General features: G+C 60.5%; 5 protein-coding genes across 26 annotated transcripts in view; 2 read left to right on the top strand and 3 right to left on the bottom strand.

Annotated features, from left to right (window-relative positions):
* The window catches only part of ARFGAP1 (ADP ribosylation factor GTPase activating protein 1), a 10,165-nt gene extending 9,038 nt beyond the window's left edge, over positions 1 to 1,127 (top strand). For 7 of the 13 annotated variants that reach the window (XM_018057551.1, XM_018057550.1, XM_018057554.1 and 4 more), the window contains one exon: positions 1 to 1,127. This exon is cut by the window's left edge. In XM_018057551.1, the coding sequence (XP_017913040.1) occupies positions 1 to 98 (98 nt within the window). In that variant the 3' untranslated portion in view covers positions 99 to 1,127. The other 6 variants (XM_018057558.1, XM_018057557.1, XM_018057555.1 and 3 more) reach the window with 1 other exon arrangement.
* COL20A1 (collagen type XX alpha 1 chain) lies at positions 5,687 to 27,156 on the top strand. The gene is made up of 34 exons (XM_018056863.1): positions 5,687 to 5,747; positions 7,290 to 7,400; positions 8,667 to 8,810; positions 8,950 to 9,103; positions 10,445 to 10,599; positions 10,949 to 11,068; positions 11,645 to 11,809; positions 12,508 to 12,672; positions 12,870 to 13,024; positions 13,279 to 13,408; positions 14,201 to 14,346; positions 14,454 to 14,577; positions 14,734 to 14,873; positions 15,313 to 15,442; positions 15,663 to 15,805; positions 15,905 to 16,037; positions 16,371 to 16,513; positions 16,701 to 16,830; positions 17,776 to 17,811; positions 18,431 to 18,569; positions 19,344 to 19,486; positions 19,585 to 19,694; positions 20,130 to 20,288; positions 20,381 to 20,458; positions 20,964 to 21,050; positions 21,656 to 21,709; positions 23,562 to 23,615; positions 23,721 to 23,774; positions 24,063 to 24,116; positions 24,889 to 24,960; positions 25,338 to 25,373; positions 25,481 to 25,529; positions 25,717 to 25,863; positions 27,043 to 27,156. The coding sequence occupies exons 1-34, from the start codon at positions 5,687 to 5,689 to the stop codon at positions 27,066 to 27,068; spliced, it is 3,747 nt and encodes a 1,248-aa protein (XP_017912352.1). The 3' UTR covers positions 27,069 to 27,156.
* Positions 32,408 to 44,700, bottom strand: CHRNA4 (cholinergic receptor nicotinic alpha 4 subunit). Of its 2 annotated transcripts, XM_018057546.1 has the most exons (6): positions 44,625 to 44,700; positions 43,029 to 43,180; positions 39,552 to 39,596; positions 39,356 to 39,465; positions 35,280 to 36,615; positions 32,408 to 32,722 (listed from the first exon to the last, which is right to left on the bottom strand). In XM_018057546.1, the coding sequence occupies exons 1-6, from the start codon at positions 44,698 to 44,700 to the stop codon at positions 32,597 to 32,599; spliced, it is 1,845 nt and encodes a 614-aa protein (XP_017913035.1). In that variant the 3' UTR covers positions 32,408 to 32,596. The 2 variants fall into 2 exon arrangements, with proteins under 2 accessions (XP_017913035.1, XP_017913036.1); XM_018057547.1 differs by lacking the exons at positions 39,552 to 39,596; positions 43,029 to 43,180; positions 44,625 to 44,700 and having other exon boundaries at positions 35,280 to 36,479; positions 39,356 to 39,436.
* On the bottom strand, positions 67,537 to 115,946 carry KCNQ2 (potassium voltage-gated channel subfamily Q member 2). Of its 9 annotated transcripts, none has more exons than XM_018057536.1 (18): positions 115,428 to 115,946; positions 100,300 to 100,390; positions 99,196 to 99,322; positions 98,731 to 98,906; positions 97,774 to 97,899; positions 95,942 to 96,052; positions 95,313 to 95,408; positions 92,674 to 92,768; positions 91,619 to 91,648; positions 88,567 to 88,635; positions 87,622 to 87,651; positions 83,508 to 83,561; positions 79,886 to 80,109; positions 79,425 to 79,533; positions 78,906 to 79,037; positions 76,902 to 77,009; positions 74,215 to 74,338; positions 67,537 to 73,481 (listed from the first exon to the last, which is right to left on the bottom strand). In XM_018057536.1, the coding sequence occupies exons 1-18, from the start codon at positions 115,721 to 115,723 to the stop codon at positions 72,750 to 72,752; spliced, it is 2,730 nt and encodes a 909-aa protein (XP_017913025.1). In that variant the 5' UTR covers positions 115,724 to 115,946; the 3' UTR covers positions 67,537 to 72,749. The 9 variants fall into 9 exon arrangements, with proteins under 9 accessions (XP_017913025.1, XP_017913026.1, XP_017913030.1 ...); XM_018057537.1 differs by having other exon boundaries at positions 79,425 to 79,530; XM_018057541.1 differs by lacking the exon at positions 76,902 to 77,009.
* On the bottom strand, positions 127,507 to 135,480 carry EEF1A2 (eukaryotic translation elongation factor 1 alpha 2). Its single transcript, XM_018057535.1, has 8 exons — positions 135,233 to 135,480; positions 133,702 to 133,922; positions 131,970 to 132,149; positions 131,223 to 131,519; positions 130,705 to 130,855; positions 129,416 to 129,672; positions 128,570 to 128,804; positions 127,507 to 127,915 (listed from the first exon to the last, which is right to left on the bottom strand). The coding sequence occupies exons 2-8, from the start codon at positions 133,843 to 133,845 to the stop codon at positions 127,788 to 127,790; spliced, it is 1,392 nt and encodes a 463-aa protein (XP_017913024.1). The 5' UTR covers positions 133,846 to 133,922; positions 135,233 to 135,480; the 3' UTR covers positions 127,507 to 127,787.

Raw genomic sequence — 136,956 nt, 5'->3', positions numbered from 1 at the left:
TCTGCCAAGGTGGGTGCTGTCGGTCTGCCTCCTCATGGACCAGCTGCTTCCTCCCGGCGCTGTTGGACGTGTTCAGTGGTGAGGTTGCGGTTGGGTGAGGAAGTCTCGTCCTGAGCTGGTTCCACAGTGCAGAGAAGGGTCAAGTCTCTGAGTTTTCTTCCCCTCATTTGTTGCAGGAAAGTAGTATTTTACATTTTCCTCTGAAACATCCTCCATGTGGGTGGGACTGATGGAGGGTGGGCTCTGATGGCAAGTGGCCTGAGTCCTTGCATCAGGTTCCACGGCCTCAACTCCATGGTGGAGTCACCCCGAGGCTGGGTGTCCTCTGCCCTTGAGAACAACGGCTCCAGGACTCTGAGAGGCGTGGGCTGGGACTCTGGGTTGGAGCTCAGACTTAGCTAGGGAGAGGCTGAGGGGAGGCCAGGTGGCTTGGGGCCCCCGTGGTGACCTGGTTCTGGAAGCTCAGAGAGCCCTATCTGTCCCAGACCCCCGGAGGGCCCGAGCTACCAGAACAGTGGTGGGGACAACTCCCAGAACACCCTCGACCAGAGCTTCTGGGAGGCCTTCGGGAGCGCCGACCCTGCCAGGGCCCACCGGTCCCCAAGTAGCGACAGCTGGACATGCGCGGACGCCTCGGCCGACAAGAGGAGCTCGGACAGCTGGGATGTGTGGGGCTCGGGCTCTGCGTCCGCGTCCAACAATAGGATCAGCGACAACAGCGACGGTGGGGAGGCCTGGGGTGGTGGCGGGGAGGGCCGGGCCAAGGTCGCCAAGAAGGCCACGCCGCCACCCACGGTGGACGATGGCTGGGACAACCAGGACTGGTAGGGCCCCAAGGCCGGTGCAGCGGCCGCTCCGCCTGCTCCCTCTTTCCATTCCACCCAAGAAACGCCGGACGTGCAAGAAGACAGCCTCAGCCGAGACCCAAGAGCCACGTGCCTGTGGGAGTAGGGGCACTTCTGTGCCCCTGTGCTCGCTTTTCGGGGGACCCAAGCCAGGTGCTGTCGCAGGCAGGGCTCCCTGCTGCTGCAGGGCCAGCACACCCAGCCCCTCCCCAGAGAGCTCGGTAATAAACGCTCTCGGTGTTGCACGCGGCCACACGTGCTCGAGGCCTGATTTTCCTTGAAGCGACTTTAACTTTGCTTTCTTTTTTTCTTTGCAAGAAATTGCCTGAGGTTTGGGCACTGCCTCCACCTCCTCTTCCCATTCCTGTCTACACTAATGCTCACCTGTGGCAGCTTGCCTGGCCTCAATCCAAACCACTGGGCTCCCATGGGAGCGCTGGGCCCAGGTGGTTGCCAGCCCTATCCTCCTGTCTGGCTTGGCAGCAAGGGCCTGAGCATCCAGCTCCCCTGCCTCCTTGGGGCTTTGATGTCACAGCAAAGCACCTGGAGACACAGGGTGGTCTGGGCAATCACCCTCACCAGCAAAGGGGAAAAAGGTCCCCAGTGGGTGTCTGTCTGGGAGAGCAGCTTCGTAAGGACAGACTGGCACTGCTCCCTCCTGTCCTGGTTAGACATGGGGCAGCCAGCAGGTGGCCAGCTGGACCTTCGTTTTCCTGAAACCTGACCCTGGGCACCTGGGGCCACTGGAGGTTCTGGACCAGAGCTGTGCCTTCTGGGTGGTTCTGTGTCCTCCTGTCCTGGGGCAGCACTTTGGGGCAGGTGTGGTCCCTGGTGGGATTGTCTTAGAGCCTGTTCTCAGTTGAGTCCCAGTTGTGACGACCAGGTGGGCCTCTGCCTCTCTGGAGAGCACACCTGTCAGCCGTGCAGCTACCCTAAGCTCCCTGGCTGCTGTCCCACCCAGGCTCTGGCTCCAGGAGGCCAGGCCAACCACCAGCTGGAGCCTGGCCAGCCCCACCACCTGTCTGCCCCAGGCTTCCTGGCCAAGGCTCCAGAGTTGACCAGGAGACACCTCAAGCCTAGTCTGCCCAGCTTAAGCTTCCTTTTTGGGAACTTTCCCCAATGACCCGTTTGGCTCTCTGGCCCCTGCTTTATACACAAACCCTTCTGCTGCCACCGTGTCCAGTAATCACTTGCAAATGGTGGCCCTGCCCAGCAGGCCCAAGCCTGCAAGCCAGATGATGGTGGCTCTCCTGGGTCTCTGCCCTGAGCTGGGCCTGATGGGAAGACGGAGCAGGGCTTCCTGGGGACTGTCTGGGCGTGGAGGCCCTGCCCCCTGCACCTCCTCCCCAGGGGCCCGGGGAAGCTCTACTCAGCCCTGAGGGCCCCTTCCTGAACATCAGGACTGGGGTTCTTGGGGCCATCTCCCCACGGCGGAGGCCCCACCTGTACACTGGAATGAGAGCCACAACGGCTGTGTAGCTTCCAGAAGGTTGACAGGACTCAGCCAGCAGGGGCCAGCCTGGCCCCATCCTTCCCTTTCTGCTGCTGCTGCTGCTGTTGCTGCTAAGTCATTTAAGTCATGTCCGACTCTGTGTGACCCCATACACGGCAGCCCACCAGGCTCTGCCATCCTTGGGATTCTCCAGGCAAGAACACTGGAGTGGGTTGCATTGTCCTTCTCCAATCTTCCCTTTCTGAGGGCAACTCTCACTGGCTGAGCTCTGACCGTGCCAGGTGGGCTGTGAGGCTCGGGTGCATGGAGCACCTGCTGGATGCAGGGACTCCTGGGTGGATGCACAGGTGTGGGGCTGGATGGGGTCCTGCCGGGAGTGCTGAGGACCTGACTAGCTTGAGAGCACCTTGGTGGGCTGTGTCCTTACGTACACGCATGTTCAAGCACCCGTGAGCCATGGGTGTGCAAGGTCATGTGTGTCAGTGCTATCAGGCTGCTGGGCCAGGCGCCCTCTGCTGACCTCCACTTGGGTCTGCAGGGCCCACCTGCACCCCCAGTGCACAGTGCAGGGCATCCACCAGCTCTGCAGCGTCTGGTGTCCAGCCATGAGTCCGAAGCCATAGGTGGCTCTCAGGCCACAGCAGGTCTCGGAACTGCCTTTGCCTCAGGTCCTCAGACCCTTCCTGGCTGCAGGAGCACCAACCACAGGGCAAGGCGGAGGCCAGAGGGGTCTCAAGCTACCTAGAGCAAGGCTGGAGAGCTGGCCGGATCCAGCAGTGCCTGCCCAGTGGCTGTGGGTCCAGGGAGGACAGGAGCCTCCATGGGCGTTGGAAGGGCCTCACTCTCCAGCAGCATCCAGCCCCTGATACTTGCCCTCCAGCCCCTCCCAGTCTCCAGTGAGTATCACAGCCCTCACTGGATGGTGACCTCTGCTGGCCAGCAGCCCAAGGGCCCTGTGCTGTGCCTGCCTCCCGCAGAACACCTCTGCCTCCCGAAGCTGAGCCCAGAGGGGCCCTGACAGCCTCGGAGCACTTGGGAGAGGGGGCTGGTCCAGGTTGGGGTCGGGCGGTTCTGGGGGGTGTGTCCTGGGGTCCAGCAGGGGAGGGCTTGGGGCCTAGACTGGGTACCTTTCCCCGCCCCAACCACAAGCTTTGGTTGGGTCAGGCCCTGAGGCTGTTGGGTGGGCTGAGGGCTTGGGAGGGGCTGTGCTTGGCTGGCCCTCACAGACCGGGAGGGTTGCGGAGAAGGGGTAGGTGCAGAGGAGGCTGGGCAGGGCAGAGTGGGGGTGGCCTGGGCATTGGAGAGTCCCACAAATGGCTCGGGTTTGGGGTCACAGGTCCTGGGATGCTAGATGAGAGAGGAGGTTGTGGCTGCTGGTATGACCCTGGAGTCCAATTGCTGCTCCAGGCTGCCACTCACCCAGGCTGCCAGAAACCCCCTGCCCATTACTCATAGCTTGGCCTCTTGGGGCAACATGGTGACCTTGGTCCCTGAGAGGCCTCCCCATGGGCTTCTCTGGGAGAGGCCCTGTGAAGCGAGGGGTACAAGTGTTTGTCCCTTGGTGCTTTGGGCCTGGCCCTGCGGGGTGATGGGTCCTTCATGCTGCGGCCTGTGTTCCCCAGCTCTTGGAGAGACGTTCTGGGCAGCAGATGAAAGAGCTGGTGGGGGGGTGGGGGAAGAGGGAAGGGGCGGAGGCTCTGGGTGGGTGGGGATAGGCTAGAGCAGTGACGTTGGAGAAAGGGGCCTCATAAGTCACGGCCTTCCTGTGACTGCTGTGGGACAGGAGCAGACGGGACCAGAGGACGCTGCCTGGAGACCGGAGCAGGTTGGTGACTCGCCTGGAGCCTGGGTGGGCAGGGGCTGCTACCATTAGGGGCTGCTCCAGGTGTGTAATTTGAAGATAAGCTTGACCTTCTAGAGAGGTTTCAGGGTGGGGGAAGCTGAGTTCCTGGGGGTGCAGCAGGACCAGATACATGGGGTCTGGTGGGGGTGGGGCCTGGACCCCTAGGGTCACGGTGGAGGAGGGCAGACACTGTCGAGGGATCCTGATCACACCCTTGACCTCTGTGCCCCTGACAGGGTCCCACGGAAGTTCCGGGGAGGGAAGCCTGGTTTCAGAGTGTGGAAGAGGGTCAGAAAGTGAGGCCACCAGATAAACTGTGCCTCGTCCTCTAGCCCCTCCACAGCCAATTGTGCCCTCCACAGGACATTGTGAGCCTCACTGCCAGGGGTGTGGCTGGGCTGGGGGTCCCAGGAAACTGAGATCCTGCCGTGCGTTCCTCTTTTCTGTCAGCAGAGGCCTGGAGGGAGCCCCCCAGCACCCAATTCCCCTTAAGGGCTTCCCCCGACTCACTGAGAGGCCGGCTCTGGGGTCGAGAGGCTGGTGTCCTGGGGGGCAGATTTTCTGCCAAGACACCTCCTCCTGGGCTGGCAAGTGGGCAGCACAGCTAGGGTCCTGCTCCAACTGGGGTCCCACCTTGACGCTGCTCAGGGCTGCAGGCAGGACCGCCCACCTGGCCCCGCTTCCCCCCCAGAACTCTCGGCCCTGATGCTGGCCACCCCAGGCTGGTCTAATGACAAGTAAGTGGGCAGAGCAGCAACCAGGCCCTGTGTGGGGCTGTCGAGAAGGATGGGATGCAGAAGCTGGTGGTGGGCAGGTGAAGGGCAGCTGACCTGTGGATCCAGGAAGCCCCCCAGGCCTGTTGGACACCAGCCCCTGTAGACAGGAGGGTGGGTGTCCGGAGGCGTCTGGGTGGGGCTCAGTCCCCGGCCCACAAGGGCAAGGATGAACAAACTCTGGCTTAGAGATCAGGAAGGGATGGACGGACGAACGGACAGTCAGACAGGTGGCTGAGTGGCCTCTTCTCCTGCAGGCTGCGCACCATGAGCATCCGTGTGCACCCTCACCTCGGAGTCGGCCTCTGTCTGTATCTGAGTGTTACCCTGGGGCTCAGCCAGGGACAAGGTGAGGACACGGGTAAGGGATCCTGGAACTGTGGCTCCCACCTGACCCCCCCAGGCCATACCTGCCCAGGGCACAGGTCCCCGCTGCGGGACCAGTCTCCCTCTGGCCCTGAGCAGCTGCTGCTCCCAGGGACTCAGGTACTTAGGGGACAGAGACAGGAAGACAGGACAGCTCTGCCACCAGTGTCACCCTCAGCTATGTGGCTTGACCTTTGGCATTGCGGTTTTTCCGTTTAGTTGGCTTTTTTTTGTATTATCCATTTGTTAACACAAATGTGCATTAACGCACTGTGCATTTGATTCACTCTTGCATTAGTGATTTTTTTTTTCATCATTCTCTGGACACGTTTTTCGTTGTGAAATTTTCAAACAACAGAATCTAGACTGAAAAGTGACCCCACCACACCCCCGAGGAGAGCCCAAGATGCCGCCTCCAGCAGGTCCCTCATCCTTTCAGCTCATTTATGGCCACGGGCAGCACCTTGGTCGGCTGTCCCGTGTCCAGTGAGGGGACGCTCAGCTCCCTATGGGGTGTGTCCCTTTCAGGGTGATGCTCAAACCCATCAGGGAAGGCTGGGGAGACCAACGCTGGGAGGTGGTGTTTGAGTCACAAAGTGAGCCTCCTCCACACCGCCCCTCAGCCACATCCCTAGCATGTGTCCAGCTCCCACGGGTGCCGAGAGGGTAAGAGACCTCTGAGCTAGTCCTCACAGGGGCGCGGCAGGGGCCTGTCACAAAGCCACACAGCCCGGAGTCCTGCCTCCTCTAACTACCTTCTTACCAGCAGCACATCCTCCTGGCTATGATTTTGCTCACAGATGGTTGGGCCCTCCATCCCTGGGGCTCTGACAAGATCCCCCCAAGGGGACCAAGTCAGTAAGGAACCCCAGACACTCACACGTAGACAGCACGAGGCCCCTGCAGACTCTGGGTGGACTGCGGCGGGGGGGTGGTTGGAAGATGAGGGTGGGACCCATACGTCCAGGCTGCCCTTCCCCAAGAATGGCCCTGTAGGGGGGCGCCCCTGGCTGGGTGCTGTGTCCCCGGCGCCTGCCAAGGCTCCGACCTGCAGATCCATAAAGCAGCTTGGGAAGCCCCCCCCGACAACATTTCAGGGGTGCAGGGAGACAGAGGCTCTTCATGAGCTGGGCCCCCCACTCACAAGCGTCTTTTCAAGGCCCCCACTGCTGAGACATTCCTGCCTTTCAGCTCATGCTCCAGGGAGCAGGGGGCCCATCCGGAGGCCCAGCTCAGCTGCTTCCCGCTCTGAAGCGGCCATTGTGTCTGCCACAGGCTCCCCCCAGCCCTGCCCTTCCCCTGTGCCCCTGCTCTGAGGGGGGCAGCCAGAAGAAGCCCATCTCTGTCCCCACTTTCTAAAAATAGTCACCCACACCAAGGAGCTGCCGGAAGCTCGGAAGTCAGGCTGTGCTGGAGGGCTCAGGCCTCCAAGGCCCCTTCCTCCTCCCAGGATGGCCAGGGCACCTGCCCCAGGGAGCCCCCGCCCCCAGGCACCGCCGCCCCCAGTCACCCCCACCCCCAGGCACCCCCACCTCCTGGGCTGTGTGACCATGGCAGCAGGGGGTCTGCAGCTGTGTCTCCACTGCACTTTGGGGACTCAGGCGGGGAATCGGAAGGGGTGGCCGGCCACTGCTGGCTCAGAGCCTGTGTCTCCACTGGGTGGGTGGGCAGTTAGGGCCACTCTGGGATGCTGGCCTAAGCCTAAATCCATGGTGCAGGGCACTCCTAATAGAGCCAGGAGGGCCTCTCTGGACAGAAGTCTCCCCCACCCAGATCTGTCCAGCAGCCTTGGACTGCGAAGGGGACCAGTCCTCCTCCAACCCTGGTGGCGGGGAGGTGGGCTCCTCTTCTCAAATTTCCCCCCAGTGGCACTGGAGTCCTCTCTGAACCTCAGAGGGGCTGAGCCCCAGAGGGGCTGCAGCCTCCTTGGAACCTCAGGATGGGGCCCCACAGCTGGTTGGGGAGGTCCCAAGGAGGATCAGTCCTGACCGCCTGTCCTGCTTCCCCAGCGAGTGGCCGCCTGAGGCTGACAGTGCTGCCTGAGGACCGGCTGCAAATGAAGTGGAGAGAGTCAGAGGGGAGCAGCCTCGGCTACCTGGTGCAGGTGAAGCCCAGGGCAGGTAGGGGCCCGCGCCTTGCCTCTGTGCGGACCGACGGTGAACACGCTCAGCACGGCGGTCACAGTGCAGGCTCCCCTGGGCTCTGCCCTCCCTCCTCACTGTCTCCCCGCTAGCACAGGGAGGTTGTGGCGGGAGAACAGGGCCCTTAATGTCCCCCCGTGTGTCCCTACACCTGGCACGTGCAGAAGGCAGTCAACAAGTTTGCAGAAATAAGGACCCTCCCCCAGCTTAGAGCTCTCAGGACCCTGACAGTGCCAAGCCCGAGTGGCAGACTCACTCCATTTTAGGAGTTAAGATTGTTTGACTTTGGGCTTCAGCTGTTTCAAGAGCTGACCTGTCCTCAGAAACCCTTACTCCTGGGTGGAGCTCTTCAGGGTCTCAACCCCAAATAATTAGGTGGGGAATGTGCCAAGGATGCACTCCTCAGAGGGCCTGCCTGCCCATCCCTCCCTGGCAGGCAGCAGGAACCCAACAGACCTAGGCTTAAATCCTGATTCTGAGCAACTGTGTGACTCGATTTCCCATCTACAAAACGGGTGGGGGCTTGTGAAAATTATGCAGCTTGAGTCATGTGAAGCACCTGGGACCTCGCCCTCCTGGCCTGTCCCACCTCCCCATGCAGGGCTGGGCCCAGGCTGGGGGCTGTCCACTTTGCAGGATGCTGGACAATGGGCAGGCTTGTGAGTCCTTTCTCTCTTAGTCCCCTTTCTAGCACCTGAGGTCCAAGAATTGCCAGGTATTCCTGACCTCTGATCAGTCGCTCCTATTGCCTCCGTGGCTGCCTCCCCTGAGAGCACGGCAGCATGCCCTTGGAATTGTTTCTTTGTTTTTAGCATAGACTCACAGTCACACTGGGACGTGCTTACAGGCTCACTGCCATGTACTGTCCAGCCCCTGTGCACAGGCGGCAGGCCCCTCCCCACATGCAGCCCTGTCTGCACAGACACCTCCATGGTGTCTCCAGCGCTGCTCTGATGGCACCTGAAGAACTTATGGATCCCCCGGTGGACCCTGAGATGAGTCCCTCTGGGGAGGAGCACAGGCCACTTCCATCAGGTCCTAGAGAGAGATACACAGACCTCTCCCCCTACTCCCTCCCCTGGCCCAAAGGGAGGAGCTAGGGGAGGGGAAAAGGGGGTGCCAGGCAGATTTCACCACTCCCAACACACATGGACACACATGCACACCTGCAGGCATCAGTGCACACACACTTGCAGATACCACCCACCTCGGCTGCCTTGATCCCTCTCCCCACCCCCACCCTAGGGGACCCAGAGCAGGAGGTGATGCTGACCACCAAGACCCCCAAGGCCACCGTGGGGGGCCTGAGCCCCTCCAAGGGGTACACCTTGCAGATCTTTGAGCTCACTGGCTCAGGGAACATCCTGCTGGCTCGCAGGGAGTTTGTGAGTAAGTGCCCTGGGGGTGCATGTGGGAGCCCATAGAGCCTGGATGGGCCTTTGTGGGAAGGGTTGTGTGGGCAGCCCCCAGGCCTATATCGCCCCTGCCGGGCGGTGGGGTCCTGATATCCCATCACATCTCTCTGCAGTTGAGGATCTGAAGAGTAACTCCATGAGCAGGAGCGGCCAGAGGCCACTGGGGGCAACCCTGGAGCCCACCCCCTCCCTTGTGGGGAGCCCAGACCTTAAGCCCCCAGGGGCCCTGGCCCCAAGCCAAGATCCACCCACGCTTGATGGGGCCAAGTCGGGGGACGGTACGTGCCTGGGAACAGGGGGCAGTCTTCAGTGCCTCATGGTATCCACGTGGCCAGGAGGTCCTCCTTCCGTCTGCCCTCACACCCCTGCACTTAAGCTTGGCTGCCTGCTCCTGACTTCACTAACCCACTGGGGCAGGTCAGCTGCTGGGAATGTCCTTGGGCCCCAAGTGCCTGGTCCCACTACCTCGACCTCCCTCAGGTGCCCCCCAGCCTGAGTGTGGCTGCTGAGGGGTAACACAGCTGTGACCCACCCCCAGGAGTACCTGGTGAGGAGCAGCACCCACCCAGGGGCCCCACAGGGGCGGGCCCTGCTCAGCCCACCCCAGGCCTGGAGGGGCCGAACCACGCCAGGACCTCGGCTGGAGGGAGTGGGGAGCCAGGTGAGATGGCTGGGGTGCCAGCATCTGCGGGCTTGAGGGCAGGACCACAGTACAGCATTTCCCATGAGGCCCTGCAGGCAGAGATGTGCCTCCCCTACCAGACCTGGGATGTTTCTGCTTTTGTCTCCCCTATGAGACTTGGAATGGAAAAAGACACCTCCTTCCTTAGACCTCACATGGAGTCCTGGGGTCCAGGCCCTCCACTGTCTCCCAGTGGACTTGGGGTCTTACAGGGTGATCTCCCCCACAGTGCAGGGCCTTGAGGCCAGAGGGTGCCTCCCGCATTCAACGAGGGTCTCACCATACCTACCCAGCCAGGAGCCTCCAAGAGGGGGTCTGGCCCTGGCTCTGGGTCTTGACCTGGAGACACTGTGCACAGCTCTGGGAGCCCCAGATCAAGGGGCATGGCTTTGTCTCCAAAGAGCTCCTGGTCCTTAAGACAGCCCTCCTCACACACACAGTGAGGCCTCAGCCTAGAGCTGGTGGAATGGGCATCCACCTGGCACTGTCCATGGTGCTGACTCACCCCAGTCGGCTCCCCTTTAGACAGCCTCTACCAGCTGGGCCTGGGAGCTGGTGGGCAAGGAAGGTGCAACCCCCCCGCCTTGGACAACTGAGCAGTGACCAGTACTGGCCAGGCCAATAGAGGGTGGAGGTTCCAGAGCAACTAGATGTCCTATGAACCCCCTTTGGGGGGACTCAGGGAGGCTGGGACAGCAGGCTGAGCTTCACGTGTGGTTTTCTAAGTCTGGTGAGACCCTGGTACCTGTCCCCCAACACTTTGCTGCCCACCTCATTTGAAGCCAGAGCTATGCAGCCCCTCCTCCTCTACCAACCTCAGGGAAGGAGATCCTGGGGACTGGAGCCCAGCCACAGGCAGTTCAGGGTCCTGTAGCAGTGATGACATTGCCCAACACCTCACCTCCCTCCCCTCCCACCCCAGGCAGACCCCAGTTCCGCTGCACACCCCCCATGCCTGCGGACATGATCTTCCTGGTGGATGGGTCCTGGAGTATAGGCCACAGTCACTTCCAGCAGGTCAAAGACTTCCTGGCCAGCGTCATCGAGCCCTTTGAAATTGGGCCGGGCAAAGTCCAAGTAGGTGGGTCCCAGCCCTGCCCTGTGCCCCGCTGGGGTGGGTCCTCACAATTCCATTCCCTACCCCCAACTTTGAGAAAGGAGTGCGAAGTAAGGGAGGAACCAAGGCTAAGTTCTCACCCGACCAAGCAAAACTGAGGTCCCCACCTGCACTGGGAAGACAGCTAGCTCCCAGGGGGACCTTGTGTGGAAAGTGGGGCTTTGCAAACATGCCTTCCTGGTGACCCAGGCAAGGCTGTGTGTGTCCTCCCCACCTGCAGTGTGCTCACTCCCCCCAACAGCCTGGTTCAGTATAGAGGAGACCCCTCCCCTCCCAGCCTGACTCAGTAGAGTGGGGACTCCTCCCCTTCCAGGCCTGACTCAGTACAGTGGAGCCCCCCAGACCGAGTGGGACCTGAATGCCTTTGGCACCAAGGAGGAGGTGTTGAATGCTGTGCACAACCTCCGTTACAGAGGAGGAAACACATTCACAGGTCTGCCTGGCCCCAGCCCCAGCCTTGGCCCCACCCTCAAGGTCCATTCAGGTCTTGTCCCATGATCAGTCTCCCTTGCACCCTCAAATAAGGAGAGGCATGCATGAACCACACCCGAGTCCTGTGTATTCATGCCTTTGCAGAGGGCCAGTCTGCCTCGTTCATCCATAGTGAACGTGGCAAGTCAGGTAGTCCTGCTGAAAACAAGTGGCTCCTCTGGTCAGTAGAGGCTCCTGGGAGGTCCCACAAACAGCTTGGGGGAGCCCTATTTTCAGCAGTCCTCCTCAGGGGAGAGGACTGCTGACCCAGGCAGACCACACCCCCATGGCACAATTCCCTCCCTGATCCCCATTCACCCTGTGCACCCTGCAGCAGCAAGGTGTGGGGTGCCGGCCCCTGGGTCTCAGGTGCCCATGAGGGAAGGAGGGGGGAATCCCTGCCCTCCAGGCACCCGCAGCCTGAAGGGGACAAGACTGCCATGGTGGGCAGAGCAGGTGGCCAGTGGCTGGTGGAGCCATTGCGGGTGGGCAGGAGTGTGCGTGGGGGCATGAGTACTCTGCTCTCACTGTGCCCAAGGCCTGGCCCTGACCCACGTGCTGGAGCAGAACCTGAAGCCCAGAGCAGGTCTCCGTCCAGAGGCGGCCAAGCTGGTGATTCTGGTGACAGATGGCAAGTCCCAAGATGATGCCCACGCTGCTGGCCACGTGCTCAAGGGTCTGGGTGTCGACATCTTTGCTGTGGGTGAGCAGCTCCTCCCTGCCGGGCTCTCAGTGGGCGTTCTCACAGAACACAGCAGGGTGGCTCCTGGCTCCCCAGGCTGCAGGTCTTGTGGCCTCTGAGCCTCAGCACTCCCTCCTGCCCCCCAATGCCATCTATGAATGGGAGGAAGATCCCCTGCTCTGAAGACCTGAGTTCCCACATAAGCAATCAGAGGTGGCCACACAAGTTGGCGTGGGCAGCCTGGCCACTCCCTGGTGAAGTGGCCAGTTGTCAGTGTCATCTATGGACATGTTTGTGGCCACTCCCTGCTCCTCACACCATATGCCCTGGGGACCTCTCTCTGCTCCCGTAGCCAGCTGGTCACTAACTCCATCCCTTGGGAGGGACCTCCAGACCTGGGGGCAGTGCTCCTGGAAGCAGAGACCCTGCTCTGTGCCTGACCCCAGCCCCTGGGTGAGCAGGACCCCGAGGAAAGCACACTGACCTCTCTCCTGGCTGCAAGCTCCACGGAGACCTGGGCAGGCATGCCACAGGCACCTTCACACCAACCTGTCTCTCACGGGCATCTGGCCAGGTGACCTCATTCCAGGGCCTGTGGGGTCTGGGGTCCTTGGGAAAGGCCCTCTGCCAACTGGGTGACCAGCAGGGGCCCAGTGGTCCTGACTGCACAACAAACAAGGGTGCTGGGTGGACTAACCCTCTCCTCAACCCTGCGGCAGGTGTGAAGAATGCTGACGAAACCGAGTTGAGGCTTCTGGCATCCCAGCCGTTGGACATCACCGTCCACAACGTGCAGGACTTCCCCCAGCTCGGCACACTCTCCGGCCTACTCAGCCGGCTCATCTGTCAGAAGATCCAGGGCAGGAGCCCGCGTCGGGGCCCAGGTGAGTGATGCGGCTGGCGCGCAGGGGCAGGGTCGCCACACAAGGGGCAGCCCCACCAGGTCCCCTCCCACTGGGCTCTCAGGGCTCCCAAAACAACTGGGGAGCCCCTGTCCTTCCTGGAAGTGGCCGCCAGGGGGCACAGGCAGAGCCACTGACGCCAGCCTCCCCCTGGGCCTGGGCTCCTCTCACTCCCACAGCTACACTGGCCCTGGACCCTCCTCCGGCTCCCACCAGGCTGGTCCTGACCCAAGTGACCTCCTCCAGCATCCTCTTGTCCTGGAGCCCGGCCCCACAGCCGCCCCTCAAGTACCTGATTGTGTGGAGGCCTTCCAAGGGTGGCGCCCCCAGGGAGGTGAGCACCGCCCCCCACCCCCCTACCACAGGCAGGGCTGGAGTAACGCCCACGGGTGACAAAATCAAGGTGAATGAGGAGCAGGTGTGGAAGGTTTATGAAACCACGGCCCCACACACCCGTGGATGGCAGGACTGTGCTCACGCCTGTGTGATGGGCTGATGGCCCAGACCTGCCCTGGGGACACAGCTGTTCAGGGAGTGAAGGCTGACCCCTGCACCCCACCGACCTACTCCTCGTGGCTCCTGCTCCAGGTGGTGGTGGAAGGGCCCACCTCGTCAGCGCAGCTGCACAACCTGACCTCCGGCACCGAGTACCTGGTCTCTGTGTTCCCCCTCTACAAGGCTGGCGTCGGCGAGGGCCTGCAGGGCCTGGCGACCACAGGTGTGTGCGTGAGCTCAGGGTGGTAGGGGCTTCCCCCACCTGCAGCCTTCCCTTGGAGTCCGGCACCCTCAAGGTGGTCTGAAGCCCAGGCAGGGTACCACACCCAGCAAAGGCCTAGTCACTGGGCCGCTCTGACCCTCAGTGTCCTCTTCTGAGCACAAGTGGCAACCTTTGTATCATAACCCTAACACAGCAAAGACCCATTACTCTTGCTGCCACACTGGAGCTGCCACCCTGCCTGGCCTGCAGCTCCCTCAGAACTGCATGAGACCCCCCCACCCAGCAGCTTTATTGAGATATGCCCCACAGTCACCTGTGCACAGCGGGTGATACTGTTGTTTTCCATATAGTCCTAGCATCGTGCACCCGTCACCCTGAAGGGAGTCCCACACTTTAGTGGTCACCCCAGCCCTCCCCTCCCCCACAGTCCTTGCTGATCCCTGATCTGCTCTCTGTCTCTGGGGTTTTTGGATCCTGGACCCTCCATCTGAATGGGAACACACAGGCTGTGGCCTCTTAACCCCAGGCCACAGCCCTCCCACCCTCAGGGCAGGTGGCCTTTACAGAAACCTGCGTGGTGATCCAGGGTGAAATCAGTTCCGGGATTTACAGCCAGTCGTCTGTCCTCCCCGACCCCTGCTGGTCTTCCCCTCTGTGTCTCCATTAGGACACACCTAGCCCGCGCCTACCAAGGGACTGACAGTTTCTGTCCTCCCCCGATTCCTGCTGGTTGATAGGTCTGATTTCTGCCTGCTGCCACATTTTTAAACTTTCTGCCCTTGTCTCCACCAGCACCCCTGCCCCCACCCCAGGCGCTGACCCTGACTTCAGTAACACCCAAAACTGTCCGCCTCACCTGGCAGCCCTCAGCAGAGGCCACTCAGTACCTGGTGCGGTGGTCACCTGCCTCCCCCAAGGGCGAGGAGGAGAGGAGAGAGGTGCGGGGCACAGAGGAGATGGGGGGCAGGCACAGGGGGAGGGGTATAGGGAAGGGGGGAGGGGGAAAGGGGCAGGCAGGGTAGGGCCAGCGTGAGTGTCCCTGCAGGTGCGGGTGGGGCGGCCGGAGGTGCTGCTGGATGGCATGGCCCCGGGCAGGGACTATGAGGTGTGGGTGCAGAGCCTTCGAGGGGCAGAGACCAGCGAGGCCCAGGGCATCCGTGCCAGGACCCGTGAGTGCATCCTGCAAGTTGCTGCCTACTCTTGTTTCCCCCAACTTTCCACGGGTAGGGGGCCCCAACCCTATCCAGTAGTCCCCCAACCCCAGCTGTCGCCTGCCCTCCCCTGGGACCCATGGGGCAGTCCTAAGGCCTTGGTGTGCCCTGCAGCCACCCTGGCCACCCCCAGACACCTGAGCTTCTCAGACGTGAGCCATGATTCAGCCCGCGTATCCTGGGAGGGCACCACAAGACCTGTGCGCCTGTTCAGGGTCAGCTACGTCTCCGGCAAGGGAGGCCACTCGGGACAGGTGAGAGCAGGCCTGCAAGTCCAGGGGGGTGATTTGTTCACGGGGACCAGCGCCCTTAGCCTCCCCGACCGGGCCCCTGAATTCAGGGTCAGTGGGTGTGACCACATCCCCCGAGGCTCAGCCCCAGCAGTGCAGGGGGAGTGGAAGGCAGCTGACCCCACCCCAGCCCTTGTGGGCCCCAGTCCTAGTCAGGGGGGATGAGGCAGAAGTGAAGCAAAGAATTGTAAGAATCCTCACACGGGATGTGCTGGGGGAGCAGGCCCTGAGAGGTGGAAACACCAGTGTGTTGGGGGAATGGGCAAGACCCCTCCCAGGGCCATGGATTCCACTCCCGGTCCCCTCTCTCCAGTCTGGGAGTGGTCGTGGGGCGGGCCTGGGTCTCCTTCTGGCAGGAGCTGCCCACCTCTAGCTGCATGTGTTCCGCCCCCTGCCACCGCAGATGGAGGTTCCTGGGAATGCCACCTCGGCCACCCTGGGCCCCCTCTCCTCCTCCACCACCTACATGGTCCGCGTCACCTGTCTCTACCCTGGGGGCACCTCCTCTACCCTGACTGGCCGCCTGACCACACGTGAGTGGCTGTCGGGGTGGGGTCCTCAGGCCACCTCCCTCTGCTCCCCTGGGTGATTCAGACCAACACAAGTCAGGTGAGGGTGGGTACCTGGACAGGTATGGCGGTGGGGCCCGGGACCAGTGCCTGGCCCACAGCCCCTCTGGGAAAGGGGACCGCAGGCACAGTGAGTGGGGACTGGGGGCCCCTCTGCCGCCCCAGCCTCAGTCTCCTATTCCAGGGAAAGTCCCCAGCCCGAGCCAGCTGTCGGTGACAGAACTGCCTGGGGATGAAGTTCGGCTCGAGTGGGCGGCCGCGGCAGTGTCTGGCGTGCTCGTCTACCAGATCACGTGGATGCCCCTGGGAGAGGGGAAAGCCCGTGAGGTGGGGGAGCGGACCCTCCCCACCCCAGCTCCTCCTGTGAGCCCGGCCCCCAGGGAAGGACACCGCCCCCAGGTGGACACCAGTCCGTTTTCTCCACAGATTTCTGTCCCGGGGAACCTGGGCACGGCCATCCTGCCTGGCCTGGGGAGGCACTCAGAATATGAGATCACCATCCTGGCCTACTACCGGGATGGGGCCCGCAGTGACCCCGTGTCCCTCCATTACACCCCTGGTAGGTGACCCTGCTCTGCCCCAGAACCCCCCACTCTGTGGGCCTGACAGACAGCCCCTCCAGTCCTGACCCTGTGAGTGGGCCACTGGGTCCACAGAGCCTGCCTGAGCCCTCCAGGCAAGATCCCTGGGGTGGCCAAGGGTCCAGGTCACTTGGTGTGACACCGCACCCAAGGCGGTTCCACAGCTGGCCTGGTGGCCCTGTCTGGGCCGGGGCACTGGGCTGCGTGGTGGGCATGGTGGGGGCCGTGGAGTGGGAGAGTGGCAGGCATGGTGCAGAGTGGAGGGGAAGCGTTGCCATCTGAGGTGCCCCACGCCTCATGCTCCCCCGCAGTCAGCCGGAGCCCACCCTCCAACCTAGCCTTAGCCTCAGAGTCACCTGACAGCCTGCGGGTCAGCTGGACACCCCCAAGCAGCCACGTGCTCCACTACCGGCTCTCCTACGCGCTGGCCTCAGGCTCCGGACCCGAGAAGTCAGTGAGTCTCCCTGAAGCCGGGAGGCCATCGCCCCTCACGGGCCACCAGATCCTGGGCTTGGGGAGACATGTCCCATCCTGCCTGTCGAGGGGGCCACTCTTCTGCGACGGGACCCACAGACAGGGAACCAAGATGCCCAAACTATCAGAGATGCTCAAGTGACCATCTTCACCCAACTTCCGCCCAGATCTCCATTCCAGGACCCAGGAGCCACGTGACGATCCCTGACCTGCTGGCAGCTACCAAGTACCGGGTCCTGGTCTCAGCCATCTATGGAGCAGGGGAGAGCGTGGCGGTGTCTGCCACGGGCCGGACGGGTGAATTGGCGCCAAGATCTCAGATCCAGCATACTCCTGCCAGGCCCAGGACCCTGGCAGCCAGGACGTGTGGGCCCTGTGACTCCCAGATGTACCCCGCATTGCAGAGCTTAGCGAGAGACCCTCTGGTGCAGGATTAAGGCCACTGCAGTCCAGCTGAGCACGTGCAGGCTGGCGTGGAGGGAATCATGGCTGTGGCCGGCCTGCAGAGGCCTGGGGCTGGGGGATGGGCGGTATTCTTCTGGGTCTGTGTCCAGGAGGTGCAGGGCAGACAGCTTATAAGAGTAGGAAGCCGGACACATGCCACAGACACGGTAGCTGCAGCGTAGTCCAGGGCCCACTCTGGGCTGGCCCTGCCCCTGGGGTATCAGTGGTCCCTGAGATCCCACCACCCCCAGGCCAGGACCCAGCTGAGAGGAGCCTCAGTTTCTGTTTGCTGTTCCTGCTGCTTCTCTCGACAATCAGACGCTCAGAGCAGAAGGCCCGAACCACCCCAGCTTCCCTCTGTGTCCCTTCCATGGGTGTTGCCCAGTTTTGACTTGAATACTTCTGGGGACAGGGGCCTCACTACCCAAAGCTCAGCACCTTTCCTCTTTTGGGTGGCAGGGAGCCACTTCCTGCCCTGAGAGTCTTAGTTCCTGTCCACACTCATACGTGAACACTCAGAGTGTCCACACAGTGCCTGGAAGTGGAGCAGGCTGGCTCAGCCCGGCCCCAGGATGGTGTGGACCCAGGCATGTCCACATACTCAGGTCTCTCCTGGCCTGCACCTAGGGCATCTCACCTCTCGAAGCAGACCCTGTGGGAGCACCCGGCCAGGTGCTGTCTTCCTGGGGGTTGGACACTGTCCTTGTCCTATCCCTGAAGTGTGGGGACCACGGGGCAGGGCACCTGGCCACAAGGGGCCCCTCCCTGCTGACCCTTACCCCTGTCCCCTCTCAGCAGCCTGCCCGGCCCTCCACCTGGATGGCTCCCCCCCAGGTAGGTCCCACTCTGGTGTGGCAGCTGCTTCCCACCAGCCCCCACCCACTCTTCCTCCTCTGGGTCCTTGTTGGGGGAGGGTGGCCTGGGTTTGGGGTCAGGCAATGCTGGGGCCCGTGGGTCCTGCGTGGCCTTTGTGAACCTGTGCTGACCAGGAGAGGGGCGGGCGAGAGGCTGAGCCTGGGTCCACAGTATCAGAAGGCTGGCACATGGCCCCTGTGTGGTCAGGGAAATCTGCCAGGTGGGGGCAGTGGGTGGGTAGTGAGGGCGGGGGAGCTATCTTGGTAGCTGGGTCTCCTGAAGGATGTCCAGAGCTGCTCAGACCAAGCTTCAGGGCCAGCCGAGTTGGGGTGAGAGTGGGAGTGGGATGGGCGAGGTTCTGGGCACTGAGACTTGTGGGGAGGTGATGGCTGTGGGCATGGAAGGGCCAGGTTGGTGCTCCCTGCATGTCCTTCCTGAGTCCAGGATAGAGGGAAGGGGGGACGAGACCCCTGAGGGCCGACGTCCCTGCACTGTCTCTGTGGCTCCCACACTCTCCTCTCACCAGACATGTGGTTTTCTACTCTGCCTCCTACTCACCCCCACCTCCCCTCCTGTCTGATGGTGCCCTCCTCCCAAGGCTTTGACCTGATGGCGGCCTTCGGGCTGGTGGAGAAGGAATATGCCTCCATCCGCGGCGTGGCCATGGAGCCCTCGGCCTTTGGCCCCACCAGGACCTTCACGCTCTTCAAGGACTCTCAGCTGACCCGTCGGGCCAGGTGGGAGCTGGGGCAGGCCGGAGAGCAGGAGGGCACCCTGGGGAAATCAACTGGGCAGACTCCCGGGGGCACATGGACTCTGGGAATCCGAGTTCCATAAATTAATAAATCTCCTGTGGGTGGAATGAGGCCCCTGGAGGTGGGGTGGGAGGGCTTTTCCCCAGGTGGCACTTCTAGGCAGGGGCCACCACCTTTGTCTCCCTGAGAACTCCTGCTTCCTGTATGCTCTAATTTGATCCTGCAAATCTGCACATATCCAGGGTTTATGAGAAGCCACTGCTTTGTGACTCACCATGACCATGGCTTGTATGGCCCCCGAGGTCTAATAATCACCCCACTTCATATATGGGGGTGTCTTTAACCACACATTGGAACTTCCACATGCACAGCATAATTTTTCTTAAGTTAAAATGTTTTAAATTGCAAAGGTAAATCACGTGCTTTATAATATTGATAGGAATTTGAAAAATACAAATTGCAACTCTGGGGTTGCAAAGAGTGGAGGGCTCCCAGGAGGTGGCAGAGAGTAGGAGCTATGAGGAGAGAATGTGGGGGAAGGGCACTGGAGAAGAAGCAGCATGTGCCAAGGGGATGGCCTCCTGTCCCTGTGGGGCCATCCTGGGGATCCCAAGCTGCTCCTGTTGAGACCTGATAGGGCAGGAGGAGAGGGGCGTTCACTGCTGACACTCCCCGGCCTGGCCTTGAGGACCCCACTCTCGGTCCCCAGCGTCCAACCTCCTCTCAGGCCTGCGGTGCCCTTCCTGTTCCCTACAGCGACATCCACCTGGCCACCCTGCCCCCGGAGCACACGGTCGTCTTCCTCCTGCGCCTGCTCCCTGAGACGCCCCGAGAGGCCTTTGCACTGTGGCAGGTGGCAAGCGAGGACTTCCAGCCCATCCTTGGGGTTCTGCTAGACGGTCAGTTGGAGGGACAGCAGTGGGTCAGGTGATGCTCTGGGAGATCCTCTCCCGCCTTCTGCGCGGGAGTCTCATGTGATTCTTGTCCCATTCCCCAGCTGGCAGGAAGTCGCTGACCTACTTCAACCGTGACCCCAGGGCCACCTTGCAGGAGGTCATCTTCGACCTGCCTGAAGTGAGGAGGATATTCTTTGGGAGTTTCCACAAGGTACTGGAAAGTCCTGGAAGGACCACAGCTCATGCCTTCCTGCCTGAGACCCTCGGTGCTCCCAGGTTCTGGGACAGACCCCCAGGTTCTGGGACAGACCCCCATTGGGCTCTGCAGGACACAGGCTGCCCTGTCACCATGGCACCCCCCAGAATGCAGGGACTTTCGTCTGCCCTGGATGCCCCACCCTAATCTGGGTCAAAGAGCATCCAGCCCTTGCTCCTGGTCCCGCAGCCCCTGGGAAGGGCCGTGGAGGTGTCATTGTACAGAATGAAACTGAGGCCCTGTGAGGGGTTTCAGGAGACGTGGGGTGGTCAGGATCCAGATGCCAGCCCCAGGAATAGTCTCTGCCCCTCCCTGCTCTGGCCCTGGACTGTGGACATGGAGGGAGCCCATCCTGGCTGGGGCCCCAGGGAACCTCCTGCTGTCTCCCAGGTGCATGTGGCCGTGGGCCACTCCAAGGTCAGGCTCTACGTGGACTGCCGGAAGGTGGCCGAGAGGCCCATCGGGGAGGCCAGCAGCCTGCCTGCTGCTGGCTTCGTCATGCTGGGCAGGTTGGCCAAAGCCCGGGGCCCCCGGAGCAGCTCAGCCTCGGTGAGCCAAACCATCTGGGGCTGGTGGGCCCCTCCTATCCCCTGTGACAGCCACACCTGACCAACCCCACCCCTCTCTCTTCCTCTCCGAAGTTCCAGCTCCAGGTGCTACAGATCGTGTGCAATGACTCCTGGGCAGAGGAGGACAGGTGCTGCGAGCTCCCAGCATCGGTAGGTGGCCAAGTGCCCACTGAGGGCAAAAGTCTGGGGATAGACAGGCCATCCCGGTCATCTGGAAGAAATCCGGACAGGCTTCCTGGAGGAGGTGATCCACAGGGCCGGAGCTGGAGCTCAGGGCAGCTGGGTGGGTGTCCTGGAGGCCCTAGGGCAAGGAGAGCTAGAGCAGGCCAGGCAGCCCCCAGCTCCAGAGTGGCTGCTACCATGTACTCAGGGCCACTGCCCTTTTCTGTGGGCTCAGGCACAGGAAGGGGTCCTCACTGACTCCCCTGTGTGCCCACACTGGGCTTGGCCCTGCCGAGGGCTTACAAGGGAATGAGAGATGGCATCCTGTCAGCAGGCTTGTACCAGGCAGCCAGGAAGGTGGCAGCCAGGACCAGGTCCCCACCCTTCACCCCTCGCCTTCCTGGACCCTGCAGTCAGTGCAGATACTGAGCTCTGGGGTTAAACAAGAGCTGAGGAGGGGGTGCATTTAATAGCGGGGTCTCCTTTCTCCCAGAAGGAGGGAGAGTCCTGTCCTGCCTTCCCATCTGCCTGTGCGTGTTCCTCACAGACCCCTGGGCCCCCGGGCCCCCAAGGACCTCCGGTGAGTCCCGCAGTTCCTCCCTGGGGTAACCACAGACTCCGGCAACATTTCACTGCCAGTGTTGATGGATATGGTCCCCTCCCCAAGCCCCAGCAGATGTCCCTGGGCCTGCCTCACTGGTGGCCAGAGTTCATGAGTGTCTTGGCTGCCTCGTCCACCCACGGCCCTTGAGTTCCCTCCTGGAAGCCCCTTCCTTCCCACTGCAGCCTTCTGAGCCAGCCCCTCTCTGGTGTTGGAGCCCCTATGTTCCTGCCGGGGGTGGGAGCCCAGCCCAGCCCAGCTGCAGCATGGTGCTGGTCATGGCCTGGCCATGAGTCACAGCTCCAGGCCTGGGCCCCACTGTGGGGCAAGTCCAGACCCTCTGGCTGCCTGGAGGGTGCAGGACCCATTTCGGTTTGTGGTCCACAGACCTCTCCAGGGAGGGGCCAGGGCTGGAAGCCATGAGCCCATGTGTGCGGTAACCAGTGACTGTGGGGGAGGCAGGCCAGGAGGCACTGGCCCCCGGGGTCCCTCCCTCTTCTACCATGAAGTGGGGACTGGAGTCCAGGGCACTGCCAGGGGAGCCAGTGTACAGCCCAGCCTTAGTCTTGCTTGTGCCCCTACAGGGCCTCCCTGGGAGGAACGGAGCCCCAGGAGAGCAAGGCTTCCCAGGGCCCAGGGTGAGTCATGGGGCATCCTGGGGGTGGGTGCAGGAGCGAGACCCCCGCAATCCAACCCTAGGCAGGAGGGGGACCCCAGTCTGGGCACCATGTGGCGGGCAGTCTTGGGCGCCTGGCCGGGCCGTGTGTGCTCTGCCCTCCCCAGTGTTTTTTCCCATTAGCCGCTCCACCCCCTTGGAAGTTGCTGGATGCATGTCCTCTGGCCCCGTTCAGCTGGCTTATATTTTCTCCTTCATTTGAGGGGCTCTAGGTTTTATGGGAACCCTGTGTCCTGAGCTGTGACTAGTGTACTGAGTCCTGGTCTCCTGGCCTGGCTTATGATATATGTGGCAGGCAGATTTAGGATCCCCCTTTGTCTTGTCAGCTATGTGGGTCTGTCTCCACAGCTCCTGAATGGCTTTGTATTTAAAGGCCTTCCTAGGTCTGTGAGGACCACCTCCTCATGGGCCTCAAAGTGCTTCTAGCACCTTCCAGCCTGGCACTGTGGTTCCTCCTTCCTTCCCAGGCCACTGCCCCTCGTTCCGCTATTTATTGAGTAGCCAGTCCCCCACCCCCGCCGCTTCAAATGCGGTCTAATCACATCACCAGCTTTGCACGGAGTCCAGAATCCAAATAGCTCTTCAGACAGAGGAGCAGTCGCCGTCCAGGCAGGGATGGGTCCGGCTCTACATCCTCTCCCCTAAACCCCCTGTTCTCTCTGTGTATTGTTTTTGGGCCCCATTTCTTACTCAAATATCTTATTTGCAATTGTCTTTTAGTTTCATATGGTTGCCTTAGACTTTCCTGGGTTTTATTTACAGCACCTGCAAAAAATCATATCACTGTCTCCTTTTCGATTTTCTCTTTCTTTTTAAAAAAATTTTCTTGCTTATTTCTCTGGTGTGGGTGACACTCCAGAGTTTGTTAAGGAACCCCGGTGATAGCAGACATATCCTTGTTGGCTTCACAGTAATGCTTCTGTGGTTTGCCCGTTGAGTGTGGGGCAGGCCTGGGAGCTGAGACAGATGGATTTTGTCATGTGATAGTCAGATCCTAACCTTATTTTATTAGGAGAATTTAAAAATCAAGAATGGGTGTTAAATAAGATTTAGTGCCTCATCAGCTGCTCTGAACACAAGCAAATTGTTTTCCTTTTTGGAGCTATTAGTTTGGTGAATGATTTAATCTCTCTCGAATGCTGAATTCTTCCTGCTCCCACTAGAAGCCAGCATGGTCCCTGGGCCCTCACCACACATTTAACAGGCTGCAGGCTTCTGTGTGCTCATGTTTTATTTAGGATTTTCACATTGATATTCGCAAATGGGAATGCCTGTGGTTTTCTTTATAGAATTTGGTGCATTGATATGTTTAACTCACAATTATTTGAAAGCATTCTTTAAAAAAAAAAACAACAACAACTGCAAAGCAAGCTGTTTAAATGGTATTGGTGGCCTCTGTCCCTTAAAGGTTTGGTAGGCTGTTCCAGTGTCTGGGGTTCGGAGCTCTGTGACTGGACTGTCAGAGCTGGCCCAGCTCCTATCTATAGAGCAGGGTTGCAGCAGGACCCTCTCAGGGTGGGCCATGAGGGTGAAGATGCCTGTGTGCGGGCAGGTCTGCCCCCCCCAACCCAGGGCAGGATCAAAGGAGGGGCTGCAGGAGGAGCCACGTGCCTCCTCAGCCCCCCACTCCCATGTCTCCAGGGAGAGCCCGGGCCACCTGGACAGATGGGACCCGAGGGTCCTGGAGGTCAGCAGGGGTCACCAGGCACCCAGGGCCGCACCATCCAGGGACCTGTGGTAGGTGCTGCCTCCCCCCGCCCTGTCCCCCTACCCCATCCCCTCGCCTTCCCGCCCAGTCCATCTTCCCCCTCCAGGGTCCGCCAGGGGTCAAAGGAGAGAAGGGGGACCATGGACACCCCGGCTTGCAGGTCAGACCACACTGGGGACGCGAGGGCCGTGTGCGAGGGACAGAGCCTCCTCCTCTGGGTTGGACCTCAGCCCCAGCCTGGTCGACCACCTCTGTTCTATTTCAGGGCCAACCCGGCCTCCAGGGCACCCCCGGGAAGGTTGGCGTTCAGGGACCGAAGGTGGGAGAGAAGCCTGGCTGGAGGGTCTTGAGATGGAGGCAGCGGGGGCTTCCTTCTCTGCCCCACCCTTCTCTGCATGGCCTGGCCAGTGGGGAGGGAAGTGTCAGTCCATACTGACCGGGGGCAGGTGCGGTCATTGCCCGGGGGGGGCCAGGCCCTGAGATGGGCCAGCTTCAGCCAGGCACAGGCATGTACCCCCCATGGGGTCTTGGGGGTCTCGGGGGTCATCGTAGGAGGGGCTTGCAGGGGTACATGCCCTGCCCCCGCCCACCCTTCCTTTGCCCTCAGGGAATGAGAGGCCTGGAGGGGACTGCTGGACTGCCTGGCCCTCCAGGCCCTAGGGTAAGCACTGCTTCCTCCATGAGCCCCCCAGCCCTGCCCACCCCACTGGCATCCCTCAAGTTTCCTTGAGGCTGAGCTGAACGTGGTGACCCAGGGAGGCCTCTCTCTCCTGGGCTGGGGCAGGGACTTAGACAGAGGTGGGGTGTGTGTCCTGTGCTCAGGAGCAACAGAGGTAGCCCCCCTATCTCACACCACCAGAGAGGTTGGTAGGAAATGCTGCATTTGTGCAGCCCTCAGCCTCGCCTGCACCCTGACTGCACACAGCAGGAAGGTGCCCGAGCCTCTGGTTGGGCCTGGGAAGGGCGGATGGGTGGGTCTGGCTCCCTTCCCACTAGAGAGTGGGGGTACCCCCCTCACTTGGAAGTAGCTTCCTCCCAGCCCAGTGTTACCAGAGGTCCTAGCTGAACTCAGAGCCGTGGAGCTGCTCTGGGTGGGAGGCTGGGGCCAGCAGCCAAGACCCAGCCAGCGTCTCCTGGGCTCAGCCTCACTGGGTGCCAGGAAGGCCAAGCTGCTCCTCTTGCAAGAGGCCACACCTGGGAGGCCTGGCCTGCAGTCACACCTGGACAACTGGGAACCAGAGCCAGTGTTCAGGGTGGGCCGGGACTGCCCTGGGTGGGTGAGGAAAGCAGGGCCTGCTGGGTGGGTGTGGGGCTCAGCTGGGGCAAGGCTGGGGAGAAGCTGAGGAGTCTGATCTTGGTCCAGGGTGGGGGGACTCTGAGGGAGAGGCCACCCCCGGGGGACAGCTGCCAAACCCAACCTCCCACTTTCATAGGGTTTCCAAGGTACTGCGGGGGCTAGGGGCAGCAACGGCGAGCGAGGACCCCCAGGGGCCGTGGGGCCCACAGTAAGTCCCCTCTCCACCCAGCCCAACAGCCAGGGGGCCCAGTCATGTGCGCTGATGCCCAGGGGTGCCCAGCAGCTGGTACATTTGTAAAGTGAGGCTGACACAAAGCTCAGAGCAGAGGGAGCCCTGAACTGCCCCCTGCTAAGCCCGAGACAGGTGGGGGACAGGTCGGGGTGGGGCTCTCCAACTTGGACTCCAGGGGTCAGAGTGGCAGCAGACCTGGCCTGCAGGCTGGGTGGGGCCTGGGGCCAGGGAAGCCTGAATTGGCCGGCTGTCTCCCTCTTGCAGCAGCAGAGGTGGGTCCTCTGCTCTCTGGGGACTCCTGGGTCTCTGGGCAGCTGCGGGGTCCAGGTACTTCTCCTTTTCCTCCCACTCAGGGGCTGCCGGGGCCCAAGGGGGAGAGAGGAGAGAAGGTGAGTGTGCAGAGTCTGGGGTCCGGGCCGACCCTGGGGGAGCATGGGGAGGCATTGACCCCCACGCTGCCTGAGCCATCAGCCACGTGGCCTGTCCTCCCTTGCAGGGAGAGCCACAGTCCCTGGCCACCATCTACCAGCTCGTGGGCCAGGCCTGCGAGTCCGCCATCCAGAGTGAGTGGCCCCGCCTACTGTGGTGCCCAGTGCCTCTGTCTTCACACTGGAGGGAAGGGAGCCCCGTGCCGGCTCATTGGTGCCCCAGCCTTGAGCAGTTCTCCTGGGCCGCTGCCTCCTGGCTGTCTCCTGTCTCCCCACCCCTGCTGACATCTTCCCCCCTACCCAGCGCACGTGTTGAAGCTCCATGCCTGCACCCACGAGAGCACCCGGCCCCCCATGCCCATCTTGGAAGCCCCCAGGGCCCTTGGCACGAGCAGCAAGACCCGGCTCCCTGGAGAAGGGGGGCATGGTGGCCCCCGCCCTGGGGACAGAGGTACTGGCCCCTGGGGGAGGGGTCTTCCCCAGTCCTGGGGCTGTGTGCTCTGAGTGGAGTCGCCACGGTTGAGGGGACAGGCCCTCTCATCCCGCACAGACCTGGGGCTGCCTGGCTGCCTAGGGTCTCCCAAATTCCCCTTCCCCAACCTCCCAGGAACCCTGAGCTTAGGGCCCCTTTCCCCTTCCCCCCACCCCACCACTGCCCTTCCCCACTTCCCCTCCCCTCCCCCACCCCGCCCCTCCCTCTCTCCTTGCTAGGACACAGTGGGAGGCTTGGTCCAGTGACCTTGTCATGATCCGTCTGTGTGACAGGGCTGCGGTTGAGACGGATGGACGGGCTGATGAGGGGAGAGGAGCTCACAGTCTTGATGGGGAGGAAGGAGATGAGTGGGGGTGGGGCTGAGGCTGGCTGGGGAACAGTTCTGCACCTAGGTGGATGAGGGAGGATGGGGGAGGGGGAAGGGACACACTCACAGCGCCTTGCCCAGGCTCAACGCATTTGTGGAAAGAGAGGGGTCCCTGCCCCCAAGCACCCACCACAGTCCCCCAGACATGGCTTTTGCCATAAGCGCCCCCTAGTTTGTACCCACTGTCCAGACAAGGCTGGCAGGTGCTGTCATGATGTCCTCCCCAGCCCCCTCCCTCACCCCCCACCACGCTAAACCTCAGCCTTTGAGATGAAACAAGGATCAGTGCCTGTCTGAGGTCAGGGACCACCAGCCCTAAACTTTCAGCATCAAATTGAGGGCTGGACCTGCTGCCCCCAGGCCCCAGGGGGTTCAGGACCCACCTTCCCCGGGTCAGAGCAGGGCCCCCAAGAAAGGAAGGCAGGGCCACCTGCACCCCTCACTCAGGCACATCCTCCTTCCCCTTGGAGGAGCCTGGAGCCCTCAATCAGACAAGGCAGGCAGAGGCGTGGGCAGCCTGGCATGTGGGGGCCCACGGGCCCCGGGGGAACCCAACAGGACTGCAGGTGGGTGCAGGAGACCAGGACATCCTCATGGGACACCTGGCCAGGCTGGCGAATCGGGGCTGGGGGCCCAAGGGTCAGTGCCCGGAGGAGTGCGTTCAGGTAGAGGGCTCACTGTCCTGCCGGTACCCGGGGCCGGGTGCACATGGCATCATGTCCTGATGGTGTCAGCTGTCCACCAGATCTGTCCAGCCTCTGCTTCTGCAGGACGGTCCCCCTGCTGCCTCGAGTGAGCCCGCATGTGCCCCTGGATCCTGGACACCCGACATCCGACCCGTGGAGCAGCTGGAGAAGAGGATCCAGAGGTGCAGGGAGAGGAAGCAGAGGCCGGCCTGGAAACCTTCCCTCTGTACGTTTCCTGTTCAGATAAACATGCATGCTTGTCAAGGGAGGTGGCTGCTCATTGCCAGGGACTCCCTCATCCGCCCCATCCCCCACCAAGTGGAGTCCCAGATTCCCTCCCTGACCCGCTTCTCAGAGACAAGCCGCCATTCGTCCTTGGTCGTGAGGATCCCCTCACCATGGTTTCCCTCACCTCTTTGTTTCTGTGAGGCTGCTGAAGCCTCCAGGCCCTGGTACCCACAGCCCCACCCCTCCAGGGATCAGGCCCCACTCAGGGCTCTCAGCCTTGGGCACATTGTGAGTCAGCAGGGTGGGGTGTGTTTGGAGAACGTGTCCAGCCCACCTCCAGATGCTGAGGTGACCATCCTGGGCCCAGCCAGGGGCTCCCTACCTCCCTCGTAGTGGCCCCTCTAGTAACATCTGGCTCACCCCCAGGTGTACAGGCCTCATGGAACCCCAACCTACTGGCCCCTTACCTTGCCACTGCCCAGTGCCTCTCACCTCGACCAACCTGGGCACCACAGCCTGAGCAGTGACCGCATCCCTTGGCTCCCCCTCTGCCAGGGAAACCCGCCAGCCATGGGCCCTGGGGTGGCACCTGCTGTGGCCCATTCAGTAGCTCTCTGAACACTATGAAGAGTTTGGGGTGGGGCCAGTGAGGGCTCCAAGGTGACACGGGGGCAGAAGCAGGCTGGGAGGGGGAGACCGTGGAACGTTCTGAGCAGGGACCCACCTGAGCAGGCTGGGTCTGGGCCTGGCCAGGCCGAACCCAGAAATGACAGGAGGAGAGAGCAAACTGAGGACAGGCTGGGCCAGGGATCAATCCACTGACCATAGTGGGGGTGCTGCAGGGAGGGGTCTGAGTTTTGTCCTCGGAGTGTCTGGAAGCCCCCAGGGCACAAGCATGGGCTGCTGTGACCTGGTGTCTATGTGAATGGCCTGTAGATGAGAGTGTGGGTAGCCACCAGCATCACCTCTGGCTGGGTTCAGGGGGGAGAGAGACCAGCCAGGCCCTGGCCCTTCACAGTTTGACCTGACTAAGGGCTGACATGAAGCCTCACAGGACAGTGAAAGTCCCTCCCAAATCTCCCCTCTGCACACACACTCTTGCACCTTCCCGTGTGCGCACACACTCACTCTCACACATCCACACTCGCAGCACTATTTCCAAGTTTGGGAGCCAAGGTAACCCGGGGAAAAATGACATGTGAGCCGAGCAGGACTCGGGAGAAGAAGGGGAATATGAGTCCCCATTTAGTCCTTTAATTTAAAATCACAGTATCTTCAAAGAGTTGGAAGGATGGGTAGTAATAACACAGAGCCAAAATTAACAGGCTTGAGGAAATACAGCATGGAAACATGAAAGAAGAAATAAAGCCAGTGAAACAGGCTTGGTAATTACAGCCTGACCACAGACAGGCTGAGAGATCACTAGAGAGGCTACCCAGGAGGCTCGGGAAAGGATAAAATAGCAAAAGCAAGCGTTGCCTCCACACGAGGGGCTCCCAGAGGAAGCAGTGAGTCTATGAGGGGTCGGAATGTTGAAATAGGTTCTTTTTAAAGATTTGAGAAATAAAAAATAAAAAAAAAAACGATTTGAGAATTAGAGAAAGACTTAAAATCCCAGACTGAAGGGTTTAAAAGGCCAAATGGGACCAGGTTTTAAAACATGCCTTTAGATTCACTGATGCAAAAACACAGAGATGGTGGGGAAAGTCTTTAAACCCTTTTCTACAAGAGGACAAGAGCCGCTTGACATCAGAACACGGGAGAAAATGAGTGCTGAAGGGAAAGGCTTGAATCTTAAACCTGGCAGAACTATTATTGAAACTTATAGGATGAAAATACATCCTGAGACCCAAGCCTAAGAAGGCAGGTCACACATCACACAGGATCCCTTCGAACCCGGCTGGGGGCAGTTTCAGCAGAAAGGGAAAATCATCAGCACTTAGATTCACTACACCAGAAATCCCTGGTGAGTGGGCTTCCCAGGTGGTGTTAGTGGTAAAGAGTCTGCATACCAATGCAGGAGATGTAAGAGACACGGGTTCAATCCCTGGGTCGGGAAGATTCCCCCTGGAGGAGGGCACGGCAACCCACTCCAGTATTCTTGCCTGGAGAATCCCATGGACAGAGGAGCCTTACGGGCTACAGTCCATAAGGTTGCAAAGAGTCAACACGACTGAAGCAACTTAGCATGCCTGCGACTCAATGTGCACACACACCTGGGTGAGTAAAAACTCGAGTGATGTTTGCTGTTCACGGAACCATCAAGCCCTCCCCAGACCCTCACGTCCACAGCGACCTGGAACTAGATTCCAGGTTGCTCCAGAATCCCCAAGGGGCAGCAAGGTGCTTGCTTTGTCTGGAGGTGGGAGGCCTGATGGAGACAGTTTTCATACCAACTTACCAAGCTCTTAAAGAATATATACGTGCGTGCATCCGTGCTAAGTCGCTTCAGTCATGTCCAACTCTTTGTGACCCGGTGGACTGTAGCCCACCAGTCTCCTCTGTCCATGGGATTCTCCAGGCAAGAGTACTGGAGTAGGTTGCTGTGTCCTCCTCCAAGGGGTCTTCCCAGCCCAGGGATCAGATCCACTTTTTTTACATTGCATTGGTAGGTGGGTTCTTTACCACTAGCACCACCTGGGAAGAACTCGAAGACTACAAACACTGTTAAATTAGGGGCAGCCACCAGGAGGGAAAAGACTGAAGGGATGACCTTAAAGATTAGCCAACTAGATCAAATTTTCTTCTGTGGGAGGGGACAGAACACATGCAAACAGGAAAATAAGGGAGACGGCCTAACCAGAAATCACAATAAGGGGGGGGGGGAGGGGGTTAGCTCTTCAAAAGATTGCATTAAAAGGCAAGATACAGCTTCCTGCTTCTAGCCATGATGGAGTAGCTCACCTCAGACCAAAACCCATTAAAGAGCAGGGAAAATATACAAGGAAACTTTTTAGGCATTTTACTGTGGAATAGTCAGTGTTTCAACAAATGGTGCTGAAACAACCCTCCCAGGCGGGTCTGGGAGGCACCCAGGTGTCAAGTTATCACAAGACGCAGAAAATGAGACACAGTCAACACTAACAGAGGAAATGGACGCCCAGAGAGACCTGCCCGCAGGCCGGTGGAGGCGACGGAGACAAACACGTTTTAGTTTATTGGGACAGAAGAACGTGACTCAGCACAACAAACTGCTTATGGATGGAGACACGGTCATGGTGGGTGCTGACCGCACCACACCCAGTGAAAGAACAGTACAGAAAGGCTGTGAACCCGGGGCTCCACTCAGACCAAGGTCACAGTGGGGGGAGCCCCTCTCCGGGGAAGAAACCAGGCATAGGCTGGAGGGGCTGGAGGGGTCTGGGGTCAAATCGAGTTAAAACTCATTGATCTGAGGGCTTAAGACCAGGCTTTTTGTCGTAGGTAAATTTTATGCCAATCAAAAAAAAAACAGAAACCCTGGAGGCAAGTAGCCCAAAATAGTGGTCGTGGTTAATTTGGTGGGAATGTGGGTGATCTATTCTGCATGTGGATTTTCTAACTTTTTTTCGAGTCTCAAAAAAAGGAAAACACAGAAACCAGAAAGTGGGGGCTGTCGTCCTCCCTGGGGCTCCTGGTCTCTCCCAACCCAGGAAAGAGCATCTGCACACGGGCCCCAGGGCCCCCACTGCTTCCCCACATCTGGCGCCGGATCCACTTACGTAAGGAGGATTGGGGTGATGACGTCTGAAATCTGCGTCCAGGCTGCGACCTTGGGGCCCGTCCTGTGTCCTGGTGAGCTGCCGGTCTGGGCTCTCCCCTAGCATCCCGAGATGATTGGTGCCCCAGTAGCCTTCAGGGGGCAGGTGCCAGTCAGATGGCGTCCTGAATATCCAGGGGGCTGGTCTGCGGTTCACCGGCAGCCAGGTGGAGGCTGTGAACTTGTCTCCTCTGCCCGGGCAGTGCCCTCCAGCGGAACCTCTGCAGAAATGTCTTTGAACTTCGCTAAATTATTCATTCAATTCTCCCAAGTTCCTCGTGACCCAGGCACAGCCTGAGGGGAGACCCAGGGCTCCAACCTGAGCTACACCCCTGACACACAGGTTCTGGAGAGGCATAGCTTGACCGTCACTGGAGAAGGGATTCCTTGGGCCTGGGGAGGCTCCCTCCACCCAAATGTGGCTCCTGGGGGAGGGGCTACATTGTCCAGACCCCACCTGGCATGTGGAGCCTAAGGGCTTGCAAGAATCCAGAGAGCAGGGGCAGCCCACCCCTACATTACCACAGGCCCAGTGTTTCCTCGGGGTTTCAGGGGCCACTGTGGTGGTCCCTGGGGCTCAGCCTTCATGAGGAGTGGACACTAGGGCCCTGGGGCCATTGCCCTCCAACACCCCTGCCGGCCACCTTGGGCAGGGCAACCTCCTCATGGTGTGAGGCAGAGGCTTTTGGGCTGTGGAGGGTTCCCTCCATCCCCATTTCTCAGCCCCTCCCCTGCAAGACACCACACTGCAGAGGGCCCCAGAGCTAGCCAGACAAGCGGTCCTCAGAACCTCCGGAGTCACCACAGCTGCCATGTCAGGGAGGTCGTACCTGTTACTGTGCCCCAGAGGGGTCCCCCAACTGTGAGCAGAGGGGAAATCAAGGGAGGTGTTGGGTGGGGAGCCCAGATCTGGGTCCCTCACAAAGTCTCAAGTCCATGGGAGACCTGGGGGCATCACCAGGCCAGCAAAGTGTCTGCCCAAGACCCAAGCACCCCTGCCAGGGAGACAGCTGGGCTGCCTGGGGTCGAGGGTCCCTCACCCGAGGGGGACCTGCACCTGATTCTCCTCCACGGGGACCATGTCTAACCACTCCAACCCCAAGGCTCCTCTGGGCTAAATCTGGGCTTTGACTAATGTGCCCACAAGAGACCAAACCCAGACCCTGATCAGAACCCCCCTACTCCCCGGCTTGGGACGCCTCCCCAGCCACTAAGACACCCCCTGCTTGGATCCTGCCCCCAGCAGCTGAGGGTCATGTGTTTACTGACTCACCTCTGGGGTCAGAGAGAGCAAGCCTGAGGACCCAGGGGTGCCCCAGGCCGGGATCTGTGCCTGGGTCTCAGGGATCCCACAGGGATCAAGGGCTCTGGGGGCAAAGAGGGGCTGAGGGTGGCTGAGTGGCATGGCCTGGGGATATGCTGGGACGTTTGCTGAGAGCCATCAGCCGCACGTCCTTGCAGGAAGCCATCATGTCGCCATGCTCTGGTTAAACTTTAATAAGATAGGCAATGACACCGCCCTGCAGCCATACAGGCATACACCAGTCCCCCAGGCAGGTCCCCAGGGGTCAGCAGCTCCTTCCAAGGCTGTCTTATAGCAGACAGAGGATGGGGGGCAATCTGGTAAGTGGCATGACCCCATCGAGTTCGGGGAGTCCTGAGTCCGGGCCCCTAGATCATGCCGGCCAGCCAGGGTGGCAGGAAGAGGCCGGCAGTCCCCAGCAGGCAGACGATGATGAACACCCAGAGAAAGATGCGGTCGATGACCATGGCCACATACTTCCAGTCCTCTTTCACCTGCAGACAGACACACACAGTCACTCCCTCAGGCCTCGCCACAGCAAGAAACTGCTAGAACCTCGGTTCCTATTCTTGCCACCAGGGTCACCAAGGTTGCAGGCATACCTGTACTAGGTAAGGGGAGCGGAGGGGATGCAGCGAAATGGCTTTGTGTGAAGTCTGGGCTCAGAAACCCTGGGCTGCAGGTGTCAATGCTCTCTAGCGAAATGGGGTCCAGCATGGTGGCCCTACCAATTCCACCAGCCTGCCAGGTGCCTGAGCTCCCAGGAAGTAGTGATGGGGATGCCTCTGAAGGAAGGCTAGGGTCCAGGCTGTGACACGGTGAAGTGTGCTCTGGGTTTTTGATACTTGGTGGCACCATGGGGACCACCCTGCCCTACATTTACAGATGGAGCCAGTGAGGCTGGAGTCAGCAGGCACCCACAGCCCCTCACAGTGCAAGGCGAGAGGCGGAGCATCCTGGATAGTGGTGGTTGTGGGGAGCTGACCTCCAGCAAGAAGCCCAGGGCAGTGCTCACAGCTGGCTGCCCTTCACTCCTGCCTCTGCCCAGGGCGGGGTTCACAGCTGGCTGCCCAGGTGGCCTGAGCCTCTCATGGTCAGTGGGTCACTCAGGTCTGTCTCCAAAGCCCCTGAGGGTGAGGGTCACACGTGAATGCAGGCACAGCCCTGTGCTGCAAGCAGGCTCTGAGCATGCAGCTGCTGGGTGGAGGGCTCCCCAGGGACAAGGGAGGGGACCCCAGGCTAGAGGTGGGGAACATGCTGAGCCCACTACCTGCAGCCACTCCCTGGACCCGACGAGAAAGGTGGCTGCACCATCTGGGCTGAAGGGGGGACACAGAGGCCCAGAGGCAGGACAGGTCATGTTACATGTCCACGCTGGGAGATTGGGTCTAGACCCCACCTGGGGTGTGCCCAGGCAAAGCCTCAGGGAGGCCACAGGTGGGTCCTGGATGGGCAGTTGTTGGCATTTGAGTGACCAGAAAGGAGGGGCACCTGGGTTCGGGCCCGCTGGACCCTAGCAGGTCCCACAGGCCTGGCCAAGGGCAGGCTCAGCCTCCCGTTTTGGGGGCCTTGAGAGAAACAGAACTTTTCACTGTGGTTTTCTGCTCTGATGTTTAAAGAAATCAGCGACATCATGATGGTTTTAAACCAAAGCTGAAAGGGCCGAGTTTATTCTCGGGTAACCAGAGTAAATGGGGTCACTTGAAAGTGAGGGAGTGACAGGACCCTCTGTTCCAGGAAGCAGCCAGTGGTGCTGCCGCGTCCGAGCAGGAGCAGCTTTCCAGCCACCCCCTTGGAGGTTGAAACGCTGCTCACAAAGCCGCCCAACCCCCATCCCAGGTCGGTTCCTCTGAAGTTGCTTTGCTTCCCAGAACCTGGGCACAATGCCGGAACCAGAACCTGGTCGTGACAGCTGGGCCTGTGATGCGGATGGAGGGGTCTGGGGACAAGGGGCTGGCCCTGCACTAGGAACCACTGGGCGCCTCTGAGATCCTGGTGACACTTCAAAGGCCTCGATCTCTTCTCAGCAGCCCCTCAGACCCGCATGTCAGAGGTCCTCAAGAACTGGGGAACGCAACGGGCCCAGAACCAGGGTCTCCCAGGTAGAACCTTCCTCCCAGGTAGAACCTTCCAGAAACCCTCAGATGACTTCACAACCCCTTGGGATTCAAGGGACAGCTAGGAGACTGACTCGCTGTTGGGTGGGGTGGCCCAGCCACAGGACAGACAGTCCCCAGGGATCATGTGTGTCTGGGAAATGATCACAGGCTGTTCCTGAGGAGACAGAGGGATGAAGAGGTGAGGGAGGGAACCACAGTGTCTTGCCTGCCCACAGGCCTGCATTTCTGCAGGAGGAAGCTGATGTGGGGCAAGGTCGCAGCCCAGGTCGAGTGGCCAGAAATGACCGAGCAGACTGACGGTGCCCTCCCCGATCTGCCTCTGTGCTCCCCTGCCCCACCCCACCCAGGATCTGAACTGGGGCTCGGCCCTCAGCCTGGACCCACCGTTGCAGTCCCCGACTCCACAGGGCCCTGAATATGACCCGTGTCTGAGCACCTGCCCTGCCCGCCCAGACCCCAGGTGCCCTCTCTCTGGCCAGGCATGAGGGTGCTGGCCAGAGGGTCCTGTGTCCCAGGCCTGATTTCTCCTCTCCCCGTGCTAGGCCACAGAGGCCATTCAATCTCATCCCATCTCCTCTCAGCACCTCTCACCACAGAACCTCCCCGGGGCGCCCATAGCAGGGTGGGGGGCACTTGAGGTCAAGGGAGACGCTCACCAGGTGCAGATGGTGCTGGAAGCTGCCTAACACCCCACCTGCAGGCAGGCTCCTTGTGCCCTGAAGCCCAAAGGAGACACCAGAGGTCCACTCTGCTCCAACAGCCACTGGGCCACCACTGGGGGTACCTCCTGCCCCCAAGCGGATGGAGGCTTGGGGCACAGGGAACAGCCGAGTTGGGGTCCTGGTTTCTCTGTCTTTCACCAGTCACCTCCTCCTTCAAAGTGGATGGGGCGGTGGGCGCCCCCCCCCAGGTGACTGTGGTGGGGACTTACCGAGAAGTCTGTGTCTTCCGCCTTCAGGTGGTCTGCAATGTACTGGACGCCCTCCACCGCCCGTGCCAGGGCTGGCGACAGGGGCAGGGGCGGCGCTCTGGTGCTGGAGGTCTTGAGCGTGGCATTTGGGGCCCCCAGTTCCTTCCTGCACTGGCATTTGCAGGGGGAGGCCTGGTCTGGGGGCAGGAGCTCGGCTGAGGGGGCCTTGGTCGGAGAAGAGGGGGAGCTATCCGCCAGGCGGGCGGCCGGTGAGGCAGCCTCCTCTCGTGGCCCGCAGTACTGGATGCTCCGGGACCGGCACCGCACGCCGTCCTCCACCGCTTTGCTGGGGCTGGACATGTGCTGGACACTTAGGGACCGGGTCTTGGTGAGGCCCGGGGCCCGGGTGCCGGTGGGTGGATGGCAGGGCCCAGGAGATAGGCAGGGGCTGGCCTTCTCGGCCTCTGAAGGCTGCAGAGTTGGCACCTGGTCAGAGGGTGTTGTGCGGGCTGGCTGGGGCTTGCTGGGCTGGTCTACCCCACGGGTCAGGGACGGAGACCGGGCGGGCTCCCCCTGGGGCTCCGGCCAGAAGTGCGGAGCGCTGGCCGCCTTGTGCATGGACTCGATGAGCCGCCGGCAGTGGTCCTTGACCACGGACGGCCGCTTCATGAAGAGCAGGCGTGGCACGATGTCCAGGAAGACATGGCGGACCCAGGCGGGCATGGTGTGTGTGCGCGGGGAGCGGTGGTGCACGTTGAGCACGAAGACGGTGATGATGATGGAGAGCGTGACGAAGATCATGGTGAAGAGCAGGTACTCGCCGATGAGTGGGATGACCAGTGAGGTGGATGGGATGATCTCGGTGATGAGCAGCAGGAAGACGGTGAGCGACAGCAACACGGAGATGCAGAGGGTTATCTTCTCGCCGCACTCGGAGGGCAGGTAGAAGACGAGCACGGTGAGGCAGGAGATGAGCAGGCAGGGGATGATGAGGTTGATGGTGTAGAAGAGCGGCAGGCGCCGGATGATGAAGGCGTAGGTGATGTCCGAGTAGACCTCCGCGCAGCACTCGTACTTGCGCGTGTTGTAGGTGCCCACGGCGTCCACGATGACCCACTCACCGCTGTCCCAGAAGTCCAGCTGGTCCACGCGGCTGTGCATGCTCACCAGGTCGATCTTGGCCTTGTCGTAGGTCCAGGACCCGAACTTCATGGTGCAGTTCTGCTGGTCGAAGGGGAAGAAGGTGACGTCGATGCTGCAGGAGCTCTTGTAGATGGCCGGGGGCGTCCACTGCACCCGGCCGTCGTGGAAGAGGTGGGCCTTGGTCAGGTGGGTAATGGCAAAGTCCCCGTCCGCACTGGGCGGGAGAGAGAGGTGGTGGGTGAGGCGCCCGACACCTGAGGTCCAGAGCTCTCATGCCTCTGCCCGCTACACACACCCTCACTTCACAGTGAAGCCTCGCCCGGGACCAGACAGCTCTGGGCTCATTGCTCATGGTGCCCATGTCCAGCTCATTGCTCACCTGCCCACCTTGCTGTTTCCCCGACCCTTGGGGGTGACATGCCATGGAGACTTTCTCAGCAGCCCACACCACACTTGACATCCAAGCTTGACCATGGAGATGACCACGATTATTTGGGGGCTAGAAGGGCCATCCATGTCACATCAGGGGCTCCACGTGCACTAGTGGCCCCAGGGCAGCACAAAGAGTGCCTCGTTCCCTGCGGTCACCCTGGAGCTGGACGGAAATCTGACCTGTCTCACCACCTTCTCCTGCTTCAGGTTGGCATTTTCTCCCCCACAGATGCCCCCAAACCTAGAGGCGAGAACCCCCTTCTTGCACAGGTGAAGACTCCAGGGCCCAACGAGGCAGAGACCAGGCCTCCCAGAGGGGGATGTGGACTCCAGCCATCACATCCCAGGCCCTCAGCCCTCCTGCCTATTCCTTGGCCTCAGGGCTCCCTGTCCAGACCTGGCAGGGAACAGAGCTAGGGGCTGCTGTCCTGGCCCAAGCCTGGGTCTCCCAGGGACAGCCGCCTAAGATGCCCATGGTGAGGAGAAGGGCATGTTGATGCCATGGGGGACCTGGGGACACCTGCCCACAGTCTGCTGAGAACACTGCCTGCCCCCAGAGTCAGCCACTCTCTCCTCTGCTGCTGGAAGTGCCCAGTCCCCAGTCTGGGTCCCAGGCTGTTATTGCCTGGGTCAGGAGGGCCTTCACTCAGCCTGTTTCCCCGCAAGGCCTGAGCTGCCCACACTGACCACGTGGGGCACCCACAGGCAAGTAAGGGAGCAGCTGTCCCGGGCTTCGGCTCTGAAGAGGGGTCAACCCGGCCGGTCAGATTCCTGCTCTAGGCTGAAGACGCCATCCACATGAGCCCCTCTGCCTGGCAGGCCAGTGGAGGGAGCTCCTGTGGACAGCACGGCCTCACGTGCACTCCCTTCAGCCTCGAAGGAGTACCCCAAAGCTCTCAGAAAAGCCACCTTCAACCCTTCCCCTTGCCCAGCAGCCTGCGCTGACCACTGGGCCACACGCAAGTGCACATGGGCCTGATCCCTGGAAACAGGCCTCCCCAGTGGCCATCTGGCCAACATCACCACCAGCCCTGGGGTCCATCTGTGCCCACACCCAACCCCCTCCAAAGAGGGCCTTGGTGCCAGCCTCCATCCCTAAGGGAAGCTAGGGGTCCAACCCGCTACCTCTGGGTCTCGGTAGGGAGTCTAGAGAGGGAAGGGGCTGGGCTGCCATCCTGGGGGCTGTATGCCTCCCAGACCTGCTTATTGGTCTCTGTCGAGCAGTCACAGAGCACGATGCTCCCCTGGGTCCCAGAGTCCTGACCCTGGTCCCTGTGTTCTGGGTCAGAGAGGTTCAGGCAGATTGAGTGCTGGGTCCCCTGGGGCAGGGGGCTGGGGGAGCTGAGTGGGGACCCCGGGGGGCCTTAGGGGGGCCTGGAGGACTCCAGCGCTCAGGGTCTGACCAGGCCGCTTGTAGAGGGAAAACAGAGAGTCTGCCCCACCTCCCACTCTCCAAGCGGCCCCCCTTAATGCATCCCTAAAACCCTCTCCTCCACGTGCGGCCGCTCTCCCCGCTGCCATTACTGAAATCAATTAAGCTGCAAGTGGAGCCCAGTCGTTCTTAATCAAATAGCATTTGTAGGTCAGGCCCAACCCCGGGGCCCAGGAGGGCTTTTGTGCAGAAGCACCGGGGTCTGGGTGGGAGGGCAGGGGGCCTTGGGCAGGGGGACCAAGTGCTGCCATTGGCTGTGTTCGTCAGTGCTGTGGGGCCACGGCCGCACAGAGCCTGGGTCTTCCAGCATGGATTCAGCTCTGGGTGAGCTGGCCTAGCAATGACACAGCAGAGACCATGGACACGGTAGGCTGTCAGGCTGCCCCGAGGTCAAGGGCCCAGCCAAGGTCCCAGGAAAGGACAAGTTCAAGGAGGCCAGCCCTCTGGAGCCCACGTCTGCCACAGCAGTGCCCATAGTCCCCTGGCCCCCCAGCACAGAAACACCCTCCAGAGATGAGATTTCAGCTCAGCTTCCGCAGCTGGGACACACATCCCTGACAGAGGCTTTGTTTGCGGAGCGTGATGAGCTGGGGTTTGGGGACTTTCGGTGATGTCTATGCAGGGAGCTGTGAGCACAGATGGAGGGGCAGGGGAGGGTGAGGACAGGCAGGCTGTTCTGGGGGCTCCCTCTCCACTCCCTGTACCCCACCCTCTGCTCCAGGACTGGGTGACCAATGTACAGGTGCCCAGCCTCCCCAGACAGGGACTGATTCTGGAACAGACTCCAGCCCGAGGGGGAGCAACTGCAGGGCCTGTAGTCATCCTGGGAGGGGCTCTGATCCCTTCCTTGCTCCTTAAGAGACTGAGGCCCCAGGGCTGGCACGGGCAGGGAAGGAACACTCAGGCACCCGCAGGCCCCCAGAGCCCCCATCTCCTTGCCTCTTTGCCTGTCAATAGGTCTCAGCACCCTCTTTATTTCCGCCTGGGCTGGAGGGCTGAGCTGTCTGCCTCTTGCTCACGCTGGCTTTGGCAGAGATTCCTGGCGGGGGCGTGGCTGGACGTGGCCCCACCCACTAAGGCCCCAGCTCACTTGTTGTAAAGGACGATGTCTGGCCGCCAGATTAGCTCGGAGGGGATTCGGATGGAAGTCACATTCTCATAGTCGGCGGGGTCCCAGTGCAGCTTATAGTCATGCCACTCCTGCGGGAGGAAAGGAAAGAGGGGGGTCAGAAGAGAAGGGTAGGGAGAGGGTGCGGAGGGGGCATTGAGGGCTCTCAACCACTCACCTGCTTCACCCACACATTCGTCGTCATCATTTGGTTCTTCTCATCCTAGGGCACGAACAAGAAGAAGGCAGGTTGTGATCCCCATTGGTTCAGGACACATCTCTCTGCCCAAGCTTCCTTACCCACAAGGACAGGCCAGGGCAGAACAAGGGGACTGGGTGACCTCAGGAGGGAGGGAGTATCACGCCCCTGGAGGCAGCCAAGCCCAGGATGGCAGGCCCAGAGGGGACTGAGGGCCACAGGGTAAGTCCCCTTGACCCTTCTAAGAAGGAAGGTGAGGACAGTGTCCAGCTGGCTTTACAGGTGGCCGGACCTGGTCCTCTCCAGCTACGTAAGTAAGGGTGTATGCGGCGCCCGGGGCTCCTGGCTGCTGGAGGAGCTGCCCTCTTCCCAGCAGCCCATGATGGTCCTGCCCACCTGCATCACTCCCTCCCAGCTGGCCAGCCTGCCCCCTCTGCTACCCCTGAGCCACCCACTCACTGGCCAAACTGCCCCTCCAGGCCCAGAGCCTCAGGACCTGGAGGTAGACAGGTGAGGGGCAAGAACAGACGAGATGGGAGCAGGAGAGCCGGCAGGCTCCTCTACAGGTCACTGAGCAGCCCCCTGCCAGGTGAGAAGGGCTGGAACACACTCACTCACATACAACACTCACATGCACTCATACACACTGACACACACTGACACCCTCACACACACACACTCACATACAACACTCACATGCATACATACATACTGACACACACTGACACACACACAATACACACACACTCATACACAATACACACACACAATACACACACACTCACATACAACACTCACACACACACACTCCCTGCTCCCTCCACCCCACTTCCCAGCCCTCCTGTTCACTGGGCACAGGCAGTCAGGCACCAGCACAGGCTGGAGAAGAACGCCAGGCTCTGTGCATGGATGTAGGGGTCCTCTTACCCCACCCTGAACCTCCAGGGACCATGCCTCACCCAGCCCAGGCAGAGGGTACCTGGGTTGGGGCTGGAGGGGGCTGGCTCCTTGCAAAAGGTTTGGGGCAGGACACTTGCTGCTGATGGAGGGTACTTCTCAGAGAGCAGGGTGCCCCTGAGGGGCAGGGGCTATTCCCCTGGGGAGGGTAGAGGGACTGGATACAGGCTCGGGGGGGGGCAGTGCTTGAACCAGCCTCTCCCCACTTTATGACGGCCCAACTTTTTCCCTTGCTGGCTCTAGACCAGGGGCACGCAAGTCGTCAGGACGACTGCTCAGGCCAAAGAAACCCGAGGACGGTCAAGAAGTGAAGCACCCAGTGCCCAGACAGGGCCGGGGGCAGATGGTTATTCAAAGGCAAGGCCCAGGAGCCTCCCCTCCTGCTCCCCCAGGGTACAAGCCCTGGGTCGGCTGGGTCATGGGAGGGGACCACATCTCCCGCCACCCTAGGCACTGCCTTGGTCCTGATCTCCCTTAGGGCCACCTGGGTCATGCCACCAGAGGACCCTGAGGATAAGCATGACCTGAGCGGGGCCTGGACACCACTCCAACGACCTCGACCTTGGCAATGCAGTCCTGCAGTGGTGCCACCCCCACCACCACATCCTTGCATTCCCCCGGGGGCAGCTGGCCTGGCTCTGCCCCATTCCCTGCCTCCAGATCAAGCTTCCAGGTGCAGGGTCTGGCCTCCTTCCCCTTGTGCCCACCCCTCACACACCCCCCTTGCAGCTGTCCACCCGTCCACCCCACCCGTATGAAGTGCCCTTCATACATTCGGGCACCTGAAACATTAGCCCAGGGCCCAGAGGTGCCCAGGGACTCCCAGCCTCCTCTGCAGATGTGAACACACACGAACACACACACACACACACACACACACACACACACACACTGGGGCACAAACCTGCAGCAAACACTGCAGCCCTTCAAAGAGTGGGCATGGAGGCGGCCCCTTCCACAAAAGGCCAGCACCCAGGACGGGCAAGGACGTCTTGTCAGCACACGTGTGCAGGAGTGTCCTTGGCCAACTCAGCTGCAGACAGCAGGGCTGGGAGCAGCTCCTGTCCAGCCCAGTGTTGCCACGGGGCCTCCGGCGGGTCCCTCACTGGGGCCTCAGGACTGGTGTGCTCTGGCTGTCTCTCCTGGGCAAACTAGGGAGATGGAGGGGAGGAGAATGCTGCAACGTGGGAGTGGGGGAGATGCTGCAACATGGTGGCTAGGGGACAAGAAAACCCCAGGAGCTCAGGCAGGAGGCCAGGCCACAGTGCAGCTGACCCAGAACATGAAGCCACAGCCACACTGGGAATTATGTTTGCAAATGCAGTGGGTCAGAACCCCCACCATCCTGAGCTCCCTTCTGGCTGCACCCCAGCCAGGAGTACTTTACAGGAAGCATTTGAGGCTTGGTTCTAGGAGGCCTGAGAGCACAGGCCAGGATGGGGGACTGATCGGTTCTCTCTGCTAATGGGGCACAAGCATAGCTCTTTCTGTCAGTGTGAATGTGGCCACAGCCCCCACCCTCCACGTCCCAAAGCCCCTTGGATGTTGCCGGCTCACTCATCCTATTCCACAGGTGAGAAGACCAGGGCCCCAGGGGCCACTCAATACACCTGGCACGAGCTGGAAACCAGGGTCTCCAGGCTCTGAAACTGGTGGCTCCCCCCTCACAGAGCCCGCTTGGGGTTGGGGTCCTGGCAGGGGTGTGGGGTGGACATTTGGAGAGATCTACAGCCCGTGGCAGCTCCTCCTGGAACCTGAGCTGACTGGAAACCCCAGTCCAAACCTAGCCAGCCTCAGACCCTCTTGCAGCCAGCAAACCAGCTCCCGGAAGACTCCTCCAGGCCAGGCCGGAGCCCACACTCCAAGGCCCTTTGGCTGCTGCCCCAGGATGTGCAGCCAACACGCAGTTAGACCCATAGGACAGGCCCCCCCCCCGAGTGCTCACCCCTGCTCCTCCAGAGCTGCAGCCACTCAGAGGCTGGACCTCGGCCTCCTCCCAATAGCCTCCTCGGTCCCCATCCAGGGAAGTAAACTCACCTGACAAACAGCCTGTCTGACTCGTCAGGTTGCCCCATTCCAGACAGGCTGGGGGACCTCCTGAGCAAGGTGAAGGTCAAGAGGAGCTGCCAGGGCCCCACACGGCCCCATCCTGACCCACTCAGTGCCAGGACTTGCCCTGCACTGGCCCCATAGACGAGTCTCCTGCTCCCTGTCTCTGGCGGCCACAGCCCTGATCCCCTGCCGCAAATCTGGCCCTTTGAGCTTTTCTACGTGGAGAGGGAGGAATGGGCAGGGCCTTGGAGGGCATCGCGTGGAACAGTCCTTGCCCCCCACGTTGCTTAAGTGTATGTGCAGGACTCAGGCAGGGCTGGGACTCAAATGCAGCCCTCCCAGCTCATCCAGCCCATGCCCCCAGCCCCAGGGCCATCTCCAGGCCTGTCCCTCCCTGACACAGGTTGGCCCTGGGTTGCCGACACCCACCCCATCCCCAGCACCTACCACATCAATGAGCTGCGCGATGGACAGGCCGAAGTGGACAAGAACCGCATCCGAGATGTTAGCCACGGGCCGGGACCACTTATTATAGCCCGAGAAGAGCTTCTTCAGCAGCCGCTCCTCCGCATGAGCCCGGGTCTCTGCATGGCTGCTCACTGGGGGGACATGCGGGTGCAGGGCTCAGGGGAGGGGACGGTGGCCATCCAGGCTGCGCCCTTGGGCCTCCTCCCAGGCCGCACTCAGCACTTGGGCTCCCTTCCAGCCCCTCAAAGCACATTCCTCCCTCCTATCTCAGGACCTTTGCACCTGCTGCCCTACTTCCGTTCGCAGTTTCTCCTCTACCCCAGGGAAGGGAAGCCTTCTGAGCACTGGGTCCACTGCCGTGAGAGGGTATCACTGATGTGATGAGTGCTGACTGGACAGCTCCTCATCAGACCGTGACTGCGGGAGAGAGGGGCTCTATCTCGAGCTACTAGCACAGTCCTGAACACCTTGTCTCAAAGCACAAAGGTGGGGGTAACCGCAGGACAGGAAGGGGCAGGCCCAGGCAGGGAGAGAAGGACGAGGAGTGAGGATTCGACCCCTGAGGGTTTCCTTTGGCTGCAGCAACCGCAAGCGATCATCCTGGAAGATCATCCAGGATGCATGAGTGACCTGGCACCCCCAGTGACTCTGGCACGCTGCATTCCTGGATGGTCTCTCCTCGATGACTAGATCTGGAGTGAACCTGGGGAGGGGCTTCCTCATTCAGCCCAGCCCAGTGGCCAGTCTGTGGTCTGACGGCTTCCCTGCCACTCTTGGGCACCTGTGCTGCATCATGGAGGGCATCTGAGGGCAGGACAGGAGACCCTTGTTTACCTGCTCCTCTCAGCTCAGTCCTGCTGACTGCTGGACCCATGAGAGCATGACTGACAGCTGGACCCATGAGGGCATTCACAAGTACACCTGGGGTCAATCTTAGACCCCCAGGACCTTTACTCCCAGCCCAGAGCCTCAGCGTAGTCCCTCTGACAGTATAGTGTCTCTCCTTCCTCACTGGGGAGGCCAGAGGATTAAATTCCCTCCATGCACCCCTGAAATAGCAAGGTGGCTTCCCAGAGAATGAGGAGGAGCAGATGGCTGGAACCTCGACAGTTCTAGAGAGCCTGGGGGAGCAGAAGGGGTTTGGGTGGGGCCCTGCCAAGGGCGGAGACCAGCCCTCTGATTCCCCAGCCCTCAGGGGTGGGGGGTGGGGCAGGCATGGTGCAGCCTGCAAGGAAATTGGGCAGAATGGATAAACGGGGGTGGGACGCACCTCTCTCCATTCAAGTTGGAGCTTCTGGGTCCAGCTCCTGAAACAGCATCTCCCTCAGACCCACCCCAATCCTTTTTTTCGAATTGCCGAACAGGTTAACTCTTTCTTCGCCTGGCTCCGCCCGCGCTCGAAGGACAGTCTTTTGCGTCTGGGGGATGCGGGGTGGGGGGAGCCTCCGCGGCTGCCCCGTTGCGCGCATCCGAGGCTTGGGACTGCAGCCAGGAGCCTCCCTTCCTTTGGCTCCGGAGGTCCGAGGCCGCCCTGAACCGGGCGAAAGGGGATCCTTCCAGCGCCCTGAAACTTACCAGGCAGGAAGCCGGCCCCCAGCAGCAGCAGCAGCAGCGGCGGCAGCGGCGATGTCCCCGGGCCCCCGAGCTCCATGGCGCACAGAGCGGGCTCTAGATGCGGGCCGCTCCCGGCTCCGCCGCGCCCCTGCTCTGAGCTCCGCGCGCACCCAACTTCATGCCCCCCGCGCCGCGCGGGCCGCTCCGACCGCAAAGCCTCGCTCGGTCGCTCCTCCCGGAGGGCGCGGCGGCCGCTACCGGACCCGGATCGCGGGCTGTGGGCTCCGCGGCGCGGCCCCGCCCGGACCTGCCCGCCTCCAGCCGGCGAGGAGGAGGGGGAGGAGGGACAGGAGGAGGGAGCAGGAGGGAGGGCAAGGACCAGAAGGAGAGGGGGAGGAGGATGCACCGCGAGTCGAGAGGGGGCGCGGGGGCTGAGGTCGGCCGGCGCGGGGGCCAAGTTTCCTTTGACCTCCCAGGGCCGGGCACGTGCCCGAGCCACGAGTGGGGGCCCGGCAATCGCTGCGTGCGTCTCGGGAATCCCGGCGCGGGCTGGTTTGCGGACCACGAGACATCAACCCTCGCCCTGTCCCCAGCCCCGCGCCTCCACCGCCTGCCTGGAGGGAGGGACGCGCTCCAGGTTCTCCGGGAGCCAGGAGGGGTGCCCGGGCGGATGTGGTTAACTTCACCACCCCGGCTCCGATGTGCAGTTTGGAAATCACAGGTCCCCGGTCGTCTTCCCCAACCAGGCGCTCAGGACGGAATCCTCCCCATCGGCCTGTCCCCCGCGGACCGGGAAGCGTTCAGAAGAGCTTCGACTCGGCAGCCGGCCTTTATGGGGCGAGGAGAACTCTAACGCCCCCTCCCCAGGCGAAGCCGCTTCTTGCCGCCTCCAGGTCGGGCCCGGGCCGGGGTCTGCTGCCCCCGCCTCTGAACGGCCTGCGGCCGGGTGGACTGCGCCGGCGAGAGGGCAGTCCCCATCCCACGCGCGGTGGGCAGCGGCTGAGGGGCGGCTGTGGAGGGTCTCGGCTGAGACCTCCGCAGAGCAGTCCGCGGCGCCCCTGGACTAGTCTTGAAGTACAACGGCCGCAACCGAGATGACCTGGTGCCACGCTCCATGACCCCGCAGGGGCTCCGCCCTTAGGTGGGTCGAAGTGGCCGCCGGCCGAGCAGCAGGCTCTCGAAGGAGGGCCGGGAGGGGCTGCTTTGTGCGGCGGAGCCACAGTCTGCGGCGCTCACACCGCGCTGCTCGGCAGAAACGCGAACCCCGCAGCCATCCGCGCGCAGCTCCTGGGAATCTGCGGCCGTCACGGGGTCGGGGGAATCCAGCTCCCAAACCAAGACTTCGGTTCCGGTCGAGGATGAGGGCAGAGAAGGAGGGGCTGGAGCTGCCCCCGCGCTCCTCCCGCGTTGGCGCCCGGGCCTTGGGGGGGACTGAATGATGGTCCCGGCGGCCCCTGGTCCCCGACCCTCACAGACGATTCTCTGCAAGTAACGGGCTTGGTCCCAAGGTAGCAGCTTCAGTCAAGGGAGGCCCCTACCCTTCCGCAACCCCCAACTCCTGCCCCCTTCCAGCTGGTTTCCCAGTATTCCCTCTTTTCCCTCCTCCCCATCTTGCCTCCCCTCCCCATCTTCCCTCTCTCACCTCCATGTCTCCTCTCCTCCCCCTCCCCGTTTCCCTCTCCCACCTTCCCTGCCCCTCCCCAAGCCCCCTTCCCCCAACTCTGGCCAAATGCTCTGAGGCCTCCAAGGTTCCCACCCGTTCCCACCCGGAGAGATCTGTCCGCTCCGGCTGGTGCCTCAACAGCGACGGTTGCTCCCTTACCCTGTCCATGGGCTCCCTAGATGCTGGCCCAAGCCACTGAGACAGGTGGACATGGCTCCCACAGCATCCCTGTGAGGTGGGTTCTTTTGTTATCTCTGTGTCCCAGTGAGGAAATGGATGGACGGAGGGGTTGTGCCACACCCCAGGGCGATGCAGTCAGCACCAGGGTTCCTGCTGGGAGGTCTGGTCTGCACCCTGGCCTCCCCTGGCCTCAGGCATAGTGTGTCCCACAGCTGGCCTGTGCCCCTGAAAATTGGTGCTCCCCACAGTCTGCCCTTCAAGGGGCCTGCCCTCTGGGAGTCCTCCTGGACCGTGACGCCCCCCCAGTGCATGGCCTTCCCTCAGACTCCCCGGAGACCCAGAGCCTGCTCCAGTTTGTGGCCTCTTTCCCTTCCTCCAGCCAGCTCTGTGCCAGGATCCAGAAAGTTCTCTAAGGTGGAGATCTGCTCTGAACTAGGAGCTGGGGAACAGGCCCTGGGTTGGCTCACTAGGTACAGGGGGCAAGGAGGGCAAACCTCCCCCCTTGCCTCTCCTGGACCACTCCCCCCACTCACGGTAAACACTTGATCACATGAGGTTCAGAGCCTGGGAACACCCCTCACAGGGAGGGGACGAGCCCTGGTGTCTCCCTGGGGGCTCTCTGTCCATCCCTGCTTGGCGCTGTCCTAGGGCAGAAGGTTTCTGCTCCATGACCTTTTCTTGGTGGCAGAGGCCAGCTGTGCTCCAGGTCCCTCTGAAGTCTCCTCCAACCACCTCAGCATCCCTGGGAAACCAGTCAGCCTTCCCTCATCTGGCAACCTAGAAAGGTGAGGTAGGGATGGGATTCGTCTGTCTGATGAGATCTGGGTGCTCCTGGGAATGTTAGGTTGGAGTCAGGAGAGAGGGTGAACTGGGCCAATCTCTGAAGGCTTCCTGGAGGAAGGAGCACCCAGGAATGCAGCCCCTGGGACTGTGTATGTCTGCTCATAGCTGTGCACAGGGAATTGCCTGGGGAGTTGGCTTAAGTTTCAGACCCTGGCACCCCACCCTCAGAGAGGACTCATCCTTGGCCAAGGCCCCAATCTCCATCTGCTGACAACTGTCTCCAGACCACCCTGATGCAGGAAGCCTAAGAATCAGAGATGATTGGGCTCAAGGACCAGGCAGAGGGTCAGGCCAGGCCCCCACCTAGCTTGGCATCCTGGCCTGGTCCAGGTGCTACCCTTGCCAGGGGGTGGGGTATGTCTGAATAGGGAGCAAGGCCTGGACCCTCTCAGGAGCCTACAGCCTCTCTCAGCCAGGCCAGCTCCGCATCCTTTCCCTGCACCTTGGCCAGCTCACACAGTGGACAAGGAGGCTCTCCATGACCATTCCCATGGGTGAACACCGCCAGGGAACTCAGCTGCAGCCAGGAGGCCCATCCCTTCCTGTGCTGGAGGCCAGGCTGGGGTGGTGCCCCTTGTCGGGGCCCCGGCAGGCCCAGTGGAGCGCCCACTGTGTGCCCACACTCTCACACATCTGTCCAACCTCGTTTGGCTTTCCCTGTGGATTTGCTAATGCAGAGAGATTAATCGGGCCTAACTCATTAATTTGCAGGGCCCTCCCTCCCCACCTGTGCCCGGCTGGAAAGCACTTATTGCAGGAACCTAGTCATCATCCTATCGCTGAATTAGACTCTTACTCCAGGCCTCTAGCCCCTCCCTTCTGCTGTTCCTGAAAGTGCTGTTTCAAGGGAAAGGACAACCCCCATTCACAAGTGATAAGACCAGCTTTGGGAAACTGCCCTGAGTCCTGCAGCAGGAATGGTGTCCTCTCAGGTGATCTCAAGCAGGGCCTGAGGGCAGGAACAATGTGGAACAGGCGCCCAGAAGACCTCTCCCCACACGCTCCCCCAGCCAGTGCCAGGCCACTGGATACAGTCTCCCTCTCTCCCTCCATTGCCCTCTCTGCCCTCCACTCTGTCCCAAGGACATTGCCATGGTAACCAGTTGTTGGCATAAACGGAGGTTGGAATTAAAGGTGGGGTCTTAGGCTGGGCCAGGGGCTGAGGGAGATAGCAGGGAGGACCTGTGAGTGGACCAGAGTGGGTCCATGTGTGAGCTCACACCAGGCCCCGTGTGAGCCCAAGGGCAGTGCTGGAAGTCCAGCAGACCAGGAGGAGGGGTCCTGCTTATACATCCACCCACTGGGGGACTTCCTCTCCAGCCTTTCAGCCAGACTCACCCATACGGGAGGGTGAGCCTGGCTGAAAGGCTGGAGAGGAAGACCCCACCCCCACTTCACCTCCCAGGCCCACCCTGCTCCCTCCCTCTCTCTGACCTTTTTCTCTCAGCACCACCCCCACACGTAATCCAGCCATGGAGGTCCTTTAAGACCCAAACACCCCTGAGAGGGGCCACTTAACAGCGCAGAGCTCCCCTTGGATGGATTTCTCACCCCACCTCCACTCTGCTCAGTGACAGTGCTTCCCTCTCTTCCTAGAACCTTCATTCCCCCACATCACATCTATAGGCCCCTCCCCTGCTCCTCGCTGACCCCCTCACCAATAATGGAGGCTCTAGGCTTTGCACACACACACACACACACACACACACACACACACACACACACACACACACACCTGGCACTTAGCAGAGCTGGTAAACATGTTGAATGAATGGATGGATGGATGAGTAGGGAGTGGGTGTCTGGCAAGAGGGCATGAGGGAGGCTGAGTCCACAGGGAACCCCTGTGTGTCACTTGTCAACCCCACCCTGGCTGAACCCCACATATTCAGGCTGAGAGGATCCAGGTGTTCAGAGTTGGTCCTGGCATCCAAGCATGTGCTGCCAGGAGGGAGGGATGGTAACCATGTTGGCTGAGGCAAAAGGAAGGATGCTGGGAGTTGGAGAGGGTTCAGAGATCTCCTGTCTCCTCATCCTTTCCCCATCTTTCATCAGAAATGAATCCGGACTGAGACTAGTGGCCTTGCCTCCCTGGTCCTGGCAAGCCACCCTACCCTCCCTCAGGTCAGAGGTCATGCCCACTGACCTCTGCAGTGGGAGAGCCAGTCCTGCAGTGGGACCTCCTCCTGCCCCCACGCACAGGGAACCCTGCCCCACCAGAGCCCCAGGCTGGCCCTTGCACCATCTCTCTGGGGCTGTTAGGAAGATCCTGGCCTGGCCTGGGGATCAAATCCCCCAGCAGGAACCCTGGTCCAGTACACATGAGAGTGAGGCCTTGAGGGAGGGATGCAGTGTCCAGCCCACAGGTCACTGTAACTGCCACAGGGAAACGTGCAGCCTCCTGGCCCTGGTGGCCTCCCTGCTGTCAGCACCATGGACAGCTCCACTCCAGCTCTAGCCTCCCATGTGTGTGCTGTCCGGTCAGACTCTCTGTGACACCATGAACTATAGTCCACCAGGCTCCTCTGCCTACGAGATTTTTCCAGGCGAGAATACTGGAGTAGATATTCGTTTCCTTCTCCAAGGGATCCTCCCAACCCAGGGATCGAACCTGTGTCTCCTGCCTTGGCAGGCAGATTCTTTACCACTGAAGCACCTGGGAAGCCCAGCCTCAGTAGAAATCAAATGCCTTCCCTGAGGCTTTTGGGAGATAGCCTATCTCTGAGTCTCTGTCTTTGCCCATTTCTTTCAAACACATTTGGAAAACCATCAAATGCAGGAAGAATGTGAGAGAATCAGGGCCATTTCTCCAAAGGGGATGCGCCCTTGTCTCTCCCCACCCGAACATGATCTCGTGGGTGCCTTGGTCTGCAGTGGCTTGAAGCAGGGTTTCAGTTCCTGGCCAGAGACTGAGGTCAGGCTGCAGCAGAGAGAGCCCTGAATCCTGGCCACTAGACCACCAGGGACAGTGGCTGGGGACAAGGCCCTGGCCTGTCATCTGTATGGAAAGGAATTCCCACAGAGAGAGGGAAAGTAGTAAAAAAGTAAAGTGTTTATTAGGAGGAAAAGAGTATATGTGGATAGACATGCGGGTGGACTCGGAGAGAGTCATGCCCTCAGGGTGGTTTGAGTCACTTTTGTGGAGCACTTTTGGGTTTCCTCCGGCCAGTCATCTTGCTGTTTCTGAGTCTATATAGAGCTCTGTTCGATTCCTGGGTTGGGAAGATCTGCTGGAGAAGAAATAGGCTACCTTCTCCAGTATTCTTGGGCTTTCCTGGTGGCTCAGCTGGTAAAGAATTCTCCTGCAATGTGGGAGACTTGGGTTCAATCCTTGGTTGGGAAGATCCCCTGGAGAAGGGAACGACTACCCACTCCAGTATTCTGGCCTTGAGAATACAGTCAGACACATCTGAGTGACTTTCACTTCACTTTCACTTTCAGGGTCCTCCCTCATGTGCATGCATCTCTCAGCCAAGATGGATTCTGGCGCAGAGGCCTATGGGTGGGTTGACATCACCGACTATAGAGTGGCACTCCTCTCTTTTTCATCTCTGAAGAGCCTTTATGCTCATGTGTAGCTGGGAGGGTCTCCTTAAATTCGAGCAGTATGGGGGCCTTTATATCTGATCAGGGCACGGCTCAGCTCTCCTCACTCCTGCTATTTTGGAGTGTCTGCCCACAGGGGATGAACTCCGGCTGCTCAGGCTGAGGCCTGTCTAGTTCTGGCCTCGCTTCTAACTAGGCCCCTTAAAGAGCCTGATGACCAGCCAGAGGCCACAAGGACCCTGGGAAGAGGGATGGGAGAGAGGGCAGAGGGAGGCTGAGAGTCCTTGAAATCTGAGAAACATGGAATGTTTCCTGTAGGGGGAGGAGTGGATGGTAGCACAGAGGAAGAAAAGACTGGCCCTCCTGAGATACCGGTAAGTCCTCTGAGCTCTGGATTTAAGCCGGAACCCACAGTGTGCTAGGATCAGGGCCTGCTTGTCTTCTTGTGGCCCTGAGTTCTCAACAGCCTGCAGCCCTGGCTGGAGGAATGTGCTGTCCAGAGCCAGTCATGCCGACAGGTGTCCTCCCTTCCAATGCTGTGCAGGACCCCCTTCTCCCCTGAACCAACCTGGCAGGGGCTCAGCCCCACCGCCCTACCCTCAGGAATTCCCCTGCCCCAGCCATAACCAGGGTCTCCGTGAGCTGGACTTAGCCCTCCAAAACCTTGCAGCATCTTTTCAGACCATATCGATCTTCTGCCTCCAGTTTCACAGTTCCACGTGCCTCTGCCCCCACCCCACCCCCACGCCTGCCTGCCTCTCCACTAAGTAGTTAATTATCTACAAATATACTCCAGAGGAGGGTGGAGCACTCTGCAGGGTGAGGAAGTGGCTGGGAAGAAATGAGATTCCTGGGCCTGCATCTGCTCCCAAGACTTCTGTTGGCCCAGTGAGCATGACGGGCAGTTCAACTTCCCCTTCCCTCCACACTCCACAGCTGGCACCTCTCTGAGTCTCCATTTCCCCAGCTGTTAAGTGGGGGTGCTAACTGTCCCCACCCATGAGGCCATCGTAAGGATGAAGGGGGCAGGCCAGCTAGGCACTTGGTACCTGTCCCAGTGTCTGGCAAGCACTGAATTGCCACTGCTGAAAATGACCATTAAACAGGAATCGCCCTATAGTCACCTTTCTCCACGGAAGGCCCTTGTGTCTACAACTAAGAGCTGGGAGCTGGGGGCAACTCAAGTACCTTCAGAGGCCAGGCAGGGGCCCATGGGCCAGGCCAGGTGTGGCAGACACCTGTGGACCATGCCACCTGCCTGGGGGCTGCAGAGCATCCCAGGCGCACCATGCCTGAGGACCTCTCCCCGTGTTCTGTCCCCTGCAGCCTGACCTAGCCCAGGAACAGCAGGTGTCAGGACACCCACTGGCCCTGAGCCAGTGGACACAGCAAACATTAGGAGAGGCAATGAGTTTGGCTCTTTGTGAAGAATTACATCCTGACAGGCCACAGGCACAGAAAAGCCCTTTGTCCCGGCCAGCTGGCAGCCTGCTAATCGGTCTCAGCCTGAAGGATGGATGCGGCTTCCGCCTGGGGGCAGAGGGTCATAGACACCCTGGGAGGAGAGGGTGGGGGAGGCCAGAGGGTCACAGCCCCCTTGGGAGGAGGGGATGGGGTGAGCATGGGGGAGGGCCACCCTGAGTCACTCTGGCAAGGACAGAGGGCAGGTCCAGCAGGGATGTTGGGACTCCCCAAGGGGGACCCTGGGTCCTCCTGGAAAGTTCTCCTCTTTCTCCTTCACTCCCAGGTCCCCTTGCTCTCTCAGGCCCCAAATCTGGCCCTGCAGTTCCAGACAGAGCTTGGCCTGGGGTATAAGACCCCCTGGGGGTATAAGGCTCCACTAGGGTCTCCTCCAGCACATGAGGCCTAGACCCCAAGCTGCTGCTTCTGTTTGGGTTCCCACAGGCTGAGTGCAACCCAACATGCATGTTCCTGGGCCCCCTCGGGAGCTCCCCTCTGTGAGGGTGTGTGCTCTGAGCCCAGCCCCCACTACGGGGGTCCTCCCCTCCAAATCTGAACCCCTTGATGCAGATGGCCACCAGCATGTCCTGGGGGAGGCCCTGGGCAGGGCATGGGTGAGTCCTGTCCAGGCCAGACTTGGCCGTGGCCCAGGGACCTCCAGGGTGTGGAGGAACCCTCCTGGGGTTGGAACTCAGGACTGGGTTCTCAGAAACTGGCCCCACAGCCCCAAGGGAGGGGAGAGCAGCTGAGTTCCCGCTTCCTGCTGACTCCTTGGCTTGATCAGCCAGGCCAGGCAAGGGGAGCTGTTCCCCATGGACTTGGGACAGAGCAAAGGCTCCTTCCCCTATTCCCACCTCCACCCTCAGGCATGTGCCCTGGGGCCCCCATTTTCCAGGAGGCACATGTGAGCAGGGCCCAGACCCAGGCCTGCCCTGACCCTCTGACCACAGGCCTCAGACCCGCCCTTAGTCCCCCACTTGAAAAGCAGGGTGCTGCCTCTCACCTCCCAGGCTGTCCTAACCAAGGGAAGCTCTTTGCTACGGTGAATGCCCGACTGGGGTGTCAGCCTGTCTGCCCAGGGTGTCCACCCTGACTGAGGTGCCTCCTGCCCCCTAGCTGAGACCACCTGCCCATTATCACCATCCTGGGCTCCTTGGGGCCCCTTGGGCTGGGCTGGACCCTCCCTGCTAGGCCCTCTGGACCAGCTTCCTGGGGGTCCAAGTTCCCATGAACACAGGCTGGTGAAGGCAGTGTGGGTGCCTCCCCTGGCCTCCCCAACCTGTGGTGAAAACAGAACCAGCAGCTGAGATGGGCGGAGGGTCCTGGGAAGGCCGTATAGCAGTGCAGGGCCTCTCTGGGGCCCAAGAAGCTGGAGAGGAAGCCCGTGCGTCTCCACCCAAGGCCGAGGGGCAGCTGCGCATCCAGAGGCCAATCACCCCGGAGGCTGCTTGCCACTTTCCCAGACACCCTTTGCTGGCCCTGGGCCTGGCCTATTCTGCCCACTTCCTCCCCTGTCTCTGTGCCCAGTTGGCCTCCCCAGGAGGGGACTCTGAGGGAAAGGAAGATCCCCAAGATGCACAGCCTGCCTGAATCTGGGGACACCTGCGGTGGGAACTCAAGTCCCAGGCCCAGAATCTGATTGCAGAGTGTGGAGGCTCCCTTGGCCAGTGACTGGATTTTCAAATCAGCACATTCCTGGGAAGCGGGTGGCTGGCAGGGGGGCCTTGTCCTCAGGCGTCCTCTGCATCTTCCAACCAGCTCGGGCCCCTGAGATTCCGAGGCTGCTCACGCACCACAGCCTACAGCCAGGAACTGTCAGCAAGCCAGGGGTGGGGGGCGGGGGTGGCTCTGCTCCCCACCCCCACCATGAGGTTCCTGACCCTACCCTCAATGGGACCCCAAACCAAGTCCTGGGGCCCCACTGGACCCAGGGCCATGGTCCACCCCACAGAGCCCAGCTCCGCAGCTCTGTCCAGGTTCATGATTGGGTCGGGGGTAGTTCCAGCTGGACCCTCAGGCTCTCAAATTCAGTCTTGTCCTGGGAGGGGCCACTGAACTGTCAGCCTCAGGGAGCCCTTGTAGATACCATGTTGGTAGCTGTCCTTGGTCCTGAAGCAGGGAGGAAGTGGACTTATACTCCTTTGTGTTTCTGAGCCCATCATTTTAGGGAGGGGGATGGGGGGACTCATTTGCAGGGTGGGGTGCTTTTCTATTTCTGGCGTGTTCCATCGTTTGTCACACCAGATGGATGGACACCGCATCTGGGATGGCATTATTATTCTATTACTCACATGATGTCAAAGCTGAGGTCATCTGGCCAAGGAGAGGACCCAACCATGGAACCCTAGGATCCATGTCCCTGTTTTCCAGCCCCAATGGACATCCAGTAGGCCAAGCCCCGTGTTACCCACACCTGCCATCGTCTGCAGCTTTGCACAGAGCTATAAGCCCAAGAGGGCCCCATAAACCCAGCTCTGCTTCCTGTTGACAAAGAAGCATCTGCAAATAGCTCCTCAAGGCTCCCAAACGAGTGGCAGGAGCTAGCACAGCCATGCCAGCAGGGCCCCAGCTACCTGGGCAAGGCTGCAGGCTAATGAATATTCACAGCATCTTCCCAATTATGGAAAATTAAGCCAACCAAGCTTCCCCTGTAGGCTCCAATCTCCCCAACTTTCTGCTCCCCTTCTCCAGGCTTTTATCTCTTCCTTCCAGCTCAGCAGGAAAGGGCAGGCAGGTGGGGGCTGCCTTAACCCCCTCCCAAAGTCCTGGCTGGGCCAGTGTCTGTGCGGGGTGTCACGATGCCAGCACCCACCCCATTCCAGCTCACTTTCTCTGAAACACTTGACACGTCCCTGGCCTGATCTCAGGAAGGCCCTGGACCTTGTCCCAGTCCTGGGTGGAGATAATTACCCTGACGTCCATTTGCAGAGTTTAAATACGTCCTCTTGGCGCTGGAAGCACAGATTTGCTTGTGGCTAGTTGGGGGTGGAGGCATTGTCCCTTCCTTGGCTCAGCCTCTCTGGAAGGGCTGTTTCCTCCAGTGACGAGCTGGGGTGTCCTCACCAAGCATGCTTGGGACCTTGTTCTCTGGACCTACTGTTGGGGGGTGCCACCGCCGTCCCACTACCCCTCCCTGCTGCCAGGCCCACAGGCTCCCTGAGAGGCAGGAAGCTGGACACAGGTGGGGACAGGATGGAAGGGTGGGGGCTGGAGAGCCTGGCCCAGGTGCCCCATCTCTGTGGAGGAGCTGCAGAGCGTTTGCAGGTACCAGAAGCAACAGCTCCCATCTCTGTAAAAACAGTGTCACAGGCCCCTCAGACCCAGCCACTCAGCTCAGGGACAGAACCCTCCACACAGGCCGCCGATGGACACCAGGAACCAATGTGGAGGTTGAATGGGATTCACACTGCCCTCCAAATCCCATTCAAGCCAGCAAATACCTCCCAGAAAATGGGCAGCCCCACAGAAAACTGGAACCATCAGAGCCATCACTCCTGCCCTTGGACAGAGCTTAGGGTCTCCAGGACAGAGGACGGGGTGCCTGGGACAACATTGTCCTCCCTCACAGGCACAGGGGGACCCCAGGGGTCTGCCAGGGTCCTCTCTTGCTGCTATGTGTACAGTACTAGAGCTTTGAGCTGGGCCCACCCTGCTCGCCTTGCCCCCACACCACCTATTTCCTTCCTCTATTCGAGTCCCTCTCAGAAGACGGGGTCCTGTGGTTCTGCTTCAGTCCCTGCCAACCGTCCCCCAGGACAGGGCACAGCACATGGTTGGGAGAGGATTGGGGAGCAAGGGGCCGGTTGCAGTAGGACCCCAGTGTGGCTGCCGTGGCTCAGGCCAGGTCAGGGTGGCCTGTGCTGCCCAGTCATGGAGTCCCACCTCTGTGTGGGCTCTCCAGCCGAGGAGGTCAGACAGCAGTTGTCCAACAGGAATCGGGTCTGCCTCCACCTCCTCTGGACCCACCCAGCAGCTCCCCACTTTCTCTATGGTCACCTTCATGAAAGTGGTCAAGTGGGGCAGGACTCAGCATGAGGGGAGCCCAGGAGCTCTGACCCCACCAGCCAGGCAGCCTCTCCTCCAGCCATCCAACAGCATCCAGTATCTCTGCACAACCTGCTTGGCCTGAGTGGGATGTGTCTGCCTGGAGGCCGCAGGGAGAGGAGGCCACGGCCGCACTGATCTCAGCCCTTGTCCCTTATCCCAAGAGCTCTGCCTCCCCAGGCACAGCCCCAGGTTCCCAGACCCCAGGGAACAGCTCCCCCTGTTGCCCGCAGCCTCCTCTGCAACAGACATGTCTCAACTGTTCCCCTGTGGCAAGCTTTCTGTCACCCGAGTCCCATCACCATCCCCTGAGCCTGCCCTCCAAGTCCAACCACTGTCCCTCATGTCCCATCTGTCCCCCAAGTTCCACCACTGTCCCCCATGTCTCGTCTGCCCCCAGAGTCCCACCACCATCCCCTGAGTCTGACCCCTGAGTTCCACTACCATCCCCCGAAAACTTCTGCTATCTCTTCTGCTCTCCTCATTGACCTCCTCTGGCTTACTGAAGCCACGCTGCTGACCGCATCTAGAAGGACCTGTCCCTGCTCCTGCTGGCACCTGAGCCCCACTGCTCCCTAAGATCCTCTGGCCGCTCCCCTCCTTGTGAGCCTGACCTGGCAGGTAGACAGTTGAAAAGAGCTCAACTTCAGAATCAGGCCTGAGAGCAAGCCAGGGCAACCAGGGAGAGGCTGAGGCAGACATCAGCTGAGGGTTGGGTAGGCTGGGTGGGGCAGAGGACAGTGCAGGGGACTCAGCCACAGAGGACTTGGGGTCTGAAGGCCAAGGTCATCCCTAGGCCCTGGGCTCATGGAGAGCAAGGACCCACCCACACTCCCCACCTTCAGGCCGATCCCACAAGCTTCCAGTGGAGGCATCACCGCAGGCCCATAGCTGGCCATCGGAGGATGGCCCTGGCAGAGGAGAGGCACTCCATGTTCTAGAAAAACTTGGAACCCCAAGTATTAGGCAAATCCTGAGCCTCACTTGTTAAAGACTTTTGAAAATCTAGGTCCAGAGTGAGGGGTCCTTCGATTGTCTGTTCTCTTGTTCTCTGGAATGAGGGGTCTCCAAGGTCACAGGCTGTGCTCCTGAGGGGAGTGAAGAGCCCCAGAGCCCCCAGAAGGGGACATTCAGGCTGGAGTGGGGTCTCTGAGCCAGGCTGCTCCCCATCTCTGCTTCCGCGCCCGCAGATCATACTTCCACCTAAAGAAATGACTTGGCAAACCAGGGTAGGCAAGGCGGGCGCAAGGGGATACTGGTGATTAGGGCTCCACGTCTCACCTTCCCAGCTAGTTAGCTGTGATGCCCCTCTGCCCACAGCAACCTCTTCCCTGTCTCCTGGGGAGATGCCGGAGGCTGAGCGGCAGCGAGTGTTTGCAGATTCTTTATCTCCAGTTCCGGATTGCGGGTGCTGCCTCTCCAGCGAGCCTGACGCCTGATGCTGGGATCCGTGGGAGACTGTTGACTCAGAGAGAAGAGGTTCTAACAGAATTTCTCCTCTGGGGGTTGTGACTTCTTGAGAGGCAGGCAAGGCTGGGGGAGGACGTGCCCCAGGACGGGCTCAGAGCCGGTGCTCGTCAGCCATACATGACAAGGGCATAGAGTCACAGCAGTCCCTTCCCAAGGACACACCCAGAGGCTGATCGGGGTGCACCCATCACTGGGCCCAGACACACTGGCATCCACTCCAGGCTGCCCACAGCCAGGCCTCGTCCAGCTTCGATTCTCCCCGCCTCCACCCAAGGGGTCTCCCTTCCTGACCATAGCCACAGCAGGATGCTGGACACTTTCCAGGGACCACACAGACCAGGACACTTTGGGACACATCCCAGAGCAGGACCCCTCCCCATCGATCATCCAAAATCTGGGACGAGCTGGTGGGGGCCTTGATGGGGGCAAATAAGCGACTTGAGGTACTCCCAGTGGACCCTGGCTGTGACCTAGGCTGCACAGACCCTTCCCCCATGGGGGTGGGTGAGGAGCTCGGTCCCTGGACAACCCAGTTCCTCGGTGCTTGCCTGGTTGGCCCCCAGGTGCCCACCCTCTCCAGCCCAGTTATCTGCCTGGGATCCCACGTGCATGGCCACGACTCTCTCTGTATGCCCAAACCAGGGAGAAAACAACCGCCTGAGCCCTAAGACTAGCTTTGCTGAGAGACGTTCAAATAAGCAGGTTCCTGGTGCTAGGCATGGATCAGGATGAGTAATCCCATGTGTGGGGGTTTCTCCTTCATCTCAGAAGCTTCTCACTTGCCCAGAAGGACATGCTTCCCCTCCCACCTCCTCTGAGCCCTGCTGGGCTTGGAAGCTCATTCATCTTTTGACACCCAGACCCTCCAGCCCCATCCCCCAGCCCATAGCTCACTGTTTCCATAGCAACATGCAGGTGCCTCCGTTGGTCACAGCTCATTGGACTGTGAGCTCTTTGAAGGTGGTGGGCCCTGACCTGGCTTACAAGAGCAAGGAGTTGTGAGGCTCTGTGACCCTGAACCCCCTCCCATGCAGTCCAGAGAGTGAGCATGGGTGCCAGCACTGCCTACTGGGAGCCTCCGGGCCTCTTCCGTCCTGCCAGTGACCTTGTTTATTCCAGAGTGGTTTTGATGGGCAGCTGAGGTCCAGAGAGAGGGACCCTTCCCCTTCGCTACAGTGAGGGGTGGCATGCTGACCAGTGACAGCTACGCCCTCTTCTAGGAAGCCTCACAGGAGACAGAAGTCACTGCTGGGAAAGGTCCCACCTGGCCGCATCCCTGAAGGAGGAAGGCCAGGTGCTGGCCTTGTGGTGCTGGGTGGGCCCTGGCCTCCCTGTCACCCAGAGCCCCCCTAGACTCAAGGATAGGACATAGCCCATTATCTGCTGCTTCAAGCCAGGGGAGGCTGAGAGTAAGAGGGGACTGGGGCTGGCCAGGAGAACTTCCAGAGCAGCTGGCTTTCCCCCTCTGGTGGGCTTTCCCTGCAGAGCAAGATGCCTTTCTTCCACCACACTCTGAAGATGCCCAGGGCCCAGCAGAGGGGCCAAGACTTGGGGAGGAGCACACCTCAGTAGGAGGCCGCCAGGTCCTGAGTGGGGTGGGCACAGCGGCAGTCCAGCTGTGGCCACCGTCCTGCTGAGCCGACCAACTTGGCAACTGATAAAATTCCCGGGGGGCCTTTCCTGGGGGTATTTGAATAACGAGGATCATCAAGGGTCGAGGATCATTTCAAACACACACAGGTGCTACATTTCAACTTTCCTTTCAACTCAGCGGGGCTGTTGGAAGGAAAGATGAATAAACCAGAGATTGGGCCCTCTTGGCCTTGTCAAGATGGGGAGGCCGAGGCGGGGGCTGCCCCCAGGACTGGGGCTCCCAGCTGGCTGGAGCTCAGGCCCTGTTCACAGCAGGTGATAGACCTTGGTCCTGGATAACAGCCCTGGGTGACACAGGCAGCGGGCGCTGGGAAGGACCAGGAATCCCCCATCTGCCCCCAGGGAAGGCAACTCCCACTGTGAGGGGCTCCAGGACGCGACAGATCCTGCATTCTGAGCCCTGGTTTCCAAATTGTGCATGGGCAAGTGGACCCATGCTCCCTACCCCATGTCACCGCGGGAGCTGTCACCCGGGTGGCCCCTCCCACTGGGACAGGTGGTCTGCCCTTGTCCTGGCACCTACCCTTCCAGTGAGGGTCTTGTGGCCCTGGATGCCACCTGCCCTGCCCTGGCCCCTGGGAGCATGTGGGTGACAGGCAGGCCTCAGAGCTGTGACACACCTGTGGTTTCCGCGTCACTGGTGCTGTCAGTGCCTACAGGGCTGTCTGACAAACAGAGGCCTCTCTCAGCCAAATTTTTTAAAAAGACACATAAAATATTTACCTTCCTGCTGCTGAAGAAAATGATGCATTTTTGTGTCCTCAGCAACCACACCCACTTTGGCCCTGGGACACAGACCCAACAAACTGTTTTCTGAGGCACCTGCCTGACTGGGGGCCCCACCCTTGGTGCTCACCCCACAAGTACGGGTTTTCACTGCAGGGTCGGCCCTGCTCTTGGTACTATGTTTCCTCCGTGGTGAAATAATTGAAGATTTGTTTGGTGTTTTTAAATACAAATCTAGCCTGTGATGCCTGTAACTGCTTCCATAAAGAGCATCACAGAGAGCTGGAATTAGGAAGGCTCTCTCATACCCACTTCACACCCCCGCCCATCCCCCTGCCCAGCCCTCTGCACGTGTTAAAGACATTGAAAGTGAAAGTGAAAAAGTCACTCAGTCGTGTCCTACTCTTTGCGACCCCATGGACTATACAGCCCATGGAATTCTCTAAGCCAGAATACTGGAGTGGGTAGCCTTTCCCTTCTCCAGAGGAATCTTCCCAACCCAGGGATCAAACCCAGGTTTCCCGCATTGCAGGCAGATTCTTCACCAGCTGACCCACAAGGGAAGCCTTAAAGACATTGAACTTGAGGTTAAAGTCTTCATCAAAGAAAACTCCAGGCCCCAGGGCTTCTCTGGTAAATTCTAGTAGGTGAGCAGTGTTATGCAATCACTTTCTGAAGGAGAGGACATACTCCCACCAGTTCCCCAGTGACTCCAAAGCCAGGACCCTGCAGAATGAGGGCACCGTCTGTCATCACGGGGATCCAGCCACAGACCCAGAGGGTAACACGTCACCTCCATTCAAGCTCAACACAGAATGCAAAGCTGGCTAAACACTCAGAAAGTATTCAGTGTAATTTCACTGGTTAACAGATGCAAGAAGAAAACCCTGTGATCATCTCAATAAACTTGGAAAAAGCATATGGCAGAATTCAGCAGCCACCCCGATGAGAAGTTCCCGATCACTAAGAAGAGGCCTACTGCCCACGCCGAGTCCACGCCGAGTCCACAGCATCTGCACGCCATCAGCAGTGCACAAGCACAGCACTCCAAGGAGGGAGGCAGCAGGCAGCTCCCTGCTCTCCACCTGCACCCACGGAGGCCACACTCTCTCTGCCGCAGACCTGCGTCCTGCGCGCACTGTGATCCTGTGGTTGCATACCTGTGGCCACACAACAAACTTCCCCAAGACCCAGTGGCCTCAAACAGTGACACCCATTTATCACCTCACACCACCTCAAAGGCCCAGAATCTGGACAGGATGCAGAGGGGTCAAAGGTCTCAGCCAGAGGCTGGTGTTGGCACAAGCTGTGGGCCGAGCACCCCCACGTGGCCCTGGGCAGCCTTGGCTGGATCCGGAAGTGAGGGTTCCTGCGAGAGGAGCACCCTCACCACTCCGGTATTTTCTGTGTGGCGAGAGCATGGGGGTTCCCAGCCTCCAAGGGGCCTAGGAGGAACGTCTGGGGTGAGGGTCCAGGCCAGTCCCTGGATGGGCAGGCAGCCCCTCCTCCCCTCCAACAGGGATCCCATCCCCAAGGAGGCCACAGTCAGACTGTCAGCAGCGTACACGGGTTCCCTCCAGTCTGGGGGTGAGTTTCCCCCTCACAAGAGGAGGAGCTCGGGCAACTGCCCCACAGGTCCCACTCCCTGAGCTGATTCTGCAGGATCAAGAGGGGTCCCAATGGGCCTGAGACCCCTCCCACGCCCAGCTGGCTCCTCCAGCTCCCTCACTCTGCCGTCTGCAAGTTCTGAGTCCTGAGGGGTGGCCCAGGTGGCCAAGGGGGAGGTCCGCAGCCCCCGAGGTGGGCACAGGCTGGCAGGGAACCAACTGCTTAGACTACATGGACCCACCTCCTTCTGAAACCAGCCTGTGGCACCTTCGGGGTGGCTCTCAGAATTCATGGGAGCTGTGCTCAGTGTCAGAGCCTGGAAGCCCACTCTGCCGTCTCCCCAGAGGGCCTTCTTTCTCCCCATCTTCTTGCACAACTCTCTCCAACTCGGAACCTCTGGCCAGGCCCTTTAGCTCCTCCAAGCCATGTGGCCCTCTCCTAAATCAGGAGGGGGCTCTAAACGCAGGCCAAGCCGAAGTGGAGGACAGACTCCCAACAGGCGGACTCGTTCTGGGAGAGGAAGGCTGGGAGCTGGGCCTTCTTGGGGTGGGAGGTACTGGGCTCTCAACAGGGGCTCTGTCCAGGCCCCTCCCACCTGTAAAGTTTTCATCTAGCCCTGCTCTGTCCACTCATCTAGCTTCTCTCCTGAGGAAGCCCCTCCCTCCCACCCCAACCCCCATCAGAAGCCTGGGGAGAGGCGAAGCTGGGGTCACAAGGCCCCGTCCCCCTGGCCCTTGTCTACAAGACGGGCGAGCCTTCCTGGCCCCGGGGTGGGCAGGCACCCATTCTCCGGATGCAGGCACAGCGCAGCAGCGTCGGGAGTGTGGAGGGATGGTGCGCCCTGTGAGGCTTGGATGCTGCAGGGAGCGTGCTCCTGGGTTGGCTGGAGCCAGGGGGTACCGGCATGTGTGGACGCCGGGATGAGAAGAAGGGAGCCACCCTGACCCGAGGCAGGTGACGTGGGACTTGGGCGCTAAAACAGTGAAGGGGCAGGTGCTCTGGGGCTTCGCCAGGGAAGATGGCCCCAGGACCAGGGCCCCTGGACTCCCTTGTTGGGGAGCTGCCCAGGGGCTGGGTGGGCAGCCATGTCCTGAGGTCAAGGTGGAAGCAGAGGTCGAGTGGAGGACCAGATCTGTATCTAGGTGGCTGGGCCCTGAGCCTCCCCGGGCCGGGCAGGTGGGGTGGACCACAGGCAGCGATGCGGCAGACGGGAGGATTCAGTCTGAACCAGCCAGCCGCCAGAGGAAGTTAAAAGAAACCAATTCCAATGCAAATGTCAAACCCACCCTGTGATGAAAAATTAGCAGCTCTGAATGTCAAGGAGGGAGTCCCAGCTCAGGCTGTCTGGCTCCGGCGAATGGTGTGGGTGGCGGATAGGGCTGAGCTGTTTTCTCCAGCTCCTGGGCCGGAGGCCGATGGAGGAGGTAGCTGGATTGGGGCCACTGTTGGTGCAGACTGACCACTGGATGGTCAGAGCACCATTGTCCTCTCAGCCCCTCTCCCAGGAGTCCAGCGGGTCCCTGAGTGGCTCAAGGGCTTAGTCACGCCTTCTCCCCTGCCTCCCCACAAGGCAGAGAACAAAGGATGCATTAAGTAGGTGCTCCATAGATACTCCTGGCCATGTGAGCACGGCTCCTGTGAGCATGAGTCCTGCGCCCAGCGCCCTCCTGGTCCACTGGCCCATGGACACCCTGGACAGGTCCCACCCAGGGTCACTCCAGGTAGGAAGGCAGTGTCCCGAGCCACCCCCTGTATTCCCTGCTCCCAGCCTGGCCAGGTTTCAAGGCCATGCTTGAAAACTAACCATTTTCCACCTAAAAGTGTCTGAGAAGCACAGGCCACGTGCCATCATCACCAGTGAGTCCTCCTTCTGCACGTGCAGAAGTAAAACGCCAATTGCTTGAGTTAAGCTGTTTCATCTTAAATTGAAAAAGAAATGACATTCTTGCAACTTGTAAAAGCAGATGCTGGCTGCTACAGGGCGGGGTTTCCTGAGGACCAGCAATGTCTGGATTTGGGGCCTTTCCTGGTGTCACACCCCAGCGAATCTGCAGGGACTCAAGCACAGGCTCAAGAAGCTGGCCCTGGAGAGATGGGAGGGCCTCAGAGGAAGAGACCCATGGTGGGAGGACAGAGGGGGCTGTACACCACCCATGGGACACAGGTCTACAAGAGGGAGGGGCCCAGAGGCTACGAGGAGAAGGCAGGAGTGGAGGTGGCCCCAGAGGACCATAAGGATTGGGGAAGAGCCATGGAGGAGGGAAGGCATGGGTGGTCACCCCTCCCAGAGGTAGAGATGTGAGGGGGAGGTTTGGACTTTTCCTTGCTGGCACTGGGGGGCCCTAGAAGGGTTCAGAGCAGAATGCTGCCAAGGACAGAGGGGCAGAATGCGGAAGGAGAGGGCACAGTCAGCCAGGCAGAGAAGACTGCGGACTCGGTGAGGTGGGCTCACATCTGCCCTCACACAGAAGAAACTTCTGGGCCTGCCCTCCATTGGGACAAGCATAAATGTGCAGCTTCTAAGCCAGCAGCCTGGTGGGCTGGTGTGGACAGCTGTGTCCCACAAATCCCCATGCCACCATTTGAGGTGCAGTCTGGGGGCTCCCAAAACACCAGGCAGTGATGACGGCTGGGCCCCTGCTCAGTAACCCCTCTTTCCCACCTGTGAAAACCCTGAACTTCACCCAAGTCTCACCAGATCTTAGAGCCCTGCCCTGAAGCACCAACCTCGGGGATGTAATAACATCTGCAGACAAGCCCAGCATCCCTGCCTGCCTCCTGTGTTCCCAGCGCAGGGCCTGAGCTGAGCTGTGTTAGGAGAAGGTCAGGGAGATTTGCTCCGTCAGCTTCCGGAAAGGGAGCTGGTGACAATAGAACTTGCTCTGGGCAGCAGCTCTAGTAACGGGAGACAGCTTCCAGGTCTGTCCATGGCTCCCTCCCAGATCTGTGTCCGTGGCTGCCTCCCTGGGTTTCAGCTACTTAGGCAGGGCGGCGGGATGGTCCCAGCACCAGACATCCCACTTTGGACTCCTTGAGGGTCCAGGGTCAAAGCTTGCCCGGGGCCTGCTGTACCTATGGTCCATTAGGACCACTGACCCAGGATTGGATTAGGCTCTGCCTTGAGACAAAGATGCTTGACAAGCCAGTAAGGGTAGGCTGTGATCACCCATGGAGCTGTCTGACCTCTGACCTCACGCACACAGTGGCATTTCTGTCCCTACCGTCTGTGCTCCAGTAGCCATAATGAAAAGTCAGGCTTCATAAGTGGTGTCCATGGTCTGGGTTTCAGGCTCCCTGAGCTCAAGGCCGTGTCTGCCTCATTCTTGCTGCTCCAAGGACTGACACAGACCTGTTTGGTGAATGAATGAATACCCGAATGAATGAATGAGTGAATGAATATGTGAGTGAGTGAATGAATGAGTGAATGAATGAATGAGTGAATGAATATGTGAGTGAGTGAATGAATGAATGAATGAGAGAATGAATGCTTGAATGAATGAAGGGCACCACTCCCAGAGAAGCCTTCAGTCTTGTTGTGTGCCAAGTCACTTCAGCCGTGTCCAACTCTTTGCCACCCCATGGATTATAGCTCATCAGGCTCCTCTGTCCGTGGGATTTCCCAGGCAAGCATACTGGAGTGGGTTGCCATTTTCTCCTCCAGGGGATCTTCCAGACCCAGGGATTGAACCTCCGGCTCTTACGTCTCCTGCTTTGGCAGGCAGGTTCTTTACCACTAGCACCACCAAGTCAAGTCCAATTCCGAGAACACCACCTCATGGTCTTGGGATCCCAGGAGCGGCAGGTTTGAGGGTCCAGGCGGGACTGTGGCTGCAGCCACCCCAGCTTCGAGCCCTGGATTGCAGAGCAGTAGAACAAGCACCAGGCAAGTCAGTAGACACTGGGACCCAGGCCAAAGTGTTTGGATGCAGCAGTGCCTCCTACTGTCCTGAGGCCTGAGGGCCTGGCTAGCATCCTAGCCTCTTCCCATCCAGCCTACCAGCCCCCACCCCAAGGAGCCCCCACAGCAGGAGCCCTTCCTTGAACCCTCAGGCCCTTCCCCAGGTGCCACAGAGTCCAGGGCCAGGCCTGGGGACATCGGTACAGCGGAAGCCACCAGTCAGCCTTTCCAAGTTGAGGAATGATAGTCCCTGGGAGCTGCCAGGGATGGCTCCCCAGATGGGTTCCGTGTCCCAGAGCTCCAGGCAGCTCTCCGCCAGGTGAGTGCTGCCACCTAGTGGCACCAGGATGCAGAGGCCCTGGGGCCTAGGAAGGGCTAGAGGGGGCATCCATCCTGGAAGGGCTTAAGGTTGGGCAGAGGCTGGACACACCTAGAGGCTGGCATTCCCCACCAGCCTTCCTACATCCATGCCTGCGCATGGCATCTGTCCACCACACGTCCTGTCACTCAGTCACCACAGTCTCCTCTGACCCTCCAAGGCCAGCACTCACACGCTGGGTCCCCTGCCCGCTTCACCTTCAGGCAATAAGAGGCGCCCCGCGTGCTAGGAACCCTGGTGGAACATGAGTCACAGACAGGGGCATGTGATCAAGGGGGCATGTGAGCTAGTGGGGGGGCTCATAAGCCATCTGGAAATGCACCACGGGACGGGGGGGACATCATCTTCCTACCCCTGGAGGGCTTGTCCAGGTGGGTGGAAGGGGCAGAACTGCGGGGGAACAAGATTTCAGGATGAGGGAGGGGCCAACGGACCGGGAGGTGCCCAAGTGGCCCTGTGGTGGACAGGCAGTGGGTGAGCTGGTGGACAGCAGGTGCCCACGGCACCCTTGGACCAGCACCCCTAGGAGGGAGAGCAGGGCCCCCAGGGGTCTGCTATGACCCCTTGTCTCTGGAGCCCTCTCCTCTGGCTCTAGCAGATGGGCAAGGACACAGCAGGACCCGGGTGGGTGATCTGGGTGGACACAGGTGAGAACAGAAGGGGACCCTGCACCTGCAGGCAGGAGTCCAGCTGCACCTAGACCCCAGTTCTCCCCCAAACCCAAGGCTACCCCAGCCAGAACTTTCTGGAAGTCTCACAGCACAAAGGCCTCTGGTGGGTGGTCTGGGCTTGCCAGGTCTCTCCCTAAGCCCCTGCTGCAGAGCCAGGTCACCTGGGAACAGGCTGTGGAGGCAGCAGTCAAGGCCTGGTCACTGCCTCTCGGTCCATTGTCCTGCTGAGCTGCTCTTTCTACTCAGCTGACCCCCAGGAGTGTCCAGCGGAGTGGAAATTCCAGAGGGCAGTGGGCAGTATAGTTGAAAACACAGGCTTAGCTCGCCGCCACATCTCAGACCCACCTGCAGCCCATTCCTCTCACAGAGAGGAGGTATGGGGGCAGCGAAAGAGCAGGTGCCACGCCTGGCAAGAGGGCCTGGGGGACATCAGAGTCCAGGCAGGGAACCAATGGCGAGTTCTGAGTCTCCACTCACATGCAGAGCACGCACCTGAGAAAAGGGCCCCCCCCACACACAGGCGCCCACCCAGCATTTCGAGGGCCCGCTCCCAGGACTCCTGCCGCTCCCAGTGGCAGAGAGAAGGGCCAGGTGGGGAGCTCGATGGACTCAGATCCCAGGCCCGGGGTCATGAGCATGTCTATTGTCTGAGCCACCAGCTTGTCCCCCACCTTTACACCAGTGACAGGACACTGACTGGGCTCGGTGCCCTGACCTCGGAGGGCGCAACCCCACCTGAGCCCTGTCACTGGCCAACAGCCCCGAGCCCCGAGGAAAGAGGCCACACACTGTCCAGGTTGAATCACTGTGTTTTACTAAGTGCACAGGTCCACTGGGCATCCGACTCCTCCCCGTGGCGCTACAGCTTCCCAGAACCTCCCACGTGTGTCCCTGACACCAGATCGCGCACCCGCCGTCTCTGGGCAGCCTGCGCTGGGCCCTCCGGGGGGCACACACATCAGCCTGACAGTGAGTGCAGTCAGTGAGTCTCAGCTGGTCCGTAGAAAACTAGATTCTTTCCCTGGGCAGCTGTCCCTGGAAAACGGGCGGCACGCAGGTCACCTGTCACGGGGGTGACAGGCCCAGGAGCAGAGGCCCGGCTGTGCTGCAGGGGCGCGGGCGCGACGGTGCTCGTCAGCACTGAAGGCATCATGACATATTCTTTGGAGCATGAACGTGAACAAAAGTGCAAAGACAGCCAAGACAACAGCGCAGACGGGGCCGGGGCTGGGCCGCCTTCGGAAGGCGTGGAATGGGGGCGGGGTCCGCAGGTGGGCAGGCAGGCAGAGCCCCGCAGGAGTCATGCCGTGAGGTCCCCTACCCCTCGTACTTGCTGCAGACCTGGGCCCGCGGACCCTGGATGGAGGAGGCGGCGGGGTCGCAGGTTGGTGCCTGGCAGAAGCCAAGGGGGCAGGGGGTGACCACGGTGAATTTTCGTCAACGTGCATTAAGGCAACAACTTTATGAAACTCAGTCAGAGCTGGACGTGCAGCATTCAGCAAAGTCCACACACCTGCCCAGCAACCCCAGGACTGAGGGCTGCCCCCCAGGAGGGTCCTCGCCTCTCCCGGTGCCTGATCTGCCTGTACTGAGGGTCTCTCCAGACAGGGCCATCCAGTCACACCTCCATTAGGCAAGGGGACCCATGCAAGTGTCCAAGACAAGAGCTCCTCAAGACAGAGGGGTCTCTCCTCCCACAAGCATCTTTTTCATGCTCCCTACCTCCTTCCTATACTCTCCTCCCCCCAGAATGCCCTCCGCATCTGCCCCCATCGTCACAACCCCATCCTCACAAGTCAACAGAAGCCAACGAGCTGTGTGCCCCACTTGTGCAGCTCCAGGCGCTACAGTGTCCCACCCTGGGCAGCCAGCTTTCTAAGCCCCTTGGACAGAGGGCAGGTGTAAGCCCCTGATCCTAGCACATCACCTCCTTCAGGAAGCTCCCGATCGTCTCTCCCACTTAGCACTTGGTACAGGCCCAAGTGGAGCTTGCCCTGGGGGCAGGAAGCAGCCGGCCTGGGATGGCCTGTGGCTCCCCTGGGCACTAAAAGCAAGTAGCCCGGCCCTGCAGGGCCTAACATCCATCCATACAAACAGGCAGCCTGGAGTTCTGCTCAGGGGTCACAGAGGGCAGGACTGTCCACATCACTGCCCAGGGCAGTGAAGACCATGCAGGGCAGTGCCACGCGAGGAACAGTGTCTAATTTGGAGCCATGTGTACTGGGAGTCATGAAGCCACCCTGCTGCTCATAACTCCCCACCCCGCTGGTGGCGGGGTGCCCTGAACCCTCCAGGTGGGGCCTCCCTGCTGAACCAGCGCTCTTCACAGCCATTTATTCTGGGGACTTCGGTGCAGAACCAATGTTGACTCTGCAGCAAGAAATCCAGGCCAATGCCTCCACCAGCACCTGGCGTGGTCTTGACATCGGGGGAGCATGGGAATTAACACCAGCAATCTTACAAAGGCCTGTCTGCAGCCCCCACCCTCCGGGGCCTCAGAAGCATCAGCAATGTCCCAGGACCATGTTCTGTCCACAAACAGCATGACAGTGTAGCAGAAAAGAGGACACTCCCCCCCATCCTGTGTTGACATCTTAGGCCCGTGACCACCTGGGTGCCCCAGCCTAGGGAAGGGAGAAGTTAAAACAACGTGTGAAGCTGTGGGGAGCTGCTGTCTGGTGACCACTCCAGCTGAGAGTGTTAATTAGAGGGCAATGACGGGCTCTTCTCATGGGGTGGACTCCCTGGCGAATCCCCCCAGAGGAGGGTGGTGCCCCCCGGAGGGTGCCGTGGTCTCCCAGGGGCAGGGGCCCAGCAGGGAGGCCCCTGAGGGAGTCCCCTGCCCCCTGGCTGGGTTCCTTCATCCTCCACGGTGGCCATGGCTCATGCTGTCACAGAAGAGGGAGGTGTGGGGCAGAGAAGGGAGAGGGTCCTGAGGCTGGGTCACATGGCTCAGGAGGGCAGGGGGAGCCACCAGAGCCCCCACATTGCAGCTGGATGCCCACAGACACCAAGACCTCCCTGGCCCAGCCTAGGCCACCTTGGCATCTGGACAGCCTCCGGGGCAGCTGAGGAGGAGGAAAAGGGTAGGCGGGAACCTGCCTGGGCTCTGGGAATCCCCCTGAGGTGCTGCCCAGAGGTCAGAAGAGCGGAACCCCACCCAGGGTCAACATCCCAGGACTGTCTGCAACTCCTGAATTCACTAATTCCTATGGACTGAAGCAGGAAGAGCCACAGCGAGTCAGACAAGGCATCTGTGCATGGGTAGGTAAGTGTGCGTGCACATGGGTGTGTATGATTGTGCATACATGGGTGAGTGTGTGCACTCTGGTGTGTCTGGGTGAGAATGCATGTGACTCTGTGTGCAGGTGCTGTGTGTGTACCTGTGGGTGTGTATGCATGAGTGTGTATGTGCTGTATGTCTGCAGGCATGAGTGTGAGCACAGGCATGTGCGGAGCTGGGGAAGCCGCGTGATCAAGTAACTGAGATGCTTCTCTTGGGAAGCCCCTACCACACGTGCGGTGGGGCAGGGTGGGCCCACAGCCACGGGTCACCCAGAAAGTGCACCGACTTGCCTGGAATGCCAAGCACTCTCCTGCCATACCTCCTGAAGGTGGGGGCCCTGGGGCAGCAGATGGACATAGAGGAACACATGTTGCTTAGGCCCCTGAGAAGGAGCCTCTACCCCATCATCTCCTAAAACTGCACCCCGAAACAGTCCCCCAAGCAAAGATGGGGGACAGGATTTCATGGAGGAGGCATCACAGACTCTTTGCTGAGCACAGCACGTGGAGAGTCGGGCCTCAGCCCCTCCTGTTGCAACCTCGGAGGCCCTCCCATTAGTGGTCCTGGCGCCAGCATCTGGCTTAGCAGCTCTGCGGACCAAGCTAGCCTCTCTGGTCACCAGGGACCCACAGCACAGGGCATGCGCGTGATGGGACATGTACCTCTCTCCAGGGGCCAAAGGCCCCTGCTACCAGGCCAGGGGCCCAAGCAGGCCAAGATCCGACGGGGGTGGGTCCCTGCGGCTGGCAACCTAAATTGAACCCTTCCAGAGCCAGACAGCAACAACTGGGGGCTGGAGTGGCTGTAGATGCACTTGGTCCAGAGGCTGGCCTGCTTGTGCCCTGTCGGGGCCCTCAGCTGGGGCCTCTCTCTCCCAAGATGGGGGGCAAAGGGCAGCTCCGCCCTCACCCAGAGGAGCTGCCACTTGCCGGTGTCTCTTCACACAGTCAACACTAAAGAGAGGCTTTGCTCACCACTGAAGGTCTGAGGTGGAGAACATGAAGCGGGCACAGAGCAGACACGCTGGGTGGGGGGGGCCCAATGAGGCACCCCCCTGCCCCAGGCCACATGGAAGATCCCACAGCCAACCCTCCCTGGAGACTCGGGGGAGGCATCCTCATGCCTTGGCCCTGAACACAGACCACGGTTCTGACTCCGAGCTCGGGTCCTCCTGCACTGGGCCAGCAGACAGGTGCACATGGCTGGGACCTGGGGGTCCTGGCGTAGCGGGGGGGGGGCACGCACAGAGGCTGCAGTAGACACTGCTCCCCAGGGATCTCAGAGGCCAGGACCTTAACAGCCAGGGGCATTCAACCCTCAGACACTACTTTTAAAGTCCTTCCCGGAGAGCAAGCACAGTCTCTCACTGACCAGGATGGATGGAAGCGTCCTGAGGAGACAGCTCAGGCTCTCCCTGGACCTGATATTTCAGGGGAAGTCACTACGTGGTAGGCTTTGCAGACCCAGCCCTGGTGCACAGGAAGGTCACTGCCTCAGAGGGCACTAGGTGTCCAGGCTTGCTGTCCTGTCACCCCAAATGCCAGATGCCCCTGCACACTGACAACTGGGGGCCCAGGACGGGGTCCACTCTGCCTCTTGGGGTTGGACTCCTGGCTCAAAGCGACTGCCCCTCAGGCTCAAAACGAGAAGGATGGGCACCACTGTTTCCCAGGGCCCAGGGAGGGAACAGGCATCACTGATCGCAAGACATCCAGAGGTCACAGTCAAGGGCTGGTCAGTGAGGAGAGTGGGGGTGATGGTCAGCCTAGGAGGGACAGGAGAGATCACCTACAAGGCAGCTCCTTCATCTCTACTGAAGGGTTTTCCCATTGGCTGAAGCATCGTCCAGCGAGGGTGCTGTTGGGGGGCTGATGGGGGACAGGTGAGGCAGGGTCCCTGGAGGACAGCGAGCAAATCGACTCACCACAACCGGCCCAGTCAGGACCCCAGAGCATGAGCCCAGCCAGGGGGCACCCTAGCCACTCAGCACTCCTTCCTGCAGGCAGGTCCATATCACAGCGCTGGCCACAGCGTGGTGACCAGCGTCCAGCCAGGGGAGAGGGGAGAGGACACAGGGGACACCCCCCAGCTTCCAGGTCTGGAAGGGAGACCCCAAGGATCCCCTCCAGGAGCCTATGGAGCCGGCCCCTCCCCACAAGAATCAAGTTCAGGAGGTCTGAGGCCACTCTGTTCTGGAGGGGGTCCCAAGCCTTGCCCCCATGCCCCCTTCAGGCCAGGGTCCTGAACGTGGGGCTGGCTCCTGTCACAGGACGCTCAGAACCAGGGGAAGAAGGCGACACTGACCAGCAGCTGTGGGTGGTACCCAGGATGATGGGGCAGGACAGGAATGGGGGCAGAGAAAAGCCACACGCCCTGGGCCTCAAAGCTGCTGAGCCTCACAAGGCAGATCTGCCCCTCGCTGCCACTCTGCCCCCAACGAAGCCTGCACCTGGCCGCCAGGGGCCTATCCTCAGCCTTGACCCTGGCCTCTGTCATGCCCGGGCCAATGGTCTGCAGAGTCTGCCGAGTGGGCACGGCCAGCCGGGCTGCCCCTTGCTGGAAAAGAATTTCTGCCAACCTTCAGTGCAAGAGACTGAGGGCCACACCTGTCCACCGCCCTGCACAGGCACCCCTACTGCCTTGCTCTAAGAAAAGGGCCCCAGAGCATCTGCCTCGAGACCAGGAGGCCAGGAGTCAGGGGGAGGCTAGCAGGTGGCCTCACTTCCGGGGCCCGGCCCAGCCCATATCACCAAAGGGGCCCTCGCCCGTGGCGGAGCGTGGTGGGGGCCCGCACGGGGTGCAGAGGTCTGAGTCCGTGTCCGACTCGCCCTCCGCGATGTAGGGCCTGACTTTGGCGCACGGAGCGACCGCCGCGTAGCAGCTGTTGAGGGCATCCAGGTTCTCCTTGGACTGGGAGATGCTGAAGCCACTGAAGGAGCGCTCCAGCTCCTCGTGGTCCACGGATGGAATGGAGATGGATGTGTCACTGTCCCTCAGTGCGCCCTCGTGGGGCCTGCAGGCCGGGGCATCCTCCGGCCTCAGGAACTCCGTGCTGGCCCGGTGGCCCCCGCTGTAAGCGGACAGGGACCGCTCATGGGCGGGTGGCGGCGGGATGCGCACTAGCGAGCTGTGGTCCCCCACGGGTGAGGTGCCGTGGCCTGGGCGGGGGTGGCACTGCTGCTGCCACGAGGTGGAGGGTGGGCACTGGGCAGAGGGTGCAGGCGGGGGTGCCGCGAAGTTCTTCTGGCCCACGGAGCTGGTGGAGCGGACAAGCTTGATGATGCAGCCGCTCCGGCCACCGTGGTCCCGGCTGTCTTCAGGGCTGTGGTATGGTGGCGCCGGCTCCGGCTCCTTGGCCCCAAAGTAGGCCTCGGTTTCCGTCGGAGGGACACCCATGCGCTGCATGTAGATGTTCACCAGGAAATCCAGCTTCTTCTCCATGGACAGGACCTGTAGGAGGGTCTAGTGAGCCATGCTGGATGGTTCCCATGCTGGGGAGGGGGTTGGGGGTGGGGAGGACGGTCCTTGGAGGTGGGAAGGGCTGGATGCTTCTCATGGCGGGGGTTGGGATGCTCCTTGGAGCTGGGGAGGGCAGCAATGCTCCCTGGACAGGTGGGGACCCTAGACACTCCCCAGAGGTGGGGGGACACAGGAGGTCACCTACAAAATTGCAGAGGCAATAGAAGGCAGGACACCCCCTCCCCCGACAGCTCAGCCTCTGACTGCCCCCATCAGGGTATGTGGCCTCAGGGCTTCAGAGCATGGACACTCTTGCTTCTTTGGGCCACTCTGTGGGTTCACCCATAAGGCAAACTCCAGACGGAAGGAATCACCCGTTCCTCTCCTGGGCTCCCAGAAGCAGACCCTCAGCAAAGGGTCTTGTGTGTGGTTCCAGAGGACTTGCTCCCAAGAGAGTAGAGGAAAGTCAAACAAGGTCAGCCAAGTGGGGTGGAGAACGACCACACAGGCCCTGCAGTAGCGCCCCCCAGGCGAGAAGTGAGCGAGCAAGCCAGTGCTTGGCCTGGGGTCTGTAGGCGCTGGCCAGCAGAAGGGAAGTGCCCCAGCCCTGGGAGTGCTCACGGGGTACCCAGGGTCCAGACACCAGAGCCCTCAGCTCCCCACAAAGCTGGCGCACCCTCCCGCAGCAGCTGCACTGACACCACGGACCCCCAGCCTCTCCCACCTGCTTCTCCACCTTCCCCAGCCTCCCCATCATGCTGGGGTCCTCGGGCAGCTCCGCCTCCGCCGGGCCCTTGCCTCGGTCTTTGTCCGCCATCGCTGGGCCACGCCCCACGATCTGGTCCACTCTGCCGGAAGAGACCCACCCCGGGCGTGAGGTCGGGTGAGAGTGCCGGGGCCCAAGGCGTCTCCTCCTGGGCCAGGCCGCAGCCCCCAGTTTCAGGCTCTGACTGAGCCAGAGCCGACTGAGGGCAGCGAGGAACCAGGACAGATAGACGCCTGGCGCCAGGTCCCTGTCCTGTTCTCTGCCACCCTCGGTGCCTGTCCCTTGACCGTCCCATCCCAGCGGGGCTGGCACATCAGCGAGGAGCAGAGAAGGAAGCCAGGGCCATGCACCCGCAGCTCCCCGCACCTTCCCCACCCCGACCCCCGCCCCCACCCCAGCTCTGCTCCTGGATAAAGTACCACTGAGGCCCCGCCCACCCGGGGGTCTGGAGGGGGCGGAGCTAAAGGTGGGCCAAGGGAACCACAGAAGCGCGGGTAGGGGGCAGGGGGCGTGAGGGCTATGCTCCATGCGCCAGACGCCGGAGGGGACACAGAAAAAAACACCGAAAACCGCCAACGCACAACCAGAAGGGACAGACAGAGCCACTGCCAACCAGAAGGGGTCCCTGTGCGCTCGTGCGTGTACACGTGTGTGCTTACTATGCATGCGTGTGCGTGCTTCCATGTATGTGCGCACACTTGTGTGAACGTGAGTGTGCCCTTATGTGCACACGAGTGGGGGATGCGGAACACAGCTAAGCTGGCCTCAAACAAGGGCAGCAGTCAGGAAAGCCAACAAGAGGGGAGGGAGGCCTCCTTCCTGGAGGGGCTTCTGCTTGACCACCGTGTGAGCAGGAACGGCCCCAGAGAAGCTCAGAAGGGGCCTTGAGAGGAGCAGCGTGGGTGCCTGAGTCGGAGGGGTGCAGCCACATGGACACTGGGCAAACACACTGGGGCCAGGGTGCGGCTGGCAGGACAGTGACCCGGGCACAGGCCACGCGAGCCTCATGGCCAAAGCCTCCTTCCAGGCTCCAGAGTGGGGAGGGCTGCCAGCCCCCCCAGAAGTGCCACTTGAAGCCACTGCCCCCTCCCCGGCTGCCTTCCTCATCCACAGCTGCCCTGATCGCCTGTCAGGACTCAGGGATCTGTCCTGTCTGTCGCAGGAAGCAGGAGGGGTCAGGCTTGCATCAGCCATGGGGCAGCCTCCTCATGCTCCAGTGGGCATCATGCTTGATCATGCGGGGGGAGGGGGTTGGGGGGACGAAGGGCCCTCAGACTCCAAGCAGACGCTGTGGGGACAGAGCGGGAGGAGGGCTGTCTGGTGTTCAAGTGTCCACACAGTCCAGGCACGGGCGCTCAGCGCCTTCACCCCTGCCACATGACGGGCCGTCCACCTGGCTGCTGCCCTGGGAGCCTCAGCCCAGGGTCAGGCTGGGGGTGCTGCTGGTGAGTGCTCCCTGAGTCTGCACCACCCCCTCCCCTGGGCCTCAGGTGAGGAGCTGGGCTTAACCCCTCGTGCCCAGTCAGCCCTTTGGCCCCTTCTTTGTGGGAGTCTGCATGTCCTCTGGCTGCAGTGGTCCGGGAGGCCTGGGGGCTCCGAGGGCTGGCAGGGCCTTCTCAGCCCCTGTGCCCTGCAGCGATGCCAGAAGGGCAGGCTGCTGTCTCGGGGCACAGCTTCCTTGGGGCTGTCCTCCGTGTCCTCTTTGTGGGACACAGGAAGGACAGGGGATGCGACAAACACTGTCTGGGCTGCCCTGGGTCAGTCCTGCTCCCCCGGAAACTCCTTTCTTATAGGAGAGCTGCCAGGCTGGGGTGCCGAGTACACTGACTCCCGGCCTCATGCAGAGAAACCCCAGCACACAGGAGTCAGACACCCAACTCGCTCCACTGGCCCAGCGGCCAGCATCCCTGCTGGCCTTCAGGACACCCCTGGTCCTTTCTGCCAGCATGGCCAGGGTGCCTCTGCCCTCACCCCACAACCCTGCCCTGGGTGCTCTCTTAGACCTACTGGGGGCATCACAGCCATCATTTCAACCGTCCAGGGGAACAGGAAGGCTCCGATGTCTGAATTCACCACCAGGGACCCTGCTCCTGCTGCCTAACACCTACCTGCCCTCATACCCCACTCCTCTTTGACCAGGACCACCTCCTGCAGGAACCCTGACTGCGGTGACAACTGGACACAAAGCCCAGGGTTCTGGGGACCCCCTGGGCGGCCCACTCAGGTTCGGGCCTTTCCTAGTCACTCTTCACCAGAGTCTAGAGGCCAGAGGACCTGCTTGGTCCATAAGCGGCACAGAGTGACCCACCGGCAGTGGTGCTAAGAGCCTGCATTGGTACTCAGGCAGAGCTCCCGCAAGGCAGGCCCTCACGTCTGTATGCATCTGGTCCCTGGGGGGCTGCCGTCTACTTGTGCCCAGGGAGCGCCCCCAAAGAAGTCACACAGGTGTCACACAGCCTCCCCAGGACCATGCCAAGAGGAGCAGCTCAAGGGCCCCCAACCCAGCCTCCCGGGGCCTCAGAGGACATCACTTTGTCAAGGACAGAAACAGCCCTGCATCCTGTTGGGCAGAGAGGGTGCTGCCGTCATGTGGCTGGAGCAAAGGGGACTGGCATTCCACACAGACAGGCGGGGCGTGTCCTGACCTAGGTGAGTACTGGGGTGACTCTCTCGGAGGGGCCGTGGGTCCTTTGCTGGGGTACTTCTTGTGCCGGGGAGTTGAAGGGGGTGGGGGGCCCACAATCATATCTATCCTGGCGAGTAAACAAGAAAAGAGACACCGGGAAAATGCATCGTGAAGCAACATGTGGGGGGCAGCAGGAACTCGCAGAGAAAAGGAGCGACCTGCTGAAGGCCGCCCTGACCCTGGAGCGCAAGGACTCTGAGCTCCAGGACCTTGGCACCGGGCGGGGCCACAAGCTCGTGGTGCCCCATCTGCCCAGGCCAGTGTCCACATGCACAGGACACAAGGCAGCTGGCAGCAAAGTGCCAAGGGTCCCAGGAAGGACATGAAGGCCCTGCCAGTGAGCGACAGACATCCAGCTCCGGCGGAGTGGGTCTGTCTCATCTGTTTTCCAGACAGAAAGGGAGGGAGAGACCATCTAGGACAGAAGAGCCTGGTGAACAAAAACAGCTGCTGTGACGGATGGAGGTAGGCCACCCACTGGGACCCGGGGCGGCCTCTCACTCACACTTGCACCCATGTGAACACACGTACACGCTCACACACTACACATACCTGCATGTTTGCATGCACTGGCACATGTCCACACACCTGTGTACACATGCACTCTCACACATTATTTGCACGTGCACAACTGCATGGGCACACACGTTCACACAAACACACAGGTCTACTCAATGCTCGAGGAGGACACTGAGCAGCTGAACTCCTGGCCCAAGCCTGTGGACAGGAAGGGTCAACCCCTGGCCCCACCCTAAGAGAGAGCTGGAGACCTAGACGGACCCTTCCCCTGGAATCTCAAGCAGAACCGGGCAGACACCACCTGCCGTGGGGCCAGAGGCTGGACTGACCCCTAGTGCTGCCGTGACCATCCAGACCCCTCCACGGCCAGGGCCTGGGCTTCAGGGCCAGAGAACTGGCAGCAGCTTCAGGGAAGGGGCCTGGCCAGCAGAGAGTGAGGCCCACGCCAGGACAGACCCATGACAGCCGTGGCATCACAGGCACCACAGACACGTGTGCTCGTTTGTGTGGACAGTGCGTGCTTCTCAGCACACGTGCACTCAGTGTGCATGTGTGTGTGCTGGCCCATGGGACATGTTTGTAGACATGAGGCTTAGGAAACAGTTATTTGTATATACATGTGCCAACACACATGTGCGTGTGGGAGCAGACATAGTTCTGTGTGCGTGTGTGTCCTGGGTCCTCACTGTGTCTGTGTACGTGTGTATGACTGACTCCTGGAGTGAACAAGCCAGAGACGGCAGTGTCCGCATGCGCCCTGCCCCAGCCACACCAGGCACCTGTCCAGCCCCATCGCCTACTCTGGCCATGGGAATCCCTCTGCATGGGGGGAGGGAGAACCTGCCCTCCAATTCTGGAAGAAAAGGTGCCACATGGCCTAACTGCTGCCCAACAGGCCCACGGAAACCTGCCCCTTCACCTCTCAACAGAACTACTCTCCCCAGCTCACGTGGGTACACATACATGCAAGGACACACAACACACACAGATACATGCGTACACCCACACACTTCTGCAAAACATGTGTTGCACTCGTGTGCACACATGCACACGCATGCACTTTACACATACACACGTGTGCACATGTGTGCCCACGGTCTGCACACGTGAGTACACGTGTGCATTCACAGACGTGCATGTGCACACATACACACATACACTTTTGCCCATCATGGCAAGGGCAGAGAGAAGAGAGAGACAACAGAAAGATTCAAAACAGACCACACGAGGACACGGCAGAAAGCCCACGTGGGGCCGGCGTGGCGCCGGAGAGGAAGGGCCCAGATGTGGCAGCAAGCAGGGCCAGCCACTGTGTCTGCAGCCGCATCTGCCACCACACCTCTGCCGGGAACGGGCAGCCCGCACTGCACCGGTCCCCGAACAGCACCCGGGTTTGGCCCAGAGGACCCGGCTCCGCACCCCAGGGCGGGGTGGGCCCTCTTGCCTGGACTGCAGGTTTTTGATGCGGGACAGCATGTCTAGGTGGCCGGCTGAGTACTGCTCAATCACGTCCATCACGTCGTAGGGCCGCAGGCTCTCCTTGAACTTCCGCTTGGACACCAGGAACCGCATGACACTGGGGGAGTCAGACGAGGGGCTGTGAGCCCTGGGCAGAGAAGGGCCCACCGAAGGCAGCCCCCCAATAACCACCTAGCTATGGCCCTCCCAGCATCTCTAGCCCTATTATCTGGGACACCCACCGCCCGTACTCCCTCCACCTTTGGGCCTAGCTGTGCCAAGGACCCTGTCCACTCAGGAACCCCCGTGCAGCACAGCTCCTGCTGTCCACGGCACCTGGCACCCGGGCACAGGCGATGGCCATGACAGAAGGTGCCTTGTGAGCTGCAGGGCCCGGGCTGAAGGGGTGTCAGCCACGAGGCATTCCCCTGGAGCCGTGTCTTCACACCCGCTCCCCAGGCCCCGCGTGCACAGATGGCTTTGTGAGAGGCAGCCAGGTCCTCACCACACGGCCCGGATGCTGACTTTGAGGCCTGGGGTCAGATCCTCTGTCACAAACTCGCAGTTGCAGCTCTTATTATCGTCCACGATGTCCTCCCCTGGGAGACTTGCTTCTGGGTGGAAGGACATAGCCCGTGAGGGGCCGGGCAGCCCCCGGCGCTGTGGGGCCTGGTGCTCTGGCCCTGCAGTGCTCCAGCCCCCACTCCTGCCTTCTCAGCCTGCTTCCCTCCACTGTGCTCCTTGGGGAGCGGCCACCATGAGAGTATAAGAGGGCATCACTGTACATGGACAGATGGGCAAAACGTGGTATGCCCACACACGGGACCCGGGGACCTAAGAGCAGGGCTGCGCCGTCACCAGTGCCATGGGTGAGCATGGAGCTCGTGGTGCAGGACAAGCCCGTGCAGCCCCACCTCCCAGAGCTCCAGGACAGCAGGCCTGCACCCCCAGGGCTGCCCAACCCACCTTCCGAGTTCTGCCGTGAAGCAGCACCCCTGGCCCGGAATGCCTGCCGGGCGCGGCCACGTTCCCCGAAGCTCCAGCTCTTGGGCACCTTGCTTGGACTGTCCTCCAGGCTCTGGTCGGCGCTGGGTGACCGGCGGACGGTCTGGGCCTGAGGGGACCCCTTGCCCTTGGCAGCCACGCCGCGGGGGCTGGAGAAGACACGGTCTTTCAAACTGACCTTCTGACTGCTCCCGCGAGAACCGACAGACGGACAGACACACAGAAAGACAGCAAGAGAGGTCACCCTGCAAAGAACACTCCAGCCCACTGGCTGCTGGCGGGTGGATGGGGCCCTGAGGCCATGGGGATGGGGAAGGAAGGTCGCCCAGGTGAGTGGAGATGGGTCAGCCCTACCACAGACTCCCAGGGCCCACTGGGTGCTCAGCCTGGCCGGGGACCGGTCAGTGGACTCTGAAATCACTTTCAATTGCCACCCAAAGGTGCCTGAGCTCTTGCCACACTGTCCGGCCAGGCCTCCTTCTCCAAATGTCCTGGGCACCTCCTGAGGGTGGCCAGCCACTTCAGTGATTACCACACCTGCCCCTCCACTCTTGTAACTGCCCCAGGTCAGAAGGGTGAGGTCTGCAGCTGACCCCTGGGCCCCTCTGCCCAACCCTGGGGAGTTGCCTGGAGGAAGAGTTGCAGGGGAGGGGGAGGGGAAGCAGCACAGAGGGCAAGGGTCTGCCCACCCCTTCTACCCAGGGTGGTACAGGCTCCCCCAAACAAGAGCCATCCAGGAAGAGAACATTCACGCTCTGGAGAACACTTGGGGTGCCAGCCGAGCCCTGGCCAGAGGCCGCAGGGAGGGGGCAACCATGGCCATCCAGCCACAGCCCCATAATGGGCTCCCTGCCCTCATCTCTTGGTAACCATGGAGATGGATCTGACACCCCGAGCTTGTCAGTTCTAACATCCTCCAGGCCTCATGCAGGAGACAGAAGCGTGGTAGTCACAGGTCGTGGTAGTCACAGGTCAGGCCCAGGGCCAGGCGGCCACTCGCTTCCTCCCACAGACCACCATCTGCCTGGAGGAGAGCGAAGTCCCTGTGAACTGTGAACCCATTCATGCCACCACACTGAGGGGCCACCGGACCTCCTGGAGTGGCCTCTGCACTGCCCTGGGGCCTGGGGCCTGGGGCCAGCCCACATGGGCACCTGGCAGGGCCTCTGCTGCCCCTGGGAAGCAACCACCACAGCTGATCCCTCAGACAGTGCCAGCCCCATCACAGACGCCCCGGGTCAACCACCTCCCCTGACCTAAGGGGGACCCACAGCTGACACAGCGTCAGACGGCGCAGAGATGATGGGCCATGGACAAAAGACGGCCCATGGCCTGGTCCACCCAGCCCAGACACTGCAGTCCAAGCTGGTGCCCCCACCTTGCCCCCAGCCAGCTGAGACCCTCTGTGCTAGTTCTCAGGCCTGAGGCATGGAGCCCACCCGGAGGGGAGGTTCCCCCAGAGACTCTCGGTGCCCAGGGTCCCCTTGAGCACAGGAGCCAGGGCATTTGCTTGCTCAGGACACTAGCCCCAAGCCTGTAACTGCTGTGCCTGGCACGAGGCCAAGACAGGGGTGGAGGGCCGAGGAACCCCCGGAGCCAGGGCATGGGAGCCACTGTGCAGATAACCCTCGTCATTCCCAAAGGAGACCACCAGCTGGTCCAGGAGAACCAAGAAGCAAGGGCCCCACCAAGCCCTTGATGGGGACCCCCAGCTGGACTTGCTGTCCTGTACATACCAGGGGTCCCTGGAACTTGGCCCCACGCAGCTGCCTGCGAGGACAGAGCCACAGGAAGGAGCCTTCCCTGGCCTCGCCCTGGCCCCGCCGTCCTGTCCCTGACTCTCAGACTGCTCAGACCGGGGAGAAGCCTCCTGCTGGGGAACCATGGGTGGTGGTCTGGACTTTCTCAGTTATCACAACTCAGAGTCACAGGCACGCAGCCCCCCAACCACCCTGATCCTACGTCAACCCAGGTGCTCGAGTGCCGACAGTCCTGAAGGAGTCAAGAGAGGCTCTCCCTCACCTCACAAGCCAAGGATGGAAGCAAACGCAGGGTGGGGCTCTGGCCGCCTGCCCCCAAGGCAGGGGTGGGAGGCTAGCCCACCCTCCGAGTGAAGGGCATTTACACGGGGCCAGACAGCAAGCTCAGGAAGGTCTGGGGGAGAAAGCAAGGCCCAGCCTCTCCTCTCCTGCCTGCCACCACCCCCTATCCCCCATCCAAGGCAAAATCCCCAAAAAGAGAAGCCAGCCATCAACAAGGATAAGCGAGGGGGTGCCCCGGCTGAGCGCCGCTATACCCTAGTCTGCGCGGCCAAGGCCCAGCTTGGAGGGGGAGAGCCAGCATCCACCAAGAGAACCGTCTGGCCCATGGCTGGACCTTGGATGCCCAGGGAAGGTGAGGAAGATGAGGGGAGAGTTGTGAAACACACATAGCGGGGCCGAGCATGGCCTGGGCCCCTGGACCGGCCGTGGGCACCTTTGGCCCTTCCGGTTCCCAGGCAGCCTGACCACAGCCCCCAACCTGACAGGCCAACCTGTGGCCAGAAGCCCCCTGGACACAAGCTCTGGGCAAGCAGGACAGCTTCTACTGGGACCCCAAATCTCCCCTTGAAGGGCTGCAAGAGCCCCCCACCCCCGCAGGCCTTCTTCAGAACACACAGGCAGCACGGCAGGGGCAGGGGGGTCTACCCTCCGAGCCCCTCTCTGGGGGAGCAGGATTCGGAGCATGCACGGATGCAGGTGTGCAGGCATGCCGCCCTGGAACCCCGACCTGCTGCCCAGCCCCTCCCCACGCCCACCGCTCAACATCCCTGCTTCCGGGGCCAGCTCGGACCACATGCACACGATGACTGGTGAGTGCAGCTGCCAGCACCTGCGGGCCGCACGGGGCAGGGCGGGGCGGGCAGCAGTGGGCCCAGAGCAAGCAGGAGGGCAGACACTTCCACATCCCCGAGAGCAGACAGGGCACAGAGAGAGGAAACGTGCCGGCAGTCAGGGAGCCCACTGGGCAAAGGTCGGCCCTTCCACCGTCCCGTTTCCAGTCTGCCCTAAACCAGGCCTGTACGTGGGAGGAGGGAGCCGCGGACCTCGGGCTTTCCGGTGCATCTGGTGTGCCAGGACCACAGGGAGCCCGGCACACACAGGACAGAGCCGCCTCCCGCGGGCGGGCAGCGGGTGGAGAGCAGGGCCCTCCCTTGCGTAGTAGAGGTGCTAGATGGCCCAGCCATGCGGAAGTCTCGCAGGAGAGCAATCAGACCCCGGAAGGCGCGCTTTGCGGGTTCAGACCCCCTGGCCGGCCCCTCTCCTGCTTGGAGCACAGCATCGTTGGGGCATCGTTTGGCTTGAGGGGAAGGAAGGGCGTTAGCACCTTGCCCCGGTAGCCCAGGAGGGCGCCTGGGGTCAGAGGCGGGCAGGGGCTCCACGAAGGGCTGGGAGGTGAGCTGCCAATCAGAATCGGGGCCTAGGGGGCCGGACGGGCGCCAGCCTTTCCCTGGCGCATCTAGAACCTCTAATAAGCAGTGTTTGGAGCGGAAGGGGACAAGAGCCGTGCAGCAATGGTCGTCCGAGCGGCGTGTCCGCGGTACCTAGCGTGTCCTGGGCAGCATCCACACAGGGACTCTGCGCACCGTCTGCCTTTACTGGAAATGAGGAGAGGACAGTTAGTCCTGCGGGCGCTGGCGACCGGAGGGACCCCGGCCGGGCGCGTGGGCGTGGGGTGCGCCCGCCACAGATTTCGCATGGGAGAAAGAAGTGCGAGTGCGGAGGTCGCGCACAAAGTCCTCCGTCAGCCTGGAAAAGAAAATAGTCCCTATTTTTGGAGAGGAAAAAAAATCTTTTTTTCCTCTCCAAAAATACCTTTTCCTTCCAGCATCTATTTGGGGCCATCTCTTTCAAAAGATGTATTATTTTTTGCTATATTCATGCCAACAAAAAAATAATACATGGGCTTAGGCTTTGCTGGTTCTACAGGGACAGGATTTCAGAAAGCTCACGTTTTCAGAGGAAAAACGTGCGAGTTTGGCTTCACAAACCAACCCAGACAGCGGCCTGATCAGAAGTGGCCCCCGTTTACCCAGAATGCAGTGGCCACCTCTACCCAGAGGGGAGCCAAGGAGGAGGAGGCTTGGGGCCCCTGCACATGAAAGGGCCGGCCAAGGCCAGACCCTGGGTGAAGGCTATCCTGGCGTGCGGCTAGCTGGTCAGGAAAGGCTGCCGGTGGTCAGCCTGCCCAAGACCCTCCACAAAGGCCAGAGCGAGCTGTGCGTAAGAACCTGCAAGTGTGTTAGTTGATCAGTCATGTCCAACTCCCTGTGACCCCATGGACCATAGCCTGCCAGACTTCTCTGTCCATAAGGCTTCTCCAGGCAAAAATACTGGAGTGAATAGCCATTCCCTTCTCCAGGGGATGTTCCCGACCTAGAGATCGAACCCAGGTCTCCTGCTCTGCAGACAGATTCTTTACTGTCTGAGCCACAAAGCTTTTAAGCAGAAATGAAAAGAACCATCAAGAACGTCAAGAAACCCTTCACTTCCCTGGGGTCTTGCTCTCTGCCTCCACCTTCAAAGTTGTTGCTTCTGAGACAGTGGCTCTCAAACTGCTGCACCTGGAAACCCGGACACAGCCAACAGTGTTGACTCACAGTCACTTAAACACCAGTGGCACCTGCCACTGTCCCAGCAAGGATCTCCCCACATTAACACCAGCAAGCCAGGGTCAAGCCTCCTCAAAGAGCTCTCCCTCGGCTTCACCAGCATTGCCCTCCGTGGAGGACCCTGCAAGCATGTGCGCTTCCCTGGTGGGACCTTCCCCAGTTACTTCAGGTTGTAGGAAAAAACTAACTAGAGGGCCACCCGGGGCAGAGGGGCACATCTTCCCAGGATTCAGACCACCCCCACCCTCGCCCAGCAGCTCACAGAACTCAAATTTAGGGCAAACGTGCTCTCCGCAAGCACACCCCTGAGGCAGCCACAGTTCCACCAGGGCCTGCCAGACAGATGAAGACCCTAAAGACTGGGACTACATGGCCAGTTCCTTGCAGGGGTCCCCAGGCCTGCACACAGAGCCCTGCCTTGCCCCGCCTGGGGGCTCCTCCCCCAGGAAAGAGCATGAGGTAGGATGGGATGTCTGCCCCCAGCTCTTTTGAAGGACCTCAGCCTTGAACAGATGAGCAGCCCCGCATTGCCCACCCACCATTTCCTACGTGACACCTCAAGCTTGGCTTCCACACACAGGAGCTTGGGGAGCGGCTCTCCAACTGCAGCGATTTCTTTAGTTTTAATGAAAATTTAAACAGCCTCACGTGGCCAGAGGCTCCTGCATGAAACCAGGAAGTCTGAGGGCAGGACAAGAGCAGGGGAAGGGGGACTGGTGGTGGCCCAGCCATCCCCCTGAACACTGCTCCTCTGCTTGGGGTGGGCAGTGAGGAGTCCTGACTCCAGCCCATCGCCTCTGGGCTCTAGGCTGGCCCTGGGGTTTCCTGCCCACATTCAGCCCATGGGGGCCTGGGCTCAAGAGGGTGGAAGAGGTGCCCACAAACAATCACCAACACCAGACTGGACAGACACGCACCCAAACACTGCACATGGCCCCCCACGATGAAGAGGGGGCCACACGGACGGGAGCAAAGCAGCTGGGGCGCAGGGGTTTCCCCAGGCACAGGAGTAGGCAGTCAGAAATGGGGTGGATCAAAGGGCAAGTCAGAGCCACACCCGGAGCAGCACAGCCCGAGACCCCCGCCTGCCCTCCCCCCTGCCCCCGCCAGCCCCACGCCTTGGTCTAACGCCCACACAGCCACAGGGCATGTCCCCACCATGAGCCAGGACCAAGGGGTCTCCTGGCAGTGGAGGGCCCCCGCACCCACCCCGTCCACCTGCTTAGGGTCCCCTCGCCGGGCAGCCCAGGAACAGCCCACCCACAGGTGTCCAGGGCGGGACCCTTTCCTGCAGACCTACTGTGCACCGGGTGCTGCACAGGGGCTCCTGGCTGCTCCAGTCGGGGCACAGAAATGCCCTGGCTGAAAGGTATGCACCCAGGATAGGCCGGCCCTCTGTCCCAGGGCCTCAGCCTCGGGCCCCCAGGGGAAGCCGCTGGTCACAGGCAGGGACACACGGACACACGGGGAGGGAGGGAGGAGCAAAAAGCGGGTTCGAGGAGGGGAGCCACAGAACGTGCCGGAGAGCCAGGGGGCTCCCGTGAATCCTCACCTGGAGTCCTGCTTTCAGGGTCAGCCACCTCATCCCCAAAGACAGAGCGGACGTGAAAGGGGCCCGAGAAGGGCAGTGACATGATTAAAGGCACTTGGGGGGGGCAGGCAAGATTTTCCAGATTGGGGGAGGGGAGGGCAAGAGAGGAGAGAGAGAGAGAGAGAGGCTGAGACGAAAGTTGTCTGGAGGGGAGAGGCACGCAGGCGGCGAGCACAGGGAGCCGCAACAGGCCAGAGGGGCCACACCGAGGGCCAGAGAGCGACCACTGGGCAGAGCTGAGGGCAGCCGTGCCCACCTCCTCGGCCTCAGGGTCCTGGGGGCTCACAGGAGGGGCTGATGGCAGCACCAATGGGAACCAATGAAGTGGAGCAGTCTCGGGGCTCCCCAGACACCAGGCTTGCTGCTCCCCCTCCCTGCCCACCTGACCACAGCCCCGTGCCAGGCCCCTTGGTTTGTGCCCATGAGAACAGAGGTCACTGCCCAGGATAAAGCCACTCTGGTCTGGGATCTAAAGGGTCCTCTCTGCTGTTCTTTGGGCTGGTTGGAGGCAAAGCGCTGCTGATGTTTCCAGGTCAGCTCCAGTGGCCAACCCGCTTCGGGGACTCAGGGGTGGGGTACATGTCCCCCTCTGATGGATACTGAAGGAGGGCTCGGCCCAGTGCCTTCCCAGATGAGCAGCCTTCAGTCCAGGAGGGCATGAACAAGCAGGCAGCATCTTTGGCCCATGGCCTTGGGGACGGGACTCCCCGTGCAGCTGTGGACAGGGCACCAGGGAACCCCTGAGCTCAGAGATACACAGCAGTACATGAGCAGGTTGGAGGTCACCAGACTCGAAAGCAGTGAATTGATCTGGCTTTCTTTTCAAAACTAGGAAAACAGCAGGGTGCTATCACCCTAACTCCAGCAGAGATCACCCCCGGGAGTCCTCATTTGGGGTCCTAGTCTCAAATTCACCTGAACCAAACAGAACTGCAGGGGCCTAGACAGACACGGGTAGTGGGGTACGGTTGCCCACCAAGGGGGTGTGAGGCGGGGCAGGAGACCCTGCCCAAAAGGAACCCTCTCCCACTCCTCCATCCTCCAGAAACCTCCACAAACCAAGACCTGCCAGGGTGGTGTGAAGACCTCCCCTTAGAACAGTACCCCCCGCACTGCCTGACCCTGACCCGCAGTGTTTGGGGCACCCCGTGGTAGTGTCCGCCTGGGCCACCCTTGACTCAGAGCAGCCCAGACCCTGTGCCTGGAGCCAGTGGGACCGCTCCCCTAGAAGCCCCCCACCTCCCGCCCAAGGGGCTGCAATCACAAGCGGGCAGACAGGAGCTGTCCCTGAGCTCAGGGGCCTGGAAGGAGGCACAGACCCAGGTGCCCACATCACCACCGGGCAGGGGTCATTGCACAGTGGCATCGGGGAGCATGCACAGGCCCCGCGGCACCGCGAGCTCCACGGGACACGCAGAAAAGAGCAGAGGCGGCAGAAGGCAGGCGGGCACTGACCTGGGAGATGGCTCCGGCTGGGGCTCCTTCCTGCAAACAGAAGCAGAGGATGTCAGAAGCCGGCCCAGCGGTTGGACCCCACGCAGGGCCCGGCTGATGCACAATGCTCCCATGGGCCAGGGCTGCATGTGAGGGGTGCAGAAACAGCCCACACACCCCCAAGAGCTCCCTGGGGGCCCAAGGAGGCAGGTCCTGGAGGGACAGCAAATCCGGAAGGGGTCACGAGAAGTTTTGAGACTGAGGGTGCTATGGCCCCATGTTTATGGACACTTGGTTTAATCAGCATCACCAATATTAACAAACTTTGAAAGAGGAAGTGTGAAGAAAGCTCTGGAGCTGTCGAATTCCACAGTCGATGCTCAGGACAGCTAAGGTCCTTCACTTAACCACATCCACGAGGAGTCTTCCAGATAAGGTCATGTTCACAGGTCCCATGACACAGATGAATCTTTTCAGGGGGGCATCATCCAACCCTCTCCAGACGACCCACTGCTGAGAGCTCTTCGAACAGCCCTGGGCACTGGGCCCAGCAGGCATCCTCCCCTCCTCTCCCACTGGCCAGTCCATGTCCTCGGCAAGCCCGTCTGTGTCAAGTGCTCCGGGAGTTGCAGGTTTTGTAGTCGTGAAGGAACCAGCAGGTGCTACCCACGTGTCTCCACCCGATGCTCCAGGGTTGAACACTTCCTCTGACCTGTGGCCAGAGCACCAGCCTCCCCGCCCCATGTGGAGCACCACCCCCACCCTGTGCCCACCCCCAAACCAGCTGCCCTCAGGATGGGAGCCAAGACTGGTCAGCAACAGGGAAAAACTGCCAGCAGCACCAGGGGCTGCGGCAACAGGATGTGAACATCCCGAGCCATCCGGGGCCTTAGCCCAGCCTGGGCACCCCCACTGGCCCTCATGGAGCCATAGGGGATTAGAGCCGGTGTGGATGCCCCTGCCCACCTGAAGGTAAGTCCAGACTTGCTCTTGAGGTTCCGCAGCAGCTCCAGCTGGTTGAGAGGCGGGATCAGTCTGCAGCAAGAGGACAGGTGAGTGAGCCCCCAACCCACCAGAGCCCCAGGGACCCCCATGCCAACTCTCACCGGTGTCCACATCTCACATGGGGACACAGGCCATGACCTGTCACAGGCAGAAACAGGAGGAGTAGATGGCGGCAGCAGACCCCCAGGGAGCCCATGCCTCCACCTCTGCGGCCCAGGCACTTTCTGTATTCCTCTGGGTTCACTTTCCCTGGGCACGTAGGCCCTGGGAGTGGATGGTGCCCAGGCCATCCCTAGAAGGGATGCCTATGTGGAGCAGGTCCCGCAGGGCCCCAGAAAATGGGGGGTGCCCCTCCCCCTTCCCCATCCCTGAACACCCCTTGGATTTGCAGCACAGTTGATAACGCAGCCCCCAACATCCTAGGACTCCCAGACCCTTCTCTCTCTGAGCCACTCTCTCTGCCAAAGCTGAGCAAGGTGGAGGTCCCAGGAAAGGACTGTGTTGGGCAGAGCCCGCTGGGCAGAGCCCACTGGGCGGCGCCCACTGGGTGGCTCCTGGGTGACTGGCCTGGCCCTACTCTGACCCCCATTTCCCGGATGGAGTCCCACCCACCAGGACAGCTGCATGCCTGGCCTGCCTGCCAATCCAGCATTCAGAGCTGTGGCCACCAGCAAGGAAGCCAGAGGTGAATCAAGTCCCTCTGGGATGCCAGGCAGTGGTCTGTATACATGGGAGGCTCCCGGGGAAGCCCATGCTCCCACCTCCAGCTGCAGGAGCCTCACCCAGAGACTTGGGTCCCCATGCAGTCTGGGGACACTTTTGTCCCTCCCCCTCCCCCACTCCCCACTCCCCACTTGGTTCCTGGACACTTTCAACCCTCAGCTTCCATCTTGCCCATCAGTCACCCTGTCAGCTTCCAGGCACTGGTCTCTCCTTCCCAACTCAGCCTCCACCTGCTCTGATACCCACCTGCTCTGTGACCCCCCACTTTCTGTGAACTCCTACCTGCTCTGATACCCCCACCTGCTCTGTGACCCCACACTGTCTGTGAACGCCCGCCTGCTCTGACACCCCACCTGCTCTGACACCCCCACTGTCTGTGACATCCCCAATGAGCCCCAGGCCCCCAAACCCCATCCTGAGCCTCAGGCCTTCTTGACTCTGGGGACCCCTGACCCTCCCAGGCAACTGTGTCCAAGCCTCCCCTGGGCATCCTCACTCTGTCCCGCAGTACCACCATTCCCCACACACCCTGGCTCCAGCCCCTACCCACTCCTGACCCTTCCACGTACCCCATGTCCCCGCTCCCCGGATGCCCATCCTCCTCTGACTCACTCTAGTCCTTCTGCTCAGACTCCCCACTGTCTCCAAAACAGGAAGATCTCTGACCCCCCTGTACCCGCAGCCCTGACCCGCCCCCGCCAGTCAGTTTCCAACTTTGCTCTGGTCTCTCCCAACTCCTCCCCTGCCCAGCCATGCCCCTAGCACCCAAAGGAATGCCCCTCCCCCAGCCCTGCCCTGGTCATTGCCATCCCAGGGGAGAAGGTGTGGCCCCACCTCTCTGTTCCCTCTGCAGCCCCAGCCCCGCCAGGCCTGGATCCTGGGAACGGTCGCCCTCCTTTTTCCCCTCCCCACTCCTCTCCAAGGCTGTCCCCTGTCCTCTTAGGTCCAGACCAAGCAGGAGGCCTGGGCAGTTCAGTCGGCTCAAGACATGGGTACAGCAGAGTCCCAGGAGTGGACACTGGGGCAGAGCTGGTCTCCCCACCACCTTGAGCACCCACCATGGCCTGGAGCAGAGACCCCGGGCAGCTGGACCCAGTCAGCCCCCACACGTGGGTCAAGGGCAGGGACACGCAGTTAGGACGCCATGCCTTGGACACAGAGCGGCAGGGGACAGAACACAGACGGGCAAGGACGTGCAGGCACCACACACTCGAGGGCCACGCACACACAGTCCAGTCGTGGGGGACGAGGGTGCAGCGGGCGACGGGGGTGGGACACACAGGAGCGAGCAGTGTTAGTCTAGGGATCAGCCGGCTGCAGAGGACACCACCAGTCCCCAAGGCTGGGGCTGGGCAGGGGTGTCTCCCCAGATGTCGGTGGATGTGGTGCTGCTGGAGTAGGTGAACCAAGGGGCTGCTGGTCTGGGAGGAGGCTGTCAGGGTCTGAAGCAGGGTCCCCCCACCTGGAGCCCCAGGAGTCCCGGGTCAGCAGCCGGGAAGGACACTGCTCCCTCTCCACCCCGCCTCTGGGGGAAGGGTCAGGCCCTCCTGCCTGCAGAGCCTGGCCCTGCCTGGCCCCCTCTTCCCTTCTGGGAGCAGAGGATTAACTCTGACAGGTTCCCACAGAGGGCACCAAGGGAGGATGAGAGAGCACCCTGCTCTGCAGGGCAGAGTACGGTGCCACCATTCTGAGGGGAAAGGCAGGGCCTACAAAGGGCACAGGGGACCCTTCCTGGAGCAGCTCGGCACCCCGGTCCAGACAGGGGAACCCAGGAAGTGAGCTGTCCGGTGCAGACACGGTCAGTGGGGCTACATGGATGGGCCACAGGACCCTCTGTCCACGGCCTCGAGTCTCACTCTCACTGCAGTGGGAAGACTTGGGGTTGGGGGAGTAGATGCAGACAGAGAGAGAGAGATCCCAAGCCCAGAGCAATCTGCCAGGACTGGGGGCTAACTGGGGGTGCCCCAAACTAGGACAGCCAATACCCCGTCTCCACTACCTCTGCACTGGGCACAAGTGGGGCCCCGGGGGCAGGGTGGAGGCGCAGGGGCAGGACCCCAGCCACTGAGACAGGCAGGAAGCAGAACAAGGGACAGAAAACACCTGGACAGACAGATCCAGCACAAGAAAGCAGCTTGGGGGGGCCGTCAGGAGAGGGGCCAGGGGAGCGAGGAGGGGGCGTGTGGCTCTAGGTAGGGGCCACAGGCCGGGCAGGGCTGGCTCAGGGGTCCCGGGACAGTCCCCAACAGAACAGAATCACACCACACGCTTTCCGCCCATGCAGTCCTACCTGGAGGCCCCGTAGGTTTGAGTTTGCGAGCTTTCAAGTGTTTTTCACACACACACAAAGGGAAAGGAACAAAAGATTGTAAAAGAACGGGAGAAGAAAAAGGAAATGAAAAAAATAGTCAAGGAAAGTGGGGGAAACAACAGAACAAAGAAAATTAGCACGAGGGTCGGTCCTGCCTCAAGGACTGGGGACACGGGGCCTGGGGTGAGAGCGAGTGCCCTTGGGCCCCAGCACCCCAAGACTGAGTGTCCCCGGAAGTGCAGTGGGTCAAATGCTGGACAGGGGAGTGGGCAGCCCTGTCTCCCAGGTGACAGATCCCGGGAGAGGCTGGTGGGGACCTGCAGGAGGACTCTGCCCCGGTGAGGGCTCCGTTGGGTGGACACCCAGGGGCAGGTAAGGGGACTCTTCTGGCTGAGAGGACCCAGAGTTCAGCGTTCACCGGAGGGCACCTGACCTTCATGGACTCCAGCCAGGCCCTGACCCTTCTCACCTCAGACCTCATTCTGACCCTGGGCCTGGCACCAACACACCCCAGGGGCAAAGCCTGGAAAGGTGCCCACTGTCCATGCGGCCCCCAGGACCCTCTCTTCCCCGCAGGGATCCTGGGGGTGTCTGCACCTTGTCCTGTTGGGGCCTCTCTGTAGTCCAGGGGTCTCTCCTTCCTCAACAGAGACTCTGGCCCTTGCTGGGGGTCAGAGGGTCAAGGTTATCCTTTTGCTTCTAAACACAGGGGCCCCCACCAGCGAGGCTGCACCAGGCCGTGGTCCGTGGAAGCAGCCACATTTACCTCCATGAGCTCAGGGGGCCATGTCCACCAGACTCACACACTACAGCCCTGACAGCAAGGACACTAAGCAGGGGGCGGAATGAAGGTGAAAAATAAAAGCCGCAAACTATAAAACAGAGAACAAAGTTAATAAAATAAACCACACACGGTTCGTTTTTGAAAAGTACATGTTTTAAAGAAAAAGAAAAAGCAAACAAAATGATGAGCAACTGAAAGTGGGGATTCAGAACAAATGGGGCACACAGGCCGCGCGGTGGGGCAGAGGCACCTGTACATGGGGACCGTCACCGTGCGCTCGTAGTACTGCCACGTGGAGTGCAGGTCCGTGCGCGACAAGTTGGTGGCATAGAACCTCCAGGCGGACTGTGGAGAGGACGGGGGTCAGGCGGGCGCTAGGGGCCCTCCCGCCTCTCCTGGGGCTTCGCCCCCACGCATCCCTGTGCACTGGCCTCTGGACAGCAGCCCAGTGTCACGCCCACCCCCATGGGCCACAGTCACCTCTGCAGAGTGGAGTTGGGAGGGGGGACCCAGCAGTGAGTCTGCACGGAACTCCAGTTCTTTCCCTTCCATCTGTCCCACCAAATGCCTGGCAGCCATCACTCGGCATCCTGGTCACCTTCCTGCCCTCCTCAGGGGACAGGAGGTGAAGGCCAGAGCCAAGGACATGGGCCACATCCTCCACTGTAAGGCTGAACCCCTGCAGGGCACAGGCCTGCCCCTTACACCAGCCTTGGCCAGGCCTGGCCTCTGCTCCCAACTCTTGTTAATCAGAGTAAAATACACATAACGTAAAACTCACCCTTTTAAAAGCGCACAGTTGATTGGCGCTAAGCTCGTTCCTGATGCTGTGCAAACGTCCCCTTGACAAACACCACACTTTCACCACCTCAAGACCAAGGGCCCCCAACCCACCAGCATGACTCCCCACTCCCTCCACCCCTGGCCTGCCATCCCTGATCTGCACCAGTCTCTGTGGTTCCCCACTCTGGACACTTCCTAGCAATAGAATTTCATTGCCAGGCCTCCTGGGTCTGGCTCCCTCTGTTTAGCACATCCCCAAGGCCTGTCCCTGGTAGAGCCCATGTCCGAGGCTTGTTCTTTTTAAGGCCAGACATATTCAAGCATGGGGCTTCCCAGGGGGCTCAGTGGTAAAGAATCTGCTGCAATGCAGGAGATGCAGGTGCAATCCCTAGGAAGATCCCCTGGAAAAGGAGACGGCAACCGACTCCAGTATTGTTGCCTGGGAAACCGCACGGACAGAGGAGCCTGATGGGCTACAGTCCATGGGGTTACAAAGAGTCAGACACGACTGAGTGACTAAACAACAACAAGATTCAAGCTTGTGGACGGACCACATCTTCTCACCCTTTCACTGGCTGAGGCGGTGTTTCAACCTTTGGCTCCTGTGAATGGTGCCATTGTGAACACCTGCGTGAAAGTTTTTGGCTAAACACCTGTTTCCAGTTCTGTTAGGTGTTCACCTACGAGTGGGATTGCTGGGTCGTGTGACAGGTTTAACCTTTGGAGGAGCCACTAAACTGTCTTCTACAGCAGCCACACCATTTCACACCCACTCCCACAGCGACATATGAGGGTTCTGACGTCACATCCTCATCAACACTTTTTTAAAATCATGACCCATCCTGGTGGACATGAAGGAATTTTGATTTGCATTTCCCCCATGAAGAACGACGCTGAACATCTTTTCACATCCTTATAGGCCATCTGGTATATCTTCTTTGGAGAGATGTCTACTTAAATCCTTTGCCCATTTCTTAGTTGGGTCGTTTGTTTGCCATTGAGCTGTGAGTCTTTCATGTATTCTGGATACCAGATCGCTATCAGATATCTGATGTGCAAATGTTTTCTCCCATCCTGTGGGTTATCTTTTCACTCTCTAAGGAGACAGTTCAAATAGCACCCTTGGATGCACAAAAGTTTTTCTTTCATTTCTCGTGCTTTTGGTGTCATATCTAAGAAACCAAAGTCTCAGAGGCTGACTTCCTACCGCATGAAGTCAGGTGAGGTAAGCACTTGGTCTTCTCCAGTCACTTCTGAGCCTGCGTTCAGTGCTGGGCGTGTGTGGCCTCATGGAGCCCCCAGTGTTTGGGGCCCTTCCCTAATTCCTCCCCATCTCCAGCCCTCCCCCAGTAACTCGGAGCTTCTCAGAGAGGAGGGGGTTGCAGGGAAGTGCTGTCTGTTCAGGCCGTGCTCCTTCCCTAACATTGTAACCACTGGGAGTGCTCTGACTTTGGTGTCAATAGTGGGTGGGACTATTGTCAGTGGGGGGTGGGCATTTTTGTTCTTCTTTACACTCTTTTGCATTTAAAAGAAGCAGTCATTTGCAGTTCTCACAGAGAAAGACAGGTATACATATACACACAAAAGTAGGCTGCAGCCTGGGCAAGAAAACATCTTTAAAAAAGAAAGCCATGTGAGGGACCAGGCCAGTGCCCAGCCTGTAGTAAAGGCCAGTCAGTGCCAAAGGTCCACTGGATCCCCGGTACTTGGGAAGGGCTGCAGGAGCCTCAGCCTCTCAGGCAGCCTGTGCCCGGCCCGCACTTTCAGGTGGGTGGTGCAAGCTGGGCAGCATGGACATGGCTCTGCCACCTACCTGCATGGGGGTCACTGAAACCGATCCCGCAAGTGCAAGGCAGTGTCGGAGCTGTGAGGGGACAGCTCGGGGGCACCAGTGACAGCCTGGCCCAGGGCCTATAGACTGCTGGCCTTGATGCTACCTGTGCCATAGGTGCCGGGCCACTGCAAGCAACTAAGCGGTTCTCAGCACAGACTTGAATTCCCCGACAGGAGACAAACATGCAGTGGGGCTTCGCTCCAACACCATGGGCCCAGGCCAGGGGTCCCATGGGTCCATGTGGGGCCCACATGGGGGCTATCTGGACGCACCTGGATCAGACCTGCTGCGGGGTTCCGCCTCTTCTCAAAGTGCTTCTGACGGTGCTGCTCTTGAACTTTCAGGGCAAAGCCAGACCCCAAAATGCCCTGCAAGTCACTAGGGTCAGATAGCACCCGGGGACCAGAGCCCCCGCCACCTTGCCTGCACACTCCTGGCTCCCCCTTCTCGCCCCCACCCCCAGCCCCTAGTCACCAGGAGACAGACTGAGGGGCTTCATCCTCACAGGAGCCTGGCAGGGCCCACTCTGAACACATCTGGGCACAAAGGTTACCGTCCTTCCCATTCTGTCTACACTACAATGAGTGGGGTGTGAGGCCCAGAGTCTCAGAGAAGACCACCCGACAGCAGCACCAGCTCCCCCACGCCCTGCACAGCTGCAGGTGGAGGGCTAACAGGGCCCCCATGCCTTCTGCAGGAGACCTGCCAGAGACGTGTCACCCACAGCACCGCTCCTGGCCACAGGCACCCAACTGGTCAATCCCAGAGCTAGGAGGCGCTGGGGACCCACAGATGCAGTGAGAGGGGGACCCTGCCCTGCCCCTTGTGACCCCAAGGAGAGCAGTGGTCACTGAGGAGGCCAGACTCCGTCCCCAGCAAAGGCAGGAAGGGCAGGACTCACGGCAGGAAGAGCGAAGAAGGAGACACCGATGAGGGTGAAGGTCGCTGCCAGGAGCCTCCCGTTCCAGGTCTGGGGGTACTTGTCCCCATAGCCAATGGTTGTCAGGGTGATCTGTGAACAGACAGCCCATCCTCAGCCAGACCTGGCAGGAGCCAGGGCCCTCTCCGAGGCCTCAGAGCAGCTGGACAGACCCCTGCCCCATGCTACCCACATGGGGCCCATGAGGCCGGGGTCACCCCCAGCCACCCTTCCCCGCTGAAGAAGCAAAATGAAACTCTCCAACAGGGGGTGGGGGGACAGGGTGTTCAGCCTCCACTCTCATTTTACACCTGAATTGGGCAGGGCAGGTTCACCCAGGAGGGCTGACCTCCAGCCGGATGGGCAGCCAGGAGGCTCCGACAAAGCTGGACCCTGAGAGATGACAGGGCCAAGGGACCCTCTGAGGACGCTCAGGGGTCATCTGGGGGCCTTTGGAGGGGGGCCTTGTGAGCTGAGGCCAGAGAGGGAGGGGCTCAGCTGCCAGATGGGGCATGGAATTGGGGCACCTCCACACACAGGGTCTCACGAACTTCTCCCTCAGAAGGTCATGTACTCCCCAAACAAGGGCAGACTTGGGGGTGTGGGGGGATTGCTGGGGGCTCGGCCCTCGGGGCCAGCATTCAAGGCCAGTGTTCAAGGCCAGTGTTCACGGCCAGCATTTGGGAGGCCGGCTTGACAGCGAGGTGGTGGGGGGACTCCCCCAGTGCCCATGAAGCCGCTCCAAGGACCACCAGCCCACACAGAAGGACAAGGGGATCTCAGGTGGAATGGTTCCCAAGAATGATGGGGCGGAGCCAATCTCATCCCATCACAGAGCAGAGGGAACCTTTAAAGTCTTTAGTTCACAGAGAAGGGACTTCCCTGGAGGTCTCTTGGTCAAGACTCGGCAATGAAAGTGCCGAGGGCCCGGGTTCAGTCTCTGGTCTGGGAACTAAGACCCCTACACACCAAGAAACACAGCCAACGATGAAACACTAAAATAAAAATAAAGTTCACAGAGGAAACCCCCGGTGTAGATGGGGAATACACAGAAGGGGTTGCCTGTCTAAGTGTCCAGCACCCCCAGAAGAGCTCACAAAGGAGAGGCACTCTGGCTCCCACCTGGGGGCGTCCATGGAAACAGACAAGAAGGAGCCAGACGGAGGCCCTGGCTCGAGCAATTGGGGTCAAGGTCTGCGGGGCCCTCCGGAGGGCAGCCCAGGAAGCCTTTTCTTGGGAGAGGCCATTGCACCGTGACAGGAGAGGGGCCCTCAAGGGGCCCAGGAGGTAGGTGGCCGTGAGCATGGGCCAGAAGTTCACCAGCTCTGGGTGGAGTCCCTCTCGTCAGGAGTAGCCTGGGAGGCTGAGTCAGGGGGTCTAGTTCCCCTTTTTCAAACTCTCCTCCATCAACATGACAGGCAGCACCGCCCCTTCCCCTCCACCACAGAGATCACACAGGTTGGTCAGCAGAGAAGGAAAGTGACTGGCCATGACTGGGCACAGGCTCCAAGGGCCAGGCTTCTTGCCACCCCACATAGACCAGTGCATCTCCCATCACGGCCCACCTGGGACGCCACCTCCATGTGGCATTCTGGTCAGAAGCAGCCAGCCGGTGGCCCCAGAGAGATGTCTCCAGCCAAGTCAGGCAGGAGAACTGAGGGTCTGCTGCCCAGGCCTGGGCAGTCAGGGGCACACCATGGGGAGGGGTGGGGGGATCTCAGACCATGGGCAGGAGGGACCCCAGGCAGGGCATGCCCGGCAAGCACATCCTTGCTGAAGGCCCTTCTCCTTGGCCCCAGAGGCCAGACACTCACCAGGCCCCACCAGAGTGCGTCCGCGTAGGTATCAAAGTGATCATTCTCCCCCTTCTCCGCCAAGTACACCAGAAATGAGGCAAGGATGAGGCAGAGGAAGCCGATGTACCAGGCAGTGACCAACTCCTGAAAGAGATGGCCACGTCACAGCCACCAAATTGGCACCCAGCCCAACCTGCCCAGGAGCACGGGGCCCCATCTGGCTCGAGGTTCACTGAGCTCTGGGTCCCCTGGGCTTCCGGGGCAGGTACGCCTCCCAAGAGCCAGCTGCAGAGTCCCCGGGAGCCCCAAGCCTGGCCAGACAGGAGAGGCAGCTGGTTTTCCAGCCCCAGCCCCAGCCCTGGGTGGTCCCACACCTGTGTACATCCTTACCCCTAGAGGATGGCAGGCAGGGATGGCCCAGAGCCGCATCCACCCAGGAAGGGAGTGGTCCTAAACGGCTGTTAGGCAGGCAGGCTGGAGAATGTTGGGTCTGCTGGGGCCCTACCCAAACTTCCCTGAGGCTGAGGGAGACTCCCTCTTTGTCTTATCAACCAAGGCCCAGCCTCGGGGCCTCAGACAGGAAGGACAGTGGGGAGAAGGCTGGGGGCCAATAAGCCCACCCACCAGCAGGACAGCCTCTCCGCACAGCCTGGCAGGGTGGGATCTGGGCTTGTGGAGCTCCTGGGAACACAGGTGGGGATTGGGAAGGACCTGAGACTGCAGCCACCTCGCAGGTCCCACAGCCAGTGGCCACCACAAGCCTCAGCTTAATGGGCAGGTGACTGGGGGATGGGCACTAATCCAGTACCCCCCACCACGGAGCCAGCTGGTTCTGGGTGGGACCCAAGTGGACCAGGCCTGGCAGAAAAGCTGGGGAGACAAGGTCAAGGGTCAAGTCATGGGAAGACGCCCAGAGGAAACGAGGGGCTATGTCATGCCTGGCCAGCCCTCCCCACCCTGGCCTGGCGCCCTCACCTTGCTGTGCGCATAGACCACGGAGCCCAGCAGCTTCCAGGTGCCGCCCCGCCGGTCCATTCGGATCATGCGCAGGATCTGCAGGAAGCGCAGGCTCCGGAGCGCCGATGTGGCGAACACGTTGCCCTGGGAACCGGCAGCCAGCACGGCGATGGACGCGATGAGCACCATGATGTCTGCGGGAGATGGCGGAGCTGGGGGGCAGGCCCTCTGCTGTAGAAGGGCGGCCCCCACCAGGGCTCCAGGAGGATGGACAGACGGACGCACACAAAGTGCCAGCATGGCCTGGTTCCACAGTCCACCCAGCCCAACCCTTCCCTAGGCACAGCCACCCAGCACCTCATTGCCCTGCACTCAGGCTGCATCAACCACGGGCTCTGATGCCAAGAGGGCAGGTGGGAAGAAACTTCCAGAAAGAGCTGGTCCTACATTTGTGCCTGCCCACCTACCCCCACTGGGCCTCACCAATGACGCAGAAGGGCTTCCGGGCAAACTTGAGCCGCCCTCTCCAGCCGCGGTACCGACAACAGCAACCCGCAGCCCAGATCCGCACGAAGTACTCCACACCGAACACCACGATGGTCACGATTTCCTACGGGCAACACTGCAGCTGAGCCACTAGAGTGGGTGGAGGGCTGTCTTGTGTAGCTGGTGTGGGGCCCCCATCCTCTGTAGGTGGCGTGCATGTATGGACCTATGTAGCCAGTGTGGGTGTGGGGTCCCTGTCCTGCGTAGCCACCATGAATGCGGGGTCCCGTCCTGTGTAGCTGGTGTGGGGCCCTGTTCTGTGTAGCCAGTATGAGTGCGGGGTCTCATCCTGTGTAGCTCTCATGCATGTGGGGTTCCCGTCCTGTGTAGCTGGTGTGGGGCCCCCATCCTGTGTAGCTGGCATCCTGTGTAGCTGGTGTGCGTGCAGGGCACAGAGGGCAGAGCTGATGGAGGGTCTCAGGTAACTGCGAAGTGGGGGGGGGGGTGCTCTCAGGCCTGGGGCAGCTCCAGGACACAGGGCAGGGGGGAGGAGGACCCCCTAGAGGTGCATCTGGATGCAGGATCAGCCTCCCTGCAGCCCTGCCTCCCATCACCAATAGCAACACAGAAATTACCCTGCAGTTGCCATGGCGCCCACCCCTACCCGTCACAGGAGTGCTGTGAGCTTCACAACCCCCACCCCACACCCACACCTGCCAGGAAACACCCCACACTCCGAGGCGGAGGGGGCCCCCCGAGCCTGCAGGCTCCAGTGAGAACGGAAGGTGGGAAAGGGCAAAGGGCCAGTGGGGGCGGGGCTGTCAGGCGCTGTGATGACACAGGGTGGGAAACAGGCCGGGAACGGGGTGCTGGGGTGTGTGGGGAGGGGCCGGTGGAAACTGAGGAAGCTGCAGTAACACCAACGTCAGGAGGGGAGGCTGGGAGGAACCGAAGGGCTACCAAGAAGAACAGTGGGTGCCAGGAGGGTGGGGGTCCCTGCCAATGGGGGACCTGGAAGGTCAGACCAACGGGATCAAGGACAGGCTGCCGCCCGCGGCCTCAAGTGCCATCGGGCCCTCCGTGCCATCCTGCGGGACCCACCAGGATGTAGAGTGCGCCCTCAGAGCTCTTCTCGTACTCCTTGATGGTGGAGAACACGGACAGCACAAGGCAGGAGAAGACCAGCAGGAACCTGGGGACCGAGCAGAAGGCGGTCAGCCAGGCCAGGCACCCAGAGCAGGGGACACCCGCCCCCCAGGGCTCCATGGCGATGACCAGCCTCATCTGCTCTCCAGGACACCCACCACGTGTCCCTTGTCTCCTCCCAAAGCTCTCGGAGCAGACAAGGGGCACTGTCTCCTGGGTCACTGGGCAAGTGCCACAGCCCACCCCCAAGCAAGGCACCCCAGGCACAGTCCCCCATCCCTGCCCACAACTGTCCTTGCTAGGCTCACAGGCAAACACTGCCTGTCCCCTAGTTCACAGCGGCTTCACCCATGCGGTCCAGCATCCTTGACCACCAGAACACACCTGCAGGCAGTGTTGGGAGGGGGCACAGAGAACTGGTCAGTTTCCAGAACCAGGAACTGCTGGGCAGCAGGCGTCCAGCCAAAGGGGACAGGGTGGGGCTGGGATCCCAGGGAGCAGAGACCCTGAGGGCTGCTGATGGGGGTCTAGGGTTCCTGAGGTGCTCTCCCACTTTATCACCACCTGGGAAACCGCATGCACCCAGCTCCACCTTCCCCGGGCATCGAGACCACTGGCTTCCTTGGTGGCAGAGGTGGGGTGGGGAATGAGACCCTCAGAGCCAACACCACATGGTCCAAACTCAGCCTGGCCACGGTGACGGTGACGTGGGCCCGGCCTGCCCAGTCTGGCCAGAATCACCGGGGGGTGCTTAGCGCCAAGGCCTACTGAGCCTCAGCCAGATCCAGGGTCACCTCTGGTGGTCCTGCCCACGTGCCCGGAAGAGGTCTGGCAACAAGGCCCAGAGAGACATAGGCCACCTCCCTCACAGGGCTGACCCAGCCCCTCCTCGGAGCACGGCCCCCTGAAGACAGCTCCATCATCGTCCCTGGCCCCATCCGTGTCCCTGGCTCCATCATCACCCCCAGCTCTATCTGAAGGCCGCTGGCACAGACAAAAGGCATGCGGGGAAACGGTCACATTTCAAAACCGCAATTAATTTCCTTTGCTCATTAGCCAATTTATTCAATTAGCTGAGCCCAGGGACAAAAATGTCCAGATGTCTCATGTGCCTTATATCCACAAATCTCGGCCCTCAACTCTGCTGGTGAGAAGGCGCCCACATGCCCAGAGAGGGTCTGCCAGGGTTGGATGAGATCCCAGGGCAGTGGGTCAGGATGCCAAGCAAGGCCTGGGTGGTAGGAGAGACTGAGGTGGGTCACCCACCTGAGAAGGGGCACTGGAACCCAGTTCAGCTCAGTACCGGGACTTGGGAGCTAGGGGACACACAACCCAGTGGGCTTCCCTGGGGAGGTGTCCGTCACACTGCAGGGTGAAGAGCTGGTGGGGCCAACAGAGAAGGGAAGGTGTTCCTAACAGAGGAAAGAGTAAGTGGGGTGGCCCTGGAGGGGGTAAGGGGTGGACAGTGAGTCTGGGACCCGGCAGAGGGCGAGTCTGACCAGACTAGAGATCAGGGTCCCCAGGGCGCCTGACGTCATCCTTGTCTGTCGGGGAGGCAGGGCCCAGGGCCGCACCCACGAACGCCAGCTCCTTGTGCTGCAAAAGAACACTCCTCTAGAGAACAAAGAAAAGGCCAGCACTCTGGCTTCCTAGAGGTGGCTCTGCCAGCACCTCAGAACATTCCAGAATGTCCCCCTCTTCCTAGCAGACAGAGGCCAGGCTGTCAGGAGCCCCACCAGCAGCTCAGGAGACAAACCTGCAGCCCAAGGTGGGAACCTCACAGAGTTCTTCTCCCCTCCCCCAGGAAGTGCCAGCCACACTCCCAGTTTTGTTTCTGATGTTTTGGGACAGATGGCCACAGATGGCACCACCAGGGGGTGCAGGGGAGGCAGCGGGACGGACGCTTGGAAAAAGGCTGGCACGCCCACTCAGCAACAAGGAGGAAGCAGAGGAGGGCAGCAGACGCCCCCAGGGAGCAAGCACCCCTTACACAATGCTGCCAGGTCCAGGTGGGGTCCCCACAGATCTAGAGGGACACCTCCAAAGTGCAATGATGCCCCCACAGTCCTCGGCCACTCGCAGGCAGCTGGCTGATGGGAGCACTTACTCCAGGCCTCTCCTGTCTGCGGGCACCTCAGGGACTGGTGGTCATCCCCACCCAGCACCCAGCTGCAGCCTGGCACCTGAGACTTCCATCGCCCATGCCCATCTAGAGACAGGGAGGCAGAGGCCCCACAAGCCCAGGAGGGGGCTTTGCCTCTGGCCTCCTGGTTTCAGACACAGCATCCTTGGTGACAAGGGGCACTTCAATGGGGCCTGGCCCCCCACTGGAGCTGGTGGGGGTCGGGGGCTAGCTCAGATGCAGGTGCCGCCCTCCCAAAGGACAACACGGGTGACTACCCCTAGCCCTGTGGCCATCACAAGGTGCCCACTGCAGTTATGCTGGGGCCCTGGGCACCGGGGCATCCTGGAGATGCTGGGGAATCTGAGCCAGGCCTTCATGACCTGGGTTCTGGCCTTCGGCAGACTCCTCAGAGCTGGCAGCTGTGTCTCAGAACTCCCTCTGCCCCACTGCTCCTCAGGAGAGGAGTTGCAGAGGTGCAGGGCAGACACCGCCAACAACACCGGGGCCCTGGGAGGCCAGCTGTGTCCTGGGCATTGACCCCCAGGCCCCAGAGTCTGCTTCCTCCCAGACAGACTGGCGAGCGGGTCCACCCCACCCCCCGCACACTGGGAGACCAGCCCGTCTGCTGCAAGGTTCAGCTTAATGCCCAGCACCATCCTGCACCTCTCCTTGCCACCTGACCAAGGCCCCAAGCCCTGGAGGAGAGTCCTCACGCCCTCCAGCCCAGGAACTATCCAGGCTGGAGGGAAAGAAAGGAGCGGTGGCAGGAGGTGTCCACAAAGGCAGTACGTGGTGGCTAATTATGATAATGAATTCAATGTCAGGATGCTTCCCCGGCAGGAGTTGCCATGGAGACAAGCATCTTGAGCAGTTGGTCCCCAGCCCCAGACTCCAGAGGCTGTGATGGGGGTCAGGCAAGGGGCGGGGCAGGCAGGCAAAGCGGACCTTGCTCACCACCCGGAGAGTGAGCATCAGCCAAAACCACCACAGCCCAGGTGCACGGCCGGGCCTGCACCACCCAGAGCACCCAGTCTACCAGCAGCCACAGTGGGGCTTGGGGGTGGGGTTGGCCCCAGCCCTGCAGGATCCGAAGCAACAGAAGAGACCCAAGGTTGCCCCCCCACCAAGGTTGTCCCCGAAACCCAGACTCCCCCGTCTCCAAAGACTGAGTCAAAAGGTAGCTGGGATTACTCACCTCTTTCTACATATTTAATGAGATAGGCGTACGTGCTCAATCATGTCTGACCCTGTGTGACCCCATGGACTACAGCTCGCCAGGCTCCTCTGTCCATGGGATTCTCCAGGCAAGAATACCAGAGTGGGTTGCCATGCCCTCCTCCAGGGGGTCTTCCTGACCCAGGGATCGAACCTGCGTCTCTTATGTCTCCTGCACTGGCAGGCGGGTTCTTTACCACAAGCACCCCCTGGGAAGCCCCTAATGAGATAACCCTCTCATAAGCAGGTGGCAGGGTTGGGAGGAAGCAGCAGGGTTGGGAGGAAAAATAGTTGTGTTGCTATCGCTCATTTGCTCGCCCCCAGGCCCCAGAGCTGGGAGAGGAGAGTGGGAAGGGGTCACTGACATTGAGCCCCACCCCCAGGCTGGAATCCACAGCATGTCTGCTATGCTCCAGGCACTCAACAACTGACAGACAAGGAAGGTGTGAGTCCATTTTACAGATGAGAGCACAGAGGGAGCACAGAGGCTGTGAAGCTGCTCACTGCAGCCGTGGGGGCCAAGCCTGAGCTCCCCTTCCACTGGTGGGGTCCCCAGAATCGTCCATTCTGTTAAGACTGGGCCTCTATGGGGGCCGGGTGATCCAGGAGCCAGGAGAGGGCAGGGGAGGGGGAGCCACCAGTGTGAGGTCCCTGGGGAACCTCCTGCTGCCTCGTCCTTCAGGACTGCAGCCGGCGCCGCAGCCTGGAATCTAATTTCACTGCCTAATAAACTGCTCTGCCTCCAGGATCCACTGCCACGTCCAATCTCTGGGAGCGACAGGAAGCCTGGATTCCTGACAGCTGTTCAAGGTGCAAAGCAGATGCAGGGAACCACTCGTCATCCTGCCAGGGTTGGAGGGAGCAGGAGGTTCCACGCAGACCTCTTCCGTGGAGCCCGGGCCACCAATGGGGCAGCGCCCAGCCCACTGCAGCCCAGGAGAACAGAAGGCACTTGGAAGCACCACCTGAGCCTAAGGTCATGGGGGTGAAGGAGGTGGGCACTGGGAGCCTGGCAAACAGCATGAGCTCAATCAGCTGACAGGCCCCGACCCAGGAATCTCAGACCCTGGGAAGGTCTGGCTTCAGACTCAGCATTCAAGGCCTCTACAAATGACCTTGGCCTCCCTTGTCCTGGCCCCCAACGCCTTCCCCTGCTCCCTGCTGGACCAGAGGTCTCTCCACATCCACAGCAACCCCCACATCCAGCCCTCTCTCTCCCAACACGCAGGAAGGCATGCTCGGGGGACCCCTTATGCTCCACTGGCCAGTACCTCGGATGGCCCTTGTCCTCCAAAGCCTCAGCCACAGGGTGAATCTGGTGAACGTCCGGTCCTACCCTTCCCAAGCATTGTCCCTTGACCATGTACCAGTCAGAAGCCCCAGATTCCAAGGGACCCCCCCAGTACCCCCAAAAGAGTAGACATCTGTGGTGAAGCCCCAGAGGCTCCGGGAGCTACAGGAAGGGCTGTCCCCTGGGGCCAGGCCAGACAGGAAGACCCCTGGGGCCTTGGCAGGAAAGCCACTGGCTCAGCACCCATGGAGGCCACTTCCCCAGCCCCCCCATCTCGTCTCCAAAATGGCCGCTCCACACGGGACTACTCTCCACTAGTCACCTGTCCGCATCCAGACCCAGCACTAGACAAAGGCCCACCTGAGTGCCCTTCTCCATCCCACATCAAACAGGTTTTGGGGTATTTTATGTTTGTGTGTTTATTTTAGCTACACAGCATGCAGGATCTTAGTTCCCTGCGTAGGGGTTGAACCCGTGCCCCTTGCAGTGGAAGCTTTCAATCCTAACCACTAGACGGCCTTGGAATTTCCCCTCCATCCCCCATCAGACTCCACCCGCCGCCAGCCTGCACACATGGATGGGTCCCCTCATCATCCCCAGCCTCCTTAGACACAACAGTGCCCACCAGGCTCACAGCCCCCATCAGGGGTCCTCCCTGCCAAGACCCCATGTCAGGCCTGCTCCACCAGACTCTTCATCCAATGTGTCCTGACTGCAACCCACCTCTCTGTTCCCCATTCCCAGCACCCGACACCCCACCAAGACACCTGGAGGAGTGCCCATCTCCTCCTGCCAGCTCCCCTGCTCCAGGGCCTTTGCACGCTTTCCTCCACTGCCTGGCACTCTCTGCTGCATGCCCAGTGCAGGGCTACCCCCTCCTCATGCCCAGGTGCCGTGCTCAGCGTCACCTTCTGTAAGAGGCTCCCACCTCCCTCCAGTTTCTCTCCTGGCGCCCCCGATCATCCTGGTGCTGGCTCTCCTCACCTGCTCTGCTCATCCGTTCCCTCAGTGTGCAGCCAGAACCCGCACACGGGGTGGACCCACATCCTGACAAAGAGCAAGGTCAGCTCTAGCCCACAGCCTCCATCAGACAAGGCTCGATAGTGCAGACCCGCCAGTTTGGGAGCAAGGAGGCAAGAAGGGGCCACAGACAGAGGCCCAATGGACCCAGAGGCTTCTGAAGGCAGAGGGTGGGGGTCATGGGACCAGGAGAGTACGGCACACCCCATGGAGCCTGGCCACACATGAGTTCACAGGCGGCAAACGCATTCATTAAAAACACAGGAAATGTTTGCATGTGTTCACACAGAGCCATGAACTCAAGTGTTCACAGCAGCTCCAGACACCCCAAACTGAGGGGGACGCCCCACAGGTCATCAGCAGATGCACAGTGGGCAGCTGGCCCCTCTGCAGTGGAACATGCTTGGCCTTTAAGGGGAGCAAAGCACTGACCCAGGTCACAACCTGGATGAACCTTAACACATGACACTCAGTGAAGGAAGGCAGATGCAAAACTCACACAGTATGTGATCTGCTCCCAAGAAATGTCCAGAACAGGAGCTACGGCCCCAGGGGCTGGAGGTGGGGAGACAGACTGGATGGGCTTGGGTGTCTTAGACGGGGACAAACATGTCCCAAGACCAGAGACAGCTGGTGGCTGCCCCTCACTGTGAACCCAAAAAACACCCCCAAATTGGCCACTCTGGAGTGACTAATTGTACATTCTGTGAGTTTCACCTCGATTACAGAAGAAAGACGGGCAGGTTGTCAGGCTCTGAAGAAGCAGGTGAAGCCCCATCCACGTGCTTGTGCCCGAGCCAGCCTTCTCACCTGGGCCTCAGCTTCCCTCTGAGAAAGTCTCAGACAGCCCACCCCTTCCCACACACTGCTTCCCGCACCCCTGCCAGCAGGGAACCTGACCCATCCTTAGAGGAAAGACACTGGTCTGAGGCCTCTGGGGGCAAGAAGGGCCCCAACCTCCCCTAGAGAAGCCTCAGCACCCACTCGCAGGGAGCAGGCAGCCACTAGCTGGTTGATTTCCCCAGTCGTGGGAGAGGGTCCCCTCCAGGTGTGTTTTCTTCCATAGTCTTCACTGAGTTCTGTCCTCGTAAGGCCCGGACTCCCCTAGGCCCGGCTCACTCTGTAGGCCCCATCTGGAGGTGTGCCCCCAGGCCTGACACACACTCCCCCAACACAGGCACCTTTGGGGAACTGCCCTGATCAGGCAGTCAGCATGGCTGACTCTGGCCCCTACAGGTCCCACAGCCCGACCACGTGGAAGCCTGGGCAGGAGTGGGATGGGGAGGGGTCCCCCAAGAGCACACTGCAGTGGACAGGTTACTGGGCTCAGAACACAGGGCAGCCACCAGCTTTTGGGGGAGAGGGGCTCCCCCAATGAGGGGGTCAGTTTGGACTACACCCCAGGTATCCAACATCCCCTTTGTGAGCACAGGAGCCACTCGGGGCTCAGGTCACCCCACCCAGTGTTCTCCTGACTCAGGATCTCTCACAGAGTCACCCCCCGCCCACTGCCCCCAGGTTGACGAGATGGCCAGGCTTGCTCCCCCAGACTCTTCCTGGAGACCCTCCAAGCAGCTCTCAGGCTGGTCCCCCCACCACACTCCCACAGCTCTCAGCTCACTGGTCCTTTACAGACACCCCCAGTGTCCTCTCAGCCTTCACTTCATGCCTCCAGCAACAGAGGGCTCACCCTCGGGCAGGACCTCACTTTAACAAGCCCCCTCCTGGGCCAGTCCTGGTCCTGACCCCAGGGCCCCTCCCCAGGCCAGCACCCAGAGCCACCAAGGCGCAGGGTAAGGGATCAGGGACAGGGCCACGTTTTCCCCCGCTCCGGAGAGATGGGGAGCCTTGATGACAGAGACAAAGTCCAACATTTGCCCAATTGAGGCTTGTCTGACTCCACGGGTAAATCCCCACTGCGCACGGTCAGCGTGGAGGAGGGTGACAGAGTCTGAATCTGATCTCCTTTGAGAAACACAGATGCTCGGAAACAGATCAGGAATGACAAACGCGCCTCCTCGGGTTTTCTGCATCTTCTCCGTCTCCTACAGCAGACGTGTGCAGTATTCAGAATCAGAAAGGATAATGCACCATAACCAAGTGTTTCTCTAAGAGGCCACCAGCCCCCTCTCTCAGACCACGCGGTGCTGTCTGCCCACTGCATGGCCTGAAACACTGGGTTTTCATCCAGAAGATATTAATTCAGCTCTCAGCTAATTAAACTGCAGATTGGAGAGAACCATTTGGAGAACGTTAACCAAGGAGGAAAGAGCCCTCTAAGCACAAACAGCTGAATCTGGAGACAGAAGCAAGTGGTCCAGACAAAGGGTGGCCATGCGTCTGCCTCAGGAGCCCCTTCCCCGTGACAGCCACTCGTGGACAAAGCCCTCACTCTCCACGGTCCTGCACGGAGTTCACAGGGAGAAACGGCCAAGGGTTCCTGATCAGGACCATGGCCAGTGCCCTGTCCGGCCCTCCAGTCACACAGGACCCAGCCTCCCATCCCGACCCTAACCCCCTCCCCCCCACAACCAGAGGCTGAGCTCTAAACGCTCCCACTTCTTGTTCCTCCAGTGAAAGTCAGAAACCCTGCATCAGACTGGCTGGAAGGCCGTCCCAGTACTGCCAGTACATCCTACATCAAGGCTCCGTCTCCCCCGTGGATATGGCCCAGCAGGAGTGCCAGTCCTTCAGGGCCCTGCTTGCAGGAACAGAAACAGATCGCCAGGTGCTTGCCCAGGCTCCCCCAACTTCCACACCCCCCATGACCCCACTTCCTCCCCCAAAGCCTGGGATCCCAGGAGAAACTGGCCTTTTTCCTCAGACAAACCCTTCAAGTATTTTTCCAAGCGTCAAATGGAAAAGCAAACTCAAGAGTTCTAAGCTCTCTAGCTGGGCCAAGACTGAGGCTCCAAGGAGGGAAGGGGGCCAGACAGGACCTAGAGGAGGAAGGGGCCTGGGTAGGGGCCGCACGCAGCAGACTGCCACGAACAGCCTGGGAGCTGAGATCTGCCACCACTGCAGATGGCCAAGGGATCGCTGAGGACAGTTTCCAACAACTCCTCATAGGACTTTCTGGAGCAAACATGTTCTGCACAGTTACAAAATTATTCCAGGTAATCCAAAAAAATTAAAGAACTAATTGTATTCAAGACAGCAGGCAGAGCCTAAGAACACTCAGATCTGAGTACATCCTGAGGGTGAAGGTCAGACTCAGGGATGGAAGCTGGAACACACCCAACCTCCCATTTCAACTGAATGAAGCCACCATGGCCTCTACAAGGAGCTGCTGGGAAAGGCCTGCCTGTCTGGTGTCCCCTTCCTTTGGCCAATCCCAGGTGCTGGGCAGTGGGACCAAGACTCTGGGCAGCTGGTGGCCAAGGAGAAGTGAGAGTCCCCTCACAGGCAGACCTTCCCCAAACGAGGGGTCTCAGCATGTCCTTGGACCTGCTAGAGAAGCCAAGGGCCCTGCCCATCACCTGCCTGGCTGAGTGCTGGTGGCCCCACTCACCAGTACGTGGCCTTGGATCTGTTCATGAGACAGGCTCACCTGGGCTTGCACCCCAGTGTCATGACACCTGAAAAAGCCCTGTTCTCCCTCCAACGGGCACCATCCTGCCTGTTCCCAGGGGAACCCCTTTCCATGATAGAACACACACTTCCCACACCCAGGCCTTCACAACCAGGAACTCTGGGGCCTGCCACCCCCACAGGCTCTGACTGGGCTGCGGAGGAAGCCACCCAAACTCAGAGCAAATTGGGGGATGTGGGCTGCGGATCTGCAGCAACCCCTCAGGAGGATCAAGGGTCCCACAGCCGACCTATCCAGGGGCTGGAGACCCATGTGTCCCCAACCCGGCTTCCTCCTGGATAAATGGAAAGCTTGGTGCCGCCAACTTCAAACAACAGACTTCAGCCTCTAACTCCAGACCATTTATGTGCAAAACAGCCCCCGGACCACCTGCCTCCAACTCTCTCCAAGGCTGCCCTGATTCACGTGCGAGGATCAGACAGCCTTTAGAAATAGTCATCTCTCTGCCCCAGAGCCCTCCCGCACACACCCACGTCATCAAGAGAGGTCTCGGGGCTCACCATCACCCCACCAGCTCTCAGGGAAGTGAGAACATTCACTGGGCAATGGCACCCCACAAAAGTGGAGGGAGGGGGGAAGCTTTGTCAAACCCTCCCCAACGTGGAAGGCGGAGTCCCCAGGGGACAATGTGGGACTGCAGGCCCCTCTTCTTCCCACCTCAGCTCTCACCAAACTGGCGCAGCCTTGCTGGCCGGGTGGGCTGCAGCCAGGAGGGCACAGGTGAGGCCTGTTTCCTGGGGCTACAGAGCTGTCAGAAAGCACAGCTGGGCACCTGGGGCAGTGCCAGCTGAAGGTGGGCTCTAAGTTACCATACAGCAGCTCATCACCACATAGCCCACAAGGAAACCTGAAGTCCCCTTTATGGTCTGAGGTCCGTGGCTACAACCTGTCCACCGTGGTGCTTTTCAAACCAAAACCATGTGGCTTCCTCGCTTGGAGGTACCAGGTGCTAGGACCACTTAGTGATGAAAGGAAGACCTCCCCCAGCACCTGGGCAGCGGCAGAACAAGTGAGGTCCTCTAGGGAATGGCCAGTTCGCCTGGACAAACACGCAGCGTCAGCCTGGGCCCTGGGTCTAATCATGCAGCCATGTTCATAGCAGCCCTGAACCCCTGTCCAGACCAGCCCCTGGCCAATGGGACTGAGAACATGCTGGACTGGGCTAAGGGCGGCTAAGGGCGGACGGCTCAGAGTGCTGTCCCAGACGTGCCCACCTCCATCTGCCCGGAATTCCTCCTGCAGAGCAACTCATGATGCAGCCAGGACCCCGTGACCATCACACACGCCAGGCGCTGTGTTGAGTGATTCACAGGAGACAAGCCCAGAACCGTGTCCCCATGTCACAGACACAGACACACAGGGCCCTGCTCCAGGAGCAGCTGTAGGGGCAGGATCCCTACCAGGCTCGCCTGGAGCCCCCACCCCCACTGCCCACCCACTTTCACCCACACATGTCCTCTGAACCATCACTGGTTATAACCTCAAGCTGCGCCTAAGAGGGGTGTGGGGACGACGAGGTGACATCTGGTACTAATGCATGTGCCCACCCAGGAAAGAGCCTGCATTTATACTCAAGAATGTTTTCAGTGACCCGCCTACCAGGTGACCCAGCAGCACAGATTGTAGTAACGAGGTATTGGGCACAGACCAATGTCCCTTACACTCTTCACCCCTGGAAGGGCAGCAGCTTCCAGTGACCTGCCCCCTGCCCCACTCCCTGTCCTCCTCACACGCCTTGGTATGGAGGCTCAGCCCTCCCCATGGTTTCCTCCACCTCCCCGGCCCTCAGCACCTCCCATGAAAGGCCCAGAGTACCCCTGGTCCCCTGGACACTGTTCCTTCTCCAGTAGGTTCAGAACCCCACTCCCAAGGATAGGGGCAGCCTGGTGGGCTCACTAGAGGGGTACTCAGAAGGTAATGTGAGCAACACCCAGGAGCAGAAGCGGCCTCTGCTTAGCCGGAGCGCTGGGATTAACAGAGTCTGAACATTCATTGACTGACTCAAACAAACGGGGTAAGACACCCCCTCAGACACTCCCTCCACTGCTGAACTCAGTCTATGCTCTCAGAAATGACCCGGTCCTTCTACAGACACTCCAGGGTGAGGCGTTTTCAGGTGCGGTACCCATTCAAGGGTCCCCTCCTGCCACAAGAATCTCCACAAAGCCAAGTTGTGAAGTTTGACTTGTACTGATTTCTAACAAAACAGAGGTCTTTCTTTGTTCTGATCTGTGAAACTGTCAAGAACAGAGCTTTCAACTGACTGTTACCTCGAAGACACAGACTGTCTGTGGGGCATCACGGCCCAGTGTAATTAGACACCATGATTAAAAAACATTTCATGGTTGTGGGAGGGAAATCCTACAAGGAGGCCTGAGGTCTCCAGACAGGCGGCCAGAGACAATCTGCCAAGCCCTGGTCTCCCTGGAAACCACAATCCTCCCACCTTCTCACCTTTGGGGAAATTTCCATAAGATTCTCCAACTCTCCAATCAATAGTCACTTCCTCCCCAGGACGGTGGGGTAGTCTGGCAGCTGGAAGAAGCTGAGGACATGGCCATTCAGACTCCAGCCTCCTCTCAAAGCAAAGCCCTGGTCACTCGCCCTGGGCCCAAACTCATCCCCAAAGGCAATCAGGGCGAGGAGAAGAGTGACCAGCCCGTGGGGTCCAGCCTTGCCTACTGAGGACATACGGATGAGAAGGGGCAGCAGGCAGCCTGCACGTGACCAGATGTGGAGCCAACTGGGTTATCCAAGGCCATGCAGGAGACGAGTATATGGCCCCAAGGTCCCAGACCCTCATCCCACTGCCCCCAGCCACAGGCCCAAACTGTCGCAGGCCTCCGGAGGTCTAGCTGACGCCATCTGAGGATAGAGGGGGCTCGGTGTACCAGCCCAAGAGAAGGCAACTCACAGCAGTGAACTAGTCAGATAAGCCCTGGTCTCCAGGGGTCAGTCCCTGTCCTGCATCGCCAGCATTCTCCATCTGCCTATTTTAAACACCATTTCATTTGGCAACTCCTAGTGGCTTTCGGACGTTGGAAGTTAGCCAATCTGCACCCCAGCTCTGGGCAGAGACCCCTTCTGGCGTGAGTGGGGCAACTCCAGAATTCTACCCCTTGCCTCAGTCTCCTCACCAGTGAAAATGGGGCCACAAAATGAGAAAAACCTGAGACCGGCAGACTGCAGGCCCACAAGATGTGTGGTTCCCCTCTCCTCCTAACTCAGGCCTCAAGCAGATTCCCCACAACACCAGCCTGCCCGCCCAGGGGAAGGAGTCATGTGGGGAGGGGTCAGCCGGCCCAGGGACCGCTCTCCCTCCAGCCCAAGCAGAGGAAGGGACCTCGGGGCTGGGAGAGGCGGCCCGCCCTCCGCCTGGTCTGAGATCCCTCCGTACTCAGGGAAGCCTCCTGCCTTCAGAAGTGTTTCTGGGGCTGCTCCCAGGCAGAGGCAGTGATGGCCATAGCTCAAAGAGACAGCCCCTTCCACAAAGGGTGGGAGAAAGGGGGACGGGACCTGGCCTGATGCCCACCAAGCCGGGGGGGCCACAAGGCAGCCGCCTCCTTCCCCTCCTCTGATGCTCAGAGGGTCCGGCACACCCCTGCCTTCCAGAAGCCAGGCTTTGGTGGCAAAAGGTGGCCTAGGAAGGCAACGCTGTCCACCCCACCACAATGCTCCCTGCCCCTATGGCTCCCCCAGGCCCAGCGCAGGAGGGGCTTGAACTGGCTTAATTAATGAATCAACAAACCAAACTGAGGAGTGTCGGTCCCTGCTGGGGGCGTGGGGGGAGGCTGGCAGTGTGCACAGGGGAGGCCACACCCTCGGGGACCGGAATGAGGGCAGAAAAGGTCTCCTGAGACTGATGGCCTGGGCCCCAAGGATGGGCGGGGCCTAGGGACAGTGGTGGATTCCATGCTCAGGGACTGGGTGATGGCTGATGAACGAGAGAGGACAGAGATGTCGCTGTTCAGGGAGTATCCCGAGGCCAGGTGAGGGGAGGCCCCACACAGTTCACCTCCACAGTGCCTTGGGGCAGGGGCAGCTGGGCCCCTCTACTGCCTCGGAGCCCCCATGCGCTGCAGGCTCACTTGTCCTGACTTAGGGACACTTGAGAAGGAGGCAACAGAGACCCCACCCTGGGAGTGGCTGCCTGGACCCCAGCCCCACACACTATCCCTACAGCTTTGGAAGCAGGAAGCACAGACGGCTGGCTGCTTCAGGCTGGGCATGGAGGGGCCAATAGAGGGGCCCTGGGAAGCCCTGCCAGCTGGGACCTTAGTGTCAAAGCACAGAAAACCCTCCAGTAGCCCCACTGTAGGTCAAACAGGAGTGAGGGCACCGTGGGCTGTGTCCATGGATCAGAGGTCACCTCAGGCCAGGACCTGCCGGCCAGAGCCGGCCCCCAGGACCCCCTTGAGCCCCAGCCCAGCAGGAGAGAAGACGGGGCTCTTCCAAGGGTGAGGAGCACACCTGGGCACGTCCGCCCAAGGGGATTACCAGGGTGGAGCCACCTCCCCAGGGTCGGCAGGGCTGATGCGGTGCCAGGGAAGCCTCTGGGGACAGTGCCCAGGAGGTCTCCAGGGCCGTGGTGACCCCCAAGACATCCACTCCTCAGCAGCTGGGCACTTGCCTCCCAGGGTCTTCTCTCCCTCCCACGGAGGGTCCATACAGAGCACACACTCACAGGCACAGCACACTGCGCCTGTTCTAGGTGGGCCCTCAGTTGGTCGGAGATGGTTTCCCAGAATCCACCCCTCACTCCCATCCCAAAATGCCTCTTCTCACAAAATGGCCGAGTCCCGGCCCCAGGCTGGCTGGGATGGGAGAGAGAGCCTGCAGGCTCAGAAGCCGTGCACGCCACCGGCATGGGTACACACACACACACAGAGGCACAAACGCCACACACATGCAAACACCCATGTGCACACGCTGGCCCCTGGCCACCAGCCCTGCCTCAGGAGCCAGGAGCTCCCTGAACAGTGGGCCTGGGGACACCGGCAGCCCCTCCACAGCCAGGGCGGGTGGCCCCAGGATGGTGGCACCCCTTCTTCTGGGGGTCCGCTCTGCCAATGAGGGGGTCCAGAGACCAGAATGTGCACAGGGGCCTCAGGCATATACCTGCCCCTCCTGCTGCTGAGGGGTCAGGGCCGCGCTGCGCGGAGGGAGAGTGGGGGTGCAGGACAGCTCAGGGATGGGTGCAGGTCCACGGGACAGGACAGCCAGCTAGCTGCCCTGGGCCTAGGGCTGGGGAGGAGAGTAAGATTTGGACCCCTCCCCATTTCCGCGATCCAGGCGCTCAGCCTGGACCAAGAGCAAGAGGCTTGGGGGGATGGGGAACGGTAAGCCAGCCCCTCCCCCATTTCCCTTTCTTTGGGCGAACCCATCTAGAGGGGGCCCCTCAGGAGTCCAGATCCAGTGGCAGGACGGGCAGCGCTGCGCTTCCTCCCAAACCGGCCCTTTGTTCCGTACAGCGACCGTGGGGAGGGGCCTCTGGGGCTGAGGAGGGGAAGCTGGGGAGTTGCAAGGCTCCCCATCCTGCGGGGGAGGGGCTGATGCAACCCAACCAGGCCGCGGGCGGGCGGGCGGGGAGGGGGACAGACGCCCCCGCCCGGACCTGAACGCCGGATCTTAGAACTCCTTTCAACCCTAGGTCTCCAAAATCGCTCTCCGACCTCCGTCCCCCGCTTGAACCAAGGGACCCCAGGCACACGGTGTGACCGACGCGGGCGCCCGGACACAGACGGAGGCCCTTGTCCCCTGCAGCTGCGCGCCCGCGGGCCACCAGCGGCCGATTGGCCCGGTGCCCCGCGACCCGCGCCCCCGCCCGGGTGGGCACTCACACGTAGGCGTGGTAGATGAACGCCCAGCCGCGCGGCCGCTCCAGCACGTTGTAGAGGAAATTTTGCAGCTTGCGGTAGAAGGCGTTGCGCTTGGGGGGCTTCCCAGCGCCCGCGCCACCCGCACGCGGCTTGCTCAGGATGCTGCCGCGCTTGGGGGCCTCGGAGCCGGCGATGAGCAACGCGCCGTCCCGGGTGGAGTCGGGCGCGCCTGGGTCCAGCCCCACGAAGCCCACCTTGAGCTTCTTCTCCCCGCTCGGGCCAGGGTACACGCCGCCGTTACGCGACTTCTGCACCATGGTGCCGGGCGACGCCCGGGCGGGCGCGGGTTCAGCGAGGGCGGCGCGCGGGGGGCGGCGCGGGCCCGAGCCCAGGTCCCCGGCCCGGGAGCCGCATGGCCGAGGTGGCGGTGGCGGCGGCGGTGGCGGCGGTTCCGCGCTCCTGCCGGGCCCGGGCCGCGCGCGGGGACGTTGCGGCCACCTAGCTCCGCGCGCGCCTGGGCGCCTGGCCCGAGGCCGCGCCGGCTCCGCCCGCCGCCTCGCCCCGCCCCCCGTTAACTCCTGCGCCGCCGGGAAGGGAGGGGAGGGGAGGAGGGGGGAAAGAGACGAGGGAGGACTGGCCTGGGCCCCTGAGACCAGCCCTTCCCGCTCCTGCGGCCACGTGTGCCCTGACGAGGGAATCTGGACCCCTGGTCCCCTCTGGGAGGGCGGAACCAGGCAATCACACCGCCTGACCAGAGCCCCCAGCTCTCCCTGGCCCCAGCTGAATTTTAACCGGCTGACCTGGACTGGACACCTTGGAGCTGGGGAGACAGGAGCTCTTGCCAGGCTCTCTGTTATAAAGCCCAGTCCCCAAGGACCTTGTGCTCCTGGCCTCTAGATGAACCAGGCATTCCAACAGAAGCTGTAGACTCCAGGCCCTTGGGTGAGCAGGGAGGCATCTAGGACTGCCTTAGAGGTGGCCTGAACTGGACCTTGGAGAGCAGATCCAGGAAGGCACACAGCATGGGAAAGGCTGGGTTTGCAGAGACCTCGGCAGGAAAAGGGGCGTTGACGGTCAGGAAAGTGAGGCCTGAGACACCCCGGGGGGCCTGGAAGCCCCCCAAGGGGCCTGGGCTTTGTTCTGTAGATTCCAGAGGGGCCTACGGCAGGAGCAGCAGTTGGAGAGTCAGCCCCAGGGCAAGACCTAGGCCTCAGGCCACTGGGGACATTGATGCCACAATCCAGGCCAAAGGAGGGCAGGGTTGGGACACAGACAGCAGGGTGTCCCTTGGGAGGAGTTAGCAGAGTTGGGTTCCCCTAGCCATGGATGTCCCAGGGAGTGGGGCAGTGTTGCTGGAAGACCAAGGGGCTCACTCCTCAGCCCCCGAGGGTCCCCTGCACGCTCAGTGCTGCCAGCTTCTCACCAGCCCCCTGGGAGCCCGCTCTGCACACCTGGGATGTTGATGGCTGCACGTGGGCCTCCTGACCACATTCAGACTTCTCCTACATTCACTGGGCAGTGTGGGATCCACCAAGTGAACAGCCTGTTTAATAGTTGGTGCCTCCTCAACAGTAACTTGGGGCTCCTAAAACAGCAGGACCCCTGGAGCCAAGTCACCCATGTTGTTTGCCCTTTGGGTTCCAAAACCAGTGGCTTGATTTGAGGGATTTTTTCACTTGGGCAGAAAACAAAATGGACAGTGCAGGCACAGTGCTAAGTCATCTAGAATGTGGAAGGGGGGACTGCAGCACATGCCACGCACACATCCGTGCACATAAGTGCATGCCAGGGGCCACATTCCTGACCCCTACCTCCCTGCCTCTGTGCCTGGTCACTGGCTCTGACTGCCAGCATTAGGTGGGTTCACCCCCACTGAGCCCAGGATGAGGGAAGAGGAGGAGGACCTGGATTACAAAAGGGAGGAAGGGACCATTGCATCATGCATGCACTGGGTCTTCTCACCTGGGGGACACTCATGCTCAGTGCTCAGAAACCAGACGAAGCGCCTGTGACTCAAATCTGCATGCTCCATGAGGGCTGACCCAGCCCATCCTGTTGAGGGGAGGCCACCCAGACCCTGAGGTTCCACCTGAGCTAGGCACAGTCCCTCCCAGGGGGTGCCCCTCCCTGGGGTTGGATGGGAGAGCAGAGTGGGCTCATGGTTGGGGGGTTCACAGAGGTGCAGGTGCATCGAGACAGAAGCAAGCTTGGGCTCTGCGTCTGAGACCCTGGGCAGGAACAGAGGCCAGAGGGGCCCAGCTGCCTTCACCACCTCCTGGGGTGCTGAGCGGGAGCACCACCCTCCCAGCTGAAAGGGGACCAGGCTCAAGTGCAGGCCCGTGCTGCTCAAGTGCAGGCCCAGTGGTGTTGGTACCAACTGCTTCACCGCATCTCTCGGGGCTCTGGAAGGTGAACCCTGTGTTGAGGTTTGAAAGCCTCTGCTTCTGCTGTTCAGGGCTCCTTCCTGTAATCATTTGTGCTTTCAGTTTTGAGTCTTGCACAAGTAGACTGCACACTGTCCAGTGCTCCCAGCCCTGCCACCCAGACAAAACAGGTCATTGGAAACAGTCAGTTGGGGTGAATTTCATGCAGGCGACAAGAATTCCATTTATTTAAAAATAGATGGGAAAAGCTTTCAGGCTCAAGCCATCTTTGCCAAAACTGCACTGACAGGATCCAGAGAAGAGGAGTGGAAAAATTCAGATGCACACGATGCCCAGCTCCAGTTTGGGGAGAAAGCTTTCTCCTGCACTCTTGAGCCAGGCGCTGTCCTTTCAGCACCACCTCAGAGCCTCCTGAGACCAACGCATATTTTTGCCCTCTCTCTTGGCTTCCTCCTCCCATCCCCCACATCACTGGTTACACTGAGCTGTCATATTCCCATTGGGGAGCTCAGCACACAGGGCTATGACCCTGTTTCCTGGCCAGGCTTCCCTGCCTTTGGGTGCATCTCATCCACCATTGTGTCCCTCAGAGCCTGGCACATGTGAGGCCTGCATCGGGAGTGGGGACATCACAGCTGCCAGTGGCAGAGGCCATCTAGAAGCAGGTCTGGATCATCCCCTCTTTGGGAACCTTCATGGTGACCCTTCCCATGGCTCAGATAACGGCCTCAGCATTTCCCAGGAATCCACTTCTCCACTAGACTTGGGGTAGTGACTCTAGCTTCACAGACTTAACATCAGACAGTGAGGCCTGAAGACATCAGAGCATAGGGGAGTGAGTGGAGAGGAAGCCGGGTTTCCCCGGCTGTCCATCCTGGCCAAGGGCCATAAGCATCGAGGTCCTGCAGGCCGTTCCCAGGGGAGGTGGCTGCAGTACCCTGCTGTGGGAGCCCTTTTGGTTGAGCCCCATCTTGCTTTGTTGACACCCTGTGGTCACAAAAAATGCATGCCCTGAGGGTTCTTGCGTTCAGCCCCTGGGTCCATGGCCAGCAACCACATGGATGTGGGGGGTAGACACTGAAAAGCAGCGTTTCCTACTTCACCACCACCCCTTTTCCTCCAGGAGAAAAGGAGCAAGTTCCCTCCCAACCACAATGCCTTCAGAAAAACAGATGGTTCCTCCGAGGCCCAGAGGGAGAGCTCCACCAGGCCAAGAAGCAAGACTTAATTTGGGAAAACGAGGAGAGACAGGTTCTCAATCATACAACCTGGGCCTGAGCTGCTGTTGTCTCAGCGCCTTGATCTGGGGCAACAGGAAGTGCCTGCCCAGACAGAGTCCAGTCCCCCACCCCCACCCCCACTACTTGCAAGGAATTTTCCGTTATTTAGAGGAAGGGCTGTATTATTTCTCCAGCTCATGGAAGGAACAAGGAAGTGAGGGAAAGATTCAAGACATGGAAGAATTGATTTTTTTTTTAAACATCTTACACACTAAAGTCAATATAAATTTAATTATAGGTTCTTTCTGAAGGGTCAGATCTCTCAACAAGCTTCCCTGGCCCCTGGCAACCCAGCTAATTGCATGCAGGAGCTGACTTGTGTTCTTCAGCCACCAATAACACCTTGATGCCAGGAGTCCACAGTCACCTGTGGCAGCGGGAAAAGATCAGGCAGCAGAGTTGGCCCTGGACACGTACAGATGGGCAGAAATCAACACGGAGATTCTGGGAGGGGCTGGTAGGCTGTGCACTTTGTCATCGCCAGCCCATAGCTTCCTTAGAAGGCATCCCACATTCCCCTTCTCACCTCCAGGCAAATGAGGAGTCTGTAACCCCCGTCCCCATTCAAGTTCACGTGTTCTTGTTTGGAAGTGTGACCCAGGCCCCCTGGGTTCTCTGCGTGTCAATGCTCCCATGTCAAGTTGATCTCCACTTTCCTCGCCATGGCCTTTTCATCTGGGTGATCAACTCACTCCCCACCCTTCCAGCTCCTCACCCTGGGCACACGATGCTCCAAGGATGCTCAAGCAGGTGAAGCGGGCTTCAGTATACTGTTCCCTCTGCCAGGAATGCTGTTCCCTCCATTAGCACCAGAAGGTCCCTGCTTGTGGGTCTCCCCTGAGGTGTGACCCCAGCCCCCACTCAGCTCTGGTTCACAGTCACAATCGGAAACTGTGCCACTTATTAGCTCGCCTCCTGTTCATTTCCCGCCCACCCAGACAGGGAGCTCAAGAAGAGGGCAGTGCCACACTCACATCCCTGTGTGCGTGTGCACACACACAAACACACACACAGCTCTGTACACACACACAGCTCTGTGCACACCCGCACATCCTCCCACACATACACAGAGCCCCGCACACACACACAGCCCTCTGCATACACACAGCCCAGTGCACACACTCACATCCTCCCACACACACTCACATCTTAGTGCACACACATCACAGCCTCTGGCCCCGCCCACAGGAGGTGATGAATGAGTGAACAGTCACTTTTCTCTAGAACTGGAAGTTGCTTGGAGCCTCCAGCCAGGATGCGCCCTTGATGACTGGCCTGGGGCTTGTGTGGCTGGGGGGCGGCCTGTAGACCGTGGGTGGATGGGCACTGGAGTGCAATGCCGTGGAGACAGGCTCCCTACCAGCAGAGTGGTCAGCCGCGCTGCCCACACACAGGCGTCGGCATCTGGGTCCTGGCTGCCTGCCCACTGCCAGCCCTGGCTCGCTTGAGTGCCTGGCTTGATTGGCCAGATGTCCAGTAGGCTTTGGACAGAGCTTTCCAGCCTGGGGCAGGGCCTGTGGGCTGTCAGAGTCCCTCCCTACAGCCCCCTCACCCAGGACAAGGTCACCACACTGTAAGTCAGGGAGATGGGACAGAAAGGCTGCATTCCTGGACCAGCAAACAAGGACACACCTGCCTAGACAGAGCTGGCACCCTCAGCCCACACTGAGAGCTCTGGCGGGGTGGCCCTTGATGAATTACTCCACCAGAAATACAGTCCACCCCATGGCACTGCCAGAGGCGACCTCACGGGCTTCTCTCAACTGTGTGACCTTGGGCAGATGAAAGGATCTTTGCAGGAGTTCTCACTGATCAAGTGAAGAGCCATGGCTCCCACCTTACAGGGCTGCTGGGGACTCTGAACAGAGATGACCTTGTAAAGCATCACCCAGCACAGAGCAGCATCCAGAAAATAGCAGGGAGATGCATGGCAACCCCAGTCCTGGCTTACAAGCACTCTCTTTCTTGGTTTCTTATAGACCCTCCCCTGTGGAGGGTCTCCCAGCTCAGATACACTGATCCTGTCCCCTCCTGGTGTCCACTCACAGAGACAAGATCCAGTGAGGCCAGTCACTCTTGCCTAGGGCAGGTGCTACTGGTATCTAGTGGGGGCAGAGGATAGGACAGGCTCCCCACCCCCACAACAGAGAATTCCCTACCCCCTGATATTGCTAGCACTGAGGTTAAGACACCTTGATTTAGGGACTTCCTAGTGATCTGGTGGCTAGGAGTCCACCCTGCAATGCAGGGTACATGGGTTTGATCCCTGGTCCAGGAAGATCCCACATGCTGCAGGGCAAACGAGCCCGAGAGCTGCAACTACCAAAGGCCATCCACGCTAGAACCAGTAGTCTGCAATAAGAGAAGCCACCACCATAGGCCCACGCACTACAACTAGAGAAAGCCGATATGCAGCAACGAAGACCCAGGACAGCCAAAAATAAATAAATAAATAAATTTTAAAAAGATACCATGATTTAGTTTAACAAGATTTCCTCTTAAGTTGCAAATATTTCTGGGAAGCTAGCCATTCACTCCTTAGTATGAAATAGTGCCAACAAATGAATTCTCTCCTTAAAGCTCCTAATAATACCTAAGCCAAGGAATGAGAATGCTCATGGCAAAAAGGCAGGAGTCTGGGGTGTTGGGGAGGAGAGCTGCTCTCCCCCAGGAGGGGCTTTGGACAGGGCAAGCATCTCTGGGGGGCACACTGGCCAAGTAGCCACAGAACAGTCATTGTCGGAGTTCCACAAAGTAACCTTGGGTTTTCTACCTAACGACAGTCTCTACCTTCACACCATCACAGAGCACTGCAGTCTTTGCTTCTGTTTCACGGCTCTTGTCGGTAGCTGGGCACAGTGCTGGACCTCTCTGCCCCTCAGTTTCCCAGCCTGTGCATGGCGAGTAATCAGAGTAAACACACCACAGGATTGTTATGACCATGCACAGAGTTAAGATTTGCAAAGCGCTAGAACAATGCCTGCCATGAGTAAGCGTTATATAAGCTTTAAAGTAAAACTAAGTGAGTCGATTCCAGGGCTGGCTCTGCAAACTCACCTTTCCAATGTGTGCCACCTTCCTCAACACGGGGACGAGGACCCTGGGTGTTGGGAAACACACTGGAAAGAACAACATGAAAGGATACAGGAGGCACAGAGCCTCCCAGGAGCCCCACCCCCACCCCAGCAAGAGAGCTGAGGTCTGCGGGAGCACCATCCAGCCCAGACCCCAGCCCTTCTGGTGTGTGGAGCACCCTTCCAGGCCTTGCCTACTCTGTGAAACAAGAGGTCTGCTCAGAGGCCAGAGATGGACGAGGAGACTCATGAACTCCAACACAGGATGCAGAAACATGGCCGTGCCCCCTCCCCAACCCTCCCCATCTGGCTCAACTTTACCGCCCCATCCCCCCACCTTCGAAGCAGCTGAGCCCTGGACCCAGTCAGCCAGCTAGACAGACCTAGCTTCAAACAGCAGCTGGCACCATTCTTGCCACCAGAGCCCTGGGTGGGCTCTCTGGCTCAGAGAGCCGGCCCTTCAGGCACTCAGGGCTGGCGCGAGCCCAGCCACAGCACTATGCCCCCAGAGTTGCCAGCATCCCTGAGGAGATGGTTTTCAGAAGCTGGGACCACTTTGCCAAGCCTCTTTAGAGAGACAATCCAGAGACTGTGATCTGGTCTCTGCCCCACTGACCCTTCTAGGCCCACCCACCCTGCCACGGTAGACCCCAGACAGGCAGAGCCTGGACGCCATCACCTCCAGAGACTGATCTGGTCTCTGCCCCTCTGACCCTTCCAAGCCCATCCACTCTGCCAGGGAAGACCCCAGAGAGGCAGAGCCTGGACACTGTCACCTCCCCCAGCCCTGCCTCAGGCCCCGCTCTGCACACAGTCCAGGGCCAGATCTTGGTGTGAGCTGACTGGACCTCCATGCTGCGCGGGTTCCCAGCCACAAGTCCACATCTGAGTTGGCCCCCGGCCTTCCTCTACCTCCTCCCCAGCCGACTTCTACAGAAAGCAGCAGCTCCTCCAGACACAAAGCTCCATTCCTCCATGACCCACCCAGACCCACCCCAGCAGAGTTGGGAGCAGCCAGCCCAGCCACTTGGCTGGTTTCTCCCTGCATGGCTGCAGGGCCGGGAAAATTGCCCAGCACTGCCGCCGTCCAGCCACCCACGGCGCCCCCAGGAGCTCAGATCTGATTGTAGGCAGCCAGCCAGGAGTGCAGGTAGAGCCAATATAGCCTGTGTAGGTGTACACACACAGTCGTGTACACACACAGTCATGTACATATGTGTGCACGCACATGCGCGCTCCCTCAAGCATGCACGAGATGCACGCCCACATACACGCCGGCTCCCATGGGCTCCAGGACAGCCCACCACGTTCCCCTCACACCCCACACAGCTACACACAGGCCCGCAAGCTTCACATCCAGGTCACATTCACACACGTGTGCACAGCTGGGTACACATACCAGGGACATTCATGCAGTCTGGCACAACCACGGCCCCATTCAGAGACATATCAGGGCACCCAGGAGGAGACACACCCACAGCCATCCCCGGGGACAGTCTGAGGCTGCTCCCAGGACTGTCACCACCTGGGTCACTCAGGTCCCTGGGGGAGAGAGGGAAGGTGCTTTCTGCCTTAAGGGGAGGTGTTGGGAACCCTGGGGAGACTAGGGCAGGAGATAGATCAGATTTGGCCAGCTCAGCAGGACCCTGCCGCCCCAAGGACTCATGAATTTTTTAGAGGCATCCAAAGTGCAGACTGAAGCTGCCAGTCAGGTCCTGGTGGTTCCTGCTTTCAATTATTTACCAGCCCAGCAGAGGGTGGGAGACCAGCCCCAGGCCCCAGCTTCAGGGACCACTCACCAAACCCAGGCTGCAGGCACCAGCCCCATGGCCAGCAGGAAGGCTGCTGTCTGAGTCCCCACATTGTCCAGGGAAGCCTGGGTATCTAGGCTTGGTGTAAGTGCTGGTCTGTGTCCCGTCCTTGGGCCCCAGCCTGGAGGCTGTACCACCATCCCCATCCCAGGGTGCACTGTCTGGGCTGTGATACCCACCCCGTCCACCCACCCCCTGTCCAACCACCCACTGCCTCTGAAGCTGACGCACCACCCCACCGACCCAGTGGACTCCATCCCCTCCTCTGCTCCCCTGCCCCAAACTGCAGAGGGAAAGGGCCCACCTACCATCGAAACAAAGGGAGGGCCCTCCATCTCACCCTACCGCCTCAGCCCGAACTCAGATGACCACACCAGGAACTGGACAGCAGAGGAGGCAAGTGCGGAGGTGGCTGCATGACGCCTGCAAGCGCCTGACCTTAGGGGGTCGTCCACCCACTGCCTGCTTTCACCCAGTTCCCATCAGGTGGAGAGGACAGCAACCTGACCCTTGCCAGCTGCACTGCTGCCCAGATCAAAGGTTCTCAAAATTCCATCCAGACACCCTGGGGCCCAAGAACCCTCCAGAAGGCCCTCAGGCTTAAACTATTTACTCAGTAACACCACTGCTTGTCTTTGTCCCTCAGGCCCCCCTCCTGCAGTGAGTGGGGTTTTCAGAGCCACATGCTGTGTGAGGACTGCGCTGTGTGACCCTGAGTTTTAAATATTCCTGCTTTCATCTCTGGTGCACTGAGTCCCTGGCTGCGACCTCAGCAGCATCCGACCCTGTGAAGGTCTGAGAACTGACGCCCAGGGTAATGCAGGGGTCAGCCGTCTCACCCAGCCACCCCTCCTCGCTGCCGGTCCCCGGGTGTGGCCAGTGCCTCCCCCTGAAGCCCCTTCCGCTAAGTGGAATAGCCCGGAGACTCAGGCCCCTGCCTACCCCAGCTCTGCAGGGTGCTGACCCACCCCCAAGGTCAGCTGGAAAGTCCTGGGAGATGCGCTGCATGTGCTGCCCCCACGTGGACACGTGGAGGTACTGTACCTCCGGATCAGCGAGGTCTGCATCTCGGCCCCTAACCTGGAGCAGGGCACCAGGGCTGCAGCAAGGCACCAGGGCTGCAGCGAGGCACAGGGCCCTGCCAGGAATCATATGAGGAGCTGGCACCTTCCTGGGCCTGCCTTAATCTCTGCATCCCCAAGGGAGCCCAAGGCACTGAGACCCTCCAAGAAACCCCACCCTCCACCATGGCAGGGACCCCCAACTGGCTCAGACTCTGTGGAATGGGATACTGCTTCCACCTCTGTCCTCGAACTATCCTGAGAGCCCACCAGCCTAGAACGATCTGTGTCCCCATTCCAGAAACACTCACCTGGGGGGCAAGCAATGTGGCCCAAGGACAGCTGTCTGGGGAGCAGGACAGGCTTATAGCCCCCAGCCTTGGCATCTGGATGACCAGAGTTTGTAACAGCCACTGGGACCAGAGGGTGAGGGCCCCCACAGGGACCACGCTCGGGGGCTTCCTTTGACCCCAGCCAGGGGCTGGTTTCATTCTTAGCCTGTCTCAAGCTGACAGGTTTTTCCTGCTTGACCCCAATTCTAACTGGGCCAAGTGTGTCAGGACACTTCCTGGGACAGACAGCCTACGGGGTCAGCCCAGGCTGGCCTGAGGGACGGGCCACATCTCAGGAGAGCGGCAGGAGGAGTCCACTTTCCTCTGGTAGGGCTGCCAGGTAAAATGCACCAAGTTTGAATCTCAGGTGAGCAACAAATACTTTTTCGGTGTAAATAGTGTATGGGACATATTCATGTTAAAAATTATCCACTGTTTCTCTGAAATCCATATTTGACTAGGGAAGCTGTGTCTGTGGGTTTCCCTAGTGGCTGAGACGGTAAAGAATCTGCCTGCAATGCAGGAGACCCAGGTTTGATCCCTGGGTTGGGAAGATCCCCTGCAGGAGGAAGCGGCTACCCACTTCAGTATTCTTGCCTGGAGAATCCCATGGACAGAGGAGCCTGGTGGGCTACAGTCCATGGGGTCGCAGAGTTGGACACGACTAAGCAACTAACTCTCTCTCACTCTCTGTGTTTGAATTTGCCTACTCGGGCTGCCTTCCTTGGAGGCCTCTGGGGGTCAGCCCAGATGGTTCCTGGGAGGTCTGCATGCCACCAGGACAGGAAAGTGTGTCCCCATGCAGCCTGACTAATCTGGTCATCCTTTATCTGGTCCTACTCTCCCTTCATGCGGCCTCTGGGGACCGAGCCCCACTTTGGGACTTGGCGTGAAGACACCACAGCCCCTCTGTAGACCCCCCTGGACTCCATGCACTGCTCTGTCCCACTGGCCCCTCACTGGGCTGCATAATTCCCATTCCCAGCAGGGGTGGTGGGCTGGATATGCTCCCAAAGTTCAGGAGCCTCAGGCCTTAGGCCCTGGAACCTGTGACATGACAAGTGAGAAGAAAGCATTTTGCAGAGGTGACTAAATTAAGGATATTGAGCTGAGATAATCATGGATTATCCGGTAGTGGGGAGGGTCTTCAGTGCACTTCCTTGTAAGTGGGAGGCAGAGGAGGTTTGACTCAGAGAAGAGGAGGCCATGTGATCACGGTCACAGAGGCTGGGGGCATGTGGCCATAGGCCAAGGGACTTCAGCAGCCCCCAGAGGCTTCTAGAGGTGGGACCCTCCCCTAGATCCTCTGGAGCAAGCAGGCCGGCCCATGCTGGGTCTCGTCCCAGGGGTACTGGACTGTGAGAGAGTCCACTTCTGTGGTTTTAAGCTGCCAGCTTGGGGCCCATTTGTTGCTGCGGCCCCAGGGGACTCTTACACTGGGGGACCCCAAGGCTGGTGGCTGCTCACCCTGGAAGGGACAACCTGCAGCCCAGTTCCAGTGTAGACATGCAAGTGTGCACTGCGCCCGTGGTGATTGGCTCAGCCCCTCCTGAGCTCCGTAGGCAGTGCCAACACCCCCTGGGGCTGGGGGCTGCTTTCTGGGGCAGGGCTTGCTGGGCAGGGAGTGATCCTGCCGTTCCTCCCCCCTCCCCCCCTCACTGACCACGGTCAGGGCTTGCTCTGGGGTTTCTGGGGCCACAGTTCCTGGCTGTTTTATGAGCCCCACTGAGGAGCAGGGTGGATGTGGCACAAGTGACTGGCTTGCGGGGATGGGGTATAAGAGCAGACTTATAAGAGCTTGAAAACCCAGGAGAACAAGGTGTGTGTGACAATCACTCGTGCAGGAGGAGTCTTCTGCTCATCCCTTTGTCAGAGAGACCCCCCAAAAAACATTCAACCCCCTTCTGTGGATCCGAAGTGACCCATTCTTTGTCCTGGATGCCCCTACTAGGGGAAAGCCTCCTCACCAGCTGGACTCCGAATTCAGCGACCCACCGCCCACCTGGTTAGCGTGGGTGGACGCCTGGGCACGTAGCAAGCAGGGGTGATGGGCGCCGGGCTGGACGCGGTGGCAGCTTGGTGGGGGTGCAGGAAGGGTCCTAAGGAGCGCCCTCGCGCAGAGCAGATCGCCCACCCCCCCAGCAGCAGACGCACACGGTTCTGGGGTCGCTCAGTTTATTGGTAAAACGGGCACTGAGCGTGACAAAGGCTGGACGCGGAAGCCGGGGCGGCGGGGACGCTTTTCCTCTTAAAGAACTTCCACTGGACCTTGATGGCGAGCATCCAGTCGCTGACGGAGAGCCTCTTACAAGCGGAGGTGCAGACATGCGCCTGGCGGGGGGGCGGGGCGCCGGGACCGCGCCGGGGACGGAGCCGGGGGTGGGGGCGGGGGCGGGGCGCGGCGCCGCCGGGGAGGGTCGCGCCGCGGGCGCCCGCGCTTCACTTGCCCGCCTTCTGCGCCTTCTGCGCCGACTTGGTGACTTTGCCGGCGCCGCCGCTCTTCTTTTCCACATTCTTGATGACGCCCACGGCCACTGTCTGCCGCATGTCGCGCACGGCGAAGCGGCCTGCGGGGAGGTAGAGTGAGGCGCAGGCCCGGATGCAGGGCGCAGGCGCACTCGCGCCCGCAGCATCCTCCCCCAGCCCCGGCCCTAGGGCGGGACCCTGGCACGGAGCTCTCTGAGCCTGTTTGACTGTTTCCCGGGTGGAGGCAGGGGGCAGTAAGGTGCTAGGCTCCCTTCTCCTTAGATGGCAGGAATAGCACATATGGGAATCCGCCAAACCGTTGTGGGAATTAAATGGCATGTAAACAGTCCTTAGAGCAGCCTGGTGCAGAATACAGTTCACCGTTTAAGGTATTCTGACGATGGCCAGCAACCTTGCACAGGCAGCTCTCTGATATAGATCTGTGGGTCATCCCTGGGGTATCGGTGGGGCAGGCCAGCTGGAGGCCAGCAGTCAGTCCTCATTCTGCCAAGCTGTGGGCCTTGAGTGGGTCCCCTAGGGGACTTCATCTGCAAAGGAGGATACCATCCCCTGCCCACCCAGTGGGGCCACCTATGCTCCATGAGACAAAGACCAAGGCTGGGTCTCCTCTAAGCTCTAAGCCGCAGCAGGAAAGTCCAGGACCCTCCGTCCACCCCACCCCCACAGCAGTCCTCTGCCCTTGGCCTGGACTGGCCACCACCTGATGGCTGCCCCTTCCCCATCAACCAGCTCACCAAGAGGGGGGTACTGGGAGAAGCTCTCCACACACATAGGCTTCCCCGGGACCATCTCCACAATGGCTGCATCACCGGACTTCAGGGACTTGGGGTTGTCCTCCAACTTCTTGCCAGAGCGCCGGTCAATCTTCTCCTTCAGCTCAGCAAACTTGCAGGCAATGTGGGCTGTGTGGCAGTCAATGACTGGTGAGTAGCCAGCGCTGATCTGCCCAGGGTGGTTCAGAATGATGACCTGTGGGCAGAGGTACATGAGGCCATCAAGCATGCCCAGGTGGGCACTGGGGGAGGGCCCTGAGCTGGAGAAGGCTCTGCCCACCCCAGGTCCCTGGGGCCCAGATGCTGTCCATGAAGGAAGGTCAGAATAGGGAAAATCCAGGCTCCCAGACCTGAACCCTAAGGTCCTCTTTGAGCATCTGAAAGGCCACAAGAGATAAATAATGACAAGGGCATAGTTTGAAAGGGCAGCACCTGAGCAGAGGCAGGGGCATGACAAAACTACACCTCAATTATTACATTTCAGTTATATCTCAGTAAAGCCAATTAAAAAATCCTACTCACGTACAGAGGTGACCAAAGAGGGCACAGTAAGCATGTAGAGAACAAAGTACCACAGGCCTGTTCCAGCAGTAAACTGAGAACAGCCTTTTCAGGACCAGAGCGGGGACTCAGTGAGGCTAGGAGCACCCTGCCCACTCTTCCTGCCTGCAAAGGAAGGTTCCCTGTCCTTGGGGACCTGCTCTGTAAAGCGAGGATCTCAGTCCTCCCTGGCACCCAGCAGTCCCCTTGCTGAGGATAGCCCTGGTACTGCCTGGGGTAGGCCCTGCTGGCCACCGGGCTGCCCACCTGGGATGTGAACTGGGCGGCTTCCTGGGGTGGGTCAGACTTGCTGTCCCCACACACGTTGCCCCGGCGGATGTCCTTGACTGACACGTTCTTCACGTTGAAGCCGACATTGTCTCCAGGCAGGGCCTCGCTCAGAGCCTCGTGGTGCATCTCCACTGACTTCACCTCCGTGGTGATGTTCACGGGCGCAAAGGTCACCACCATGCCAGGCCGCAGGATCCCTGTCTCCACTCGGCCCACAGGCACGGTGCCAATGCCTAGGCCGAGAGGAAGGGGGCTGTGAGGGCAGGCTGAGGCCAGGGGTGCCCTGTCCTCCCTAGCAGGCAGGGAGTGGCCATGTGGTGGGAGGGAGGGGATGGGAGGCCCTGGGCAAGGCGGACCCTGGGACCTACAGACAGAGGTGGAGATCTTTCTCCTGCCCCATCTGGAGTAAAAGGGCCTGAGGAAGCAAGTTCCCAGAACACAGGGAACACAGGCAGGAGAGGCCCCATCTCTACCCCCAGGGGCAAGTGTCCCAACAGGAGGCAGCATGGGGCCCTCCTTGTGAGACAGCATCATTAAGCAGGCTGTGGACCAGCCCCCCCGGGGTGGCCCACCTGGCACTGCTGCTGCCATCTCAGGGGTGAGTCCCAAGGGGGCATGGTGCCCCCACACTTCTCAGGATCTGCTTACACCATGTGGCCAAACAGTGGGGATATGATGCCCCCCAAGACAGGGGGCAGGGGGCTCGAGCCTGGCTTCCCTGGCTGTGGTAGAGGCTCCTGCGGCATTAAGGAGGCTGATGGCTGTGCTCTGTCCTGGGTGAGTGTGATACTCCACCTGCACCCAGGTCCTCAGCATCTCTGGCCACAGCCTCCTGGCTGGGAGTCCCCCACTGTGGCCCCCTGTGGGCCTCACACTTGTTTATGTGTTTGCATCATTGTGTGACCAGCTCTTCTCATTCCTAGAGTGGATGGTGTCTCCTGCAAGATGGAGACTTCCAGGTGGAGGGTGATAAATGACTTTGCCTGTGCCACTGGTGCTGGCATAGGGCTGACACTTATCTGGAGGAAGACCCCGGCAGTCTTGGGATAGATGGATGAGCAGATGGATGGATGGATGGATGGATGGATGGAGACAGGTGGATGAATGGTCCCCCAGAAAGTATGCAGCATGGTGGGAGGGGCAGAAACAACTGGGCCCTGGATGCTTCTGGTCTGGGGCCAGTTCTCAGGAGGGGGTCTGAGGGCAGAGCTGGCCAGGTGGGCAGGGGCACTGCAGCGGGCAGTGGCCATGTGGCCCTCACTCACCGCCAATCTTGTACACATCCTGCAGTGGCAGACGCAGGGGCTTGTCTGTGGGGCGTGTGGGGGGCAGGATGGTGTCCAGGGCCTCCAGGAGGGACACGCCACTGGCATTCCCTTCTTTCCTCTCCACTTTCCAGCCCTTGAACCAGGGCATCTGGGCAGGAAGAAGAAGGCACCTTCATAGCGCCCACCTCCCCCAACCCCATGCACCCCACAGCCAGAAGTGGGCAGATTAGCCTGGGCCCCTGCAGCCACTGCCCCCACAGTGTCAATCTGGGGCTGTCCCTGGCCAGAGAAGGGGCTACAGCAGAAGGGGCCAGCCTCCTGGGGAAACTGAGCTGAGGGCAGAGTGCCTGTACCCAAGGAGGTTGTGGTTCCAGCCCAACGCCCACAGAGGCCTAGTACAACAGTCATAGGGCTGAGAGCAGCCTGGGGACAGCTCCCTGACCCCCCACTGGCCATCTGTGCTCGTCCTGACCCAGGGCCCTTGGAGAGCAGCCCTGCCACTGCCGGGCACTCACGTTGGGTGAGGGCTCCAGCATGTTGTCGCCGTGCCAGCCTGAGATGGGCACGAAGGGCACGGTGGCCGGGTTGTAGCCGATCTTCTTGATGTAGGCGCTGACCTCCTTGACAATTTCATCATAGCGCTTCTCACTGTAGGCGGGCTCCGTGGAGTCCATCTTGTTCACCCCCACGATGAGCTGCTTCACGCCCAGCGTGTAGGCCAGCAGCGCGTGCTCCCGGGTCTGCCCATTCTTAGAGATGCCTGCCTCGAATTCACCCACTCCTGCAGCCACGATCAGCACGGCGCAGTCCGCCTGTCCGGAAGGTCAGGCAGGGTGAGCTTGGGCCCCTCAGGGCAGTGGACATGGGCCTGGGCAGTCACCTGGGGATAGAACCTGGGGGTCTCACCCTTAGAGGCAGTGTGTGTCTGTGTGAATGCCCTGGCGATGTTGAATTGTCTGGGGCAGGGAGGTGGTGCATTTCTGCCTACATTCAGTGTCCCCATCCTGGCCTCTGTGTCCACTTGTCTGTGAAGTCGGCCTTGACAGTGGCCAGCTGACCTTATAGCCACTCTTGTCTGGCTGAGATGCTGGGGCGCTTACTCAATTCTTTGAGGGGTGAGTGGTGACAAAGGTGAAGGGTCTCATGCCCTGGCGAGGAAGCAGAGGAAATCCAACCACTGCTCATTCTAGGGCCCCCAGGGTCTCATAAATGGTGTCCTTGCCACACCTCCAGATCCCCCAGACCCCCGAAGCCCTGCCCACCTGGGATGTGCCTGTGATCATGTTCTTGATGAAGTCGCGGTGGCCTGGGGCGTCGATGATGGTGATGTAGTATTTGGTGGTCTCAAATTTCCAGAGAGAGATGTCGATGGTGATGCCGCGTTCCCGCTCTGCCTTCAGCTTGTCCAGTACCCAGGCATACTTGAAGGAGCCCTTCCCCATCTGGAGGGGCGGAGGCGTGGCTCAGGACGACCCGGACCCAACCGCCTGGTCACGGGTCCCCCTGGGCCATAGGAGCAGCATGTCACAGCGGAGAGGGCCCTTGCTCCTGCCGAGACCGGGGACTCTGGACCCAGCTCTGGACCTGGGCGGGGGACACCCAGACCTCATCCCTGCCTGCCCAGACCAGCCTCCTGCAGTCACAACGGGCGCCATCTGAGCATCCACCAGTAGGGGGCGCAAGGGCCTGGGAGCCGCCCTGGGAGAGAAGCCGCGGGCGGTTTCAAGCCCTCCCCTGGCTGAGGGCTCCCCTTTATCTGAAGCCAGAGTCTCCCCTCCCCCAGTTAGATTTCTGTGTCAGCCGACGACACCACTGGGTTTCACACTGTCCAACCAAAACACCCCTCTGTGATTTTTTTTTTTTTTAAGAAAGAAAGAAATCAGATGAGGTCGCAAGGAAGGGCCTGGCTTTCCAGCTCTTTCTACAGATAAAGCTCCCCAGTGGCTCTGAGGCTCCTCCCCCAACCCCCGCCTCACCTGAGCAGGGGAAGCAAAGCCGGGCCACCCTCTGCCAACACCTGCGCCGCGTGCACAGCAAGACCCCCACGCTCAGGGCCAGGGCTGAGGTCAGGACTGTGTGTTCACTGTCCAGCTGGGCAAGACCCCCTGCCAGGGCTGCGCAATGACCGGGCTTTGCCCTCCAGGAAGGCTACCCAGACAGACACCCTGCAAACACCCTCGGCGTGCCCCCCCAATACCAACCCGGCAGGGAGGGAAAGACACAGCTTTGGGGCCCAAGAGCACCCCCACCCCCTCGGAGAACAGGGTTCAGCCCAGGCCAGCAACCGCCCCCTCCTGAGCCCTGGCACCAGTCATCCAGGTGAGACCCTTCACAGCTTCCCTGGACAGTGGGCTTCTCCCAGAGCTCAGGGGTGAAGGTAGGGGGCACAGAGAGCAGACCTCTACTTCATAGACACCTCCCACACATGGGTCTCAGAACTCCAGAGGATCAGCCTCCAGAAATGGGGGTTCAGCCATCAGGGCCCCTCCCATCCTCACTAGGTGACAAAGACCCCCCTAAAAAAGGGTGCCACCCTGGATGAGTGGCCTGCCCTAGCCCAGCACGAGAAAATGGAGCTGATGGGCTGAGTGCCCATCAATTGGCTATTAATAGCCACTCTGAGTCCTGGCCCTGCCCTGGGACAAGCGAGGACAGCGCCACCCACAGCCCCAGACTCAGCCCTGGGGCTACAGAAACCCAACCGTTGGGGCTCAGAGACAGTGACCAGTACTGGGAGAAGTGCGCCTCCCCCTGGCCCAGGGCAGGTCCAGCAGGTTGGTCCACCTCCTCCACAGGCACCTCCTCAGGGAGAGGCGCCCCTGCTCCCCTACCCCCCGCCTCTACCATCTGGATGCTCTGACATGCATGTCCTCTTGCCCTGGAGGAGACCATCCAAGCTTCATGCTCCAGGGTCAGGGAAGTGCCAGCGGGCTGCCACGTGGGACCCCAGCCTCACGGTGGAGGCAAAGCGGAGAAAGCTCCCCCAGGGCTCACCTCAGCCGCCTCCTTCTCGAACTTCTCGATGGTCCTCTTGTCGATGCCCCCGCATTTGTAGATGAGGTGGCCAGTCGTGGTGGACTTGCCCGAGTCCACGTGGCCGATGACCACTATGTTGATGTGGGTCTTCTCCTTGCCCATTCTGCCTGGGGCGTGGGGAGGGGCTGGCACGACCTGGGGTGCTCTGGCTCAGGGTGAGGGGACGCTGAGCAGTGAGTCTGTGGGTTGAGGCAGGGGCACAGGTGATGGGGGACCTCCGGGAGTAGCCCAGCAGACACTGCCCTGCCCAGGTTGGGAGCACACCCTGCCCCACAGAACAAGACCCTAAGGCTAGAGCCAAGTCTCTGCATTTAGCTGAGCAGAGCCCGGGGGCAAGCCCAAAGAGCCCAACAGCTGAAAATGTCTGAGTGTCGTGGCTACAAACCACCCCCACCGCTGAGAGAGGTTATCCCCCCTCTGGAGAAACACCAGGCTGGTGAGCCCCATGACCAGTCAGGAGCCTGTTGATGAGTCACCCTGCCCAGCTCTCCAATGCCCTGTCCCGGGTGTTTGCTCCCCCACCCACGGTCTCGGGCTGGGACACTGCACCCAATCACAGCACCCCCCCCAACCCCCAGCCGAGCTGTCACAGTGGAGAGATGGTCAGGGCTTCCCACTCCCCTCCTCGAGCAGCGATGGCGCCATCTTCCTCTCATCCCTGCCCGGCAGGCTGGCACGGGGAGACAGGCTGGCCGAGACCTCAGGCAGGGTGATGCAGTGCCCAGATCAGGGGCCCAGAATAGCTCAGGCCCTCCCCAGATCTGGACAGGGAGCAGACAGTAGGACAGGGAGGTGGGGGTCCCTGCTCTGTCCAAAGGGTGAATTTGGCCCTAGCAGCCAAGCTCAGCAAATGACAGACAGATGCCCTCAGCCTGATGGGGGCAGGGGGCTATCCCCTCCCCCTCCCCTCATCACAGAGTCGCAGCCCCTGCTCCATCTTGGAGGTCAATGGGGAAACCTAGGTAGCCCAGGAGGTGACAGGCAGCTGGGGGAGGGAAAGCTGGAGAAAAAGGTGCACCCTAGGGTGCGGATACCAAGTGGACATCGCCAGCGCGGGTGGGGGCGGGGTGGCAAGGACCCCTCAGGTCTGACCTGCTGCCGCTCTCCCGTTACATGGCGGGTACCCGCAGCACCCACCCTCACCAGCCCCCAGCACTGACGACCCTTCCTCAACCCAGCAGGGCCCTAGGCAGTCCCAAGGTCACGGCTGCAGGTCGATCGCCACTGTCCAGGAGACTCGTCCGCGCCTCAGCCGCCGCGTAAACAAGCGATACCACGGTGCCCCCACCCCACCCAACGCCGCCCCGGGGACTGACCCCGGTGCCGGTGCTAGCGCGCTGGGCGGGCGGCAGATCTCCGCAGGGAGGAGCGCAGCCTCGCCAGGAGCCAGGACCGGCCCGTCTATGCCCCCAGGACTGGTCCCCGGGGAAGGGACCCTCTGCGGAAAGCTGGGGGCGGGGATGGGGACCCGGAGGCCCAGCGTCCTTACCCAGAGCCGAGGTCTCAGCCAGAGGGACTGGCGGCGCCGGCGCCGGCGGTTTTATCTCTCCAGGAGGGGGGTCCACCTATCGCCCGAGCAGGCGCAGTGCACCGCGCCCCTGCAGTACGGCAATGCGGTACCGGCGCGGGCGGGGCCGGGGGCGGGGACGCGAGGGATGCAGGGTCCGCGGGCGCGCGCGAGCGCGACAGGGACGCGAGAGGATGCGGCGAGGAAGCGAGCTACAAAGGCGGAGACGAGACGCACCCGGAGGGAGCGCAAGCAGCGAGAGAAAAACAGGCGGAGGCGGCAGAGAACCGCCACGAGAAGGGTAGAAGGAGGCAGAAAAGAGGGAGGGCGAGATGGAGAGAGGGACCAGGAGAGAAAGAGCTGGAGGCAGAGGACAGATAAAGCCAGACTGAAACGCCAGGCTCAGGCCCGCAGGGAGAGAGGATGGGTGTGCCAAGCACAAGACAGGAAGACATTCGGATCATAAGAGGAGGTCCCAGGGACGGGCCCAGTCCTCAGGGACCCGGCAGGCAGGGGCAGGGTGGGAGCACACCAGGTCGAGGGTGGGTGCTGAGGCCGGGGTCTGGGCGGCTGTAGCGTCCGCCCCTGGTTTACAATGGACCTGTGTTCTGAGGTGTCTCCCCAGGGTGGCCTAAGGGGTGCAGGCCCCCCTGGTGGGACTCTAGAATCTAGCCCCCTGCCCCCACATGCTTGCCACAGAGGCATGCCCCAGCAGGCCCCCAAAGCCAGACTTTTCCCTATTCGGCTCCATGGTTCCCCGTGACCTTGGAACTGTGGCCTCCAGGGTCCCCTCAGCTTGGCCAAGTGGCCTAAGGCTCCACCACCAGGTTCTGAGGCCCCTGGAAAGAACTGTTCTCCACCCTGGACCCCTCTGTGTGGAGGGTACACTTGAAGTCTGCCCCCCAGAGCCCACTGAGACCTTCAAGGGCTGCCCTGGTCTGCATACATGGGCAGGGCTCCTAAGGACACAGAGCTGACACGAAAACAAGGCTCCCAAACAGAGTCCCGGGCCGTGGCCCTCGCGGGGTCAGAGTGCCAGGCCTCAGGGAAGTGGGGTGGTCACAGACCAGGGCAATGACCAAAATGGGTTTCAGCGAGGGGGAGGGGTAGTGAAGACCACAGTCACGGCCCCTTCTAGGGACCCCCGACCTTGTCAGCTCACCCGTGATCACATTTCCCCATGGCCATCTCTCCCATCTCCCTCACATCCTGAGGACACTCAGGTTAGGGTTGGGTCTGGGAGAAGGTCAGGCAGGGTCTCAGAAATGTGTGGTGGGAGCAGAGGCCCAGGGCTCAGCACCTTAGGATGGGGCAGTGCCCATGAGGAGCCCCCAGCAATGGGACCCCCAGCAGACCAGGAAGTAGAGATGGGCTGGGGGCCAAGCAAGTCTCCTTTGCCCGCAGTAAGGGTTTCTCAGGCGGGGGAAGGGGCCCTTCTGTCATGCTGTCCCTGTGTCCTCGAGTAGGCAATGGTTGGCAAGTGACCCGGCACTTCCTCGCGCTGCTGATTCCATCAAACAGGAGCCAGGAATTAAAAATAAACGCCTGCAGGGAAAGCGCAGCCCAGCCCGCCCAGCTGAGCTGGTCTCTAGGCTTAAGGTGTCCCGTCCTGCTGAAGGTTAGGTGGCATCTGGGAGACTGTGACTGGCCAAGGCTGAGATGGGACAGGCAGGGCAGGAGGCCAGGGTCCCTGTGAATACCACTCC

This window comes from Capra hircus, chromosome 13 (genome assembly GCF_001704415.2).
Source record: "Capra hircus breed San Clemente chromosome 13, ASM170441v1, whole genome shotgun sequence".
In the NCBI taxonomy this organism is placed as follows: Eukaryota; Metazoa; Chordata; class Mammalia; order Artiodactyla; family Bovidae; genus Capra; species Capra hircus.
The sequence above is the reverse complement of the archived record's forward strand: the minus strand, read 5'-3'. Positions and strand labels throughout refer to the sequence as shown.

Coding starts and splice junctions, on each gene's coding strand:
- COL20A1 (XM_018056863.1), top strand. CDS start 5,687: ATGCCGCCTCCAGCAGGTCCCTCATCCTTTCAGCTCATTTATGGCCAC. Junction 14,578..14,733: donor GGGCATCCGTGCCAGGACCC/GTGAGTGCATCC, acceptor TGTGCCCTGCAG/CCACCCTGGCCACCCCCAGA. Junction 25,864..27,042: donor CCCCCGCCCTGGGGACAGAG/GTACTGGCCCCT, acceptor CTGCTTCTGCAG/GACGGTCCCCCTGCTGCCTC.
- CHRNA4 (XM_018057546.1), bottom strand. CDS start 44,700: ATGGAGCTCGGGGGCCCGGGGACATCGCCGCTGCCGCCGCTGCTGCTG. Junction 39,466..39,551: donor CGAATGTGTGGGTGAAGCAG/GTGAGTGGTTGA, acceptor TTCCTCCCGCAG/GAGTGGCATGACTATAAGCT. Junction 32,723..35,279: donor CGGAAGACACAGACTTCTCG/GTAAGTCCCCAC, acceptor GTCTGTCTGCAG/GTGAAAGAGGACTGGAAGTA.
- KCNQ2 (XM_018057536.1), bottom strand. CDS start 115,723: ATGGTGCAGAAGTCGCGTAACGGCGGCGTGTACCCTGGCCCGAGCGGG. Junction 98,907..99,195: donor GAAGCCCTTCTGCGTCATTG/GTGAGGCCCAGT, acceptor CATCTCCCGCAG/ACATCATGGTGCTCATCGCG. Junction 91,649..92,673: donor GTGACGGTCCCCATGTACAG/GTGCCTCTGCCC, acceptor AACACTTGAAAG/CTCGCAAACTCAAACCTACG.
- EEF1A2 (XM_018057535.1), bottom strand. CDS start 133,845: ATGGGCAAGGAGAAGACCCACATCAACATAGTGGTCATCGGCCACGTG. Junction 128,805..129,415: donor CCGCCCAGTTCACATCCCAG/GTGGGCAGCCCG, acceptor CTCTGCCCACAG/GTCATCATTCTGAACCACCC. Junction 127,916..128,569: donor CTCCCAGTACCCCCCTCTTG/GTGAGCTGGTTG, acceptor ACCTCCCCGCAG/GCCGCTTCGCCGTGCGCGAC.